Source organism: Centruroides vittatus, unplaced genomic scaffold (genome assembly GCF_030686945.1).
Source record: "Centruroides vittatus isolate TY-2023 unplaced genomic scaffold, ASM3068694v2 contig_1208, whole genome shotgun sequence".
In the NCBI taxonomy this organism is placed as follows: Eukaryota; Metazoa; Arthropoda; class Arachnida; order Scorpiones; family Buthidae; genus Centruroides; species Centruroides vittatus.
Genome location: NW_027120772.1, coordinates 454092 through 567096, shown reverse-complemented (window position 1 = coordinate 567096; position 113005 = coordinate 454092). Strand labels below are relative to the sequence as shown.

At 33.2% G+C, this 113005-nt stretch overlaps 3 protein-coding genes across 3 annotated transcripts; 1 reads left to right on the top strand and 2 right to left on the bottom strand.

Annotated features, from left to right (window-relative positions):
• Window positions 1-27380: 27380 nt before the first annotated feature.
• LOC136985343 (uncharacterized) lies at window positions 27381-28231 on the bottom strand. Its single transcript, XM_067282614.1, has 2 exons — window positions 27950-28231; window positions 27381-27872 (listed from the first exon to the last, which is right to left on the bottom strand). The coding sequence occupies exons 1-2, from the start codon at window positions 28229-28231 to the stop codon at window positions 27381-27383; spliced, it is 774 nt and encodes a 257-aa protein (XP_067138715.1).
• A 1865-nt stretch (window positions 28232-30096) lies between these two features.
• Window positions 30097-80026, bottom strand: LOC136985397 (serine/threonine-protein kinase haspin homolog). The gene is made up of 11 exons (XM_067282670.1): window positions 79880-80026; window positions 72230-72278; window positions 69239-70645; window positions 68998-69128; window positions 51232-51402; window positions 50686-50748; window positions 49152-49243; window positions 49000-49073; window positions 37658-37889; window positions 30730-30832; window positions 30097-30664 (listed from the first exon to the last, which is right to left on the bottom strand). Exons 3-11 carry the CDS (start codon window positions 70253-70255, stop codon window positions 30442-30444), a joined length of 2106 nt encoding a protein of 701 aa, XP_067138771.1. The 5' UTR covers window positions 70256-70645; window positions 72230-72278; window positions 79880-80026; the 3' UTR covers window positions 30097-30441.
• An 8555-nt stretch (window positions 80027-88581) lies between these two features.
• LOC136985385 (uncharacterized) lies at window positions 88582-112726 on the top strand. The gene is given in 42 exon segments (XM_067282658.1): window positions 88582-88695; window positions 88764-88922; window positions 90076-90260; window positions 90860-91040; window positions 92223-92386; window positions 96066-96482; window positions 96552-96786; window positions 96910-97083; window positions 97148-97371; window positions 97472-97607; window positions 97678-97775; window positions 97862-98178; window positions 98257-98422; window positions 98497-98722; window positions 98790-98977; window positions 99043-99196; window positions 99270-99432; window positions 100561-100760; window positions 100824-101087; window positions 101160-101308; window positions 101374-101542; window positions 101622-101770; window positions 101841-101966; window positions 102265-102387; window positions 103666-103771; window positions 103854-103930; window positions 104086-104213; window positions 104281-104407; window positions 104482-104857; window positions 104926-105170; window positions 105241-105465; window positions 106979-107080; window positions 108751-108866; window positions 108949-109114; window positions 109187-109465; window positions 109532-109658; window positions 109722-110011; window positions 110080-110203; window positions 110278-110525; window positions 110596-110767; window positions 110847-111686; window positions 111689-112726. Coding segments are annotated over 36 exon segments (7545 nt in total). The 5' UTR covers window positions 88582-88695; window positions 88764-88922; window positions 90076-90260; window positions 90860-91040; window positions 92223-92386; window positions 96066-96482; window positions 96552-96650; the 3' UTR covers window positions 112324-112726.
• Window positions 112727-113005: the final 279 nt, after the last annotated feature.

Here is a 113005-nt window from a genome sequence, read left to right as displayed (position 1 = left end):
ATCTGGATTAGTAAGTTTTCAAAATATTACGAGAAGTATCAGAAAAAGTCGAAAAACTCGAGTTTTAACTTTTCGATGTTTTATCGCGTCATACAATGAAAATTTACATATATAAAATAAATACCTCAGTAAGGTTTAACGCGGGTTGTTGTTCTAAACCAGGGAATACCAAAATTATAGATCTGGATTAGTAAGTTTTCAAAATATTACGAGAAGTATCAGAAAAAGTCGAAAAACTCGAGTTTAAACTTTTCGATGTTCTATCGCGTCTACAATGAAAATTTACATATATAAAATAAATACCTCAGTAAGGTTTAACGCGGGTTGTTGTTCTAAACCAGGGAATACAAAAATTATAGATCTGGATTAGTAAGTTTTCAAAATATTACGAGAAGTATCAGAAAAAGTCGAAGAACTCGAGTTTCAACTTTTCGATGTTTTATAGCGTATACAATGAAAATTTACATATATAAAATAAATACCTCAGTAAGGTTTAACGCGGGTTGTTGTTCTAAACCACGCAATACCAAAATTATAGATCTGGATTAGTAAGTTTTCAAAATATTACGAGAAGTATCAGAAAAAGTCGAAAAACTGGAGTTTTTACTTTTCGATGTTCTATCGCGTCTAACATGAAAATTTACATATATATAATACATACCTCAGTATGGTTTAACGCGGGTTGTGATTCTGAACCAGGAAATACAAAAATTATAGATCTGGATTAGTAAGTTTTCAAAATATTACGAGAAGTATCAGAAAAAGTCGAAAAACTCGAGTTTCAACTTTTCGATGTTATATCGCATCTACAATAAAAATTTACATATATAAAATAAATACCTCAATATGGTTTAACGCGGGATGTTGTTCTAAACCAGGGAATACAAAAATTATAGATCCTAATTAGTAAGTTTTCAAAATATTACGAGAAGTATCAGAAAAAGTCGAAAAACTCGAGTTTTAACTTTTCGATGTTCTATCGCGTCTAACATAAAAATTTACATATATAATGTACATTCCTCAGTATAATTTAACGCAAGTTGTTGTTCTGAACCAGGAAATATCAAAATTATAGATCTGGATTAGTAAGTTTTCAAAATATTACGAGAAGTATCAGAAAAAGTCGAAAAAACTCGAGTTTCAACTTTTCGATGTTTTATAGCGTACACAATGAAAATTTATATATATAATAAATACCTCGGTAAGGTTTAACGCTTAGTGTTGTTCTAAACCAGGGAATGCAAAAATTATAGATCTGGATTAGTAAGTTTTCAAAATATTACGAAAAGTATCAAAAAAGTCGAAGAACTCGAGTTTCAACTTTTCGATGTTCTATCGCGTCTACAATGAAAATTTACATATATAAAATAAATACCTCGGTAAGGTTTAACGCGGGATGTTGTTCTAAACCAGGGAATATTAAAATTATAGATCTGGATCAGTAAGTTTTCAAAATATTACGAGAAGTATCAGAAAAAGTCGAAAATCTAAAGTTTCAACTTTTCGATGTTCTATCGCGTCTAACATGAAAATTTACATATATAACATAAATACCTCAGTAAGGTTTAACGCGGGATGTTGTTCTAAACCAGGGAATACGAAAATTATAGATCTGGATTAGTAAGTTTTCAAAATATTTTGAGAAGTATCAGAAAAAGTCAAAAAACTCGAGTTTTAACTTTTCCATGTTTTATCGCGTCAACAATGAAAATTTACATATATAAAATAAATACCTCAATAAGGTTTAACGCGGGATGTTGTTCTAAACCAGGAAATACCAAAATTATAAATCTGGATTAGTAAGTTTTCAAAATATTACGAGAAGTATCAGAAAAAGTCGAAAAACTCGAGTTTCAACTTTTCGATGTTTTATAGCGTATACAATGAAAATTTACATATATAAAATAAATACCTCAGTAAGGTTTAACGCGGGTTGTTGTTCTAAACCACGCAATACCGAAATTATAGATCTGGATTAGTAAGTTTTCAAAATATTACGAGAAGTATCAAAAAAAGTCGAAAATCTCGAGTTTAAACTTTTCGATGTTCTATCGCGTCTAACATGAAAATTTACATATATAAAATAAATACCTCAGTAAGGTTTAACGCGGGTTGTTGTTCTAAACCAGGGAATACAAAAATTATAGATCTGGATTAGTAAGTTTTCAAAATATTACGAGAAGTATCAGAAAAAGTCAAAAAACTCGCGTTTTAACTTTTCGATGTTCTATCGCGTCTACAATGAAAATTTACATATATAAAATAAATACCTCAGTAAGGTTTAACGCGGGATGTTGTTCTAAACCAGGGGCAATAACATTATAGATCTGGATTAGAAAGTTTTCAAAATATTTTGAGAAGTATCAGAAAAAGTCAAAAAACTCGAGTTTTAACTTTTCCATGTTTTATCGCGTCAACAATGAAAATTTACATATATAAAATAAATACCTCAATAAGGTTTAACGCGGGATGTTGTTCTAAACCAGGGAATACAAAAATTATATGTCTGGATTAGTAAGTTTTCAAAATATTACGAGAAGTATCAGAATAAGTCGAAAAACTCGAGTTTAAACTCCGATGTTCTATCGCGTCTACAATAAAAATTTACATTTATAAAATAAATACCTCAGTAAGGTTTAACGCGGGTTGTTGTTCTAAACCAGGTCATACCAAAATTATAAATCTGGATTAGTAAGTTTTCAAAATATTACGAGAAGTATCAGAAAAAGTCGAAGAACTCGAGTTTCAACTTTTCGATGTTTTATAGCGTATACAATGAAAATTTACATATATAAAATAAATACCTCAGTAAGGTTTAACGCGGGTTGTTGTTCTAAACCACGCAATACCAAAATTATAGATCTGGATTAGTAAGTTTTCAAAATATTACGAGAAGTATCAGAAAAAGTCGAAAAACTGGAGTTTTTACTTTTCGATGTTCTATCGCGTCTAACATGAAAATTTACATATATATAATACATACCTCAGTATGGTTTAACGCGGGTTGTGATTCTGAACCAGGAAATACAAAAATTATAGATCTGGATTAGTAAGTTTTCAAAATATTACGAGAAGTATCAGAAAAAGTCGAAAAACTCGAGTTTCAACTTTTCGATGTTATATCGCATCTACAATAAAAATTTACATATATAAAATAAATACCTCAATATGGTTTAACGCGGGATGTTGTTCTAAACCAGGGAATACAAAAATTATAGATCCTAATTAGTAAGTTTTCAAAATATTACGAGAAGTATCAGAAAAAGTCGAAAAACTCGAGTTTTAACTTTTCGATGTTCTATCGCGTCTAACATAAAAATTTACATATATAATGTACATTCCTCAGTATAATTTAACGCAAGTTGTTGTTCTGAACCAGGAAATATCAAAATTATAGATCTGGATTAGTAAGTTTTCAAAATATTACGAGAAGTATCAGAAAAAGTCGAAAAAACTCGAGTTTCAACTTTTCGATGTTTTATAGCGTACACAATGAAAATTTATATATATAATAAATACCTCGGTAAGGTTTAACGCTTAGTGTTGTTCTAAACCAGGGAATGCAAAAATTATAGATCTGGATTAGTAAGTTTTCAAAATATTACGAAAAGTATCAAAAAAGTCGAAGAACTCGAGTTTCAACTTTTCGATGTTCTATCGCGTCTACAATGAAAATTTACATATATAAAATAAATACCTCGGTAAGGTTTAACGCGGGATGTTGTTCTAAACCAGGGAATATTAAAATTATAGATCTGGATCAGTAAGTTTTCAAAATATTACGAGAAGTATCAGAAAAAGTCGAAAATCTAAAGTTTCAACTTTTCGATGTTCTATCGCGTCTAACATGAAAATTTACATATATAACATAAATACCTCAGTAAGGTTTAACGCGGGATGTTGTTCTAAACCAGGGAATACGAAAATTATAGATCTGGATTAGTAAGTTTTCAAAATATTTTGAGAAGTATCAGAAAAAGTCAAAAAACTCGAGTTTTAACTTTTCCATGTTTTATCGCGTCAACAATGAAAATTTACATATATAAAATAAATACCTCAATAAGGTTTAACGCGGGATGTTGTTCTAAACCAGGAAATACCAAAATTATAAATCTGGATTAGTAAGTTTTCAAAATATTACGAGAAGTATCAGAAAAAGTCGAAAAACTCGAGTTTCAACTTTTCGATGTTTTATAGCGTATACAATGAAAATTTACATATATAAAATAAATACCTCAGTAAGGTTTAACGCGGGTTGTTGTTCTAAACCACGCAATACCAAAATTATAGATCTGGATTAGTAAGTTTTCAAAATATTACGAGAAGTATCAGAAAAAGTCGAAAAACTCGAGTTTTAACTTTTCGATGTTCTATCGCGTCTAACATGAAAATTTACATATATAAAATAAATACCTCAGTAAGGTTTAACGCGGGATGTTGTTCTAAACCAGGGGCAATACAACATTATAGATCTGGATTAGAAAGTTTTCAAAATATTTTGAGAAGTATCAGAAAAAGTCAAAAAACTCGAGTTTTAACTTTTCCATGTTTTATCGCGTCAACAATGAAAATTTACATATATAAAATAAATACCTCAATAAGGTTTAACGCGGGATGTTGTTCTAAACCAGGAAATACCAAAATTATAAATCTGGATTAGTAAGTTTTCAAAATATTACGAGAAGTATCAGAAAAAGTCGAAAAACTCGAGTTTTAACTTTTCGATGTTTTATAGCGTATACAATGAAAATTTACATATATAAAATAAATACCTCAGTAAGGTTTAACGCGGGTTGTTGTTCTAAACCACGCAATACCGAAATTATAGATCTGGATTAGTAAGTTTTCAAAATATTACGAGAAGTATCAAAAAAAGTCGAAAATCTCGAGTTTAAACTTTTCGATGTTCTATCGCGTCTAACATGAAAATTTACATATATAAAATAAATACCTCAGTAAGGTTTAACGCGGGATGTTGTTCTAAACCAGGGAATACAAAATTATAGATCTGGATTAGTAAGTTTTCAAAATATTACGAGAAGTATCAGAAAAAGTCGAAAAACTCGAGTTTCAACTTTTCGATGTTCTATCGCGTCTAACATAAAAATTTACATATATAATGTACATTCCTCAGTATAATTTAACGCAAGTTGTTGTTCTGAACCAGGAAATATCAAAATTATAGATCTGGATTAGTAAGTTTTCAAAATATTACGAGAAGTATCAGAAAAAGTCGAAAAAACTCGAGTTTCAACTTTTCGATGTTTTATAGCGTACACAATGAAAATTTATATATATAATAAATACCTCGGTAAGGTTTAACGCTTAGTGTTGTTCTAAACCAGGGAATGCAAAAATTATAGATCTGGATTAGTAAGTTTTCAAAATATTACGAAAAGTATCAAAAAAGTCGAAGAACTCGAGTTTCAACTTTTCGATGTTCTATCGCGTCTACAATGAAAATTTACATATATAAAATAAATACCTCGGTAAGGTTTAACGCGGGATGTTGTTCTAAACCAGGGAATATTAAAATTATAGATCTGGATCAGTAAGTTTTCAAAATATTACGAGAAGTATCAGAAAAAGTCGAAAATCTCAAGTTTCAACTTTTCGATGTTCTATCGCGTCTAACATGAAAATTTACATATATAACATAAATACCTCAGTAAGGTTTAACGCGGGATGTTGTTCTAAACCAGGGAATACGAAAATTATAGATCTGGATTAGTAAGTTTTCAAAATATTTTGAGAAGTATCAGAAAAAGTCAAAAAACTCGAGTTTTAACTTTTCCATGTTTTATCGCGTCAACAATGAAAATTTACATATATAAAATAAATACCTCAATAAGGTTTAACGCGGGATGTTGTTCTAAACCAGGAAATACCAAAATTATAAATCTGGATTAGTAAGTTTTCAAAATATTACGAGAAGTATCAGAAAAAGTCGAAAAACTCGAGTTTCAACTTTTCGATGTTTTATAGCGTATACAATGAAAATTTACATATATAAAATAAATACCTCAGTAAGGTTTAACGCGGGTTGTTGTTCTAAACCACGCAATACCGAAATTATAGATCTGGATTAGTAAGTTTTCAAAATATTACGAGAAGTATCAAAAAAAGTCGAAAATCTCGAGTTTAAACTTTTCGATGTTCTATCGCGTCTAACATGAAAATTTACATATATAAAATAAATACCTCAGTAAGGTTTAACGCGGGTTGTTGTTCTAAACCAGGGAATACAAAATTATAGATCTGGATTAGTAAGTTTTCAAAATATTACGAGAAGTATCAGAAAAAGTCAAAAAACTCGAGTTTTAACTTTTCGATGTTCTATCGCGTCTACAATGAAAATTTACATATATAAAATAAATACCTCAATAAGGTTTAACGCGGGATGTTGTTCTAAACCAGGGCAATACAAAATTATAGATCTGGATTAGTAAGTTTTCAAAATATTTCGAGAAGTATCAGAAAAAGTCAAAAAACTCGAGTTTTAACTTTTCCATGTTTTATCGCGTCAACAATGAAAATTTACATATATAAAATAAATACCTCAATAAGGTTTAACGCGGGATGTTGTTCTAAACCAGGAAATACCAAAATTATAAATCTGGATTAGTAAGTTTTCAAAATATTACGAGAAGTATCAGAAAAAGTCGAAAAACTCGAGTTTTAACTTTTCGATGTTTTATAGCGTATACAATGAAAATTTACATATATAAAATAAATACCTCAGTAAGGTTTAACGCGGGTTGTTGTTCTAAACCACGCAATACCGAAATTATAGATCTGGATTAGTAAGTTTTCAAAATATTACGAGAAGTATCAGAAAAAGTCGAAAATCTCGAGTTTAAACTTTTCGATGTTCTATCGCGTCTAACATGAAAATTTACATATATAAAATAAATACCTCAGTAAGGTTTAACGCGGGTTGTTGTTCTAAACCAGGGAATACAAAAATTATAGATCTGGATTAGTAAGTTTTCAAAATATTACGAGAAGTATCAGAAAAAGTCGAAAAACTCGAGTTTCAACTTTTCGATGTTCTATCGCGTCTACAATGAAAATTTACATATATAAAATAAATACCTCAGTAAGGTTTAACGCGGGTTGTTGTTCTAAACCAGGGAATACAAAAATTATAGATCTGGATTAGTAAGTTTTCAAAATATTACGAGAAGTATCAGAAAAAGTCGAAAAACTCGAGTTTTAACTTTTCGATGTTCTATCGCGTCTAACAATGAAAATTTACATATATAAAATAAATACCTCAATAAGGTTTAACGCGGGATGTTGTTCTAAACCAGGGAATACAAAAATTATAGATCTGGATTAGTAAGTTTTCAAAATATTACGAGAAGTATCAGAAAAAGTCGAAAAACTCGAGTTTTAACTTTTCGATGTTCTATCGCGTCTACAATGAAAATTTACATATATAAAATAAATACCTCAGTAAGGTTTAACGCGGGTTGTTGTTCTAAACCAGGTCATACCAAAATTATAAATCTGGATTAGTAAGTTTTCAAAATATTACGAGAAGTATCAGAAAAAGTCGAAAAACTCGAGTTTCAACTTTTCGATGTTTTATCGCGTCTACAATGAAAATTTACATATATAAAATAAATACCTCAGTAAGGTTTAACGCGGGTTGTTGTTCTAAACCAGGCAATACCAAAATTATAGATCTGGATTAGTAAGTTTTCAAAATATTACGAGAAGTATCAGAAAAAGTCGAAAAACTCGAGTTTTAACTTTTCGATGTTCTATCGCGTCTAACATGAAAATTTACATATATAAAATAAATACCTCAGTAAGGTTTAACGCGGGTTGTTGTTCTGAACCAGGAAATACAAAAATTATAGATCTGGATTAGTAAGTTTTCAAAATATTACGAGAAGTATCAGAAAAAGTCGAAAAACTCGAGTTTTAACTTTTCGATGTTCTATCGCGTCTACAATGAAAATTTACATATATAAAATAAATACCTCAATATGGTTTAACGCGGGATGTTGTTCTAAACCAGGGAATACAAAAATTATAGATCTGGATTAGTAAGTTTTCAAAATATTACGAGAAGTATCAGAAAAAGTCGAAAAACTCGAGTTTCAACTTTTCGATGTTATATCGCATCTACAATAAAAATTTACATATATAAAATAAATACCTCAATATGGTTTAACGCGGGATGTTGTTCTAAACCAGGGAATACAAAAATTATAGATCTAGATTAGTAAGTTTTCAAAATATTACGAGAAGTATCAGAAAAAGTCGAAAAACTCGAGTTTTAACTTTTCGATGTTCTATCGCGTCTAACATAAAAATTTACATATATAATGTACATTCCTCAGTATAATTTAACGCAAGTTGTTGTTCTGAACCAGGAAATATCAAAATTATAGATCTGGATTAGTAAGTTTTCAAAATATTACGAGAAGTATCAGAAAAAGTCGAAAAACTCGAGTTTCAACTTTTCGATGTTTTATAGCGTACACAATGAAAATTTATATATATAAATAAATACCTCGGTAAGGTTTAACGCTTAATGTTGTTCTAAACCAGGGAATGCAAAAATTATAGATCTGGATTAGTAAGTTTTCAAAATATTACGAAAAGTATCAGAAAAAGTCGAAAAACTCGAGTTTCAACTTTTCGATGTTCTATCGCGTCTACAATGAAAATTTACATATATAAAATAAATACCTCAGTAAGGTTTAACGCGGGATGTTGTTCTAAACCAGGGGCAATAACATTATAGATCTAGGATTAGAAAGTTTTCAAAATATTTTGAGAAGTATCAGAAAAAGTCAAAAAACTCGAGTTTCAACTTTTCGATGTTATATCGCGTCTACAATAAAAATTTACATATATAAAATAAATACCTCAATATGGTTTAACGCGGGATGTTGTTCTAAACCAGGGAATACAAAAATTATAGATCCTAATTAGTAAGTTTTCAAAATATTACGAGAAGTATCAGAAAAAGTCGAAAAACTCGAGTTTTAACTTTTCGATGTTCTATCGCGTCTAACATAAAAATTTACATATATAATGTACATTCCTCAGTATAATTTAACGCAAGTTGTTGTTCTGAACCAGGAAATATCAAAATTATAGATCTGGATTAGTAAGTTTTCAAAATATTACGAGAAGTATCAGAAAAAGTCGAAAAAACTCGAGTTTCAACTTTTCGATGTTTTATAGCGTACACAATGAAAATTTATATATATAATAAATACCTCGGTAAGGTTTAACGCTTAATGTTGTTCTAAACCAGGGAATGCAAAAATTATAGATCTGGATTAGTAAGTTTTCAAAATATTACGAAAAGTATCAAAAAAGTCGAAGAACTCGAGTTTCAACTTTTCGATGTTCTATCGCGTCTACAATGAAAATTTACATATATAAAATAAATACCTCGGTAAGGTTTAACGCGGGATGTTGTTCTAAACCAGGGAATATTAAAATTATAGATCTGGATCAGTAAGTTTTCAAAATATTACGAGAAGTATCAGAAAAAGTCGAAAATCTAAAGTTTCAACTTTTCGATGTTCTATCGCGTCTAACATGAAAATTTACATATATAACATAAATACCTCAGTAAGGTTTAACGCGGGATGTTGTTCTAAACCAGGGAATACGAAAATTATAGATCTGGATTAGTAAGTTTTCAAAATATTACGAGAAGTATCAGAAAAAGTCGAAAAACTCGAGTTTTAACTTTTCGATGTTCTATCGCGTCTAACAATGAAAATTTACATATATAAAATAAATACCTCAGTAAGGTTTAACGCGGGATGTTGTTCTAAACCAGGAAATACGAAAATTATAGATCTGGATTAGTAAGTTTTCAAAATATTACGAGAAGTATCAGAAAAAGTCAAAAAACTCGAGTTTCAACTTTTCGATGTTCTATCGCGTCTACAATGAAAATTTACATATATAAAATAAATACCTCAGTAAGGTTTAACGCGGGTTGTTGTTCTAAACCAGGGAATACCAAAATTATAGATCTGGATTAGTAAGTTTTCAAAATATTACGAGAAGTATCAGAAAAAGTCAAAAAACTCGCGTTTTAACTTTTCGATGTTCTATCGCGTCTACAATGAAAATTTACATATATAAAATAAATACCTCAATAAGGTTTAACGCGGGATGTTGTTCTAAACCAGGGGCAATAACATTATAGATCTGGATTAGAAAGTTTTCAAAATATTTTGAGAAGTATCAGAAAAAGTCGAAAAACTCGAGTTTTAACTTTTCGATGTTCTATCGCGTCTAACATGAAAATTTACATATATAAAATAAATACCTCAGTAAGGTTTAACGCGGGATGTTGTTCTAAACCAGGAAATACTAAAATTATAGATCTGGATTAGTAAGTTTTCAAAATATTACGAGAAGTATCAGAAAAAGTCGAAAAACTCGAGTTTCAACTTTTCGATGTTCTATCGCGTCTACAATGAAAATTTACATATATAAAATAAATACCTCAGTAAGGTTTAACGCGGGTTGTTGTTCTAAACCAGGTCATACCAAAATTATAAATCTGGATTAGTAAGTTTTCAAAATATTACGAGAAGTATCAGAAAAAGTCGAAAAACTCGAGTTTCAACTTTTCGATGTTTTATAGCGTATACAATGAAAATTTACATATATAAAATAAATACCTCAGTAAGGTTTAACGCGGGTTGTTGTTCTAAACCACGCAATACCAAAATTATAGATCTGGATTAGTAAGTTTTCAAAATATTACGAGAAGTATCAAAAAAGTCGAAAATCTCGAGTTTCAACTTTTCGATGTTCTATCGCGTCTAACATAAAAATTTACATATATAAAATAAATACCTCAGTAAGGTTTAACGCGGGTTGTTGTTCTAAACCAGGGAATACAAAAATTATAGATCTGGATTAGTAAGTTTTCAAAATATTACGAAAAGTATCAGAAAAAGTCAAAAAACTCGCGTTTTAACTTTTCGATGTTCTATCGCGTCTACAATAAAAATTTACATATATAAAATAAAAACCTCAAAAGGGTTTAACGCGGGATGTTGTTCTAAACCAGGGGCAATAACATTATAGATCTAAATTAGAAAGTTTTCAAAATATTTTGAAAAGTATCAGAAAGAATCAAAAAACTCGAGTTTCAACTTTTCGATGTTATATCGCGTCTACAATGAAAATTTACATATATAAAATAAATACCTCAATAAGGTTTAACGCGGGATGTTGTTCTAAACCAGGGAATAAAAATTATAGATCTGGATTAGTAAGTTTTCAAAATATTACGAGAAGTATCAGAAAAAGTCGAAAAACTCGCAGTTTCAACTTTTCGATGTTTTATAGCGTATACAATGAAAATTTACATATATATAATAAATACCTCGGTAAGGTTTAACGCGGGATGTTGTTCTAAACCAGGGAATACATAAATTATAGATCCTAATTAGTAAGTTTTCAAAATATTACGAGAAGTATCAGAAAAAGTCGAAAAATTCGAGTTTTAACTTTTCGATGTTCTATCGCGTCTAACATGAAAATTTACGTATATAAAATAAATACCTCGGTAAGGTTTAACGCTTAATGTTGTTCTTAACCAGAGAATGCAAAAATTATAGATCTGGATTAGTAAGTTTTCAAAATATTACGAAAAGTATCAAAAAAGTCGAAAAACTCGAGTTTCAACTTTTCGATGTTCTATCGCGTCTACAATAAAAATTTACATATATAAAATAAATACCTCAGTAAGGTTTAACGCGGGTTGTTGTTCTAAACCAGGTCATACCAAAATTGTAAATCTGGATTAGTAAGTTTTCAAAATATTACGAGAAGTATCAGAAAAAGTCAAAGAACTCGAGTTTCAACTTTTCGATGTTTTATAGCGTATACAATAAAAATTTACATATATAAAATAAATACCTCAAGTAAGGTTTAACGCGGGTTGTTGTTCTAAACCACGCAATACAAAAATTATAGATCTGGATTAGTAAGTTTTCAAAATATTACGAGAAGTATCAGAAAAAGTCGAAAAACTCGAGTTTTTACTTTTCGATGTTCTATCGCGTCTAACATGAAAATTTACATATATAAAATACATACCTCAGTATGGTTTAACGCGGGTTGTTATTCTGAACCAGGAAATACAAAATTATAGATCTGGATTAGTAAGTTTTCAAAATATTACGAGAAGTATCAGAAAAAGTCGAAAAACTCGAGTTTTAACTTTTCGATGTTCTATCGCGTCTAACATGAAAATTTACATATATAAAATACATACCTCAGTATAGGTTTAACGCGGGTTGTTGTTCTGAACCAGGAAATACAAAATTATAGATCTGGATTAGTAAGTTTTCAAAATATTACGAGAAGTATCAGAAAAAGTCGAAAAACTCGAGTTTCAACTTTTCGATGTTTTATCGCGTCTACAATGAAAATTTACATATATAAAATAAATACCTCAGTAAGGTTTAACGCGGGATGTTGTTCTAAACCAGGGAATACAAAAATTATAGATCTGGATTAGTAAGTTTTCAAAATATTACGAGAAGTATCAGAAAAAGTCGAAAAACTCGAGTTTTAACTTTTCGATGTTTTATAGCGTATACAATGAAAATTTACATATATAAAATAAATACCTCAGTAAGGTTTAACGCGGGTTGTTGTTCTAAACCACGCAATACCGAAATTATAGATCTGGATTAGTAAGTTTTCAAAATATTACGAGAAGTATCAAAAAAAGTCGAAAATCTCGAGTTTAAACTTTTCGATGTTCTATCGCGTCTAACATGAAAATTTACATATATAAAATAAATACCTCAGTAAGGTTTAACGCGGGTTGTTGTTCTAAACCAGGGAATACAAAAATTATAGATCTGGATTAGTAAGTTTTCAAAATATTACGAGAAGTATCAGAAAAAGTCGAAAAACTCGAGTTTTAACTTTTCGATGTTCTATCGCGTCTACAATGAAAATTTACATATATAAAATAAATACCTCAATAAGGTTTAACGCGGGATGTTGTTCTAAACCAGGGCAATACAAAATTATAGATCTGGATTAGAAAGTTTTCAAAATATTTTGAGAAGTATCAGAAAAAGTCAAAAAACTCGAGTTTTAACTTTTCCATGTTTTATCGCGTCAACAATGAAAATTTACATATATAAAATAAATACCTCAATAAGGTTTAACGCGGGATGTTGTTCTAAACCAGGAAATACCAAAATTATAAATCTGGATTAGTAAGTTTTCAAAATATTACGAGAAGTATCAGAAAAAGTCGAAAAACTCGAGTTTCAACTTTTCGATGTTTTATAGCGTATACAATGAAAATTTACATATATAAAATAAATACCTCAGTAAGGTTTAACGCGGGTTGTTGTTCTAAACCACGCAATACCGAAATTATAGATCTGGATTAGTAAGTTTTCAAAATATTACGAAAAGTATCAAAAAAAGTCGAAAATCTCGAGTTTAAACTTTTCGATGTTCTATCGCGTCTAACATGAAAATTTACATATATAAAATAAATACCTCAGTGAGGTTTAACGCGGGTTGTTGTTCTAAACCAGGGAATACAAAAATTATATGTCTGGATTAGTAAGTTTTCAAAATATTACGAGAAGTATCAGAATAAGTCGAAAAACTCGAGTTTAAACTCCGATGTTCTATCGCGTCTACAATAAAAATTTACATATATAAAATAAATACCTCAGTAAGGTTTAACGCGGGATGTTGTTCTAAACCAGGGAATACAAAAATTATAGATCTGGATTAGTAAGTTTTCAAAATATTACGAAAAGTATCAGAAAAAGTCGAAAAACTCGAGTTTCAACTTTTTGATGTTCTATCGCGTCTACAATGAAAATTTACATATATAAAATAAATACCTTGGTAATGTTTAACGCGGGATGTTGTTCTAAACCAGGGAATACGAAAATTATAGATCTGGATTAGTAAGTTTTCAAAATATTACGAAAAGTATCAGAAAAAGTCGAAAAACTCGAGTTTCAACTTTTTGATGTTCTATCGCGTCTAACATAAAAATTTACATATATAAAATACATTCCTCAGTATAATTTAACGCGGGTTGTTGTTCTGAACCAGGAAATATCAAAATTATAGGTCTGTATTAGTAAGTTTTCAAAATATTACGAGAAGTATCAGAAAAGGTCGAAAAACTCGAGTTTCAACTTTTCGATGTTCTATAGCGTATACAATAAAAATTTACATATATATAATAAATACCTCGGTAAGTTTTAACGCGGGATGTTGTTCTAAACCAGGGAATACAAAAATTATAAATCTGGATTAGTAAGTTTTCAAAATATTACGAGAAGTATCAGAAAAAGTCGAAAAACTCGAGTTTCAACTATTCGATGTTATATCGCGTCTACAATGAAAATTTACATATATAAAATAAATACCTCAATAAGGTTTAACGCGGGATGTTGTTTTAAACCAGGGAATACAAAAATTATAGATCTAAATTAGTAAGTTTTCAAAATATTACAAGAAGTATCAGAAAGAGTCGAAAAACTCGAGTTTCAACTTTTCGATGTTCTATCGCGTCTACAATAAAAATTTACATATATAAAATAAATACCTTGGTAAGGTTTAACGCGGGTTGTTGTTCTAAACCAGGGGCAATAAGATTATAGATCTGGATTAGTAAGTTTTCAAAATATTACGAGAAGTATCAGAAAAAGTCAAAAAACTCGAGTTTTAACTTTTCGATGTTCTATCGCGTCTACTATTAAAATTTACATATATAAAATAAATACCTTGGTAAGGTTTGACGCGGGTTGTTGTTCTAAACCAGGGGCAATAAGATTATAGATCTGGATTAGTAAGTTTTCAAAATATTTCGAGAAGTATCAGAAAAAGTCAAAAAACTCGAGTTTTAACTTTTCGATGTTCTATCGCGTCTACTATTAAAATTTACATATATAAAATAAATACCTCGGTAAGGTTTAACGCCAGTTGTTGTTCTAAACTAGGGAATACCAAAATTATAGATCTGAATTAGTAAGTTTTCAAAATATTACGAGAAGTATCAGAAAAAATCGAAAACACTCGAGTTTCAACTTTTCGATGTTCTATCGCGTCTACAATGAAAATTTACATATATAAAATAAATACCTCAATAAGGTTTAACGCGGGATGTTGTTCTAAACCAGGAAATACAAAAATTATAGATCTAAATTAGTAAGTTTTCAAAATATTACGAGAAGTATCAGAAAAAGTCGAAAAACTCAAGTTTTAACTTTTTGATGTTCTATCGCGTCTACAATGAAAATTTACATATATAAAATAAATACCTTGGTAAGGTTTAACGCAGGATGTTGTTCTAAACCAGGGGCAATAAGATTATACATCTGGATTAGTAAGTTTTCAAAATATTTCGAGAAGTATCAGAAAAAGTCAAAAAACTCGAGTTTCAACTTTTCCATGTTCTATCGCGTCTACAATGAAAATTTACATATATAAAATAAATACCTCGGTAAGGTTTAACGCGGGTTGTTGTTCTAAACCAGGGAATACCAAAATTATGAATCTAAATTAGTAAGTTTTCAAAATATTACGAGAAGTATCAGAAAAAGTGGAAAAACTCGAGTTTTAACTTTTCGATGTTCTATCGCGTCTAACATGAAAATTTACATATATAAAATACATACCTCAGTATAATTTAACGCGGGTTGTTGTTCTGAACCAGGGAATACCAAAATTATAGATCTACATTAGTAAGTTTTCAAAATATTACGAGAAGTATCAGAAAAAGTCGAAAAACTCGAGTTTCAACTTTTCGATGTTTTATAGCGTATACAATGAAAATTTACATATATATAATAAATACCTCAGTAAGGTTTAACGCGGGATGTTGTTCTAAACCAGGGAATACAAAAATTATAAATCTGGATTAGTAAGTTTTCAAAATATTACGAGAAGTATCAGAAAAAGTCGAAAAACTCGAGTTTCAACTTTTCGATGTTTTATAGCGTATACAATGAAAATTTACATATATAAAATAAATACCTCAGTAAGGTTTAACGCGGGTTGTTGTTCTAAACCACGCAATACCGAAATTATAGATCTGGATTAGTAAGTTTTCAAAATATTACGAGAAGTATCAAAAAAAGTCGAAAATCTCGAGTTTAAACTTTTCGATGTTCTATCGCGTCTAACATGAAAATTTACATATATAAAATAAATACCTCAGTAAGGTTTAACGCGGGTTGTTGTTCTAAACCAGGGAATACAAAAATTATAGATCTGGATTAGTAAGTTTTCAAAATATTACGAGAAGTATCAGAAAAAGTCAAAAAACTCGCGTTTTAACTTTTCGATGTTCTATCGCGTCTACAATGAAAATTTACATATATAAAATAAATACCTTGGTAAGGTTTAACGCGGGTTGTTGTTCTAAACCAGGGGCAATAAGATTATAGATCTGGATTAGTAAGTTTTCAAAATATTTCGAGAAGTATCAGAAAAAGTCAAAAAACTCGAGTTTTAACTTTTCCATGTTTTATCGCGTCAACAATGAAAATTTACATATATAAAATAAATACCTCAATAAGGTTTAACGCGGGATGTTGTTCTAAACCAGGAAATACCAAAATTATAAATCTGGATTAGTAAGTTTTCAAAATATTACGAGAAGTATCAGAAAAAGTCGAAAAACTCGAGTTTCAACTTTTCGATGTTTTATAGCGTATACAATGAAAATTTACATATATAAAATAAATACCTCAGTAAGGTTTAACGCGGGTTGTTGTTCTAAACCACGCAATACCGAAATTATAGATCTGGATTAGTAAGTTTTCAAAATATTACGAGAAGTATCAAAAAAAGTCGAAAATCTCGAGTTTAAACTTTTCGATGTTCTATCGCGTCTAACATGAAAATTTACATATATAAAATAAATACCTCAGTAAGGTTTAACGCGGGTTGTTGTTCTAAACCAGGGAATACAAAAATTATAGATCTGGATTAGTAAGTTTTCAAAATATTACGAGAAGTATCAGAAAAAGTCGAAAAACTCGAGTTTCAACTTTTCGATGTTTTATAGCGTATACAATGAAAATTTACATATATAAAACAAATACCTCAGTAAGGTTTAACGCGGGTTGTTGTTCTAAACCACGCAATACCAAAATTATAGATCTGAATTAGTAAGTTTTCAAAATATTACGAAAAGTATCAGAAAAAGTCAAAAAACTCGCGTTTTAACTTTTCGATGTTCTATCGCGTCTACAATGAAAATTTACATATATAAAATAAAAACCTCAATAGGGTTTAACGCGGGATGTTGTTCTAAACCAGGGGCAATAACATTATAGATCTAAATTAGAAAGTTTTCAAAATATTTTGAAAAGTATCAGAAAGAATCAAAAAACTCGAGTTTCAACTTTTCGATGTTCTATCGCGTCTACAATGAAAATTTACATATATAAAATAAAAACCTCAATAGGGTTTAACGCGGGATGTTGTTCTAAACCAGGGGCAATAACATTATAGATCTAAATTAGAAAGTTTTCAAAATATTTTGAAAAGTATCAGAAAGAATCAAAAAACTCGAGTTTCAACTTTTCGATGTTATATCGCGTCTACAATAAAAATTTACATATATAAAATAAATACCTCAATATGGTTTAACGCGGGTTGTTGTTCTAAACCAGGGAATAAAAAAATTATAGATCTGGATTAGTAAGTTTTCAAAATATTACGAGAAGTATCAGAAAAAGTCGAAAAAACTCGAGTTTCAACTTTTCGATGTTTTATAGCGTATACAATGAAAATTTACATATATATAATAAATACCTCGGTAAGTTTTAACGCGGGATGTTGTTCTAAACCAGGGAATACAAAAATTATAGATCTGGATTAGTAAGTTTTCAAAATATTACGAAAAGTATCAGAAAAAGTCGAAAAACTCCAGTTTCAACTTTTCGATGTTATATCGCGTCTACAATGAAAATTTACATATATAAAATGAATACCTCAATATGGTTTAACGCGGGATGTTGTTTTAAACCAGGGAATACAAAAATTATAGATCCTAATTAGTAAGTTTTCAAAATATTACGAGAAGTATCAGAAAAAGTCGAAAAACTCGAGTTTTAACTTTTCGATGTTCTATCGCGTCTAACATGAAAATTTACGTATATAAAATAAATACCTCGGTAAGGTTTAACGCTTAATGTTGTTCTTAACCAGAGAATGCAAAAATTATAGATCTGGATTAGTAAGTTTTCAAAATATTACGAAAAGTATCAAAAAAGTCGAAAAACTCGAGTTTCAACTTTTCGATGTTCTATCGCGTCTGACATGAAAATTTACATATATAAAATAAATACCTCAGTAAGGTTTAACGCGGGTTGTTGTTCTAAACCAGGGAATACAAAAATTATAGATCTGGATTAGTAAGTTTTCAAAATATTACGAGAAGTATCAGAAAAAGTCGAAAAACTCGAGTTTCAACTTTTCGATGTTTTATAGCGTATACAATGAAAATTTACATATATATAATAAAAACCTCAGTAAGGTTTAACGCGTGTTGTTGTTCTAAACCAGGGAATACAAAAATTATAGATCTGGATTAGTAAGTTTTCAAAATATTACCACAAACATCGGAAAAAATCGAAAAAGTGTTTTTTTATTTTCCAAGGGTCTATCGCGTCTACGTAAAAAATTTAAATATATAGGGAAACTTCCTTAGTACCGTTGGACGCGGAATATATTACAGAATCTTCCATCACATAAATTATGATCCTATCTTAGTAAGTTTTTAAGATATAACCACGAACATCGAAAAAATCGAAAAAGTGTTTTTTTATTTTCCAAGGGTCTATCGCGTCTACGTAAAAAATTTACATATATAGGGAAACTTCCTTAGTACCGTTGGACGCGGAATATATTACAGAATCTTCCATCACATAAATTATGATCCTATCTTAGTAAGTTTTTAAGATATAACCACGAACATCGAAAAAATCGAAAAAGTGTTTTTTTATTTTCCAAGGGTCTATCGCGTCTACGTAAAAAAGTTACATATATAGAAAAACTTCCTTAGTACCTTTGGACGCGGAATATATTACAGAATCTGGCTTCACATAAATTATGATCCTGTCTTAGTAAGTTTTCAAGATATTACCACTAACATCGGAAAAAATCGAAAAATTTTTATTTTTATGTTTTTACATATCGGTCACTATATTTCGGAAATTTACTAAGATAGAATAATAATTTCGGTGTTACCGGATTCGGTACAACGGTACAACGCCAGTTACAATTTCTAAACGCGCCGCAATAACTAATTTCATCAGTATAATAATATCTATTAATAGACTATAGTCAGAGCAAACTAGTATTAATTTTTAAAAAATCAATAACTGAATTTTATTCAATGAAATAATTGTTATCCGAAATATTTAGCTATTTTAATGTAACAGTTTAATTTTGTTTCTTGATAAATTTTGTTTTTTGATAAACTTTTGATTTTGTGTGTTTAAACTGTATTTTAATTCTTCCAGTTACGTTTTAATTTAAACGCCGAAATGGAACCAAGGAATACAACCAAGTAAAAAACGGGAAGTTAAAAAAGCCGTTGTAAGACGATTCTTCTTTTTCAGTAAATTCTCTTGCCCGTTTCTCTTCTTCGATCTTTGTTTTTTTGCTTTCCGGCTCGCAATTTACTACGTCGTCAGCACATCTCTTCATGGCAATCGTTTCAATCTCTTTTGTTATTACCATGTCTTTGTTTTCTTGGTAATCTAAACACCCGGGACTTTCTGGTGTAACCAACGTTTTCGATTCGGGAATATTTTTCATTCTCGCTCCTGCACGAGTTTCTTCGTTTGGATTGAAGGGGTAATTTCGATTTAAAACATTTTCAGATATTGGCAAGGAACTTAGAACAGACTTTTCTCTTTTTTATTTTTCCCATTCAGTTTTTGATTTTTCGATGTAAGGCTTTTTAGCTTCGAATTCCAGTTGTTTCCATCTTTTCCCTAATATCTTTGCCGCTTTTGTCACTCGCCTTACTCCCGCTGCTCTAAGTTTCGGAAGATTGTCGACGTAATAACAAAGGAAGGAGGACATCGGTCGCTTGAGATGGCTCCTTCCTCCTCTTTTTCTTTGCATTCTCGGTGACATCCTTATTGACACACAGGAGCGAGTTCCGAGTTCACCGTCTTCCATATTTGCCTTTTAATTTTTGCCGAAATTTCTATTATTGTAAACAAAGAAATCTCTAACAATTAGGTAAATATTGTTACGTTTTAAGTAAAATACGTCGTTTTTGCTTATATTGTTTTCTTAAAATGGCTTGGAAGGAAGATCAGAAGACTGTATCGTTAAGAGCCATGCCAAAAATATTTGAAGTTCATTTCTTTCCTGATAATTTTGAAAAGATGCGTGCGAGTTATGCCTTTCAGTTATTTAACACTGAAATATTAAAAGCAATAATGGGATGTACAGATGATTCCAGCACGTTTGTGATCACAGATTTGAATAAAATGCTTCTTTCCCACAGTAATGCAAGGCCACATATAAATGCACATCGAAGAGATCACAGAACTTTGGTGGACTCTCCTTTCTCACCCTCCTATAGCCTGGATCTCATATCTTCTGATTTTTATCTCTTTGGTCCTCTGAAAGATGCAATCTGCAGAAAGAGATATTGCAGCAACCAGGAATTTATTGATGAAATGAGAAGTTGGCTAAAATAAAGACCAGTAATGTGGCACTGTGAAGTCATACAGACTGTTACATCTAGATTGCATAAGGTCATTGACATGAATGGAGATTTTGAAGAAAAAGGTTTTTGTACTTAAGAATTGGGGAAACTGTTTTGAAATAGAATATAACTAACCTGCTTCGAGAGAAAAATGTGTTGCATTACTTCTTGAATGATTCATGTACAGTACTACACATCATTACATTGCAGAGATAGAGGTCTTGGAAATAGGATGTTTGTTTCATTTTCCTATTTTATTGAAATAGTTGATGTTTGTTTCTTTATTGCTTTTTTATTTAAGTACCACTCTACTCAATAAAATTGCATTAAGTTAAATTATACAACTTAGGGAAGATGATAAAAGTTTATTTTAAAATGAACTCTGGGTCATTGGTATGCCATATTTAGCATGTGTGTCAAGGAAAAGCTTAAACCAACACCTTAATGTTCGCTGAGAGATTTATTAATGTAACGAACGTTTTCGGTCTATTCAATAGACCATCATCAGGTTAGAACATACGAAAATGGAATACATTATAAATGGAACATCACGTATAAAATTCGAAAATACCAAAAAACCGTTAACAACTGAACTAATTAGAATAAAAATTAAAGCGTAAATGATACATAAGTGTAAAAATAACATAACATACTACAAAAATAACCAATAACATTAATAAAATAACTGATACATTATAAAAGATAGAACAAGTGTAAAATAAGAATTCATTACCCGTACCCAAGTATTAATATTACCTATCCTAATCAGAAAGAATTCAATTTAAAATATACTAAAGTTCACGCACCCCTATAAGTTTTTAACGGCATATTTCCAAGCCGAGGGAAGCCCCTCCGCGTCCCTAGCGTTAATGCATTTTTCTTTTAGCTTGCTTCTGTAAATTTTCATCTTTTCAGTTGTTCTTGCCAAAGTTGGGGAATGTACCTGTTTTATGATTTTCGCCTCATTCCACCGTACCAAGGATCCTTCAGCTTGCCTTATCTGGGCTAGTACCGTTGTATTGGACCCTTTTCTAATATCATACTTATGTTCTTTCATCCTTATTCCTAGGTTTCTAGTGGTAACCCCCACGTACCCTTTATTGATACCTAACAGCTGGTTCTCGTAGGGAATCTTATACACACCTGCCTTATCTTCTTTTTTAACTAACACTTTATCATTTCTAAGTATTTTATACAGATTCGAGACCCTTTTATACAAATTCGGGAATTCATAAAATTATAATTCAAAAATTATAATTCTATCTTAGTAAGTTTTCAAGATATGACCACAAACATTGGAAAAAATCGGAAAATTGTTTTTTCCATTTTTCAAAAGTCTATCGCGTTTACAAAAAAAAATTTACATATATAAGAAAAATTTTTAAGCACCGTTTATCGCGGGGTGTTGTTACAAATTCGACAACACCGAAATTATAATCCTGGATTAGTAAGTTTTCGAAATATTACGAGAAATATCAGAAAAAGTCGAAAAACTTGTGCTTCAACTTTTCGAAAGTCTATCGCGTCTACGAAAAAAAATTTACATATATACAGAAAATTACTAAGCACCTTTGCATGCGGATCGTTGTCCCGAATCGGGAAGCATCAAAATTATGATCCTGTTTTAGTAAGTTGTGAAAATATAACGAGATACATCGGAAAAAATCTAGATATTTGTTTCTTCGCTTTTCTGGGCTCGATCGCGTCTACGAAAAAAATTTACATATATACATTGAATCACTTTGTATTTTGGAAATATTATGGTCGCGAGAATAAAAAGGTTCAGAACCACTGGTTTAGGGCTGTGGTTCTTGACCTGTTTATAGTCGCGGTTTATAATATGGGTTAATGTTACCCTTGGTGGCAAGATGGCGACCATAGGAATTTTTTTCTACATTCTAGACGGCGACAGGGAAAACTTTTCCTAATTCGAGACTGTTGCGGGGATAATTTTTTCCCCTGCGTTCGACGTCGCTTACGCGTTTCCGGTCGCCATCTTCGTCTTCTATGGAGACTGCGCGTTGCGCACTGTTTCGTAATAACGCGACCTAGGAACTCCTATACTATAATGAGATACTGTAAACCAGTGGCGTGCCGTCATTGGAAGCGATGGAAGCGCCGATTCCACCTTCTAATGACCTTCCCTTGTATTTTATAAAATATAAATTTTCATATTTTAGCGTACTTTGAATTAATTAAAATTAATATTTTATTATAACTGCATTATGTATCTTTTACAAATTTCTATACTACATGTGAAAAAAAACGATAACATTGCTATTGTATATTCGAATAATTCGGTGGCGGAAGGAATGTCGAAACCGGGTCAGTCTCCAATCAGCCAGATTATATAGGCATTAGCACATGCGGTTTACAGTGCACCAACCTCACCCGGTTTAGCTGGTAGAAGCGACACACTCGTAAAGAGTACAGCTTTATATCCCGGAGCGGTTGTGGGCTATTAGCCACCTGCCTGCTAGATATTCGGCCGCTCTCGCCCGATTACGTGAATCACGAGTAGACTAGATCAACGGCGGGCAACCCCGGCCCGCGGGCCAGCTACGGCTCGCGAAAAGTTTCTCTCCGGCCCGCGAGATCTTTAATAGATTATTAAATTGGAAAAATAACTAATTAATAGTTAATTTTCCAATTCTTTGTAATTTTCGAAAACGATAAGAGAAATAAATGTAGTATAAACTTTTTATTTATTTATTTCATATTTGCAGACTAAAAAAATTACGAGTCACAAAAAGGCGTCAATTAACTACTACGGCCCGCGGAAAAACGTAAAATTTATTCTGGCCCGTGTTATAAAAAAGGTTGCCCACCCTAGACTAGATTTATAACAACCCGACCGATAGGAGTTTACTGGCACGTTTTTATGATAGTTCTGTATAGTTGACGGGAGTTTTAAAAAATCCATTAAAATATTTGATATATTTATTCCGCTCTCCCATCTTATATTACTTACGGGTTTCGATGTTAAACCGGTGATATTACGATTATACTATGTCCCATCTGTAAGGGAATGCAGAAAAAACGTGTACAATTCTTGTATAATGTTAAAAAATTAACTGTTACTTTGGCATCATCATTTACAACCAAATTTAATGAATGAGACGTACAATGGTACAAAAAAAGCTCTAGAATTTATTTTCCTTAAATGTACGATCTAAGTATCGGTTGTCATAAAAATTTGTCTTTCCAGTGTTTTCCCAAGATTACAGATATTCAAGTACAAAGTAACTGGTTTTGACTTATTTCTACTAAGTAGTAGTTAAATAATTAAGAGATTAGGGAATGGGGACATAAATAAAACCCTACTGAAAGAGCCAGAATTTTACTTAAACAAAAGCTTAACCGAACCAGTCACTTGCTCAGTACAGTGGGAAACTGATTTCCGTGTACACCTGGTACTAAAACGAATTGCAGTAGTTAGAAAACAAATGACTATTAAGTTTAACATATTTACATCTATGGTGAGGAACGTTTAAAATTTACAACGGCCCCGTCGCGTCCTTTGAGATATACTAGTGACGCGACAAAAGAGGCATTTGACATTGACCGATATCGGCACCCTCGGGATTTGGCACGGACACACCTACCTGGACCGTCTCTGATTCCATCATTAGCCACTCGTAGGGAGCTACAGTATTTCACTAAGTGGATTGTTTTAAGATTTAAAAAGTAAAGAACATTTTGTTATTTTTATGTACGTTTCTTCCCAAAGTTATATTTAATTATAAGTTTCTTTAAAAGTATATTCGTACAATTGAAGAATTTTTTGTACTAGGTATGTATTACGTATGGTTTTGTACTAGGTATGTACTTGGTATGTATTCGTCACACATTTTGTTTTACCAAGTAAGTTTTTCTGATAATTTTAATATTAGCCCTTATATCGTGGCTAGTGATTCAAAAATTTATTTTAAAAAAGTTTTGGCTCGAGACCATATAATGAAAAAGAAAACATTATTAAAAGAGAGACCAATGCCTAAATTAAATATAAATACGTCGACAAAAAATTTCGACATTTTGACGATAAAATTTATGACGAATGACGATTCTTTCGTAAAATTGAAGCAATTTGGAAATCAAAGAGGAACAGAATTTAACATTGCTAGACAATATAAAATAAATATTGAAAATTATAAGATAATTACAATTAATAGATATATCTAAATTAATAGATGTTATATGTTTTTTCTCAAAGCGAGAATTGGCATTTAGAGGGCGTAGGAAATTTATTGAATCTAATAACGGAGGTAATTATATTGAACTTTTTTATTTATTAAGTACGTCAGATAATCTATTAAATATACATTTAAAGAAGTATACGGTTTTTACTGGCTTATCGAACAAACGAATACGAACGGGCCCTGACGCGCAATTAATTGATTGCCCCTGAAAATCGGCTTCTTACAGAAACACAGCTTCCCTATCATCAAATGTCACGGCACGCCACTGCTGTAAACCCTATTTTAATAGAAAAAAAAAACATTTTTTTACTCACGTTGATTGTCTGTCATTTCCCTTTTTTACATTTCCTCCCGACTTTCGAATTTCGATCTTCGTTTATAATAGATCCTTTTTACTCCCTTGTTTTGCGTCGGCTGCAACTTTCGATGACTTGTTATTTCTTTTTTTACTCGCGGTGGTTGACGTTTCCTTATCCCGACCCTTTGATTTCTTTAAATTCTTCTTCTTATTATTATCGGTTTTGAACGGGTTCAGACGAAACTGTCTCGGGTTCTACACTAGCTTTTCGAGATATCCTGGATGCTAAAGCCGAAATCGTCGCTCCACATTCTAGACATAGGTAGTGCCATATGAATGACAAGATACTTCCCCAGGACAGACGACCACATTTGCTTTTAAAAGTTCCTTCGTACACTGAATATTTAACTGCACACTAACTGCATCTAAGTAGACATTCATTTCTTTCGCTTCTGTAATATAATTTGCATGTCTTATCGCACGTAGAACACTGCGACTCTATCTGCTGTATACCTAATTGGACCGCAAATTTGAATGCATCATCAATTGCCGGGTTCAATCCCAATTCCGAATAATCTGTTTCCATCATTTTATAAAACTTCCTGGTAGTACATTTGGCCCAGAATTCCTTCGAACTCAAATCAACGTCGCCCATGACGTGCACGAAATTTCAACAAACAAAATAGCAATTTCTTTTTGTTTTTACTCGTAAAAAATATAAATTGCCTTTTCAGCAATTCGGAAAGAACAGATATTGTAAAAAAAAATTTCGATGCCAACACTGAACATGCAACACACCACTGTCTTCTAAACTCCCTGCTAACGAAATTTGCATAATTCGACGATCTCGGCACCAACACATTTCGTCACAACATTTCCAAAGAGCTCCCTCTCACGTCACAAACGCGAAATCGCGCGTCTCCGTTTCGAGGTTACAGGAAACGCGGCCGCTACGTCGAACGCAGAGAAAAAAATTTTCCCCGTCGCCATCTAGAATGTAGGGAAAAATCCCTATGATCGCCATCTTGCCACCAAGGGTAACATTAACCATAATATGTTTTCTAATTTTTTTGTTACTTTTATTTTTATAATAATAATTTGTATTTGTTAAATTATCCATTTTAAATTGACTTTTATATTATTGTTTTATTTTTCATTTAATAAATGTAAATTATAACTGTATTATTTTATTATCTATTTCAGTAACATTGAAAATTTACGATTAAACACGAAAACTCATTCATTTTTAACAAAAAATAAGAAACATGTCTACAAATCGATGCAACGTCGATGCTAAAACTAAACTAAAACGTGCACAACTTGTGAAGATTTTGCATATCTTTTGCAAAAATATTTAAATTTTCAAAGCTTACTACTAAGCCTACTATTTTTTGTAATTAATTATAAAATTCCAAGCATTAATAGTTTTAGAATTGCTTTGGAATGAAAGAAGTAAATACTGCGGTGTAAGTTGTATATTTGCATTTATTTCTTCTGTACTAACAAAGTTGTATGCAGGAAGAAATAAAAAATAAGTTAAAAAAGTAAACAGGAAAACTTTATTTTTCTTATTTCACTTCTCAATACGATATTCGGTTATACATCAATTTTCTTTTTATTATATTCTGAATGAAATTTTCTATAATTTGTCGGCCCCCTGGCTAACTTCTTACGGACCCCCAGGGGTCCGCGACTCTCCTGTTAATAATGACTGTTCTAGATTATGAGGGAGAAAAGAAACAAAGAATCATTCGTTCTCATCAATATATTTGATTTCTATCGGATCATTTAAAGGTACAAATATAAGGTCAGAATAAGCCATTAATTAATTGCTATGCCAACGTCTCACGAAATTCTGTCTTATCACTATGGGCCTCGGACTTACAGATTGACTCGTAGCCATCTTCGTTGTAACTCTAAAAATACTGTCAACTATTTTTTTCACTCGACTCAATGTAACAGGTAAGACCGATAGCTGTTTCTTTTTTCCCTAAATGTATTTTGATTTTTGGAAGAGTCGATCCCTGTGATTTACGTATAGTCATCGAGTACGCTAAGGTAAGGGGAAACTGTCTACGAGAGGGCAATACACTGCCATCGTTCGAAGAGCGTGTTATGGGGATTATCATAGACATGAAACATATCATGAAACATTATCATAGACGAATTCCTCTAAAATAAACAGAGGAAGAGCCGGAGGGCGAGCGTATATAATGTAGCGTGTAGTTCCTAGCGAACCATTGAGGAGACCTCCTCGCACCCGTAAGTCGACTCTCGGCACGATTCTGGCATTAACTGACAGATTCACGTACTTGGAGAGACCGAGAGCCGAGTCATCTTTGGACGAAGGCGGGGCAATATCTGGAGTGTTTTCGGATGATATATAAGCGAGAGGGCATCCAGTCGACTGCGTGTAGTCTTCGTTGCTTCGTTTAACTCGCTCGTTTGTCGGATATAGCTCTACTGCCGTTTGGAACCGATCGAATTCGTCTCTGGATAAATAGGCTCGATTTCTTGTCGTCGGAATGTTCAGACCTGTATCAGAGAAATCACCCGAAGCTAGATGTTGTAAGACATCCGTGAAGTAACTATCTGCGCTATTTTCTCTATGAGAATTACTAAGTTCAATGAACTTCTCGAAAGAATCAAATGCGAATGTAATGTAATGTCCCAACAAGGTCCCTATCTTGTTGGGACACATTGTAAAAATACACTCGAGTACAGAGGAGTATCTTTAACGGGAGGAAGCTGACGAAAATTACCAAACAAATAGGTAAAGAATCCACCAAACGGCTCGTCTTTCTCGGGGTTTATCTCCCTCGATCTTCTCTCGATCACGTAAAGCGTTCTTGCACCAATCATTGACATTTCATCGATGACGACGAATTTGAGCGACTTCGTCTCAATCCGGAATCTCTGCGCAGCTTCTCCATTAAAATCGATATTTCGTACTAACGATAGGAAGACGAAGGAGAAAACGAATCGTAAAGCCATGGATATTGATCGCCGCTGCTCCACGTTTTAAAAAGACTTGTTTAAATTTATTATTCTATACAGATTCTTTACATTTGTTGTTGTGTATCTCGTTAGCGATAACATATACCTTTCAAAATGACCGTTTTGATGCTTGTCGTATTTTCCGACCACTAGATGACGCTTCTACGCGTGCCTGCAGCGAGCGACTAACACTCGACTTCGCGCATTCCTTGTCAACACTATAACTCTAGAACGAGTCGTCCGATCTCGATGAAATTTTCTAGGACGACTCGTCATCACTCAGGAATGAACCGGTTAAAATTTCAACTCTCAAAAATGAGCCATACTGAAGAAAAACGCCATCTTGGTTTTGAGCCCTATTTCCAGTTCTACAAAAATGGATCATTTTTGAGAGTTGAAATTTTAATCGGTTCGTCCTTGAGCGATGTTGAGTCTTCCTAGAAAATTTCATCGAGATCGGCCGACTCGTTCTAGAGTTATAGTGTTGACAAGGAATGCGTGAAGTCGTGTATTAGTCGTCACTTCGTTCCGACAATAAGCTCTGTAGTATATGGGACACATTGCATGCAAAAAATTTGATTGATGAGAATTCTTATACTTCCATATAAATTTGAATGTTTCTTACAATAATTTATTACTTTGCTTCTTTGGTACTAATTTCCAAAATTCATACTTGCTGACTTTTGTAGGTTTTGTTTTCTGTTTAGGCAAAATAACATATAAGACAACGTAAAGAGGATAATCCAAACTCTTTCCAAAACGAGTACCCACTGGACAGTAGGGTGTACTATAGATTACTCCCTATGGAATTTCAGGACTTTGATTATATATTTGAACTCAGGGGACCGAGACGAGTTCAACGGTACCCTATTTTTGGACCGGAGACGAAAAATAAAAAAGTTATCACACTTTTTAAGTTACCATACTTTTTTAATGCTCTCATGCAGACGGCACCGTAGTTGTTAGTACTGCCATCTTGCGGTAAAGTCTGCAAACCGTGACGTCGGACTACGGTCATCTCCCGGAGCGTTAAACACGCGATACGAGAGCGGAGAGAGCAACGCGACTTCCGATCATCGCGCGATCGCCATTTCGGTTAATGTTACTTATGGCAACGAACATGGCGGCCCGACTGACCTCTCGTATGGGCGCCACCACACGCCGCCATGTGCTAAACTAGTGATCGATTCACGGTAGTTCTTGAACAAAGTAAAAAAAGGGGGAAACGTCTACTAAAGGCAATTTTAACGGCAAGCACGCGACTCCCGATCGCGATAGCGAGGCCGACTTAGCGGAGAGCGACGCGACTCCCTATCATCGCGCGATCGCCGGAAAAAAGTATGATTACTTTTGGACCGGAGACGAAAAATAAAAAAGTTGAGTATCGTTGAACTCGTCTCGGTCCCGAGTTCAGATATATACCCAAACACACGAAATTCCATAGGGAGTAATCTATAGTATACCCGGACAGTAAAACTGGGTGGGTATGTTTAATCACGTACAATTTTCAATTTTAGTTATCAAAACTAATATTGTAAGGTAAAGTAGATGTGAAAAGAAGAGATCGATGGGGAAAAGAATGCTAAGGATGAACTAGCCGCTATGCTTACTCGACATCTTTAATAGTGGATGAAGTTTAAATAATACTAACATTTCTGGATCCAGTTAATGGGCCATCTTTGTGCATAGACAGTTGTAAGTGGATTCCACTTTCGACCGTCTGTGTCCGATGGTAGCCTGTTAACTGGGTTGAGCACTCCCACCAGTCACTTCCCTTTTCCTGTTCTCTGTCTGGTCTGAACCTCAAACATTAAACTTCTCACCAGAAGACTGTAAATTCCCCACTGCAAATTCTGGTCCTTTCATTACAACATGCTAATGAAATAATTATCTGATGGCCAGTCCATTTCAGTGATAAACAGTCAAGCTTCACACAGGAATATATTGTGTGTGTGATTGTTTAGTAGTTAATTGTTGCTATTAATGTAATATCCTTTTGTTGTAACACTAGACTTTTTCTGTGGTAACAATGGAAGGTCACTGCTGGGAACTCACAACAAAATGAATTCTATGAAATACTTTTCTATTGAAATGTATGAATGTTGTAAGAAAATAACTCTCAAAAATAAATAAATTTATTTTATCAAACATAGTTTACATTCAATTATAGATCAGATATTTTACACTTTTCTACAGACAGACAAATTTTAACGATTCTTTTTTTTTTCTATAAGCTTCAAAAAGTCTGAATTTGTGACAAAGTCTGTGGCCGACTTATAATTTAAAATGCACTTCTGCCATTTTTGCAATTGAATCCGTACACATTTATGGGATTTCACGTTGCGATACGTCTTCTCTTTGAGAAGTTTTTCCAAAAGATAATGCAACCACAGGACGTTACTGTATGGACTAAATGTGTCCCATTTGTTTCTATACAAAGCAATTGTATGTCAGTTATTGTTCACAGTTTAAATGTAAATATGTTAAAACCTTACCCATTGTTTTCTTTCATTAACCTGTATATATCAAACTGATAATCTCCTTTTCCCGTAAACAAAGAATCATCATCAGCTAAGTTAGTGAATATTGTACATCCATCTAGAAGAGAATAACAAAAATAATTCAATTGTCATCTATTAACTATTCTTACTTCAAATGTATTTAACTGTGTTTTCTGAAATTTTCACTGAATGAAATACATTTTTAATTTCTTGAAAAATCAATATTAAAATTATTTTTAATAATTTCTTTCTCAAAAATTAAATATACATTAGAGCATCGATTATCCGACCCCCAATTAACCGACTTATCGGTTAACCGACCGCGTTCTAGTCGGCAAATTCAAATGTCCGCTAGTGACGTGGCGCTACGCTATTTGGTTACGTCTTGGCTAAAACAACCTACACAGCTAAATCTGACAGTAAATATCTTACCAGTAAACTCAATAAACAATTAATAACTAAACACACCTGTTTTTTATTTGCTGAGCTTATTGTCTTATTCCTCCGAACGTTTTCAGCCTACTATAATAGGCCATCTTCGGGCTTTACATTTTTGTTCGAAATGGTAACATTCGAATTTATTTGAATTTGCATTTTAAGTTAACGGATTAAACACACTCTCAAAACGCGTTGCTAACGAAAAACTTAAAGTAAAAAATAAATAATAAAATACAAAATAACTGAATAACAACAAAAATAATAAAATCCAATAACTGAATAATGATGAAAGAATTTTACATCTAGATTAATTAATTGTGAATACTAATTCCTATACAATCCAGCCCAAATTTTTATGGATTATCAAATCCCATACTCTTTTCAATTTTGTACTTCCAAGCCGATGGTAATGTATTTGCATCTTTTGAGTTTAAGCATCTGTCCCTCGTTTTACTTTTGTAAATTTCTATTTTTTCCATTTCCGTTGCGATGGACAGTGAATGTCCTGTTTTAACTCTCTTTGCCTCGTTCCATTTGACTACCACTCCGTCCGCCTGCGCCATACTTGCCAAAATCGTGCTGTTTAGTTCCTTACACACACTATATTTATGTTCCTTTACCCTTACTTTGAGGCTTCTTCTTGTCACTCCTATATATTCTTTATCAATTCCTAATTGTTGGTTCTCGTACGGTATACTGTACACACCCGCTTGTTCTTCCATTCCCATCTTGTCCTTATCATTTCTTAATAGTCTATAAATATTGGGTGCTCGTTTGTAAACTATGTTTGTGTTTTTGTATTTTCCCAATTCCTTCACCACCTTCCTTGCTTGCTCATTGTATGTGAACTTGTTAAAAGTTGTGATGCTGTTATTCGCTGCCGTTGTACCTTTCTGTTTACTGTAACTCTTGATGTGTAACTTTTGTGACCCAGGATCCAAATGAACTAATAAGAACAATACAAAACTGAAATTTAATGAACGATGAAATAGGAACTGTAATGGACTTTGAAAGTTTGTACCCCTCCATAAATTTAACATCGTGCTTCAAAGAATTAATTGAATTTTTGATACAACAAAATCAAGAGGTGGAGAAATTCATGGAAAACCTACAAGATTTGGCAGATCTAATTTGTTTTCATTCCTTTTTTAAATTTAATGGAGTAATATATAAACAAAAGAAAGGAGTCCCCATGGGAAGTCCTATGTCTGGACTCCTATGTGAACTAGTAATAAAAAAGTTGGAAAAGAACATCATCGAAGACTTCGCAGATAGCATCGTTATATACAAACAACATGTTGATGATGTTTTAATAATTTGGAAAGATGACCAACGCATTAACGATTTCTTGACTGCAATCAACGACAATGAACATGGTTTGAAACTAAAATTAGAACAAAAAAGCTGAAGAAACATCCACTTCTTGGATATTAACATGGAATTTAAGCTAGGAAACATACAAACGACAATATATTTGAAACCAACACACGCTCCTTTATATATACCAGCATGTTCGAAAGACCCGTTTACGTATAAGCTATCTGCTCGTCAAAAGGGCCTTCTTATACTGCACCAATGTGCTAGACCGGGACAAAGAAATTAATAGAATCCAAAAGGTAGCGAAGAATTTGGGATACAAAATGTCCACAATCAAAGGCCTCATCAAGAGTTACAGTAAACAGAAAGGTACAACGGCAACGAATAACAGCATCACAACTTTCAACAAGTTCACATACAATGAGCAAGCAAGGAAGGTGGTGAAGGAATTGGGAAAATACAAAAACACAAACATAGTTTACAAACGAGCACCCAATATTTATAGACTATTAAGAAATGATAAGGACAAGATGGGAATGGAAGAACAAGCGGGTGTGTACAGTATACCGTACGAGAACCAACAATTAGGAATTGATAAAGAATATATAGGAGTGACAAGAAGAAGCCTCAAAGTAAGGGTAAAGAAACATAAATATAGTGTGTGTAAGGAACTAAACAGCACGATTTTGGCAAGTATGGCGCAGGCGGACGGAGTGGTAGTCAAATGGAACGAGGCAAAGAGAGTTAAAACAGGACATTCACTGTCCATCGCAACGGAAATGGAAAAAATAGAAATTTACAAAAGTAAAACGAGGGACAGATGCTTAAACTCAAAAGATGCAAATACATTACCATCGGCTTGGAAGTACAAAATTGAAAAGAGTATGGGATTTGATAATCCATAAAAATTTGGGCTGGATTGTATAGGAATTAGTATTCACAATTAATTGTCGGAACGTAGTGACGACTAATACTTGACTTCGTGCATTCCTTGTCCGCAGAATAACTCTGGAATGAGTTGTCCGATCTTGATGAAATTTTCTACGACAACTCATCATCACTCAAGGATGAACTGATTAAAATTTCAACTTTCAAAAATGATCCGTTTTTGTAGAACTGGATATAGGTGTTTTTCTTCAGTATGGATCATTTTTGAGAGTTGAAATTTTAATCAGTTCATCCTTGAGTGATTATGAGTCGTGGAAAATTTCATCAAGATCGGACAACTCATTCTAGAGTTATTTTGTTGACAAGGAATGCATGAAGTCAAGTGTTAGTCGCTTCCTGCACGCACGTGTAGAAGCGCCATCTGGTAGTCGGAAAATATGAAAAGCATTAAAACGGTAATTTTGAAAGGTAAATGTTGTCGCTAACTGGACACACAATGAATATAAAGAATCTTTATAGAATAATAAGTTTAAACAAGTTTAAGTCTTCTTTTTAAAACGTGGAGCAGCAGCGATCAATATTGATGGCTTTACGATCCATTCTCTCCTTCGTCTTCCTATCGTTAGTACGAAATTTCGATCTCTAAATGGAGAAGCTGCGCAGAGATTCCAAATTGAGATAAAGTCGCTCAAATTCATCATCATCGATGAAATGTCAATGACTGGTGCAAGAATGCTTTACATGATCGAGAGAAGATTGAGAAAGATAAACCCCGAGAAAGATGAGCCTTTTGGTGGATTCTTTATCTATTTGTTTGGTGATTTTTGTCAGCTTCCTCCTGTTAAAAATACTCCTCTCTACTCGAGTGTTTTTTATGATGTAATGTCCCAACAAGGTAGTTTCGCATTTGATTCTTTTGAGAAGTTCATTGAACTTAGTAATTCTCATAGACAAAATAGCGCAGATAGTTCCTTCACGGATGTCTTACAACATCTAGCTTCAGGTGATTTCTCTGATACAGATCTGAACATTCTGACGACAAGAAATCAAGCCTATTTATCCATAGATGAACTTGATCAGTTCCAAACGGCAGTAGAGCTATATCCAACAAACGAGTAAGTTAAACAAAGCAATGAAGACTACTTGCAGTCAACTGGATGCCCTTTTGCTTATATAGCAGGGGTGGGCAAGCAAGAGTTCAGTGGGAGCCAAAATGTAGGTTTTGCAAAATGCATGGGAGCTACAGTTTTGTACTATCATGGTGGATAGTATGGTAAGGCCGGAAAGAATATCACTTTCAGCAAGAGCCGCATGTAACTCAAAAAGAGCCGCACTTGCCCATGCCTGTTATATATCATCTGAAAACACTCCAGATATTGCCCCGCCTTCGTCCAAAGATGACTCAAGCTTTTGGTCTAATGGTCCCTCCAAGTTTTTGAACCTCTCAGTTAATGCCAGAATCATTCTGAGAGTCAACTTATGGGTGCAAGGAAGTCTCGTCAATGGTTCACTAGGAACTATACGCTACATTATATATGTTCCTAATGCTCGCCCTCTAGCTCTTCCTCTAGCTCTTCCTCTGTTTATTTTAGTGGAATTTGATAGCTATCAGGGACCTTTCATCTATGATAATCTGTTTCCAATAATCCCCATAACACGCACTTCAAACGATGGCAGTATATTGCCATCTCGTAGACAGTTTCCCCTTACCTTAGCATACTCGATGACTATACATAAATCACAGGGATTAACTCTTTCAAAAATCAAAATAGATATAGGGGAAAAAAAACAGCTATCGGTCTTATCTATGTTACATTGAGTACAGTGAAAAAAATAACTGACTCAGTATTTTAGAGTTACAATAAAGATCGCTACGAGTGATTCTGTAAGTCCAAGGCCCATAGTGATAGACAGAATTTCGTGAGACGTTGGCATAGCAATTAATTAATGGCTAATTCTGACCTTATATTTGTACCTTTAAATGATCCGATAGAAATCATATATATTGTCGAGAACGAATGATTCTTTGTTTCTTTTTTCCTCACAATCTAGAAAATAAAGTGCGAGCAGCTTCGTTCCGACTACACGCTGATGTAGCGTTACTTAACTAGTTAATCTAGATGTAAAATTCTTCGTCATTATTCAGTTATTGGATTTTATTATTTTTGTTGTTATTCAGTTATTTTGTATTTTATTATTTATTTTTTACTTTAAGTTTTTCGTTAGCAACGCGTTTTGAGAGTATGTTAATCCGTTAACTTAAAATGCAAATTCAAATAAATTCGAATGTTACCATTTCGAACAAAAATGTAAAGCCCGAAGATGGCCTATTATAGTAGGCTGAAAATGTTCGGAGGAATAAGACAATAAGCTCAGCAAATATAAAACAGGTGTGTTTAGTTATTAATTGACTTAAACAGTGCTGAGAAGGAGATAGTTAGATAGATAACTCAATAAACATAACATACACAAAAGCATACTTGAGCTCACAATAAATTATACATTTCTCATAAAAAAAACAATTCAAATTATCAAAGCTTGAAAGTAAGGAAAATTTCATAGCTCTTCAGTTATAACATCTTTTCAACATAAAGCTGTTACTCTAGTATGCTATTTGTTGTGATAAATGAAAAAAGATTCACTTTTGAAGACGAAATCTTTTCCTCATTTACTCCAACAGATGACAAAATACTTTGGAAAAACTTTATGCCGAACCAAGAAGAAAAGCTTAGACCACGAGATAACGAACAGATTTTGAACCTGCCTTCAGAAGCGAAAATGGAGATGCACAAAGCTAAATTGACCGTAAAAGCAACTAGCATAGAGATAGAAAGTGTCTTCTCGGACATGGCGTACTTCTCAAAAATAAAACAAATCAAGTTCGTCAGATAAATTTGCAGTTCCTAACCTTTTTTGAATTGTGTACTCCTTGGCAGCCCATTTTCCTAAGTTTTATTTCGTGTGTTAAAGAAACGGTGACAACTTGGTCAATTATACAGAGCTGTACAATTACAAATAAAAAAGTTATTTTTTTAAATCAAAAAGCATCGGAGGAGGAATACAGATAAAAAGTAATAAAAACGTAATTATAGTTTTACTTAAAACAAGGCATCGAATACCGCGACGTCGCCAAAGGCCTCGATGCAGAATCCGAACGTTCTTATAGTATCCTACATTTTCACGTACCCCCCCGTCGAGAATTGCGAGATAAAACATCAAATGTACTCCACGTTTTAAAAAGCCATTTTAAAAGTAAAGACTTACACTTTCCTTTATTAAAAGAATGAAATTTTAGACTTCAAATTTATACAAAAGAATTATTTTTGTTTTCTGTTATCAAACAGATTAAAACTGTACATATAATTTGTAGAAAATGACCCTAATAAAACTGGCCATAACTATACGTTTTCTGGTTATTTTCAAGCCCTGATTTCAAGAACACTGTTCAGCAGTAAGGTTAAAATATACACAGTCTCTGATTTATTTACATGTGAAAGTATGTGATTTTCAGCTCAATAGACAATCATCAAGAGTATTACCTTATCAAATTAATTCATTTAAAAATGATTAATTCAATAAATTGCATTGCCAATTTTTAAAAAACATCACATGCAAAAAGAGCAGTGCTGATGATTATTGTATAATGTGTATGAAAAAGTTAAAAACTTTACTGTTAGAGCTTTTAAATGAATATTTATAAAAAATTTTAATTTTCGTAAGAAATATTAAAATGAAAATACAAAATATTTTAATAGTAGCTGAAGGAAAACAAGGGATAGATCTAATACTATTCAAAATGCATATTCCATGTTAAATAAAGTTCCAGACTTCTGTTGACACATTTTGTGTGTTTTAACTTTAATCTAGTCAGTCAGTTAATATTAATCTACTTTGTTATTGAATTTAATGTTTTATAAACTTAATACTACTTTTCATAAGTCAGTTTTACTCAAAAATTGAGTTGACATTTACCAGGTGAAAGTCATTCAATAACAACAATTCACTCATAAGTGCAATATTTAATGATGACATAAGAATGTTACCTTGCATACTGTTGAAAATGTAAAACAAGCAACAGAATATTTTATTTTCTTTCTTTCTTTATGTACATTTAAATTGATTACATATTTCAAAAAATTATATTACTATTACCAATTCGTAATTTTGAAATAAACTGATGTAACTTTTTAAAAAAAGACCCTATTTCTTTATCTAAATAACATGTTTTGAGTTTTCTTGTGAGAAATTATAACTGTAATCATAATAAAACTATATTTACCTTTTCTCAGATAGGAAAGAGTAAAATCGATAATGGTAACTAATACACCAGAAGTCGTCATGGTAAATCTGTCGTCCCTCAGGACGTAATCTATCGTCGTCTGTATTGTGGGAGCTATCAAGATGTTACCCCAGTGCAGATCTCTATGTTCGAATTCTATGGCCTCCTCGGCCACAGCCAAGGCACAGGCAACTTGTTGGAAAATACTCTTGGCTTCCACAATATTTTTTAACTGGAAAAAATGTGATAATGAATACTATAATAAATTACTTCAGCAAAGATGAATATCTCATAACATGTATTTTGTGATTTTAAATCAATAAATAAATTTTAATCTAAATGAGAAAGGATTTTTATAATTTTGCTTACTTAGAACAGAAAAAAAAATAATTACACTGCAAGGTAAATATAAATGTAACAAATTAAGATCAGAATAATTACAGACAATAAATCTTAATATTTTATATGTTATCATCAAGATATGTAGTTTCTAAATCATAAAATTCACATATTAAACTATTTAAATGATATTCTATTGCAAGCTTATCCAACTTTATAGCAGATGTGATCTACTTTCATGAGTCAAATTTACCAATAATCTACCATCTCATTTTTATTCCTTTTACAAGTTTAACTCACTCATAAAATTATACTGCAAAATATGGTTAGATTTATTTGTCCGATCTCGCTTGTCTAAAGGACGACTTTAAGTCGAGCAGAAAGGGATCGTTGGGACCGTTAGATCTTATCTTGTGTCGGGATCCGACACCGATCTATCGATATCCGTGGATAGATACGCACCTAAAGGGGGGGTAGAATGGCTAAAAGGTGACCGATCTAAGCACGAGCGATCTCGTTGAGGCTTCGGAGGGAAGATGGGAATATGGTTCCGAGGGAAGGAACGCACGCCGGCAAGAAAATTAATAATATACCCGTTTATTATTGAACGTATTTACATAGATTTTACAGAGAACACCTTTTCTTGTCCTGGACTCAAGGAGTATGTTCCTTTATCAGTCTAGTAATTATTGATATGCATATTTCTCAGAATCTAAGGATTCGTAGGTATTTAGGGAAGTTTAACAATATAGAAGGGTCCCCAGACCTTGACCACATTTACGGAAAGAATTCCAGAGAGAGCTTACACATCGTGGCGAGTAGGGTAAGTACCTCGGAATAAAGGAAGGATATTCAATAGTCCTTCGACATTAGCAGAAAGTTCTTGGCAGTCTTGACGGAGAATGTAAGTTCGTTGAACTTAAATAAATCGAAGTGAAGAGAGTTTGGGGATATGTCGATCCGTACGAAGTGGGAGAAGTTGAGGTGGGATCATTTTGGGAAGATGAACGGCGACAGCAACAGGAGGTGATAATCCAAAGATGTGCACACACTAAACAGATGTTAATACTTCTCTCTGGTGATGCGTCATTGCTCTGCCTTTTGTTTGGAGACTCCTTTCTCGAGATTTCCCCACGTACGTCAGGGGTGATGGTCTCTCTGGTCCAATGGTGGGTTAAGGGACATAATTATGACACAACAGTTAACTCATCTTCTATAAGGAAGTATTCGTGGGAACGGAGTTTTTATGACCAATTTTTATGAGTAAATTTGTCAGTTGTTTTCCCCTTTTTGAACTAACCCTAAATTTTCTAAAATCTTTTTTTTTCCTCTTATAAAAACGATTGATGAAAATTAATAAAATGTTCAAATCGAATCTCATCATTCTGGCCCTCACATCTTTAACCTAAAGTATTTTATTCCATTCAGTGGGGAAATCATAAGTTTTTCTCCTTTTTGTTTCACAAAATGTTATTGTTTTAGTTTTGTGAAACCACCCTAACCAAAACCAATAACATAGCTACGACCATTCATGAAATGAACATATTTTTTGTTTAGTACCTGCATATATTCTTATCAATATTCTACAATCATAAACAAATAGACTGCTATCATACTTTATTTCATATGACACAAGTGCTACCAACTTGTAGTGAGTTTTACAAAATCTTTCATGAAAAATATAGAATTAATATTCCCATAATAATTACAAATGTATTCTTCATGCCTGATAAAAAATAATTCTATGTTTGAGCAGTCAATCAAAATAGATTGTTCCCATAAAATGCTTGGCCAACAATGTTAAATGTTAAATATAAGGTTTTAATGTTTATAAACAGAGATTTTTAAACAGAGAAAGAGATCTTTAACTTATATCAAGTTACATTACTAAATCATCAGAAATAAAAGAATAGATTTCTAAGTCATTCTAAGGATAACTAGGTGAAATTTCACAGTTCAAATCACACTGATCAACAGTTACTTTCTATAATAATCTGGTAATGATTTAATTCATTAGTTTTGCTAACATAGATGGTCCTATTTTCAGTCAACTCAAAAGTCAGTCTTCCATAAGTACATAATACATTTATACCCCTAAATCACTTTTCATAACTGGAATTGAAGCTGTCCATAAGTTATGTAATACAGACATGGGTGGATGGATATGCAGGTATTCATTAGAATGTGTTACAAGGGAGTGTGGTGTATTTACAAAACCAATACATACTGCTAGGGTCTTGACCCTTCAGTAACAGAATGATTTATTTTTGTTTCTAAAGTGTTGTCCACCATCATTCATATTTTGTATTTTGATTTTAGTTTTATTGGATCCATTAATAATGTGAGAATCCAAATTTTAACAAAAAAAAAAAAAAAATTTAATCGACGATGATACAGGCTCAACAATTGTCGTCCTCCACTACCTGAGAAAATCTCCACTTACACTTTCCTGACGACAAAAACAACGCACTCCCGCGATCTGCTGACCTCTTGGTTGGGCAATAACAGACGGATATCGAAATCGATGGCTGAAATACGCAGTTGTTGCCCGTTCTTTGAGGAGTGACATCATCCCAGAATTTTTTCCAAGAATTAATGATGTCAGTGCTCAATTGGAGATCTCGCCCTGGACATTGGATAACCTGTCTCGACAGGAAGAACGTGGACATTCGTGAACCGTCGTGGACATTCTTTCCTCCGGGTATTTAGCAACTCACGAACCACTGTAAACTCTCTCTCGGATACCGCAGAATTAGATTAATTTCACCCTATTTTTACTATTACACTCCCTATCGAGATATTATTGTATTGTAATATAATGTTTTACATCCTTCCAAATAAATGTTGTTTCGTTGACCCTAGTTTTTGCGTGAGTAACTTCCTGTGTGCTGTCTCTCACTCCATCCCAAATCCGTTCGCTCACACATGCAATCGTTCGCGTGACCTACTTTCAAATCAAACCGAAGTGGCTTCCGTGTCAACTGAGACACGGTGGTGTCAATCCTGACGAGGCACTAAAGAGCTGCCGACCCTCCGGTCACAATAATATTTTTTTGTTGTATCTTCAGTTCCTTGTGAACATGACATATATAATAAATAAATAAATAAAGCATATTGTTTACATCACTGCTTTTATATTATACATATGGTTGATAAAATAATGTAATGATTGGTATGGATGCTGCGTTTTATTCCTTAATACAATTAATAGGGTTGTTTGAGAATATGCATTCTGTAATTGGGTAGCAATTTGAAAAATTATAGACCTATAAAGTTGGCCACTCCTTCCTTAATCTCGAAAATGATGCTAGATAGATGAAAGTCAAGACAAGATATGGAAAGCTTATGGACAACTTACAGACTAACTATATATGAACTTCCAGTCTGGATGGAAAGTTACGATTTCAACTCAGAAATTTCCCCTGAATGGAGTTACATAAATGACCAGCATGACTCTTTTGTCATCAGGAAAAGTATAATGTAAAGGGGTAAGACACTACTAATTTCAGATCGAAAATACAGTAATACTTTGGTTTTCGTTGACTTCAGTTATGGTCAGTTTTGGTTTTTGTCGATTTTTTTCCACGAAAAATTTGTCTCAGTTGTCATCTGTTGCCTCGGATTTCATTAGCGTGCTCACATGACCTCACTGCTAATTTTGTGAAAACAAAGGGTGACCCACACATTTTCCTGCTCAGCATGGCATTGTTTCTTGTTGTGTGAGCATTACCCTCTACATCTAGCCAAACAATTCAATTGCTTCCCTTTCCTTTAGCTCCATCATGAGACCAAAGAGAGTTTCCAGAGCCCACAACCCTTCGAAGAAGAAGGCCAGAAACACAATCAAGTTGAAGGAAATGATTGAAAAATACGAGAGTGGAATTAAGATTGCTGAAATTGGCCACACATATGGGAAATAAGCTCCATTGTGGCAAAAAAGGAAGCAATAAAGGCGGTTAATGTAGAAAAAGACGTGAATGTGCTAACAAAACAGAGATCACACACAATTGAAGATGTTAAACAGTAATTATTAATTTGGATAAATCAAAAACAGTTAGATGGTGATTCTAGTTCAGAGGCTATCATATGTAAAAAGACCAGACTGTTGTATGCCAACCTCATTAAGAAAATGCCAGGGACAAATGCTAGTGTACTTAGTGATTTTAAAGCCAGCAGAGGCTGGTTCAAAAATTCAAGAGGAGCACTGGCATACACAGTGTTACTAGGTATGGTGAAGGTGTGAATTTGGACAAGTCTGGGGCCAAAAAATGTGTGTCAGAATTCAAATATTACATAGAGGATGAAGGAATTCATTCCCCAACAAGTCTTCAACTGTGATGAAACTGGCCTCTGTTGGAAGAAAATGTCAAAGAGAAAGTTCATTACACAGGAGGAAAAAGCACTGCCAGGACATAAGCCTATGAAAGATAGGCTAACTCTTTTGTTGTGTGGTAATGCTAGTGGTGATTGTAAAGTGAAGCCATTACTGATATACCATTCAGAAACTCCTAGAGTGTTTAGCAGAAACAATGTGATTAAAACAATGTGATTAAAAGTATGTGATGTGGAGTGCAAACAAGAAAGCATGGGTCATGATGAATGAAGTGTTTGGCCTGAGTGTGAAAAAATACCTCCAGCATAATTACTTGCTCCTTAAGTGCCTCCTGGTAATGGACAGTGCTCCTGCACATCCTACGGGTTTGAAAGACACATTGTTGGAAGAGTTCAGTTTTATCACAGTGAAGTTATTGTCCCCCTACCATACCACTCATCCAACCCATGGACCAGAATGTCATTTCAAATTTAAAGAAACTGTACACAAAAGCAATGTTTCAAAAGTGCTTTGAGATGACATCAGGTACAGAACTGTCCTTAAGACAGTTCTGGAAATAACATTTAGACATTCTCAATTGCATTTACCTCATAAATAAGGCTTGGCAGGAAGTGACATCCAGGACAATGATCTCTGTCTGGAAGAAATTATGGCCAGGATGTGTGCATGAGAGAAATTTTGAAGGATTTGAGACTTCCCCTGATGATCTTACATATGTGGAGCAGTCAATTGTTGATTTGAGAAAGTCCATGGGTTTGGAGATAAGTGGTGAGGATGTGGAAGAGTTGATGGATGACCACAGTGAAGAACTCACCACTGAAGAGCTGCAAGACCTTCACCTAGAAGTTCAACAGACAGCAGATAATATTTGAAATAATAATAATAATTTCTGGTACAAAAACTTTACATCACTGCACCAGAAACTAGCTAAATACCTATCATCATCAATTCATAAAACATGTCAAAATTTCTTACTCAGGGCATCACCTACATGAAATCTAAAAACAATAATACCACAGACTCCACACAATACAGTCAATATACAGACAATTACATGTCTTCCAACACACTACAAATTATTGACATCCTATATTAAAAATAAAATATACAGACATGTTGAAGAATACAATTGTTATGGAACAACAAAAAAATTGCTGTAGAAATCACAAGGGATGCAAAGAACAGTTACTCATAGATTCAGTCAGTCTATGACAAAAACACAGAAACAACACAGAAACACACACATGGCATATATATATATATATATATATATATATAGACTACAGAAAAGCATTTGACAGTGTTTCACACAGTTGGCTGCTACATATTCTACACATGTACAAAATACATCCATCACTCATTGCATTCTTCCAAAACACTATTCAGCACTGGAGAACAACACTACATCTCAGGGTTCATAACACTTCCACACAAACAAACCAAATTTTTATTAGGCGAGGAATTTTTCAAGGAGATTCCTTGAGTCCACTCTGGTTCTGCCTAGCCTTGAACCCATTATCCAACGAGTTAAACAACACACAATATGGCTACAATATCAGACACGAAAAAACAACACAGTATACACTGTCACATCTCATGTACATGGATGACATAAAACTTTATGCATCCACACAAAAACATCATCATCAACTCCTACAAATCACACATTCATACACCAAGGACATACAAATGGAATTTGGCCTAGATAAATGCAAAACACTTCACATAGAAAAAGAAATCCTGAAGAAAGAAGATTTTGCACTTGGAAATGGAGACGTTATTGAATCCATGGAAGAGGGCAAGTTCTATAAGTATTTAGCATTCCAACAGGCCAAACTAACAGAACATGCACAAATAAAGCAAAAATTAAAGAATACTAAAGTAGGTTAAATGCTATTCTCAGAACACAGTTAAATGCAAAACATACAGTTAAAGCAATAAACACACATGTCATTCCAGTACTTACATATTCCTTTGAAGTTATACATTGTATTCACACAGATCTCGAGCAACTCCAAAAGAAAACAAGAACAACACTTACTAAGCATAAACAACATGACCCTAAATCCGCCACAGAAAGATTAACCCTTCCACGTAAAGATGGCGGACGTGGCCTGATTGACATAGTTAACCTTCACTACAAACAAATACAGTCACTGCGAGAGTTTTTCTACAAAAAACAAGAAACATCACAATTACATAAAGCAGTAATTCTAGCAGACTCAAATAACACACCACTAAACTTACACTCACATCATATGGACACAACACAACATATAAAAAGCAAAGACACCATTAAGCAATCGTGGGCTCGAAAGGCACTCCATGGCAGGCATCCTTACGATCTGGCCCAGGATTTTGTTGACAAAACTGCGTCAAACAGCTGGTTAGCTCGGGGATGCCTCTTTGGGGAGACGGAAGGATTCACAATTGCCATACAGGATCAGGTCATAAATACTAAAAACTACAGAAAGCACATACTCAAAGATGCAACACTCACAAATGACACATGCAGAAAATGTCACATCATGCAAGAAACTATACAACACATCACCTCTGGTTGCAAGCTCTTGGCACAGACAGATTATTTACACAGACATAATCAAGTAGCAAATATAATACACCAAGAGCTTGCAAAGAAACACAAATTACCATACCATACTACCATACCATACCACGAACCATACTACAAATACATTCCACAGACAGTGTTGGAAAACAACACGCACAAAATGTACTACGACAGAGCCATAATCACAGATAAAACAATTTACCACAACAAACCAGATATCACACTCATTGACAAACACAATAAAATCACATACATTATAGACGTATCCATTCCAAACATTCACAATATACAAAACGCATGCACTGAAAAAATTAGCAAGTACACAGAACTCGCCCAGGAAATAAGGCATCTGTGGAGGATGGATAGGGTGCTTATTGTACCTGTCGTTCTCTCCTCTACAGGTGTCATACCACACACACTACACAAAAGCCTGGGCACATTACAATTGAATAGAAACACATACGTCACACTACAGAAGGCCACTATATTGAATACGTGTCATATTGTGAGAAAATTCCTGAATACAGACACACACACTGATACACTTCTTTAATTTCTGTTTTGGTTACTATCCCTTGACTTTGGTCCAGCATAGTACACAGCCACCGGTGTTAACTGAGGTATATCTCACTTAACCCAACATAATTATAATAATAATAAAAGCGAAAGATATAAAATTAAAGAAATTATTAATTATTCTACCTTAAAAGAAAAAGAGAACTGGAAGGAGCAACTGCTGATTAGTATGTTGTCAAAAGTCATACAAAGGGATTTTCACAGACTGTTGACATATAGAGCCAATATGAATTTGCCAATTTATAGTGCAGTAGAAGAGCTAATTACAGATATGGAATATGCCATTTTACAGTTAAAGATTAATCCAGAAGAAAAACAGAAGGTAAGGAATAATATGTGTGAAGATTTACAAAAGCATATAAAGATAAATTAAGGCGAGGTTAGAATTATACATCATCTATCAATACAGTTAACATGTAAATATACAAGATTAAAAACCTATTTTAATAAGCATAAATTATCAATTATTAAAGCAGATAAGTCACACCAACTAGTTAGACAGTAATGAAGTAGAAAGTAAAAAATTGGAAATAATATCATCTGAAGAATTTATCTTCAAATTCTTCAGATGAAAATTACAGAATGAAATTAACAAAGATAATTAATTAAATATATAAAGATAAGAAAATTACAGCACAGCAAAAACAGAAAATTTTGGATTTTACCAACATAAGAATGCCAAAACTTAACAGAAGGTTAAAGACCCAAAGTGGGTAGAAAATATCAACCTATAGTAGACTTTCGATAATCTCTGTTATATAATCTAAACTCACTTTTTAAGAACTTTTTTAGAGGATATACCACTAACAGATTATAGCATCAAAGACACAGACATATTTATCAGCAGATTATTAAAAGAAAAAATACATCCATTATATCAAATAAGAAGTTTGGACATTAAATCAATGTATCCTTCCATTAAACTTAATATGATTAAACAAGCATTAAATAAGTATAGAGTACCTGAATATATAAAACCTTTAAAAAAGTTATTTGCAAAAATAAATTTGATTAGTGTTTAAATACATTTTATAGGCTAGAAGATGGAATATTGATGGGGTCAGTTTTAGGACCTAAATTAGCAGAAATGTGCATGTCCCAGATTGATAATAAAATTGCAAGTTTTATAGATGTGCAATTTTATGTCTGATATGTTGATGATAGTTGTGCATTCTGAAACCGTGTCTTCTTTTATCTGTTTTTATCTTCATGACTAGGTGCATAGATAGACACAGGGCATTTCTGCATCATCTTTATTCGGAATCTCCTATAAATGTGTATCGGCTTATAGGAGATTCTGAATAAAGATGATGTAGAAATGCCCCGTGTCCATCTAGGCACCTAGTCGTGAGGATAAAAACAATGTTGATGACATTTTCTTGGTTTACAATACAGATATAATTTCAGCAGAGAAGATAAATGAATATGCTAATAAATTACACAAAAATATTCAATTTGAAATAGTATCTGAAAAAATAAAAAAATTATAATTATCTGGACAAAACAATTACAAGAGCAGATGAAAATTATCAATTTTGTAAGTATGAAAAGTTATGTAATGTTAAAAAATATATTAATTATAAGTCATACTGTCTGTTAACAATTAACACGTTAACTGCCATCCGACGCGCCAGCCGACATACTAATTAGGGCTGCGCAGAGCCATACGACGGCCTGTCGTCATATAACCAATGCAGTTTCACTCAAGGTTAAATTATCCCGGCTTCGTAAGACATCCTAGCGGTGGCCTCTCGCGGACATCTGCGAAGCCGGTTTCCGACTGCCGACCGTCGAACCACCCCACGAGGTTTGCGAAGGGGTTCGACGGTCGGCGGTCGAACCACTTCATCCGATAGTGTTTTTTTTTTTTAATAGTGAATAGTTAAAACAAGGAAAAAATATCGAAAACTAGTTTAATTCTTCTCTTTTATTACATATAAAGTAATTAATATTAAATATTTTGTGGTCTTATAGTCTCCGGTTTGAGGCCATACGACGGCCAGTCATCGTCGATATATTTTTTTTTTTTATCTTCATTCTACCGACCGTTATATAATAACCCTTCTATTTATATCATAATACAATATTAAATATCAAATTTTCTCATTGTGGCCTGAAAAAACTGAAAATATCATATTACAGTTAGCCTGATAAAATGAAAAATATCATATTACAGGTGGCAGTTAACATGTTAAAGAAAATGTCTTTAAAATAAAGATAAAGAAATTATCATCAAGAATTACACTGAAAAAAAATACAGAAAATGAAACAGAACAAACATACAATAAATATTTATTAAATGGATATCCTAAGAACCTCTTTAAAAATTGGTATCAGTTTGTTTCAGATAGATTTAAAGTTAAAATGAAACCACAATTCTTTCAATATTTTCAGTTTCTATATATAAAAAGTTTATTTGAAAATTATAAGAGTGAATTTAACAAATTTTCCAGTGATGGCTCCTTCTCAAAAGAACAGAGTATCAAGATTACTGCACGAAAAAAGAAAAGTAGATATTGTCAAAACAGCTGGCATAGTTTACAAAATATTCTGTACTTGTAAAAGTGAAACTATATATTATATAGGAAAAACAATGAGATTACTCGGAAAATGAGTAAAAGAACATCAAGCAGCTATCCAATTAGGTATTGTGATGTCACTATGGTATTTGCATTGTTGTGAGGAAAATGATATTAATAATATGGATGATATAAAAATATTGTTTAGTGAAAAGATTATTGTTAAGAGAAAATTTAAAGAACATTTTTCAATAATAAATAAGAAAAATATAAATAATATTAATTTAAATAATAGCATTTTAATGTTGATGCATGTTGGGATAGATTTGTAAACTATAAATGCACTACAAGTGGATTGAATTGCATCACTGTAAAGGCCAAAGCATCATCACTTTGATGAATTGCATACTATAGATAACTTACAGTTGTATAATGACAGTGAAAATATATAATTCCTTACTTGTTATAAGTATTGTTTGAATGTGTTAATCACCTCTAAAGTCGGAACAGATCAAGTGTTTTTTCTTCGGGTTTTTCAAAAATTTTTTGAATTTAAATTTCCGGCTCCATTGGATATTTAAATTTTATTAATATTTAAGATAAATATTGTAATACAGGGTCTTCCGAAAAGAATGCTACCATTTTAAATTACTGTAATTATGTTAATTATTATCTGAGAAGTATTCATTGACACCAATCAATAGAGTAGCTGTCTGAGTTTCATCTACCATTTACATTCAAATGTCTTGTGTCTATTATGTATAGGATGAGCCATAGACTAAAATTGATGATTCCACAACAAAATTTGTATTCTGCAGTTCATGTAGTTGGAATCAGTCATCACTGTGCAACAACTTTCAATGATTTTTTTTTGAGTTTCACAGACAATTTCAAACCAATCCACGATATAAAGCAAACATCCTCATCATAAAATGGTAGCATTCTTTTTGGAAGACCCTTATATAACTCGAGATGTACAAATGTTAAAAGAAATAAAACACACCTTTATTGATTCCAAATCTATTCCACCATACGCAAATTCAAATATTATGAAAAGTTGATCTGATGGTAAGCAATCTACACACAAATATACATTTGTCAATATTATGAAATTTTAAAAACATTACATTATAATTTCTGAACTCTCAAACACACTAGGTCTGTCATTTTCTGTGCCTCTATTCTCTGCATATTTGTCCCAACACTGAAGCAACTTCTCAGGATACGTACCAAAAACACAGGAGATCCTAAACAAAAAGTAAAGTTGTTATAAAACTAATGCTATTCTCGAATTATTTCTTTAAATTATCTCTTTATTTAAACACTTTAGTATAATATTCACAAGTTTCTAAGAAATTAAAACAGAATTTTACAAACAGCCAAATGTCCAAATTAGAAACACTTTAAAGGCAAAATTCAGTTGGCTGCTCTAGAGGACTCGTAGAGTGCTCTTTGCTTCTTTCTATTAAACTAGTCAGAGAACAGTAATTGTTTGGGTCCCTTGCCTACTGCAATTAGTTGTTTGCTGTCTTTCAGTGATGACATCATTAATCTTCTCCTGCTGCTCAGCAAAGCACACAGCTGAATTCATCATAAGAAAAAAGTACAATTATTATTATAGATCATCTGTATTCATTCCTGTAACATTAATTCTTCAATATATTTCTCCCCATATTTGTGGCTGTTTTGCAGAACATAATCCCCAAAAATATGAAGTCTACTACATCTGCATGTGAAAATGTATGTTTCAAACTATACATGGAAATCATGCAAATTATGTAATTCATTTAAATGAAGAAAAAACTTGTTCTTACGATAAATATATTGAAAAGTAGCACTACAATCTTGTTACAAAGCTTGTTTGGATCAGAAATAAATTGGTTTGTTTTGTCATATTAAGTACCTGCAAAGAAAAGCAAGACCACAACCGAGCAGTTGAGCTCAAGCAAGAAAGACATACTGCAATATCTGGCATCATTTTTCTGTTTTAATAATAATCAAATCACATATAAGTTACAAACTGAATAGATATGTAGGAAGATATAAGAAAAGAATGTATTTTTCAGCATTTAATCAAAGATATATGTTAAAAGTACAGAATGATGATAATGAAAATTTACATATTGTTCTCTCTCATGATTACAACAACAATTTGAAATGAATTTCTCTTATCATAGAGTCCAAATTTACTTTCTTGCTTCAGTTCTTTAATATTTAATATAACAATCTTATTCTTATCTGCATGTTAAGTTGAAAAGTATTGTGTTAGATAACACAGTAAGTATTTTCAGATTTTTGAGAATGTGATTATAATGCTATATTTATAGTAATGAATTTGTATAACAGAATATATCACAGTCAAAATAATATTTGTACCAAAAATCAGTCAGTTCTTAAATCAAGGAAAGAGTCAATAAGTTTATTTGTATTTTTGTAATAACAATATTTTAAAATATTGTTTTATTATGCTGACAGCCTTCCAGAGACAAAGGTCTTTCAAAAGCATTAAAACTTGCTATCGAACTTTCGTGGCGACAACACAATCCTGTCAAAACTCAAACACATATGTACAAAACAGTGAAAAATAAACAAACAAACAGTAAATGTGATGTTTCAAATATACCTAGACAATTAAACATTGACAATATCCAAAACAAATCTATTATTAATTTAAATATTGATACAATACCTGTTAACTTGAATAAAATTTGGAGATACATTACTGGAAGACTGTAATAATACACTAAGTTCTCTGCAAATAAATGAAAACATTATAAATATAGATGAAGTATAAACAGAATAACAATTTTAATAAATAAGTCTGAAGTAAAAAAGAAAAGCCTCAAAGATACAGTATATAGAACAAGACAGGCAACTAACAGCATTTGACTAAGGTAAAGTTTGATATCATTAATAAATTTTAGAATAAAAAAAAATAACTGAAACTTGTTCTTTAGCAATTTTGCTCATCAAAGACAATGCTGCAAAGAGAAATCAAACAAAATTATTGCAATTCATAAAGCTGATTACTTTTAATGAAAGCCAGAAAATCTTGCCACATTATTGGGCTATAATAAGTCTAAGTTAATAATTATATACAGAATAATTTGTCTAGAAGTAGGCTGTTAGGCTGCTTGTGATAATTTTAATAATTATAATAAATTAATTTAGAAATCAATAAATCAGTATAAAGATCAATTAATTTCTTATTAAGTTTAATAAAAACAATACTTACAGAGTTATAAGCATTTCGGGCATTATTTCCTGAAATGATTTCTGGTGTTCACCATTGATTATATTGACACCTTCTATAGGAACAATTTTATAGACGTTTTTTTCTTCTGAATTACAACAGAAAACTTCCCCATACAATCCCTCTCCTATTTTCTCCATGTGCTGCAATTTCCTGTAATATTATTTTAATACATGTTTTTAATGTCTACTGTGCAGTACTAAATTTATTAAAATATCAAATATTGGCAAATAATTCCTAATTATTGATATTATGATCAAAGAAAACATTGCATAAGTAGGAAATAATTTCAAATTACAACATTATCCACAAATTATTCTCAAGTAATATTACATAATTTGTAGTCACCGGTATCTTGTCTACGTTAAGTGGTGCAAACTAGTCGATACCATCACTTTCGTACGATGTCGGATCAGATTTCTGTAGCCAGTCGACTACTTTCTCTGACAATCTTGCGGCTTTTGATATAATTTTGACATAGTTCTAAAGAACTTCTACTTCCCTACAAACTATTGCTAACAGTTTGTTTGCAAAATAATAAAAATCAGTAATTATAATGTGTTATTTATGTATCATGAAAGATATTTTATACTTATATATGTACATTTTATACTTTCAAAACATTTTATAAAATAACTATGATGTTCTTAATTGTATTATAATCAGTCAAAAAATGTTTTGATTTGAAATCACAGCTTGCAGCATGAAATAAGTGGCATAAGTATTTCACTGTGCATGAGTATCTCACAATCATCACATCAAAAGCCCAGCATGTTGTATTCGATAGTCATTGAAGAAACCACTTCCAATTGAAGGGTACGGCAAACAGTAACACTAAATCAATGACCCCACAGTTGATGGTTGAACTTAGAAAAATTGTACAAATTTAATTCAATATTGCATCTGACCAGTTTTCTGCGATACTGACTAGTTTTTGCTTAGCCTTAGATATATTTAGGTACGTAAGTACTTATCATTCTGTTACAATTGTATTGTATACAGCTTATATGAGTAATAGACTATACCAGGGATGTCCAACCCACTACGGCCCACTGCACCCTCAATTTTTTACATACATTTTCATTAATTTTGGTAAAGTATGTCGTAAAAATTATTCTCGTTTCACTGGATACACTTTGACGTCGTAATGACATAATTTGTAAATGACCAACCAAAAATGTTGCTGGCGTGGTCTGTCATTTTGATTGTTTCAGTTCCAAAGATTTTTGTAATGAAGTGATAATGTTAGTGGTAAAGAATGAGCACCTTTCATCAGGCAAATTAAAAAAACATAATCCCTCTTTTCCATTTGTAGTGACACAAAGCTAGACCTAAGGCCAATGCGGAAATAACTAATTTATTCTCTACAGAAATAAAGAATAAATTAGTCCCTTCCACTTCAGCATTTTTTCTAATTATAGGTATATAATACACACATAGGTCTATCTATGTATTTCTTTTGCTAACGTAAGAATTTAAATATTTTCAACCTCCAATTATATTCATAATTCTTTCATCGACTTTAAATTTATATTTTTAATAACCCAGCATTTGGTCATGGCATCTAATACTAAGAAAAGAAAAATAACAGAAGAAAAGAAAAAATTCAATATCTTTTGGCCAGAAAAATATTTTGTAATTGAAACATGTAATAATTTAACTAGTTAAGTAACGCTGTATCAGCATGTAGTCGGAACGAAGCCGCTCACACCTTTATTTTCTAGATTATGAGGGGAAAAAGAGAAAGAATCATTCGTTTTCAACAATATATTTGATTTCTATTGGATCATTTAAAGGTACATATATAAGGACAGAATAAGCCATTAATTAATTGCTATGCCAACGTCTCATGAAATTCTGTCTTATCACTATGGGCCTTGGACTTACAGATTGACTCGTAGCAATCTTTATTGTAACTCTTTAAAAATACCGAGTTAGTTATTTTTTTCACTCGACTCAATGTAACATAGGTAAGACCGCCAGCTGTCTCTTTTTTCTCTAAATCTATTTTGATTTTTGGAAAAGTTGTTTGGAAGACCCTGTGATTTATGTTTAGTCATCAAGTATGGTAAGGTAAGGAGAAACTGTCTACGAGATGGCAATATACTGCCATCGTTCGAAGAGCGTGTTATGGGGATTATTGGAAACAGATTATCATAGATGAAAGGTCCCAGATAGCTATCAAATTTCTCTAAAATAAATAGAGGAAGAGCTGGAGGGCAAGCATTAGGAGCATATATAATGTAGCGTATAGATCCTAGTGAACCATTGAGGAGACCTCCTTGCACCCATAAGTTGACTCTCGGCACGATTCTGGCATTAACTGACAGATTCACATACTTGGAGAGACCGAGAGCCGAGTCATCTTTGGACAAAGGCGGGGCAATATCTGGAGTGTTTTCGGATGATATATAAGCGAGAGGGCATCCAGTCGACTGCGTGTAGTCTTCGTTGCTTTGTTTAACTCGCTCGTTTGTTGGATATAGCTCTAGTGCCGTTTGGAACCGATCGAATTAGTCTCTGGATAAATAGGCTCCATTTCTTGTCGTCAGAATGTTCAGACCTGTATCAGAGAAATCACCCGAAGCTAGATGTTGTAAGACATCCGTGAAGCAACTATCTGCGCTACTTTGTCTATGAGAATTACTAAGTTCAATGAACTTCTCAAAAGAATCAAATGTGAATGTAATGTAATGTCCCAACAAGGTCTCTATCTTGTTGGGACATTACATTGTGAAAATACACTCGAGTACAAAGGAGTATCTTTAACGGAAGGAAGCTGACGAAAATCACCAAACAAATAGGTAAAGAATCCACCAAACGGCTCATCTTTCTCGAGGTTCATCTCCCTCGATCTTCTCTCGATCACGTAAAGCGTTCTTGCACCATTCATTGACATTTTATCGATGATGATGAATTTGAGTAAGTTCATCTCAATCTGGAATCTCTGCACAGCTTCTCCATTTAGAGATCAAAATTTCCTACTAACGATAGGAAGACGAAGGAGAGAATGGATTGTAAAGCCATCAATATTGATCGCCGCTGCACCACGTTTTAAAAAGAAAACTTTTTTAACTTATTATTCTATAAAGATTCTTTATATTTGTTGTTGTGTATCTAGTTAGCGATAACATTTACCTTTCAAAATTACCGTTTTGATGCTTGTCATATTTTCCGACCACTAGATGATGCTTCTACACGTGCATGCAGGAAGCGACTAACACTTGACTTCACGCATTCCTTGTCAACATTATAACTCTAGAATGAGTTGTCCGATCTCGATGAAATTTTCTAGGACAGCTCATCATCACTGAAGAATGAACTGATTAAAATTTCAACTCTCAAAAATGAGCCACACTGAAGAAAAACGCAATGTTTAAAATACCAAAGTATTCTAAAAATTGCATGTTAAAATTTTAATCAGTTCATCGTTGATTGATAATGAGTCGTCCTAGAAAATTTCATCAAGATCGGACAACTCATTCTAGAGTTATTTTGTTGACAAGAAATGCATGAAGTCAAGTATTAGTCGTCACTTTTTTCTGACAATTAATATTATTTGCCTTATTTGTCATGATAAAATTATTGTGTAAAACTGTGCATTTTCAGAGTTTATTAAAAAGAAATGATTCATTTCCTGTGAACTTTGAAAAATATACTAAGTTATGTGAAGTTTCGTTAAAAGATTTAACGACGAGATTTTCTGACTTCAGAAAATAAAAACTGAATTAAAATTGTTTAGTGATCCATTTTCATTTAATTATGTGAAAGCACTATCCAAATACCGGCTATAACTCATTGAATTTCAAAGCAGGAAATTTTTGAAAACTTATCACAGAGAACATTCCCTTCTTGAATTTTATAAAGTTCATTTTTCAATGAATTTGATAAAATTGTCAGTTTGTCCAGAAAACTTATGCACGTGGAATAGTACTTACTGTTGTAAACAATTTTTTCGTGTATGAAAAACATCAAAGCTGCTGAAAGAAATAGGTTGAGTGATTCCCATTTAAGTAACGTTCTTAGAATTAAGACTAGTACCACAAAAGCAGATATTAATAATAATACGGTGGAACCTCGCACAACAAGTATTTCGCATAACGAGCGAAACGAATTGTAAAAATTTGCCTCGCTTAACAAGCGATATTTCACATAACGCGTGACGAGGAGAGGGGAAGTCCCCGAATTGTGCGCATGCTCCATCAGTTTGTGTTTAGCACTCATTCCCCTAGCATCTTCGTGTGGCTTGCGATCACATATTTTTTCAAACTTGTGTTCACACATATTACTTATAAACACGAACAACCATAGCCTGTTATATAATAAATATGCCAAACAGTATGCCAAATTCTTGGATCATTAAATTTAATGACCGATTCTAAATTAAATTTGACATATCGGTTGGAGTGTTTATCAAACATAGTAGCTGTGATTTTTTTTGTTTCTGCAAATCGAATTCTCATTTCAGGATGGTTCATTCCGCGCTAGAAGAAAAGATGATGTTGATTCACGCTCCTTAACAGTGTACATTGTACAATTTTTTTTGAATAAACGTTACACAGAAAACATTTGAGCATTTTTTCGGCGTGGAACACATTATCACATTTTACATTAATTTCCATGGGAAAAATTGTTTTGCTTAACGAGTGTTTCGCATTACGAGTAAGACTCTGGAACGAATTATGCTCGTTAAGCAAGGTTCCACTGTATAAAAAAACAATGGAACAATTATAAATGAAGATATCCCACAAAACTTGTTGCCAAGTTGGATATCTGTCACCAATATATAAAAAAGGTAAAAAAGAGGAGTGTAAAAATTACAGAGGTATTACTGTTACACGTATAGTACATTCAGCAGGATATATGGAAAATTATTGAAACATTACCTAGAAGAGGAATACAAAGACATGGAAAATGAGGAACAAGCAGGTTTTAGGAGTGGAAGATCCACACTTGATCATATTTTCTGTGTTAGACAAATAATTGAGAAAAAAGTTGCTAAAGATCAAACTCCACATTTATTATTTTTTGACTTAGAAAAGGCATACGATAATATACCAATTAAAAAATTATGGCAAGTATTAGATAATACAACAATAAACAGGAAAATAATAAATATTAAAAAATTATATCATAGCTCTATTGTTCAAATTAAAATAGCAACAAGATTATCTGAAGGATTTCTAGTTACTAAAGGTTTATGCCAAGGTTGCTGTATTTCTGCAACATTAATTAAAATTCATATCCAAAAGTCTATGGAAATATGGAAGAGAAAATGTAGTGGTATGGGTCTATTGGTCAGAGACAATACTGTATATACATTATTATTTGTAGATGACCAATTAGTTATAGCTGACGATTATGAAGATTTAACATATATGACAAGAACGCCGAAAGAATACAATAACTGGGGATTAAATATAAATGTGGAGAAAACTAATTATATGGTAATTGGAACTGAAGACATATGTGATTTAGTTTTGGAGGAAAATTGAAAAATTGAATTGATTAAAGGATGTGATAAATTTTAAATATTTAAGAACAAAGGTACTAATGATGATCGGATGGAAATTGAAATTGGGGACAGAATTGTGAGAGAAAGATCTATGATAAGAATGTTAAATGGAATCTTACAGAATAAAACAAATCTTTAAATCAACAAAAATACATAAATCATTAGTTCTATGTGTAATAACGTATGTATGAAGCAGAAGTGTGGGTATTAAACTCAAAATCTAAATCTAAACTAGAATCCACGGAAATGGACTTTTTGAGATCTGCTTGATGTTCACTTCATGATGAGGCAATTCTTTTTTAAGCATCCCTGATGATGATTGTTTAAGCTTGAAAGCAGTTGGACATATTTTTAGTTGATATTTTTTTAGTTCAAAACTAGATAAAGTGAAAAATGAGGAAATTAGGAAACAATGCACTATCAAAACTCTATAGTCGACTATATCCGTAACAAACAATTAACCTGGTATGGCCACGTTCGGAGGATGGAAGGTAGACTTCCACAACAGATATTAAAATGGACAGGCAGAAGGAGGAGAGGAAGGCTGTGGGCTACATGGATAGAGGAGATAAAGAAAGCTGTGGAACACAAAGGATTGACAGAAGAAGATTGTCAAGATAGAATAGAATGCAGAAAAAAAGTTTGGGCACAGGAAGATGCTTTAGTATATTTAAAAAAACAACATATGAGTCAATACACATCTTTAACAAAATAATTTCACACAATATCATTTTTATAAGTAACAAAAGTAAGGTTATGACCTTAAATTCCAATCTAATATGTGAAAATTTAATATTATTACAATGAAAAAGTAAATGTCCACTAGTTTTACAAAACTGACAAATCTGAACTGATTAAAGGAATACCAATGTTTTTCCATACAAAAAAAGAACTTATTTAGCTGGAGTTAAAGCATTTTTTCAGATTAAAACTGATGTTCCAGTCTTAAATTGGTGGGTTAGCAATAGCCAGAAAAACAAAGTACCAGGGATGATAAGATGCTGCACTTAGCTGAATCTTTTCTGAGTAAATATTCTTGAAAGCCACGTAAGTATGTCTTAAATATCTGAGACGCCTTTCAGATAAGATTCCAGCAATCTTACAGAAACACCTGATAAATGCAAAATATTGTCAAGTATACCAGTTGTTATGTTTCTTTTCACTTAAGTTCTTTTAACTTTAAATATCCTTCCTATATAATTAAGCATCCTTTTTAATACAATAATCCTAATATCATGGAGATTCAGTTCTGCTTTCAAGGAATAATAAGATATAGAACAATCTAAGCTAAACAGCTTTTTAAAATACAGCATATGTAATTTTGGTAAATTGATATATTGGAAAATGTCCCAAATTTGAATTCCATAGAGTGTAAGAGTATCTACCAATGAATTACCCAAAGACTTGTGCAAATATTCTAAAATATTCATTAACATACTAATGCTAATGCTACCACTTTATACAGTATAAGGAGAGGACCTACTACCTACCATGTAGTTAACCGAGTTAGATTTTTATGTTGACAATAATCTCGGATTTACCAAAACTTTCTCTAGAACTTTCTTTTCCATCTCCTCATGGTGTTCTTTCACAAAATTCCCAATGCACGCTCATCAGGCATAATCCAGTCAGTCTTTCCTCTGTCATAGTGCTCCTAAGCCAGGTTTTCACTCTTCGAAGCATACCGAAAGATCATTCTACAGTCACCGTAGTGCACGGAATAGTGCTCGAAATTGTGAACGATTTTCTCACGGCAGGGAAAAAACTATTAGTTTCGTTAAACAGGTCAATGACTTCTATATCCTTTAATTCGTCTTCTGGTAAATTCATCCTCAAATTATACCAGAAGTCCAGTTCTCCAGTGACATCATCCAACCCAAAAATTTATAAACTGTTCTGCATTCTTGTGTAAATCTGTGATACTAATTTTGGTCATGTATAAAGGGTGTATAGTTTTGTTAATGCAAAGGCCAGGATATTTTTTGGGGAAAATCGAATATTTAACAACGACGTAAGCAAATCCGGGTATTATATCGTATAATTAGCGAACGTCGCCAGTATTTAATATACCAAGCTAAAGTGAAATTGGTCTAAAGCAGAGAGACCCGTCGGCAAAGATAGCCCCAGTTGGCAAAATAACAAACACGTAATGTTATATGGCTTTAAAATTATTTGAGAAACAAAGACGAAATACAGGTCTGGAAGCATAATTTCTGCCTTCTGCATACTACAAAGAAGACACAGGTTAAAATCTTATCCTGGATCAATCTTTTTCTTCAGATTATTCTAGATTACTAAAATTAACACAAGATAGCACTAACTGTGATTATTCAGTCAAAATACATAGTTAATTAAATTAGTAGACTAAGAACAGCCGAATAAATTTAGCAATGAGATATTTGGTTTTATTCATATTAATAAATCAAGTTGGTTGATAGCTTATACATATATAATATAAACCTTTAAATTTTTAATTTGTTAGAGTGGAATTTTAAATGATAACAGAACATACAGATTAATTTGATTTCACGTAAACAATGTTTGTAGTTAGGGTGTAATGCTCTGTAACTCTGCAGTAAATAAGCATAGAAAGATGATTTTGGTGTCACTGGAAAGAAAACTAAAAAATAAAGAACCATTTTATCTAGTTTCTGAAAAAGTGATAGTTTTGGAGACATTGCAATTTGAAGTCTGTGCACATACTATATAACAGTGGCTAGAAACAATTCATAATATTCTAGGCAGTACTCAATAGCATGCACAAATGAGTCATTTGCAAGTGTGTCACAATCAATAAAGTCAGTACAATAAAAAATACAAATTTTTATGCACTTAATTAGTTATGACAATAAAATGGTTGTAAATAAAATAAACCGAGTTAATCACAAATTTTGTTCACAACAACTACTTAGCACATTCATGGACCCACTGAAACTTTTTAATATGTTACATTTAAATTTTATTTGCTCTACTTGTTTTTTTTTTAGAAAGATCTGTTAAAAACTTTTTCAATTTTAAATTTGTTACAAGTTCTAGTAGCATTTCACAATATTTTGTACTCAATTCTAGTTATATTCCATCTTTTATCTATAGATAGTAAAATTATCTACCAAAAGTTCTTGCAATTTACTACATGTATTATCTTTAATGAAGTGATACTAAAAAAACAACTTTTCTACTCTATCTGGTATATAGCATTATTTACAAATTCTTTGATGGATTTGGCAGCAGTCAGAACCAATCTTTCTCTCAAAATTTACCAAATTATTTGTTAAAAATCTATTTTAATTTATTGTAATAACATGATAATTCAGCTTACTCTTGGACCAAATTTTATTAATGCATTCATTTAAGACATAATAAAAATTAGTCCATAATATATATATTTATATATACACTTTAGTTTATATAATATAGTTTAGAACTTTTATATTATACTAAATATATATATATATATATATATATATATACAGTATAATATAAAAGTTCTAAACAATAATTTGGTTCAATCTTTTTATTTGTGATTTTTGTTTTTTTTTAAATACCTGTTTATAAGTATAAATAATTCTAAAATATAAAATGATTGTAAACACAGTCTTTTCATATTAAAATTATTTTCGTATCAAAGAAAACTAACAAAATTACGAAAGAAATCTCTTATTTGCGAGTACTTAGTCTTCCTCGCTCGGCAAAACAGAAAAAAAGGATATAAAAACACTGGTTTATAACAATATTAAGTAACTGCTTCAGTTTTGAACCTAGATTATCCAAGGTTCCTCACTGAGGAAATCTGTAAGTAAATACACAACCTTTCTTATACTGTAATTTATAAAAGAAAGTTTAAAACCATTAAATCAACTCTTCCCACTTCTGAAGACACTACTCCATTGGTACATATCCAAATAACAGCCTCCAGTTCAACAATGGAATCAAATTAGTGCATTATGTCAAGAAACAGAAGTAAAACCAAAATATAAAAACATTTATAGTGAATTGTCTATAAAATAAAATTATTGGAAGTTGGACCCACAACTTTAGCATTATAAGTAAGAATGTACCGATAAGCAAAATGGCCGATTACCGATTAATGGGTCGCGCATTATCGGCCGATTAGTGTTAATAATTTAACGTATTAATAGGTAATTATATTACGATTATTATCGCACAAAATTATATATTCTTAATAAAAATAATTTATAACAATTTGTTATAAAAATAATTTTCAATATGAAGCTTTTTCAGATTTATGTATTAAATTAAAATGATAAATTATTACTTTGGAAAACTTTTTAATTTTATTTAATAGCCAAATCCAAACCCCTCACGGATTCCAGTATTGCTTGGAAATTGTTTAGGAAAGATAAAAACGAGAAGATTCCCAAGTTCAATTTGTGCCAGGCTTCTATATCGAGAGGTGGAAAAAATGCTAAAACTTTTACCACTGAAAACATGAAAATCATCTGAAAAAAATGTCATCGTGAAAACTTTAAAATCGACTTAAAACATGAAAGAGGAAGTTCCGAAACAGAAAAAGCTGGATGTTTATCGGTAACAACGGAAACTCGTATCCCAAGACGAGCTACTTTAACTCAATTAATGGAGAAGAAAAAATTGTGGGATATAAACGATCAACGATCCAAAGAGGTTCATTACTTGATTGGAGAAATGATAAGTGTAGAAATACAGTCATACTTTGTTGTGTCTGGTTTAGAATTTCAAAGATTACTAAAAAAATCATTCCTAAATACACAAAGTTTACATTCAACAAAAATGTGAGAAGCGTCATGAAGGAGATTGCAGACATTAAAAAATCAACATTGATCTTAAAACGAGCTCCGAATCTTTACAAAATTCTAAGAAATGATAAAGGGAATATTAAGAAAGAAGATAAAGCAGGAGTTTATAGGATCCCATAGGAAAACCAACAGTTAGGATTAAGAAAAGGAGTACATAGGAGTTACAACGAGAAACCTGGGAGTAAGGATCAGAGAACGTAAATATGATGTTAGGAAAAGTTCAAATGCAACGGTACCGGCCCAGACGGCTCGAGCCCAAGGATCCGTCGTCGGATGGAAAGAGGCGGAAATCGTCACTCTCGACACTCGCCGACTTTAGCAAAGACTGCCAAAAAAATGGAAATATACAAGAGTAAACTTGATGATAGATGCATTAATGCCAGACATGCAGAGGGCTTACCCTCATTTGGAAGTTTGCCATTAAAAGACTTATAAATAGCTCATGATTTGTGCCATGTTCCACAACCACATTATGAGAACCTTAATAGTTATTATCATCTGATGGTAGCTTGTACTAATAATTTTGGAATTGTTGTATGTCTTTTATTTTTACATTTATGTATTTTTTACACTTTAATTCTTATTTTAATTAGTTGCTCCTTTGTCAGTATTTTTTTAATTTGAATTTTGGTGTAATATTCTATGGAAATTATTCCATGTTCGTCGGTTTCAACCCGAAGATGATCTACGGAGTAGATCGAGAACGTTCGTTTTCTTAATAAACTCCCTCGGCAACAAATAAAGTGTTAGTTACTCAATTGGTTTTATATATTTAAAGTTTAAGCTTTAAATAAAAGAGATAGCTTTAAATAGATTATATTATACCTTATACTATGTATTGATAAAAGAAATAATTTAACTTACTATTTTTTAATATTCAGTTTGACATGTGATATACAATAAATATATAACAGAAATTTATTATTTTTTATTACTAGCCTTATACGTGACATTCTAACAAAAATATTAAAATGCAAAATTGGCCAATTATTCAAACCGATTAATTGGCAAAATGGGCCGATACGGCCAATTACCGATTACTTACCGATTAATTGGTGCATCCATAATTATAAGCACAATGCTCTGAGTAAGCTAATGAGCCATGAATACTTGTTATTACAAAACGAATTGTTTCTGTTAATTTTTATCATTTAACTTCACTGTGAGACAGATCATTCATAGTAAAATGTAACTATAGTAATGCACATATTTAAATTTATAACTATTGTATGTATTGTATTAGCTATGTAATAAAGAATGTAAAAAATAAATTGTTCTTATACATAATTAACTTCACTAAGATAGAGTAAAGTGTGTGAGAGCCCAAACTAGATGAAAAATTATATTCAACAACAAAAAAAATATATATTTTTCAAAAGAATAACACCTAAACTTTTTATACATAATATGAAAAAAAAATTATATTTTTTCCCAACACTTAATAAAGGTTGAAGGATGTGATCATCTTTCCCAGGATTCAGTTCCTTTCAAAGGTGACACATCTTCCAAATGTGTCACCAGGAACCTAACAACCACAATTTGTCTATTGGACATAGAACTTAACTTCTTCACACCAAGAAAACCTTTAAAATCCAGTGATATGTGTTTATACAACAGCTAACATTTTCAACCCCGTCGGGGTCTTCCTCCGGCACAGTTCGTACGAAATTTCAAATGCAAATGGAATGGAACAAACAACCAAAGCAAATGTTAATCAAATTTGAAATCGTAGAATTAAAATAGAAAATGGAACATTATGCTCGTGTTGAGATGTTGTTTACGCATGTGTAATATCACGCTTGCCAAATGGTGAATATAAATTGAAATAAATCGATGTGAAGTCATTTGTGGGTGTGCATTCCCTCATAACAAAATTTCCAGGCATGTGAGAAGTTTGTTGCATCCTTATAGTTGACGCACGTGTTATGCAATCCCGCCTTATATATTTCAAGAGTCTCCAATGTTCTGAGCTGGTGAGTATGGTGTGAGACTCTGATTAGACGGGCATTTTGTAGATCTGCTGTGATTCCCAGTTCTGTGGCAAAAGTCGCAAGAATGGTAGTTTGTTTTTTTATTGGCAATGTCGTACCTGTGCTCCCAAAGGCGTTGATGGAGAGAGTGTTTGGTTGAGCCCACATAGATCAAACTGCTATTAAATCTATCATCCCAAAGTGGGACTGCATATACCTCCCGGTGCGTGTTTCGTGTCCAAACTGTCTTTTCTGTTACGCAGTAAGCTGTATACTGATCTTGGCATCTTATAAGCTATCTCATTTTTGGTGATGTATGAAATTTCTCTGTATATCGCATTGAGATGGTGGTAGTACCCTACGATTTTTCTCGCACTATTATCCACAGACCCCACCCCGCGGTTAGATTGTTACGTGTATTTCCCTGTGTGTAGGTGCGAGCTATGTTGTACACTATGTTCCTATCATATTTGTGCTGTGATGCCACTTCCTGAATATGACTGAGCTTGGCCAAAGTGTCTTCATAGTTTGAGTTATGCATGAACGCACACTTAATTAAGGCCCTAAAAGCCGCGATCTTATATCCCACCTAACGTTTTCAACCCCGATGGGGTTGAAAATGTTAGCTGTTGTATAAACACGTATCACTGGATTTTGAAAGTTTTCTTGGTGTGAAGAAGTATATTTCATCCAGTATATATTAAGAAGTTCATTTGTTATAGAACTTAACATTACCAAAGATGGGCATGAGAAGAAAAGGGGAGGACTCCCAAATACAAGAGAAAAATTGATGATAACAAGGCAGTTTGCCATCTCCAGAGTTTGTCACTCATATTTTCTCTCCCAGAACTCGGATACATCACCCATCCTGCCGATCATCACCTAGATCAACTGCCTTGGACCAAACATCCAACTACCTGAACTTTCATCCTACCAACCTATCATCAAGTGATCCATGATCCACATCAATCTTCTTGACATCCAAGATACCTGACGCCCTACAGACCAGACGTCCTCTGAACTACCTATTCACCAGGTATCTTTGACGACGACCCCTCCAACAAGCAAGGAACTGACCTCCTTAGCTACTTAAATACTCAAGGTATTTATCAGCATCAAATGTAAACGCTCTCTCTTGTGGTGAGGAATCAACTATGATAGTCCTATAACTCTATACAGTGGATGATTGATTAACGAACATAATCCATTCCAAGACTTTGTTCTCTATCCGAATTGTTTGTTAACTGATTATCGATTTACCCTAGGTTTTTATGGGAATTTGATTAATTTGTTCTGGAGTCTCCAAAAAATAAAAAATATAAATAAACATAGAAAGAAAGTATATATGTAATAATAAAAATACATATATGCACAGTCCTTGCATTTTTATTAGATTTTTTTCTGTTTGTAGGGGTTAAAGAATCTGTCCAATGTCAATTGCTTTTCTCTCTTCTTCAGGATTTTTCGGAATTAATAGCATTGTAATTGTAGAGATCTTTAAGTTTATTAACCTCATTCAAGTTTGGATGCCATTTGGATCCCAGTTGTTCTGACATCCTCTCACTTCCTAAAAAGATCTTTAATTGCTCAAGTCTTCTTGATAATATCTTTCTTAGCTAAGATTGTGTTTACTGTAGACCTGTTCAAACCATACTGCCTAGCAACATCAGACATCTTCTGCCCACTCTCTACCTTGGCTATTATATCTTGCTTGGTTTCTATGGTGAGCACAGTTCTTAACACGCCACTCTTTTTATCTCCATAATATTATCAGTTTCTTTTTTAAATAATAAGTTCAGAAAAGCACTTACAAAAATTCAGAGAACAGAAATCAACTAACGCACAAAAAATTATTTAAATGCAAGGCCCGGACAAAATTTGAAATTTGGTATTAAAAAGTTAATGAATATCCGACGGGACAGTTAAACTCTCGCCTTTCGTAAATAAAAACCGATACAAAACTTAATAAGTACCCACCCGACAGTCTCGCGAAGACTATAAAAAATTATTTGTCAGAAAGGTAAACAAAACGCTGGAATTACAAGGGAGAGTTTCTAAATTTGGAAGAATACTATCCTATCAGTATTGGGTTGAACATCAATGTCAATGTCTCTAGAGCTCCAAAAAGTTTTGAATTGTCACCTGGAGACAAGGGAAGACCAATCAGTACTGCCAAACGGTGAATATAAATCAATGCAAATGAAATAAATCAATGCGAAGTCATTTGTGGGTGTAATGCCCTCATAACAAAATTTCCAGGCATGTGAGATGTTTGTTGCATCCTTATAGTTGATGCACGTGTTATGCAATCCCGCCTTATATATTTCAAGAGTCTGTATTTCAAGAGCTGGTCAGTATGGTGTGAGACTCTGATTAGATGGGCATTTTGTAGATCTATTTTATGTCACTTCTTTTTCTGTATGTTCTGTGAAGTGTTCGTTATCCGATCACAAAAATCTTTTGTGAAAGTGTTTGTTATCTGAACTGTTTGTTAATCGATCACCCACTGTATTGAAATTCCTGACTAACCACCTATAGCTGTAAATATATGTATAATCCTATGTAAATAAATGGATATTTGTTTATGTTAGATCTGTAGTTGAGTGCACTTCTTTCGAACGCACTGTCTCTCGAACCTCCTCCATCCCGAATCCGACCGCCTACAAGAGCAACTGCTCGCACGTGAAACCAACATCTAACAGCCATTGTGATTTCTGTGTTCCTTAAGACACAGAGATGTCGGTACTGATATGGCATCTTGACGTGGTGCCAACCCTGCAGTCAAGTGCTACCATATAAATCTTTCATACTTATAATTTTTAATCTGTTTAATCAGGGATACATAACCTTTCCTGAAGAAGGGCCAGGTTAGGATTAAGTATACTGACCAGGGGCCAGACCATTTTACAATTCTCTTTGTTGACACAAGGAGTCTAATTAGTTTAGCCGCGGGCAGTGTCGATAATGACGGAAAGTTTATGACTTGATGCGGTTTGAAATAATTATTAAATCCAAAACTTTTTAGTGCAATCAGCTTCCTTTTAGTCGTATGACTCTATTCCAGCTATTAATTTTCTTGGTTCAATGTAATAATTAAACATTTTTTCTATTGTTAGTCTATGGAGAGACTTTGTTGTAAATAATTGGTTGTTATAGCTTTTGTACATTCCTTTTTGAACTCTGATTGGTATTTTCTAGTTTGAATGACATTAGGTTGATGAATAAGCATCTTTTCAGAAAAGATTGAGTCAAATTCAACTATACCAATCAGAATCTAGAATGTAAACAAATGCTAAAAAATCGCTATTTTTATGGTTTTTCAGCACTATTTTCACTTTTTTTTATGTTATTTGATGCTATTTAGATGAATAAGCAAGTTTTCCAAAGCATAAAATTGAAAACTTTCCACCAAAATAGAACATTGGACTTCCTGATAACATTGGAAATGATGTTCTAACATTATTTTATTCTATTTGATTCTTCTAAAAATCGTTATAATACTATGTATTAAACTTAAAATATTCTATATCAAACCAGAAAGTGTGTTAGCAAGAAATAGAAGAACTTCAACCCCCATTTCTCACCTCAGGGAAAGTCACAAAACAGTTGGGTGGGTGCTAATGACTTTGTGAAAGGGAAAAAGTTCTATACTTAAAAACATCGAAAAAAGGGATTTGGCCCGTACCGTCTGCGGGCTGCATAAACATTGAAAGGGGCCCGTATGTGGCCCCCGGGCCGCAGGTTGCGCATCCCTGGTTTAATCTAAGTTCTCGGTTATCCAAGATAATACTGATCGACATAACCTCAGATAAATACGGTTCTATTGTACATAAATATTTTAGATATTTGAAAACAATATACATAATATTATTGAAAATAAAAACATATAAATGTATAATATAATTCTGTGCATTCCTAGCTAAATAATTTTATTTTTATTTCAGATTATAAACAGACATCCAATATTGGGAGAGAGATAAAGTGGGCTAATTGCATAGATTTGTATCCAAAATATATGAGTTTTCAAACAAAATGTAAATCACAGTCTAAACACATCTGAAATAATTGAAACAGCGCAAAAGAAATCAAGAAAAGATTTTAACATGCATTTCACTAATTCTGATGTCTGCCTAGCATGCTAGATGTCATGTTCAGATAGGTGCAAGAAGCCAGGGGTTAGAGAGTAAAGCTTTAAACCGTTTTGCGACATCAGAACGGTGAGTCCTGCTCAAGTGTCACTGCATGGCAGTTAAATAGGAGGACTACTTGTCAAATGGGGAGTGCAGTGGGTAAGTCGATAGGAATCCATGTTCCGAGTAATAACTGAATCAACACCAATTTTAATGAAACAACAAATTTAATATAAAAATAAAGTGAATTACAAAAAACAGCTAATAAACGTATACTTGGCCACACGGTTCTAGAGATACCGTTCTCATGTAACTATCTACTACTGAGAGAGAGAGTTTACAAATCTAAGTACAATACCTCATGAATATAACCAATGTTTCCAGATCCAGTTTAATCGAATGTCGGCAAAATGTTCCCGGATCGGCGGTCGGTAGGGAAGTATCCGAAAAGAACGAGGAGTCGTTCCGGACGTTACGTCAGTGTCACTAGTCACAATGTAAAAGACACTTCTTGTGAACAATTGCTTCTAGGAGAGGGTCTTCACTTTGTTGTAGGTCTGCCAGGAGTATGGCACGACAAGCACAGTCTATGGCTCTTTCTGGGGATGTCCGCCCAAAGATCGGACGTGCGGCCGTTATATCCCCATCCAGGTGTGGGAATTCGGTCTCACGACTCCACGTTGTTCTCTTTTCATTGTGGAATTGTTTTAACTGTACATGTTCCCACACATCAACAACTGAATAATGTTGATGATTTTGAATGATTGTTGATGGTTTAACTTAATGTTTACACGTTCTTTATTTATTGGACCCGTGAGAAGACAGAAATACCGTAAATTGGGAAAAACTTTTACCCAACATTATAATTAATTGTGCAATAATTTCCGGATCTCACATAGGTATACGACAGCTTTCTGGACATTACATCAATGTAATATGTTAAACTATTGGAGGAAAAGTTTCAAAGGAGAATTTTGTAAACCCCAGATTTCTTCAACAAACACCCAGAATTTCTATCATTGCAGATATATCTACAAAAATGATAGTTGTGGGCTGATGATTAGTGTTTGTAGTCTGTTCAACTATCTGACGAAACTAATGTTTTACTTAAAGTACTCACCAATAAGAAAAAAGTTTGATATTATTGCTTTCTTTGACATTAAAATAACTATCATAAAAAAATAATCTTTACAACAGTTTTTACTAAAATTATATTAAGTGTTTCTTTAATTTGCTAAATAATCCTAAGATTTGAACATTTCGCACTTTTAAACATTAAAATTAGTTTTATATTAGATATAAAAGTAATATCATAAACATATAATGATAAAACTTACTCTGGAGTTATAACTTCCAGAAACCTCAGAGGTGCCACTTGATTGCACAATGTTAAAACAATAACGCTCGGGTTATTTTCCAAAACATCTTCCCCGACCGATAGATTCGTATCGTCTTTGCTCGAAGCTTTCTTAAATTTATAGGAAAAAGAAATTTATTAATATAAACACGAAAAGCAAAACTTTTAATAGCATACGACTGCAAACTATGGAGAACACAGAGTAAACAAATAAAACTTACTGAAGACTTAGAAACAGTTTTGGTTTCGTGATCTACAAAATTAGATAAGTTATGCACGAGTGATACAAATTCACAATAAGATTTAAAGTAGCATGTGGAGGATTCTTTGACTTCTTCGAAACTGCCATCAATATTATACGATTTCTGTAATAAAGACAAATTGTCCAGATAATATTTCTGGTGTGGCAATCGTGAATACTGAACAAATTTTGAAAAATTTCCATTTGTGGATACTTTAGGTACAGGGACTCTTGTACATTTCAAAAAGCTTTTTCTGCAAGTATAAAAGTTATCTTCATCTGAAGGGATTTTATTGCTATGTTTTTCTTCTGATTTATTTACATTTGATTCATGCAGTGAAAGAGAATTAAACAGTACTTTTGAATAATCAGAAGCCAAAGACACAGATCCAATTGCTTTATCTTTTGATATTTCATGTGAATATCTCATAAATACATCTTTTCTAATAGATAAATCTGGTTCTGTTTCAAATATGTTTAAATTTTCTAAAACAACAGGAAAATTTTTATCACGAGCACCTTTAACAGCTTGAGTTTTGTAAATCGAATTGCTCGATTTCTCCCCTTTATACATTAGAATATCGTCACGAATTTGGGTTTTGCCGATTAGATATTCCAGCTTTGCCTTGGTGCTTTCTAATGCCGAACATTCGAAATTCTGAAATGGTGATTTCACCACAGAGTTATCTATTAAATTGTCATAATTATTAAATGTTTTGTGGCCAAATTTCACAGGTGTCACGTTTGGTGTGCTGGTTGTCAAACCATATTTAGGTTTCACTTTACCCAAACCGAGAGTGGGACTCAAAATTTCTTTTAAAGATGAAAAATTTAATTCAGAGAGTGACCTGAAACTTAATTCATCTTTAGTATTATCTTGTGTACTTATACTTTGAATGCAAAGATCATTTTCAGTCACTTCGATATTAGTTATATTCCTGTTCTCCCAAGATTGGAATAAATTTTTATCCATTTTTGAGCTTATACTTTCATTCATTTTCTTCTTATTTACCTTTTCCAATTTACTTTCTCTGTCACTTAAATCTAATTTGATTTTCTCTACCTCTTTAATGTTCTTTTCAACAATAAGATCAAAATTTTCAATTTCACTCCAGTCGACGGTGCACTTTTCCACATAATTGTTGACAATGCTATTATTATTCCTATTCAATTTTGTATTCTTTTTTGAATTTTTCTTACTTCCAGCCTCCTGAATATTTTGAATGGTAATATTCTTATTTTTCTTACCATTTTTGTTTTTAAATTTAACATTTTTTGAAATAGGTTTAGAGTTTTCTTTGTTTCCATAAATAAAACAACTATCAGGACAAAAGGGTGATTGGAAAAGATGAGCACTGTCTTCTGATGTTTTTCTTCCTTTTGAAAACTGAAAAAAGTAAACAAACATTCTTAAAATTGGATAAAGAACTGTATTTAATGTGTGACAAATGAAAAAACAGAACAAACATAAACAGATATATGGAACAAGTTCTAGGTAAATTTGTTATAAAGTAAATTGAAATCATTTTTGTCACTTGTATATCCAAGCAGTATATGCATTTTACGCTAAGGGAGCATTAATAATAAATTATTAACAGCCAAATATCTGCAGGGTGTCCCAAAAAGATGTACTCACTCTTTGATTGTCAAATATATAAATATTTTTTTGTAAATAGACGTGTCTTGACAAACACACAGTCCTAAGAAGTTAAATCAATAAACAAATAAATAAATACATTAATTTAAAACCTATTACTAAATTAAAAAAACATATTATTAATCGTCTATCAAAGAGCGAGTGCATCTTTTTGGGACACCCTGTATTTATAGACATTTGACTGTGAATAAAAACAGAAAATAAAAAAAATTGTGCACTCTATTCCTCAATATTCTCTTTCTGCAAGTTTTTATACTTTAAAAAAAATCTAAAACAAGTACAGTCAAACCTGTTTTTATGCGCTCTTTTTATGTGCGATTTTTATTTGTGCGATTTTTTTAATGCGAATTTTTAATTTGTGCGGTATAGTTGGCGACTAGTCTCGTGCGATTCGTCATGTCTCACGTTGACTCATTATAGCTAAATAAACTTATTATAGCATAAATGCACTTATTATAGTAATATTATTGCATGAATATGCGAAAAATGAAATAATTTACTTTTTAAGTCAACAAAACACCACCTGGACAAAAATATGTAAAACAGACGATAGACCAGACGATGCAGTCAAGTGCTGACATCTCTTGTCAATAAATTCTATTTCGTACGGTTTTGAGTTATTTTCTACGTGAGACTTTTTTTTATGCGGTCCCTGTTGACCGCATAAAAAAATTATTTTTTTAATTGTGTTGCGAAAACTATTATTTACAGCCATTCGTGAAGTTTCGTGAGATTTTTTTTAATGCAGTCCCTATCCCCCGCATAAAAACAGGTTTGACTGTATTTATAACCAACCCTTCAAACTGCCAAACTGTAGTAAGCACTGATGTCAATCAAGTAAGTTTTCAATAAAAAATTCGTACAAATGCTTCATTAATGATTTATTATATAGGGGTTGTAGACAATCAAAAATAAATTTTTTTACTATACAAAGCAGTGTTTCATTTTCTACCTTTTTTTTGTTTCTTTCCATTATTGTAATCATCAGTTTGACTCTGTGATCACAATAAGCAGCATCCACTGTATATATAATATAAAATATCGTTCCAATAAAGAATTCGGCTTTTGCATACTTCCGATAAGGTATATGCGACTACGCTCGTAACAAGGAAGAAAAGCAATTTTGATAGAACCGAGAATTACACTTTGATGTTTCCATCAAAAGTTTTGAATTTCCATAACACAACTTCCTCCATTTTAAATAATTTATTATGAAAACTGTGTAAGTGAAAATCATGTGTTCCAAAACTATTTTATTTATCAAAGTATATTTTATCTTATACATAATATAAAATAAAATACATTAATACTTACAGATACTTCTAGACTGTTGCTGTTTGAAAAAGATAAAATTTTGCATCTCCTGAAAATATGATTAAATATTTTCATAACTGTTTAATAAAATATATATTTATTTTTAAAAATTTCTTGTATTAAATAGCATATTTTTCAATTATTATGCCTTTGTGTCCTTTCTATCTTAATTAAAAATTTATTTTGTATACTAGTACTTTCTATATATTAACAGGACAGGTAAAAATCAGGAAAAAGGAAAAAAACAATTATAAAAGACAACTGTATGAGCATTTAAATATAATTAAGCAAACTAATAAAATGAATAACAACAATGGTAGAGAGATCCACCAACCATGGATAAGCATTATAAAAGGGGGAGGAAGGGGTATAAAAGAAGTGATAAGAACCAATTAGAATAGAAATTAAGTAGAAAAAAATAAACAAAAAGAAGTAAGTCAATTGAAATAATAATTTAGATAATAATTCAATTTATCTTTTTAAACTGATTTTAATGTTTAAAAATTAGGAATGTATCAAATTGTATGGTTGCTGTGGATCGTAAGTTTAATTGGAAATGTAAAGAAGTTCGGAAATATAGAATCTGTAAGAATTTTTAATTCATTGTCGGGAAATGATTGTGTTTTAGTTAATTTTAGTTATAATTGTACTCAGAAATGTTTTTTTATTCTTAATTGTAGAAAGTGTCGTTTAAAGGCCTGCCGAGGAGGAACGAACGAGTCCGAAACACGAGTTTAAAGTGTATGTGTTCGGGTGAACTAAATAAAGAACATTATTTTTGATCTGTAAGACTAAATTTCTGCATCCATATTTTCCAGTATAATAAGTCCTGTTAATATATAAAAAATACTAGTATACAAAACAAATTTTAAATTAGCATATTTTTCATTTCCTTTAAATAAACACATCATTATAATCTTTCCAAAAAAAAAAAAAAAAGTAACAGCTTAGTGCAGTGGTCCCCAACCCTATGCCCGCGGGCACCATGGCGCCCGCCAATCGTTTTACGTGTGCCCGCCACTGTGCGACCACGATAAAAATAAAAATATTTCGGTTTTCAATAAAATGCTATGTAAAAGTTTTTTCACTTTGAATGATTAACCATTCAAAAGTAGAAATGGCGTCCAACACAGATGAAAGCACAAAGCGAAATGCGACCGATCTCTTTTTCCCCTCCGCCAAATCTGCACCAATTCAATTTCCCATACTTGAAATGAAGTAAAACGGTCCGTTCTGAATACTGTAAAATGAAAGTAGGGAAACGTGTAGGGCCTGTAACTTGGAGTGACCTAGAAATTTCGGTAGTTGTTAACTTAAAAAAAAAAAAAAAAAGTCAACAGCCATCGTGTGTCAGAAGTAATCTACGCCACCATATCTCTCGCACCATCTAGAAATATTCCTGGGTGACACCACGATATCCACACCGGGTGTCACCAATGCTAATGTCACATTATATAAGATTTGTTTAGAAGCAACTTATTTAAATGGGGCCCCAATTTAAATTTTGTCTAGGGCCCGCTAGAGGCTTAATCCAGCACTGTTAACTATGTCCAAATATAAATTCACCTTGAAAAAATAAATGGTGCCTGTCGTCCAGCCGGTATTCTAGAATGTGCTCTTAGGTACAAAAAGGTTGGGGCTTAGTGTTTCTTTAGATCAGTGATTCCCAAACTTTTTCGATTCACCCCTTTGTTCCACAAAGTTATACCCAATGCCCATAACCCATTTTCTCTTATGCCAGAAAAAAATTGGAAATATTCTTAGGAAAACTTTTCTATGAATCTCACACTTTGTGCCCTTACCGTACATTGTTCTCGACATCTGTAAACCATTAAATGCAATTTCCTCTTATCCATTTAACGGAGGAAAGGGAACGGCCGTCGGTGACCCCAACTTTTGCCTTTGGTCACCGTTCGGTACACTGCCTCCGGCACCCACTTTAAGAACCACTGCTTTAGATAGTCAAGTTCTCAAAAGTTATAAATCACACAAAATTCTAGAAAATTCATTATACAGAATTATGTGTTTTGCTATTATTCATTTCAAACTTCTGCATCCATAAATGCAGCATAAGACAAGAAAAGGTTAGTTCTCAGAGCAGTTTCTCAGTTTTTTGAGTCATTGTAAGCTACAATGTCAATCTCATTACTGTAGCACATTGTGGCTCATGTTAGGAAGGCAGGATTGGTGTTGTATTTGGTGCCTAATGAGGTCAATACTTAATTTTTCTACTTGCCATTATGGTAAAGATTGAGCTTGACTCAATTTGTAAACACACCCCTTTTCTGTTGCAGTCTGGCATTGTGACATCAAAATTATGCAATCTAATTTCAATTTACACTAATTTTGCTGTTTTTTACTAATATTGTGGTCTTATATTCAGTTTGATTTATCAACTTTTTTAAAATTTATTTTATTTAAATAAATTTACTTCATTCTTAAAAACTAATTTTGTACTTTACTGTTTTTTTTTTTTTGAGTCATTGTTTTCTTGAGAGTAGTAATCTCATGCATTACAGCATTACTTAATGAGCGTAAATAAATAAATAAATAGTTTGAATTCTATAGCTTCAGTATACAAAGTTTTTAAAGTTAAAATATATCTATTTTGACATTTATCTGCAAAAAAAAATTTACCATTAGATATTAAGAAAATAGGAAAACAAAAACAATATTGTCAAGTCTACAAAAATCACAGTACAAAAGATGAACTTGCAACTGTAGTTAATCCAATGAATTAATCAATGCAGCTTTAATAGTAGGTAAAGTCAAACTTTAAAGGGATGCTAACTTTGACATTTTCAATGGATCATTCTCAGATGTGGACAGATGAGAATATAATGCCAGTGTTGATTAGGAAAGAATATGATATAGAGTACACAGGCAGGAAGTGGACTGTGACAACAGCAGTTGATCTGAAAGACTAAGAGAATACCAAGCAGGCAAAAGGGAATCCTTCTCACTGCTATTTAAACACCTGTTGATAATAATGTCGTAAGAAATTTCAGACTTCTGTAAAAGGTGAGTGTAGAAGGTGAGTGTAATCTAAAGTTAAAACAATTCTAATAAGAATGAGGAAAAACTTGTCAACTTAAATCTTGAAATTACCTGCTATTAAGAATTATTAATAAGAAGCTATAAATTCTATCTATACCAGTAGTCCAAACTTTTGATTCTCGGTGCCCTTGCTAAATTCACATTTTCCCAAGGTGCCTCATCTCAAATTCTAACAAGTACAATTTGCGAAATAGCCAATATCTTTTTAATTAAAGAGTTAGGACAGTAAAACACATATTTATGGTAACAAAAAAATGTAATTGAACAAATTCAATTAATTATAATTAGTGAGATGGAAGAACCTGTTGATCACTGCATATTTTCTCAAACCTTGGAATCAAACTGGACACAGCCACCCACATTTCCTTCTCCACATTGATTTTCGTGCGATATATAGATTTTATCACAGTGACAGCCGAAAACCCAGCTTCGCACGAATAAGAAGTCGCAAATAGAATTAAAATTCTCTGAGTTTTACCACTCAGAAGAGGATATTCCTCTTTTTACTGATATTTGGATATCAAAATTCAGTTAATTCCATGCTGCTAAATTTTGTTTTCAACGTATTGTCGTAAGACAACTCGATAAGATTCTCTTCTTCTGCAGCAGTAAATTCAGATGGGGCACCGGCATTGAATGGAGCTTGAATTCGTGCAAATTTATCGATATTACTCATTTTGAAAATATTTCTGAAACCAAGTGATAAGCTGTGAGAAATGTTCTTCAAAACTGGATTTCATACCTTGAGAGAAATCAACTCCACTGAAGGTCAAAAACTGTTGCAACAAAAGAAAACATTCTTTTCCTCCATCTTAATTTATTTTTCTTTTCCATGGTTTTAATTTTTTTTATAAAAGCTGAAATTTTCTCAATCAACTTTAAAAGGTGTATGTTGCTTCCCTGCAGGGAGAGATTCAGAGCATTCAGCTTTTCAAAAATATCACATAAATATGCTAGTTTTACCAAAAAATCTTTAATCACAAAATTTTTGGCATACTTGTGGTCTTCCTCTCTAAGAAAATATTAATTTCCTGTCGCAGTTCAAATGTACAAGACAAAACATTACCTCAAGAGAGCCATTGCTCTCTTGTGGTGTTTTGTACTTTCTCGAAGTACTGTAGTACGACAAAGACGTGTGCTCGGATTCCACATCCTCACATAGTTTTTTGAAAAATCTTGCCTTCAACAGCCATTTTCATAACATACATGTACTACGTATTCTGGTTCAATGTAGGACTCAAGATATTTTGATGCGAGTGCATTTCTGTGAATAACACAATGGGTTCACAGTGCATCAGGGTCTTTGCTTTAAAATAGTGCTTGCAATACTCCTTAACATCCGAACATAGAACGAGCACCATCAGTAAAGATACCAATGCATTTGGTCCACTCCAAATTATTTCTGGAAATAAAAATATCACGGATCTCGAACAAGTCGTGAGCCTTAGCACCAGCAGTGATACTTTTACAAAAGAGAGAGTCTTCTACAATGTTATAATTATCTATAAACTGTACAGTACATAGCAAATCAAGTGAGCATCATTATTATTATCTGTGTCCTCATCCAGCTGCAACCCAAATTCCTTCCCTTCCATTTTTTCAATAAGTAAACATTGGAAATCCTTTGCTATGTGTTGTATTCTGTGACCGATACTGTTATTGGACAGAGGCACTTTTGAAAGCTGCTACGCAGCATATCCACCGATCATAATATTCACCATATCCACAGCAACCAGTAGAATGAGTTTTTCTGCAATGGTATGAGGCTTTTTACATTTTGCAATTCTATGTGCCACCTTTATTACTAAGTTAATGCCTGCACTAGCGTGGCAGGCCCTTACGAATGATAGTTTACATTAGCCGAGTCGGTCAACTAATGCACATGCGTCAGTATTACGTAAACGGGAAACGTGAATTCGAACATAATTTCGACTAATTTGAAGCGATTCGAACGGCAGTTCCAACGAAATTTGTATTGCCCGAGGAAGAACCGACGTTTGTGGTTCAAAAACGTTTCTATACACCTATTTGTGTTAAGAGTTTGGACAAAGAGGGATTACACACCAGTAAAAGGTTAAGAGGTAGTTACTAAGTTAGTGATTTGCATCAGGTCTGATAGATGTTGCATCTTATCACATTGAATTGAAAGTGGAAGTAAAATTATGAAAATTTTATAATATTTTGCAGCTTCCTCACAGGCACTGTGGCACACACTTGGGAACCACTGATCTATACAATAGAAAATCAAGATGCTGGGACAATAATGTCTGAAAAAAGTGCTTAATTTCACTTTGCAATCTGTGATATGTATATTGATTTAAATTTAAATTTGCTTCCTACCACAAAAAATTACTTTTAACATAATAGTTGCTATAGCAACAAATTCATAAACTGTATATTTTCATACTATAAATATAACAACAGCATTCATTGTAATTATTCTAATAGATAATTAATAAAAGAAAGCTATCAATTCCAAGTGGTGAGTTTATGGTAAGATTATGAAATGATAAGAATGCTAGAATCTTACCATTTTTACATATTGAAATACAGTATTTAGAAACTGCCAATTTAATATTTACATCACTAAAATATTTTCATTAATATAAGTTTAATTAATCGATGCTAATAAATAATTGCTGTGTTAATATATTAATAAGATTTAATTAACAAAATTACATTTTACATTTAATTTAATTACATTTAATTAAAAAAATACACAAATCAAACAGCAATTATTGCAGAAAAATACATTAAGTTATCTAATTATCCAACTATTACTGATACTAACTTGTTTTCTGATTATAATCATATTACTTTCAATTAACTGTTTTGATCATCTGTTATGTTAATCAGCTGTCCATCATCAGTACCATATTTAGCTTACTGTTGTAAAATGCAAGACTATGTCATTAATCTACAAATACTATCTTATGAAAGTGGCAGAGACTCTTGGTTGTCAGATATAAATTACAAATGTCTGTACTCAAAGTCCTAAAAATCAAATATAGTACTGTACAAACCTCGGGTTTCAAACACCTCACCTTTCGAACAATTCAGTTTACGAACTAAATTTCGAACTTATTTTTGCCCCAGTTGCCGAACAAGCTGCTCGGTAGAGCCGGCCACCGACGTCAACTTCCTACGCTTCCCGCGTTAAAGAAAATCGACGGCCCGACCAATTAACGACAAGACTACCGATTCGGAAGTTAGCGGCATCCAGATCGCCTCACGTCACAATACAAATCGACGACGACATTGCTATTTAAATTACAATTCAACGTGCACGTAGAAAAGATACTATTTCTGTTTTTTGGCACACACCACAGTCGAATTTAAATCAAATTAATAAAAACTGCGTTAACTGACATACACATAATATAAATGGCATTCAAGAATTTGTGTTTAATTAAGCTTAAGTAAAATTAAATAACAAAAATTTATTAATATAATATTTATATTTATTAATACTAGGTAGCCAGTTAATTAAATAAAAACAAATAATTAAATTTAAAAATAATAAAATAATAATTAAAACCGGCCTTTACACCAAAACCAAAATCGAAATCAAATCAATCGAAACATAATATTTCGGAAAGTGCGTCTATAGTTCTTGTACGTCTCGATCGATTTGGTTATATTTCGTGCAATAAGAGTTCGGACTCTGTTTTTGTTTCTTATATAAATAACTCCTTAAAAGTCCTTTATAATTATTTATAAGCCGCTAGCTACTTAAATTTCATAGACGTGTAGCTTCTAATAAAAAGCTACACGTCTACGTAACTCTTATTAACTCCGTTCACATAAACTAAACCTTTTTCCCGATTTCTTACATAAATGACTCGTGCTTGTTTTTAAAGGAATTACTTATTTACAATACGTAACTCCTTACGAACTCATTTAATAACATAATTTTCTAACTTCTTAGATAAAATTCCGAATTTTGTTAATTCCTCGAACTTGTTATTACAGTTTTATATATAATAATTATACCGTACGTTTTCATCGAGTATTTCTTTTACCGTTTACACGGTGTGCCGTAACTAGGCAGATGCAACGGGTGCACCCGCACGGGGTCCACTCGGAAGGGGGGCCCAAAACGCACGCTTTGTTTTATTTTCCCAAACCTAATTGATTAAGGGGTTTAAATGCAAATTCTTGCACAGGGCATAGGAATGGCTAGTTACGGCACTGGTGTAGGGAATTTTAACCGATGTCACGATGACGTTTTTCTACATATCTTCCCCATCACATACAAGTCAGGAAAAGTCTACCTATATCAATTGTTCCTGACATTTGTTGTAATTTAATCTCTATGCATTAATTAACACCATTTGTAAATGTTGGAATGTATTATTGTTAATGTCGATGAATGCGGACATGTTTTTAATTAATCCGATTTTAAACACTCACGGAACAAATATACGCAAGCACAAAATCGTTGGCAACTTCTAAACAATCGATCATACGTTATTTGGTAAGTCTAACTCATGTTTTAGTCACATACAACTCATGGTATAAACCCAAAACAATTACACAGGTGCACATACCGAGTCAAATTAAAATCCCATACATAAAATAACCTTTACAAACCTATCAATGACATTTTCTTCCCTAAAAGAGATCAAATTAAACAAAAAACTGGATTTCTCTCCATCTTGCTTTTCTTCCAAGCTCGTTTCTACCTTTAATTGTCTTTTTCGATTCCTTTTTAAGTAATTCTTTCCATTTCGCTTGTCCATTTTTCAATTTCAAGCTCGCATTCTATTTACAAATAGACCAACTCGCGCTAAATATTCAAAAACCCTGCCGACTTGTCCGTATCGCAGCTTAACTTAATAGCCAAATTATAGCCAAAAACTTGGAATATTTTTAAACAGACCGCCATTTGGGCCTCGTTCATACCGTTTAATTCATCTTAATTTTTCTAATTATTTAAAATATTTAGTTTAAAATATTAAAAACTATTTACCATAATGGAATGGAATTATATTTTTATTTACGAAATTATGGATCGTTTTATTTAATAATTTACACGGAGACTTCTTACCGAAATATTAACGTACTTTTAGTAAAATAATTAAACATTTACAAGCGACTAGTGTAAATTGTAATATTATAAACTAAAATTTCAGCGCATTTTACATTTTTTGGAGAAAGAAAATTTCTTCTTGGCGCCGCCTAAACTAGTTATATTCTTGAAATTGCTTACTCATTATATTTATCTGCAGCTTTTCATTTTTAAGTTATTACAGAATCTAAACTTCTGGCTTTCTTTTACGACTCTAATTATTATCTAATTCAAAGCATAAATTAGAATGCAACGCTTTCTCGCTGTATCTTTGCGGAAAAATCATTTTTGCTATAGATATTGAATTTCTTTCATGTTGTGCTTAAGTAGAGTACGTTTCAATTTAACCGCTTAGAGAAGACAAGTACGGTGCGATACTTTAACGAAAAACGATTGAAAGTGTTTTTTCAATTTTTATACACGACAATTTCTAAATTACTTAAACAACTGTGTTAATGTCTGAAACTATCGAAAATTTATAGGAAAAATAGTTTATCAAATTTCGAAAATTCTCCTTATAAAACCTTTAGAAGAGTCCTTAGTCAAGTATATGAGCTCGAATTGATTTTTCCTGTTATGTAGTAGCCTAAATAAATACTCAAATTTTCATAATATTAACACAGAATTTTAATAAATTTTTATTTTTTTTATTTCATTTATATTTATGTTACTTCTGTCTTGCAGCACTTTCAGTCAGTGTCTTCTTCATCCGAACATCAATCTGTTCTTTCTCGAAATCTTAGGCTCTTTGTGGGTCCCATTCTCCTAGATTTCTTTCAGACGAAATTCAAATATCAAATTAAATTCAGTTCGGCTAAACAAAGAGCCACATTTACGTTCCTTTCCTTCGATTTAATATTTTTCAAATAAATTTTTTTAAAGCGAGACCTGTGATCATTCTATATGACAGTTGGACTGCATGACAAATGCTGTTTTCCGCTTTCAAGTGTATTGGAATGCTCCGTTTATTTATCATCAATTACCACAAAATACTGTAATAAAACTGCGTGTAAATACATCACAATTTTTTTCTTTTTTAATCTTCTGTTAATTAATTGCTTAATTTTAGAAAAGAATTTTTCTGTTTAGTTAATTTGGCTTCTAGTCGATTCGTTGTCGTCACCTTTAGCGATTGTTCGTGTTGGCTTAATGCGCAAAAACGATTTTAACTCAATGACGTGACATTTTGGAGTTAAAATGAGAAAATTCTGATGCGTGTGTCTTTCGTGCACAATACCATTTTCTTCCGTTGGCACTTAATAATATATATATTCCACATCTCTTACTCTACGTCGACTTTGTAAGAAAATGGCCCACACAACGAATGTATCGAGTAGACAGATGAAATTATTTGAAAGTTTAAAGATTGAAAGAAATGTGTATAATCATTCGGCTTCACCGCCTTTCGGCGGTGGGCCTTCTAAGCTTCAAATTAGACTGACATTGTGGCCCGAAGACTTAAATAATGGACTTCTATACTACAAGATTTGATAATTTGCGATATATCTATACAACAGAAGACCTAAATTATAATTTTTAAGATTTAAAACGTTATTCGTTGTCAGTCTATTTTTATGAATTTGTAGAATCAGTACTACGAAATTTAGATTATTTGTAGTAGCAGTAGGTAATTATTGTGAAGGTTTATTGTGGTGTAGGAGACCATTTGCTGTAGGCCCATATCCTGGCAATGCACACTCGAAAAAATCAAACTGTTGCTTTTAAAATATAGATTTAGGTTATTCGTGATAGCTTTGCAGACTTGGAAAGTCTTGAACGTCCTCTGTAAGTTTCAAGATTTAAAAAATTACTCGTGATACGCGATACTCGTGGAAACTAAATGAAAGTCAAGTTTTGATTGGTTAAAATTTCAACGAAGATATTCGTTTTCATCAACAGCGCCCAGTAGCAACTTTTCCTCTTTTTTTGGATTCGGTTCGACGAATTAAACGAGTGGAAAGTGCCAATCACGCTCGACAGTCACGCGAAAGTGAGTCGGTGCCACGCGAAGGAAGTCGAGACGAATTGTAAGGTCACGCGAGCCTCACAAACCCTCACGAAGTGTCAGACGACAACGTATTTAAATGCCAAACTGCTATAAAAATTGGACTACGCGGCTCCGCCATAAATCTAAATTTGAATTTAATCTTAAAAACTGTCTGATTTATCTGTAAATCTCTTGTTTTCCTTAATAGAAAACTCTCGAGAAACTTCTTTGTAGATAAAGGAAAATGGAAGCTTTCAATTTTTTTGTTTTTTGGAAATAATTTCTTGAGTAAATTCTGTTTAAAAAATCGGCGTTTAGATTCAGAAAGTTCTTTATAATTTTGTGAAAAATTGTTCTGAGATTTAACTAATTTCTCCCGATAACGCCTAATAAACTACTTTAGGGTTCTCTCGGGGTATCTTGGAACTTTTTAGATGTTATCGGGGATTTTTACGTTACGTGTTGTCATGGATTTTCGGGGGTATTAATTTTGATAATTTTTACGTTTTAGGCCGATTTCCATAAAGTGTTAATACAGTATTTTAAGAATTTTGGTGTATTTTTATAGATACGAGACTTTTTGCTAGAACACTATATTTTACGACGAAACAGTCAGCGGCCCGTGACGAAATACAACAAGGCTCAATCGATATGGACAATAAACAGTTTGTTTTCATTGTATTTTATCCAATCAAACAGCTATGAGAAAGTTTATTAAATTTCAAACGTTCACCCAATTACTTTTGTAGTTTTTATCGGTTTGAATAGAGAATTTACATGAAAATTTCTATATGTTATAGATCGGCAACATTGAAAAAACTGTTATATGTGACGAAATATCAATTATTTGTGACGATATAATTGTGTAGTTTGTCATACACAATGTTTTGTTAGGTTGTGGTGTGTAATGTACAGCACTATTTCATTCAAAGTTGCGGATAAATGCACTTGTTAAGCCCTTTTAAACTAATTATACGAACCGTTAAAATATAATTTAACAAAGCAAATTATGCCGCCATGTTTTAAATCCTTTACTTATACGTTATCTTCTAAAAAATCTGAATTTTTGATGTAAAAAAATTACCATTTAAATCCGAAAAGTACAATTATCAGATTTTAAATGTATAAATTTGAAAACTTCGATTAACGGGTCATGAATTATTCAAATAAAAAAACACTTTTTTTCTAAACACCAAATTTTTTAGAAAAATTCGGCTCAAATCGAATTTATCGTCCATCACTCTCGCGAATATTCTGTCCCGTGTTTTGATAATGCCTGTATTCTAGGTGTTCAATTCACGTGACTTTCCAAAAATAGCAAATTTTCGTTTGAATTTATATTTGATTGTTAAAGCTTGATAGGGAATCGATCGGGGATGTTGTTATAACGTACGCGTGTATCACATTCCACTACATCACACGCCCTACTTTGGTTTCTTGGTAACGTTTGTTATTGCTGGTATCTATGTACCCTTTCAAAACGGATCGATAATGATAATTAATACAAATATCAATCGTTTTTCGTATATAAAAATCTGTTTGATACTGTCTAAAATCTATCCACGTTCGAAGTTGTTCAAGTTCAGCATCACTGTCGACTTACGAAATGTCATTGATTCGTTATTGTCTTATATAGTTTTTACCGATGAACAGAGTTTCTGATAATAAAGATGATAATAGAATAAGATGTAGGCCTAACTCAGGATGAGTTATTGATAAACTTATGTTGCCAGCAAGGGTTATTGATACTTTATTTATGTTACGAACAAAGTTTCTCAAACTTTATATTGCGAACAAAGTTTTTGATACTTCATTCGTGGGATGGTCTATAAATTACGTACTAAGAAATAATATACAGCACAGGGGTCCGAACATTATATTTTATTTCATTGAATACGTGTATAATGTACAAAAACAGTGACTTAACATTAAGGTTCTCTATGCAACTATTCAGTAACAAAAGTGAATTATTCTGTTACCCAAGAGTTAAGACCAGGCCCGTCTTTGGTACGTGCGAGGCCCTAGGCCAAGAAAAGCTTGGAGGCTCCTTTAAGAAATTCGTAATAGAGGGTTAATATTCATAAATTTTTTCAATTAGCTTTCTCTGCTAAACATGTTGTTATATTTATGTTTAATAAAATTTATCAGACGTATCTTTTGATTGTTTACTGTTTATAATAATCTTATTACTTGTTGCTCTATTCAATCTTGCATATTTTCGAGGACTCGAACGTTAGGAGGCCCTTGGGCCCAGTTCCAGTAGAGGGCTCCTAAAGAGGTTGGTCCGGGTAGGTCCTGGTTGAAACCCTAGCATTACGTAACGACACATCGAAACGATTACTCGGCATATCTACTCACCCATAGCTGCGTTACCTAATTCATGAACAGCTCCACGTTACGAATAATGCACCGATATCGAGAACAAGTAGTTATAGAATATTGACGATACGTTGAAGTTACGAACAAGATTTTTCTCCTTTTATTCATGTACAGGGCTATTGATATTATATTTTTGTTAAGAATGGAGCTATTGACACTTGGCTAAAGTTACGAACAAATTGATAATACAGAAAATATTGATAACTTACCGCATTCATTGAATGTATTATTGATCACCTACAAGAGCTATTGAAAGCGTTATTGATAGCTCGAGTCATTAAGTGTGTTATTGAACGTTACTGAAAGAATTTCGAATAGTTTATTAAAGTTATTGTTATTAAATATTTTTAAGCTTCAAACAGACTTGTAAACTTATGACTTCTAGTATCAATAATACGGAACTCTAAAGGGGATATTAATAGCAATCGACGTTAAATCTGGATGACATTGATATTGATACTAATCTGAAAACAAACTTTTTAATAATCTGTAACGTCTTAACAGCTATCGAATACAGAAAACTGTCTGCTGATACTCACAACAGCACACTTAAATTAAGCAACTGAAACAGAACACCCTGCACTATAAACAGGAGTTTTAAATGCATAATAAAGAATTAAAATACACGAAATTATGATAATATTTATATAAATTCAGTCGAAACTCGAAAGTAGATTATACATTTATCACCAGAAGTAGGCTGCTTAATTATAATTAAGGGTGTTTCCGAGGCACGCGATTCAAATCGCGTTTATCATGGCGACGGATGGCGATATCGCTCTTTTAATGGAGTCACGCCACTTGGCATTAAATATGCTGCTTTTACTTTTTATAAATCGAAGTTGATAAGGGTAAAAACGAAACAATTTTATCTGTAATTCTGTGGGGGAGTGTGTATATTTAGATAATGTTTGTCAACGACACAAATACAGTTTAGTTATTAATATCCTAATCATAAATTTTAAGACAGAAGATTGAATAATTACCGCATTGTCGAGATTTTAAGATTAATTTGAGCGTAATATTATATTCGAATGAGCCATAAATAGATCCTACAGATTAAATATTGAGAGTTTCAATACTGTTCCATTATATCCTACCCTTTGTACTGTATACTTAAGCTGAATCACTCCTTCGCTTCCCTTCGAGCCATCTCTTTCTAACCATTAAATACTGAGATTTTACCTCTAGAATTTGAACCCACATTAGTCTAAACTTAAAATATGAAGGATTAAATTTACCATTCTTTGTATTTTAAGCTAATTTAGAAGAGAACTCTTTTTCCATACACTGAATAAATCAACACTATTATATTAATTAATGAAATTGAGATAAAACTTTCCCTGCTTAACATATATAATTAAAACTGAGCTTTTGTTTCTAATTTCATGTTTAATCACAACACTCTGAAAGTCGGCGTGAGCCGAGGAACTCTTTGTAATATTAATGAATAAGCTACTTTCGCGTTAAGTTGTTGATAGTGAATCCAGTTACAGTAAATATTAATGTAAATTTTCTCATAGCATGTACTAATATTAATTTAAGCCAGGCCTGATTTAAGCTATGCTACAGTGAGCACGGAGTTGTTCAATCACTCCACTACACAAAGTCAGCTTCACAATTCACTCATCGTTAAGTCGTAATTCTTAATTCGAACTAGAAATCATTACATAATTAACACATTAAATATAAAATTAATATATGAGTAGGGAAACCATCTGTGTTGTACCCCTCCTACATAAAGATGTTTATCATTTTTCGTAGTAAGCATACGCTTCTTTGAAATTCAGATAAGCAACTAGATCTATAAGGCGATTGATATGCATAGCACGCTAGTTGTTGGCAAAATTAGCCACGCATTGCATGCTGACGATCCACCCCTCCTCGAGTCTGGCTCTGTTTTGGATATAACTCAGTTTGTTTACTCCGTGAACACCCGACAAAGCTCTTAGCAACCATGCCCCAATAACTATTTATTGGAATATCTTCTTTTTAGATGTCTTGTCCACTTCTTTTAATTGAAACATGCTTCGACATCATCTCGTCATCACCTTAATCAACATCATCTTGGTAAGTTCTCTTATAATGTTAATGAAAATAAATAAAAATATGAATAATCGGTTTTACAGTAATTTCTTTGTAAATTAATTATATACTTTCAAAAGGCTGTAATGATTTAAAAATAACAAAGGAGAAATTCGTCTCGAAATATTCAAAAAAAAAATGTATAAAAAAACATAATTCCCTAAAGTGTGCATAATTCAATAGAAAAGTTGGCTTTTACTAAATCGAAATTCCCTAAAGAACAGTTTGAAACTATTTACGAAGCTTGTACTCTTGAAATCAATTGTATCTTGGCTCTAAAATAGGGATTTTTGAGCCAATTCTCGAGGGATTTCGTTACGTGTCACTTATTTACTCCCTCGAGGCGTTGTAAGTATTAATATATTCATTTTAATCACTTAACGAGCAGGCACCTACGCTACTTTTTTCACATTTTAAACGTTATTAACCGGTGCTTTTAGAATATTTAGATTATAGAATAGACGTATTAACTAAGAGCATTAACTTTTGTTGAATATTATTTTTCTTGTTTCCTACAAAATTCTCTTTTTCGTGGCTGTAATTACGGGAAATGTTAGCTTATATGCTGACTCATTGTATCAACTGCATGCAATGCGGGTGTTGCAGAAAAGGGCGAGGCACCGCATTCGATCATCATAAATCATAGGAACAGTCATTGAACGAAATCTGACACCGGTTTAAAATTAACTTCCCGTTGTATAGGACCCTTTCTCGATCAAGGACCTGTTTTGTTATGGTTCCAACCTTAAAAAGTCGTTTTAAGATAGAGTCATTTGAACCTTTCGGAAACATTTTGGCATCGTTAGGTATTTTAATTGGAAAGAAAGACACCAAAACACCAACATCGATATAAACTCGAGTGTAAGAAACTAAAAGGTTTTAAAAAAATTAAGATTTGGAAGGTTTAGTGTTATTTAACAGCCAGAGGAAGAGAATTTAACAGAAGAAAGGGATTTACAGGCTAATAAAGGTGGTGAACACCACACCAAAATTTATAGCCTATTAATTAAATGCAGTAATAATAAATGTTTGTTTCGTGACTTTAAATGTGTATCGATGTTACAGAATCGATTGTGTAAGCTATTATCACTCGATAACACTTGTGAAATATAAGGATAAAGATACAAAAAACGATTAGATTAGTATAATGAGTAAAACGAACGTAATTAGTTCATTGTAGGAAGGTTGTGCTTGTAAATATAACCTCTAAAGTAAAGTGTAGAGCAGGTTGGAAGCTTATATCGATTGGCACCTGCACCCAGCATTTTTAGTAAGTGGATGTAATTTTATAAACGACGATTATACTTACTACCGGATAATAACTACAGAGGGAGACTTAAACGTTTTTAGATAATCGATGACGGATTGTGATGTGTAAATGTGTATGTTGCACTGTGTGAATTTGCATATGAAACGAGCAAGTGTGCAGCATACGTCGTATTATAATCAAAGTTGGGAAGGTGTAGACAATTTCTGATACGTTAGATCTGGTATCTGGAATTGTTTTAACGTTAAACGGACTTCAAAGGTCCAAAAATTTCAAATTTTAACACTTTCTTAAAAAAAGAGTAAAAATAATTTTAATTTTTCAAATTTATTTCTTTTTACAGATCAAAGCTCAAGAAGAGGAAGGTTTGTCTATACTTTTTGTTGTTCTTACATGTTGCATACAACCAAACAGCGTAACTTAAACAATACTTTGACTAACAGGAGCGCCGAAATGTCTGAAAGTGGAGCCAGAATCGATAGCGTTCCAATGGTCACCGGGGTGTTACGACCCTCAAACACTAACAGTAAGCAAATGCAGGGACTTGTGTATTGATTCAAAGTTTAAATACGCAGCCCTGCAAAACGGTAATCGCTGCTTGTGTGGTAATTCGATAGAGGGTAAGTGGATCCTTAACTTCTTAATCAATGCATTAACATGCCGATCTAACCGATCGATACTTTTATAGAGACAGTAGAAGTTGACTCTTGCTCCTTTCCCTGTTCCGGAGACGGGGATAAGATCTGTGGTTCCGAAGACCCCAACGTGTATACGGTCTACGACATCACAATTAAGAGAACGTTGGAAAGAATTGCATTAAAAATATCATCGAATAAAAGCTATACAAGTAATCACGCTATAGTTCTCCTGTAATGTTTTGTGTCTGTTGCCGAGGTAACGGGTTTAGGTGTAGTTTTAGACCGCGCCCCTCGCCACCGTCGGAATTGTTACCCCGACCTCCACCTCGTACGGTGTCTTTGTCGAAATGTCGCGCTTGGCACCCTCTCGTTCTTAAGTAAACATCCCTAGGAACAATACTGACAGGTATAGTTTACTCTTCCTATAAAACACCGCGATACTTTTTATATAAAAAACTTAATTTAGGCACCCCTTGTCTGTTTTTCCTATCGAAATGCCCATAAGTTGATATTGTATTGAGAAATCTTCTTTTAACTTTCCTTAAGCAAACACTTACAAGATTCATACTCATTTCTAAAGTATCTTTATTTGTAGGAAAACTTTCTCGTCATTAATTTTGTATTTGAAAACTTTTTGCCAATTCGCATTGCATAAATTCTCCCTCTAAATATTTGCGTGTGGTTGTCAATCTTGTTAACAAGTACTAAGATTTTCATATATTTTTCTACGTGGAGCTTGATTTCTCTCCCATTTTATGGCTGTTTCCAAGGAGAAAATAGCGTAAACTTTATTGACAAAAACAGTTTTTCACTTTCTTTCGCAAATATTCATAGTACTTTATTCCTTCCTAGTATCTTCCTTTACGTGCAAAAATTCCGTTTTCTTATTCTAGAAGTATTATGATTTTCTTTCATTTTAAAAAATTCTGGCATCGACAGATATTGTTGAGCTTATTTCCAAACGATATTAACTTATTTTTCCTATCTACACAATAAATGTGCTGTCGTAAGTTCCACCCTTTTGTTTTTTGTTTTTTTTCTTTTTTATTTAACGCATAGGATGTTATTCATCAAAAGAAACTTTAAAATTCAAAAATCCTTGCGTTAAAATTAGATTTAAAAAGTTTTAACCACATTTTCTACAGTTTTCAATTTTATTTCTCAAATTATATCACTCTTACATCGAGGAAAATGCAAGAATCGACCCCCTATTGTTCTTGAAACTGGTACTTTTTCACGGTAAGATGAAAAAATGCAACAAGGATACTTGTTGTTGAATTAAAATGAATAAAAGCTAAACATTTCTTAGTTAAACTGATAATTTATGTTTAATTATTTAATTCGGTTTGTTTTCTTTTATAGATGAACCAGTTAAAGTGAAAATAGAAATAGAATCGTCCCAAGAAGTTCCATTATTCATTGACTTTGGTGACGGGACGACCACTAAAACTTCGGCCTTTAACGAGTTCTCAGTCGACAAAACTTATCTCACACCCGGAATTTACAACATTGTAGCTGCTGTTACAGATAATGTCATACATAAGTCAGTAAGTTGAGATTTATTTGATGAAAATTTCGTGAAAATCGAATGTAAACTGTGCGATGTAACGTTAAAACTCTCAAACGGCGCGGGCGATATAAATGGCGACTGCAACCATAACTATTTAGTGGCACAAATATAATTCATTTTAATTACCGTAAACGTGACTAAAACCATTTGATTTCGCGACGAATGCGATTTTTTTCGGTAACTTTCGCGATTTCTCGTTGGGTCGTGACGTTATATCGATTTTGCGTATCGATTCACCCAATGAAAGCGGTGACGGATACAATTATAGATGATTGCGAAAGATAATTATTTTGATTTTTGTCATATCGATCGTTTTTGGCACTCCGTAATTTATATAAGAAAGATCACCCTTGCCAAATCCCTGCCAATTATATTAATATGCGACTCGCGATCAATTCTAAGATTGCATCGGTTAGAAAACCAAAATAAATGTAATTTTTTGACGTTTTAGAACGAATGAACAAAGACTTTTTTACTCGCTTTACTTTAAATCTTTTCTTTCCCGCGATATCCTAAATTCCAGCTGCTCTTTAGGGTATTGCAGCAGCACTAAACTAAATCTTAGTTTCTAAACAGCTAGTTTCTGAGATTGTTCGTGTAAAAGTTGAAGAAAAAGAGAGCAATATACAATTAGAGTGTCCCGAGAAAACAGTACCCGAGTTAGAAAGTTCGTGCCAGGTTACAACTTGGAAAGGGAGCTTCAATATTCTTCGAGTGGAAATTGGTAAAGCAGAAGCTGAAGAATATAACATACCGGGTGAGAAATATTATCTTAAATTTCTATTTTTTAGATAGGATACAATTTGAATGCCACGGCATTCAACATTCTGACGTAATCCTCGTGCCACACCCGCGATTAAATTATTGATTTTCTTCTTAACTTCTGTAAAAACTACTACGTCGAGTTTAGATTATAATAACTCGTATGAAACGATTACACAATCCGTCATGTTTTCAAAATTTCAAATGAAACTTCGAGATATACAGGCTCGAAGACCGCCTTTGCCGAATCGCCGACCTTCGAGGTCGAGAATTCAAAGTCGAGTCTGAACTTGAATGATCTTTAATCAATTCTCGAGCTTTTCAGAACTTATCTTTGGTGAATCTTTAGAATAAATGCAAGATTTTGGAAATTAGATAATTTATCAAGAGTCGGTTCAAGAAGAATTTGAAATTAAGAATCGGCACAGTTATGAAATTGCATTTTATTTTACTAAAGATTTATTTTTCCCTATATTCTTATGCCATTCCATTTTTTTTTTTAACTCTTTCCGCCCTGTGGGCACTAAGAGGGCCTCTTTTAGTAGGCCCATTATAGGATCGGCCAGGCCCACAATGGGACGACCGGGTGATGAGGGACGGGGCCCGACATATCCGAACGGACCACCCCCCGAAAAATTCCTGGGGATTATTCGACCCGTTCGGATTCGATCCCGGGTCTCCCAGAGCGGTAGGCTGCCACCTCGACCGCTCGGCCATCCGGCCGTCTATGCCATTCCATTATAATTGATTGAATGAAACCCGATCGATTGGAGAGAAGTTTTAATCTGCATAAATTTAAAATGACAGATGCCCGCCATTCCTAAAAACAATGATTCTAAGTAACCATGTATCAATTTCCTGAAGGATTTGTGTACTTTGCATTGTAGCCAATGAACAGAGTTTATTATTTTTATCGCTTCAACATATTCATATTAATGGGTGTGGTCGGAAAAGTAGCATTTAACTTCGGAAATTGCCTTCCAAGAAAAGTTATCGAAAGTTCTTAGTAATAAATTAAGATGTTTCTCGTTATCCAGTAGTATAGGCCTATACAGAAAATCATATTGTCACGCATAGACGAAATAAAATAACATAAAATAAATTTTGAAATTCGAATAAAGTTAAGAAAGTGTTTAGAACGAGCAGCACCACGTGTTGCAATTTCTGATTTTTTCAGGTCCAGATATAGTTTGTTCGGGGATTGCAGTTCCTGTTATACAGGATGCGGATATTCTTGGAGAAGGACCCGACAAAGAGATACTTACGTCCTTGCAGTTGCCTTACGGAAAAATATATTCGTTCGAATATTATGGTGTCGAAGAAGGTTCATTCGATGTTATCGTGAGTATAATTTATAAATTTATATAGAAAGGATTTTTTGGAATTTTGTCCTTAAATTATATTAATGCCTGGCAAATTACCGGTATTCCCGAGTTCAACATTTTTCCAAACTTTCTTCTGATTTTAATTTATATTCTGAGAAACTTTTATGTTATAAGTTCGTAATTGAAAGTGGAGTTAAAGTTTTCGAGAATAATCAGGTGGCACATTTAACAAAACTCCAGAAAAGAATTCGTGTTGAACTTATTCCAGGCTTTTTCTACGGTTCGCTATTGAGATGTTAATTATATGAAAAAACTCGGAAAACTGCGCGTGGCCAGTCCGCTGCTCAAGCACAAATGTTAGGTGAAGTTATCAAACATCTCGTTAATTAGTTCTTTGTTTGAGTCGAGACTACGGAAGCTAATCAATAAATAAATAAACCTATAATCGAAGTGTAAAGTCGCGTACAAATTACGGAATGTGTTTGTGTCCGTGGCCAATCGATAATTTATAATATTAAAATATGGGAATATTCGAAGCAAAATATATCTTAACCCTTGTGAATTACGCTCGACCATTTCCTCGATAGGGTCGCAAACTTTCCCGGACTCACCAGAAGACTGTTAAAATTAGGCAAAATTACGCAAAAATACAGGGTCTTTTTTTGTAACTCTTTCCGCCCAGTGGGCACTAAGAGGGCCTCTTATAGCAAGCCCATTATGGGTTCGGCCAGGCCCACAATAGGGCGCCGGGTGGTGAGGGACGGGAGCGAAAAATACAGGGTCATTATAGTTAAAGTTTCACTTTGAAATGGCCACAAAAGGAAAACTACTGGACGGAATGTATCGAACTTGGTAACAGTTTACAGGAAGTCGTGGGATTTTATTTTCCGCCCCAAAAATAGTTCAAAAACTCACCACCAGCGGGAAATAGCGCTGTATGCAATTTTGTTAAACGAAATAAGACACGAAGACATTGGTTGAAAATGTTTTTAATCGTTTCTAAAACGTGTTACAAAGCATATTCAATGTGGCTACCACCATTTTCTTAAAGCGAGTTAAATTCCTCCTGATAAGCTAAGAGCTACTGTTGAGAACACAGTAATGCCCATGACTTCCTGTAAACTATTTTCAAGTTTGATAACATTCTGTCCAGTGGCTTTCCTTTTATGGCCATTTCGAAGCGGAACTTTAATTATAATGAGCTTGTATTTTAATTCTAGGACTCTTAAATTGGGGCTTATTCTTCGTGTATTTACTCGACAACGGTAATCAACTTTTGGGTTATATATTAAATAAGGGCTAGCTAGTTAAACTAAAACAGGGGTGGGATGGTACAACCATCCCACCCTGTTTTAGTTTATCTAGCTAGCCCTTATTTAATATAGTTTATATTTAATATAGTTTATCTACCATGGTCTGGAGGTACGACGTACCTCGGGAAAAGAGGGTCCATAGAGCCATCTCTAGAAATGATTTGAAACCAAAATTTCGTTATTTGGGATTGGCATTTGAAACAATGGATGGGAGTGGCCGAGCCACCCTGGCCTTCCTGGGTTTGTTATTAAAACAGACTAAGGAATGGGCGATAACGCTTTGATCATGCTGGGAGAACGAGTGTTAAATCTTCTGAATATTTTACTTCTGCACTGTATTATCTATGGCAGGCTTTATGAAGATCCGACTAGCTTTCACACAGAAAATTTTAGGAACTATATTAACTTGATAGAAATTACTTTTCTGGAAGCAAACGTGTTCTTATAAGATCTCTGTATGCATTATTTTTTACAAAGAGATCACAATATATAGTTAATGAGAAAGGTCATAAATAATTTATTATTTAATAAGAACACCGTACACATAATGAATCGTTGCATTGTTTTCTTGATATTCTTATTAAAAACTATTATCTTTAGGTACAAAATGTCCCAATAAACAAATTTGATGACAGAGAAAATCAAACGAGGCATATAGTTTCAAAAACGGATAGATCCAATTTTAAAAAACTTGATCTTATACATTTTTCTGCCTTTTTCAATCATGATTGAAATTTCTACACTAGCCAAGAACCGAAAAGGGGAATGAAAATTAGAGGTTAGTTTCAAAATCAGACACATTCACAACCATTATGTTTCAGATCCAGAAAAAAGTAGAGTTGCCGTTTTCAAACTACTCTTTAAATAATCAATTCTATTATTACAGAGAAAGGCACTAAAGGAAGTATAAAGACTTCAAATAAATATAATAAATTATTTTAAGCTGTAAAAAAACAATAAAAACTGAACATCTATGACAAATCTAACTTCGTGTAAAATGGTTGGATCTTTCCGAAGGCTTGAAAATATACTAATAAATTATAAAAGATTTGAAATAATCATTATATATCGCTTAGTTTGTATCGTTCCCATCAGACGATGCCTAAGTTCAAAGTGTGAACACTTGATGCCATCTGAAGGAAAGGTTTTGATTCGAGATGATAGCTGCAAGAATATTAGTAATGTTGGAATGGGAGGATTTATACGGTAATTCATGCTTTCCAAGATGGGCTTTGAGTCCGTGCAGATGATGGTCTGTTTGTTAACTTTTACCGCTTAGGAAATTGCTTGAAGGCTGGCGTATCCCTCAGCCGTGAAGATACTCGTTTTGGGGTGGAGGCTGAAATGAGCTGAGGTGTTATTCGTTATGTCGATGTAGGCCGCGTGACAGACTCATTATTTTTGGCACCGTCTGTAGCAATTAGTACCTCATATTACTGATGATAAATCCATTCGTTGAAATTAACTTGAATAATCTCTGGGGCTAAGTTGTGTCGTTGGAAAGCTAGACCATTCACGAGGATGAGAGGATTTTTCATCTTCAGATGGACTCCTGGTCACGTAGACATCACCATCAGCGAAAAAGCAGACAAAGCTTGCTAAGAGCAAACCTTGCATCACCAACAAAACAAATATAATTTTTCCGGAAGATTTCCTCACCATCGGTAAACAGGACATAAAAGAAAAAAATGAACCAAATATGGATCTCATACCATAAAGGGGAAGCCTATCCATGGCTGGGAAAAATCTCCGACCCATTTACAGATATACCATCATCCTTATCAACAGAACTCGCACCACATCTCTTCTTCCCAACCACTTTCTGCATAAACAGAACCTAGCCAGACAAAGACAAATGTCACTATTTTCCTTCCAAAACTGATAACACTCTCCATAAATTGGATGAATGCGTCATCTTCCAAACGACCAGGAATCTCCTTTTGGCAAATTTGGACATCAAAGGCAACAGCATCAACAAAATTAGTGATTGCCTCATGCATATTCAAAACACAAAAAAATAAGTGCATTACAAGTCTTTCTCATCGTATATACAAAATACTATCAATACAAGGGAGCGCCACTGCTTCATCGGATAGACTGTAGGGGCGACATAGCCGTGTAGCTATTGCCCAACCGAAACTCAATCAGAAGCTCAGAAGCCACAGAGAAAAACGTGTTGTTATTATTATAAAGTACTTATAATGCTTGGCATACAGAATAATAAATGAATTTGAAAGTTTTTAAATTTAATTCTCGTGTTGAAAAGCACGGTTCTTCAAAAATCACCGTAAACCTCAAATTGATAAAATGTCTGTTTATTTCATTAAATCTTTACTTAAATATTTGTGCCTTTAATTAAATGTTAATTATTTCTAATTTTAGATTACCCAACCCTCGTGCCAAGATGGAGAAAGCTGCCCAACACCAACTTGTGGCGATTCGTGCCTCCAATGTTCTACTCCATTTTGTAGTTGTTCTGCCAGATGCTCAACAGATCAAGGCTCTTGCGCTTCTGTACGTAATGCGGAAGACGAAGAAGTGCATAGATACACGTTTGAAACGAAGAAAGGTTACAATCTTCGTACCTTGACAGAAGAAGAAGAGATTATAATAGCACATGGTACTGGAGTGAAAGTCATTTGTGGTACAGCTTCTATAGGGAAGAGAGATGCAACAGACATAGAGAAGGAATTGTTTCTCGAAGATACCGATGGAGGTAGTAATAAAGTTGGACGACTTTTCTTAAAAGTCTGTGTAGCACGCCCGTTTGTCTTCGATATAGCTCTTCATTGCGAACAGGTTAGCTTCCTTTTGATTTCGATTATGTATATGCTTATCCACCTATCGCTATGCTTACAATGTTTATAGACAGGGAAATTTTCTGTCAACGTCGTCTCCATATCTCAAGAATCTAAGACAGAAAGCTCTGACAATCGAAATGTAGAATGCCAACAACCCATCGAAAACATGACCATAGAAGTGGAAAAGCGCACCATTAGTGTGTTGGAATCGTGGACTTTGACAATTCGCTTCCATAAAGGGAGTGGCATCATCATCGTTTATGATTATGGAAACGGAACCACTGAAGAATCTGAACCTGGAGGTATGTAAACTTTTGTAGAAATGTTTATTTATCATTGAAATACCTTACAAAATATTTTGCAAGTAACAAAAATATTGAACATTTTCCCTTGATTTACATCGTAAAGCATAATTAATTCTGTAGATGATACAAAGTATATCAAAGAAATAGTATGCCACGGTTCAGGAGTTTATAACATAACAGTTAATGCCTCTAACGTACACGGGAGCGAAGTGGATGACGTGGAGCTTCGATGCTTTAATCCGATCACTGACTTTTGGGAACTAGAAAACAATTCTCCTCAGCCGTTTCCTCCAGGTAAATTATAAGTTGTGGTAGCTCCGAGCTATTAAAACTGTATATTAATAGCTTTCGTATTCAGGAAATGTCGAATTTTGCTTCAAGTTCACTCACGAAGGTCCATTACCCAGTAATGCGAAAGCCATAATAGATTTTGGTGATGGTCGTCAAGAGAAAGTCGTGTTGTCCGAGGAAATCACGGATTGCATCTCAACAATTAGTCATATTTATGAAACCTTTGTCAGAGAACGCATTGCAACTATTAACATAACTAATCCTATAGAAGAAAAGTCTTTCAATACACGGGTTAGTTAGTGTCCTTAGTATCAATATTTTCAAGAATTATTATTTATGAATTATCGTTCCATAAATAATTCATAAACGGTAATTCCATATCAAAATTTAGGTAGTTTTGTATCCGGGTGACCAAACATTCATCGTTACTGTCAACACTACGGAACAGCAATTTACCGATCCAGATTACGTGGATGCACTTTTAGGCGAAGAGCTTCTCTTCAATATAACGTTTGGAAACATGTCAGGTGAATTATATTTTCGATATAACGTAAATTGATACGTATGTGATTTTATTTCTCAAACTGATCCTTTCAGATTTGGGAGAAGTTTATCAGATAACATTTGTTTCTCCTGATGATAATATAACCGTAGAAAACATAACCGAGCCTTCAATCCGTCGTAATTTTGAAATGGTTAAAAGCAATTTTCAATTTGCTTATTCGTATTTTCTTTGCAATTAGTGTCATGGACATATACAATTATTTTCGTTTCTTTGTAGTTAGGGGAATACGTTGCATACTTCACTGTATTTTTGTACGAAATGTCTACAGATTACTCCCATCCAATATCCATTTTCACTTACGAAAACTTGACGAGGGTACTAATTACCCATGATGGCTCCATACCTGGGCATGGGTCATCAAAAGAATTCAACATCACTTTAGACAAGTTTGATGAAAAAACCTGCTTAATCTTTTATTCTAACGATGGGATCAACCTACCTCAATGTTTCGGCAACCGTAACAACTGTCTAGAAGAATATGACGACGGTGCTATCTCGTCGACATGTCCACCCATTAAACAAATGCCCATAGAGTATGAACTTTGTATGAAATAATCTAGACTTTCTAATAATTCTAGTGTTTTGTAGTAACTCATTTTAATTTTTAATAGGGTTAATTTTACTTACCAAGACGTACGAGTTGTGACAGTGAAGGCTGTTGCATTCAATCCGAGATCGACAGTTTTTCACGAAACGTTAGTCATTATAAAAAAGCAGGGTGACGGTCCCATTGTGTGGATAGAGAATAATCATACAACTATTGCCAATCCGTATATAGTAAATGAAATTTAAAATTTGCCCAAAGTTTTAGTTAATATTCGTCGAAATTTACGAAAATTTTTATATTTTAGCATAAGAGATGCGAGGCCTTTCGTCTAGAAACAACCATAATTTTAACGTCTAACATGTCATACTTAACCAAGAAGAAATGGTATATTAATAGCACAGATCCGAACGGAATTGAAACTAATCCCATAGATATGTCAAAATTTGAATCAAATAAATCTTCTCTTTTCCTTCCTCCATTATCATTACAATATGGATACTATAAATTCATTTTTCAGTGTATTGTACTCGGTAAGTTTTGTAATAGTTATCTTTAAATTTCTCAAGAGTATGCCAGAATAAATGTGATTTTTCTCAGACGAGAACGATACCAACAAAGAATTGGCCTCCGAGCAGGACTTCACGTTCGTTAAAATCACAAAGTGCAACTTAAGAGCTAAAATTTTAGATACCGAAGAATCATTTGTAAGGAAAGGTTTTGGTCAGACAATTCAATTACGCGGTGCATCTTTATCTTTCAATCCCGATGATCCACAAAACAAAGAAGTAAGTTGTATCACCATCATCGGCTAGTCTTTCGTAAACGTCTCATAACGTCGTCTCATTTGCAGGGATTGACAGTCAGCTGGTTTTGCAAAAGGAAAGGTGAAACTCTCCAAAGAGGTCCGAAAGGTAATTTAATAAAGGCTAATCCCTCTAGTCCCATCAAAGACGAAAGTCAAAGAGGAGGAGAAGATAAAGGAGGTTGCTTTTGTCAAGGTCCAGGTAAAAATTGTTTCCAGGAAATTTGATTTGACGAAAATTTTATTTCATTTTTCCTATATTTTCTTAAACTTAGGTTTTGTTAACATGGATGGTGATGTAGTTTTCGTTACGAGTTGGTTTTGTAAATCGAATGAAACGTATATATTTGTACTACAGGCTCAGCTAGGAAATAGAAGAAGTACAACCTTTCTTATTGTCGAAGTTGTTGATGGCACACCACCAACTATGGTCATTTTGTAAGTAAGATTTAAAAAATCATCGAAATACATCAATTATGAAAGCCCTACTTTATTACATGAACACTCTATCTCAGTGTTTCCCAAACTTTTGACATCTGTGTACCCTTTGTATAATTTTCTTAATGCTGAGTACCCCTCGTCAAAAAAATTGCATATACTTTAAATCAAAAACCAAAGATAACGAGGATATTCCATTTCTATATGCTGCTGCAATTGAAAAATCGAAAAAGCCAAAATAGAAGACTATGTGGAATATATTGTTCCTAGATATAGCGATATGGACTTTAGGTCTCATTTTCGTCTTTCTAGAAGCACTGTCAAAGTAAGTCTCTGCTAAGAATTGTTAGTTGTAGTAACTAGCTACAGAAAAATTGGTTTATTCGGCAATTTTAGCTTTTTATTAATACTAAAGCACATAACAAACCTTTCCTGTTAGAAAAATCGCACAAAAGCTAAAAATACACACGCGCACATTGTAACAATTCAACGTGTAGATACTGGAGGTTTTTGTGTGACACTGTTGTCTTGGCCATAGGGTGGAGGAATACACAGAATCACAGCACCCGGCGAAACCGCTAAGAAGTAACGAAGTTTTTTATTATTTTTCTATGTTCGTAATCGAAAAAAAGTAAACTGCTTGTTGCACCAGGAACAGCCGAAGCACGGTGCAGCATGTACCCCCACTAAACTCTTCCCGTACCCCTGGGGGTACGCGTACCACACTTTGGGAAACACTGCTCTATCTTATTGAAATACGACTCGCAATCATGTGTTTGTTCAGGCGGTACGAATACATGCCACTCGGGGAACCACGTGATTGTGAGTTATACTTCCATCAAGAGATCCTAGGTGTGTGATTTGCTCGGCCTCGGGATGAAATTTGTCTTCCTTATTTGTATTATCCATTTCAAGTTTAAAGGGAAATGAAAAGGAATTAAATCGGAAAGACAAAAACTATAAAGATCATCCTTCAAAGTCGTCCACGTGTAAGTGTGAAATCTAGTGGTAGTCCCATCAAGAAAGTTTCTGAATACGCTCGCATCTTGAGAGTCCTTGAAAAAATCTTAATAAAATTTCTTACATGTTAGTACAGTAAGAAAGCTAATTTTAATTTTGGCATTACAGTTGTGAAAAGGATCATATGTGCATTCGATACTTGGACAAAGTCTATATAAACAGGGATAAATGGCTAACATTGAGGTATAAATGCATAGAGGGATGCGTGGACGACATGTCTATTGAATGGGAGGCGAGTTGCTTAAAATCAATAGATATAGAAGATGAAAACGAAACTCATATTTCCGATTTGAAAAAGTATTGCTTAGGTGCGTAAGTCTGAAATTCATCTTCGTTATTGTTGCTACAATTATTTAATTGCGAATTTTCAGGTGATAGAGGCCGATTAGGAATAAATCATACTTTATTTGAAGATCACCAACAATGCAAACAATTCCGATTCCGTATTATAGCAAAATCGACAGAAGGAGTAGGAAAAACAGAGATGTATCTGATTGTCAACCAACCTCCCGAAGGAGGAACGTGCAGCCTCACTCCGACTGAAGGAACGTCGTTGCTACAATACTTCTTCATGAAATGCTCCGGATGGACTGATCCCGAAGGGAAAACCAAAGTTTTTACATACACGACTACGGGTAATTAGTAAATCTATATTGATCTAATTCGTAATTTATATTTCTCTATGTTACAATTTATTTTTTTTACAGTAAATATAATAGGAATGTATACGACAACTCTGCGTAACGGGATAAAGACATCTTTCGATTTAGTTCTACCTGCTGGAGAATTAGAGGTTTTTGTTATGGTTACGGATAATTGGGATGCAGAGGTTACAGTTCTGGTTGCTATCGTTAAGGTAGGTAGATCAAAATGGCGCCTGCTGAGGGATATAAAGCAGATACATACTTCTATAACATGTAGGTCGAACTTCCCGCTTGTGAAGAATATGAAGAATGGAAGCTACTTAGATGTTTTGATAAGGCGATGGGAGAAGGTGATGCAGGTTTGGGATCACAGATAGCAGTTGCAGAAATAATGGTAATCAACCAATGTTCAAACTCTTCGTTAGACAATGTTGACAATTTGGAAGGTAAGTATTCGGCGTTATGAGTATCTTTATAAGTGGACTGATAACATTAGAATTTATTAAAACTTTGCTTCGTTTTTAGTCGTGAGTGAAGATGTCCTTAATTCGAAATGGAACGAATTTCTGGTCATGGAAGGGAAGGATAGTAGTTATCTTACACCTCAGGCTAAAGAAGAAGTTAGAGAAATGATAATTGAAGAAGTAGAAACTGATATGGATAATACAGCAAAGGTGAATATTACCTCTGAAACGATATCTTGTGAGAGAACTCGTTATAAATTGAAGTTTCTTCTTTGACTAGAACAACAATCAAATGATGGCCAGATTGGTGACTTCGAGACCAATGAAAACAGTAGAAGACCTAGAAATTATTTCCGGAGCTATCAGCCGTATCACAATGAATGGCATGATGGACAAAGAAGGAATGGTTAGTGTTCATTACATATAAAATTGATAGATTTTTTTTCTTAAAACGCTATATAAACTTCACGAAAATGGCCCGCAGCACCTTTCTCATGTTGTCTACTGTGTCTATCGAAATCAGTGGACAACAAGATAAAGGCGTTGTAGTTCATTAATTTTCAGTCGTTGTAAGGTTTACGTACGGTAAGTTAAAGCAATAATTTCTGAACATGTATTCATAAATAACTGATTTAAAAATCTAATTATAAAATAGTTGTAAATTCTGTATCGAAAGTTGCAAAGGAAATTGGTTTCATTTCTAGGAAACTGGTCTTGCAGTGTTATGGAATTCCGCAGAAAGATTGAAAGAAATGTCCATTAACAGTCCCGATGATATCCGAAACCTGTTAGAGAAAATATGCAACATTATGGACAGAATAGTTACAGTAAGAATAATTAATTCGAATTAAAGTATAAGCTGTTTACATAATGCAATAACTGTAAAATAAGATGTGCTTAGAGACACGACTAATTTAAATGGGTTATGTGTTATCGAGAGTTTGATTAGGTATACTTAATTTATTTATCGATAGTGACAGATTTCTCTAGGAATAGAGTTGACATCTCTAAAATGATTTCAAATTAATTCGCTCTCAACTTAAATCTTATATAAGTGATCAATTTGAAAAACATTATACGGGAATTAATTATTAAACTCACAGTTTGTTGGTACCTGAAAAATTTACCATGCTGTTTAATACAATTCTAAAAATTTTGAGATTTTCGTGGCTCCTACGAACGAGGATAGGATTAGGCACTTGCTCCGCTTCCCGTAAAATGTATACATACATCCATCTCCATTGTGCTAAAGGTAGAGTTCATTCGAGTTTTAGCCGGTAAGAGGAAGAAGCTTATGTAGCAGGTGAATTTCAAAGTGCACTAAAACTTGACAGTAAACTTACTGAAATGGAGTAATTTAACTAAGAAGTTTTTAAAACAACTTTAACACTATTTAAAACGCATAAAATGATATTTCATAAAAACGTACAGGTGCAGTACTTACTACAGTTGTATCGAAACGATAACACTGCTTACAGGATCAATCCCGCGCTGTATTTCGCGTGGTTTGAGACAGAGAGGGGTGAGGCGTGAGTCCGTGAATTGTTTTTTTGTTTTTATTTTTATTTTGGTGACGTTCGTGCTTATGTGGGATTGTTCACCGGCAAAAATGTCTCACGACACAAATAGGTGAGTTTCAGACTTTATGTATAGGCTTAGGCTAGATATTGCGTATATGCCACCATCTTTCTTTTATTTCTTTCCTTTGTTATTATCGAAACCAAACCTTTTTACCGTATGCGTACTTCCCAATCTCAATGCACACTATAACGTTAAACATTTATTATTTAATGAGTTAATCAAATCTAGATTAAGGCTTGAAATTTACCATAATAATATGGATCAGACGGGTGTTCTAAACATCATTATCATTATAAATTTTGGGATATCTTTATGTTTATATACTTCACATTCGCAAATTTAAAGGAGTAAATCTGAAATATAAATCATGCACGCAAAAAAAGAAAATGAAAATTCGAAGTGAACCCGAGTTTATACACAACGGTTTGTCTTTCAGATATTGTTTGTGGTAAGCGCTCATTAATATAGCAATATCCAAGTTTTGAACTGTAATATAAGTTAAATGGTTGCTTTGTGCATTACAGTCAGTAGCTACACAACAGATGGGATTTTGTTTCAAAGGAGATCGAGAAAAGGCGGAAGAGGAATTTGAAAACGATCCAGACACGGAAAACCCATTTCTTTCTTTTGGTAAGTTTAGGAAAGTTTTAATTATAGAAGTTATGAACGCTTATATAACGCTTATAACTGCGGGTCAACTGTTTTTTCTTAGTCAAACCACAAACCAAGAAGGAAGCAATGAAGAATAAGAAACAGCGAGCCGCCGACAATTGCGCCGATCCAGTTTATGTAATTATTCTGTTCTCAAACGACTCCACGCGTGCCATAATAGCGCGGAAGCACTACCAATGGCACACGTAGATTCGTTTACGAACAGAATCCACTTCATCTCTAACGTGGTGTCCAGCCAAGCGACGCGCAGACTTTAAAACTTCTGCTTACAGGCAAAAGAAATCATCGTTAAAATTCAACACATCATAGTCGAAATTAAAAGGATCGTTGTAGAACTTATATTCGAGAATAAACCGTTCAGTCTCTGCACGGAAAGTGGTTTTAAACTCGCAATCGCTAAGTACGTCACTTTCTATTGCCGCTTTCATAATGTTTTAAAAATGCTTTAGATAATCCCACCTTTGCAGAATTTCCAAAAATACCAACGACATGGTCATCAAAAAGCGCCAGGCTATGTTTAACTCAACCGATGTCTGCGAGCTGAGTGGAAAGCCCGACGACGATTGCTCTTCGGATACCACAATAGCAGTACAGGTAAGTCTGTTTCAATTTTTGTACTTATTTGAAAGGGTATTTGTTACATTAACAGTTCCCGTTTTTCATCGCAGATGGTGAAATGGAACCGACCATTCAATTGTTACAGTAACAACACCGATAAACTGTATAAAGGATCAGCTACAATTCAGCTGGACATTGTTGATGCTGAAAATAAAACCGTAATACCTCAAGAAAATTACGAAAAAAAATTTAAATTTTCTATTCCACGAGACGATCCAACACCGTGTTGGAATGATGTCAAAGTTGACTTCAAAAGTCACAATTTCTTGGCCTACCATTTTATAAACGTTACAGATGTTGGAGTTTCTATCATTTTTCAATTTAAGCCCAGATGTGACGCTCCTTTTGTCGTGTTCACTAGATACGACCGCAAGCCGACAGTTAAAGATTTCGAAAGTATATTTCGTCCAGAAGTTGACGAAACTGGTACGTTTTTGATCACTATTATCGCGCTATTTACACATTTTTCTTTATTTCATAAACCGTGCTTTTAGGGATATTCTCGATGACTCTAACCGTTGATCAAGACATCAAAGATAACTCCACACTATACATCGCAGTAGGCCATCTCGCTAATAACACTGACGCAGATTTCTTCTTCGATAATATAGATTCATATAACTTAACAGCAGAAAACATGACCAACAAATTCTCTTGCAATTATTCGTATTGTCTATTTTCCACCGCTTGCTACTACTTTGACGAAAATTCAGAATTATGGAGAACCGATGGCTGCGAGGTAACTTTGAAGTTTTTCCAACGTTTTCTAATTCATTTTTCATCATTTACGTTGGTTTATGCATTTTTAGGTCGAGGCTGTCAGCGAAATGGAAACTAACTGCAGTTGCGATCACCTGACCTCGTTCGCTGGAGGTTTTTTAGTTGCTCCCAATATGGTGGACTTCGATTACGTCTTCGCTCATGCAGATTTCAGCAATAATTATATTATATACATGACATTAATTATCACTTTTATGATTTATGTGTGCCTCGTGATTTGGGCTAGATGGAAAGATAAAAAAGATGTGAGAAAGGTATGATTGTTTTGAAAGGTTTACGATAATGACGTCATGTTACATTGTCAGTGAGTTTCTTAATTAGAAGACCGAACTTAAAAACTTGTCTATTTTTATCATTGAACATTTAGGGCGGTACAAAGTTTTTCAATAATGAGTTTCTTTTCTTGCCGACCGGGACCTAGTAGGTCCTGAAATGGGGTGTTAGAATTCACCAGTATTAGCATTATAAATAGTAACCATTTAATTAGTCAAATTCTGACCCCATTATTCAGGCGATCGTTGTATCTTTTTATAATCATCGGCGTTAAGGTGTTTATTATATACAGGATGAGTTTTTTATCTTGAGACAATGAAATGACTTAATTGAATCTCATTCTTTTGGGGATAAGGTATAGACAAAAGTTGTAGGGTTTCGAAGAGTCAATCAATTGGTGACCTCGACCTTGACTTTCGAGGTCATTTGAGGGTTAAGTCTGTTTTTTTTTTCTTTCAATGGGAACACATATTTTTGACCCCGGTAATAAAGGGCGAGAAATTTCACAACCGGATATACCTTTTTTTCTTATGGTCTAGGTCAAAGGTCAAGATTATTTTAAGGTTTAAATTATAAGCTTTTTATAATGGGAAACCTTACTTTTTATTATTGGAATAGGCATGGAGTTACATTTACATGGAAAGATCGGAAAATTTCACAATCAGCCATGACATCGAGTACCCCAAATTTGACCTCTGAAGGTCATCTCAAGCGTGATAGTTTTAAGCGCAGCTCAACAAATGCATCGAAATCGAAGGGTATCATTTTGAACATTTGTTATAAAATTCCCCCCTCCGAAACCAACATCTCAAGCGATGGTGAGAAATAAAGTGACTCATCGAAAACAAGCACCACCATAGTGAGAGGCAAGGTGACTCTGAAAAAAAGCACCTCAAAGGGAGCAGAAAACTACTACGTCCACATCGTTACTCCTGGGTAGGGCTAAAAGTAGTGAATGCTTTTAAAGATCAAAGTAATAAGGTCATAAAAAATGTAACTTTTACCTCCTTGCCTATTCTAGAAATAAAAAGTATGGTTTCCCATTAGAAAAAGCTTATAATTTAAAGCTTAAAATAATCTCGACCGTTGACCTAGACCATAAGAAAAAAAGGTATATCCGGCTAATTAATTAAATATCCAACCCAGCTTTCTTTCGAAACACTTAATAAAACACCTAATATCGCTGAGAAAACTTATTTAATCACAAACGTTTTCAGCCTAATGGAGTAGGCCATCTTCAGGTGACTGGCACTCTACACCAGAAAAGCCTCAATGGTCGAAAATGGCTGTTCTTTTACATTCACTCTTCTCAGTTTATGAAACATCATACGGTGTAGCAGCTTACTGCTGAGTCACACGATGATCTTACGGTGCATTTTACGTCATAAAGTCGCGATTCTAACTAAAAAGTTGAGAAAATTTGTACCTCCCTTATAGTTCAATTTTTGAGTATTGTAGCCTATGATTCTTATAATCGAATTTGTGTACTTCCAGTTAGGTGCCACACCACTTCCCGATAACGATCCCAAAGACAAATATATCTATGAAATTCTAGTGTTTACCGGACATCACATGAACGCTGGAACAAAATCTAAAGTAATTATCAAACTTTTTTTCTAGAATAAGCTTCTTTCGGATGTAAATATTGACCCTTTACCACGTTCCCTAATCAGTTTCCCATTAACAATTATCGAATTTCTTTTAAAGTTCATCCATACGTAGAGAAATTGTTTGGGACATTGCAGTTCCGTTTCGTCTCGTTTGCCAATTTTCAATCTATAATAGATTACTGTATATCCAAATAGATGTCTATTTGTTAAACTTAACTAAGTAGAATAACAATTAAAATATCAAAAAAAACTCTCGTATTTTTAACAAATTAAGCAAATTAACATGTACTGTACAGTACACATCCAACAAAGTAATTACTAGTGATGTAACGAATAGTATATTCGGCCTCAGCCGAATACCGAATATTCGGCCAGGAGCGTGACCGAATACCGAATATTCGGCCAGAAGCGTGGCCGAATGGCCGAATATTCGGCCAAACTATTCGGCTCGATTAACGCGCACATAAAAATTAGCGCGGAAACCTCATTATGCAAGGATCGCGCACCCCGCTCTCTATTGGCCCGATGTCACCTATTTTTTCTTCCAGTAGGTCTAAATTATTTAAATGTATTAATTAAATTATAATTATTAAAGTTAATATGAGATTGAGCCTAACGTCTACCTCTAGTGCCAAATTGGTTTATAATTTATGTAATAGCCGTAAATAGCCCGATACGATTCGGCAGTTGTTGGCAAATGTAAGTTATAACTTATAAGTTATTTTATTTGCAATCGATCTTTTTAACTCTTTAATTAAGCAGTAAAACTTTATTTTTACTACGTATTTGTAGACTGAATAGTACCCTAAGGATATATACTTTAGTGGGGACATATGGTCTAGTTTCTCCCCAGATGCGAAACAGTTCAAGTATATTATTGGGGGGTTTCTATTTGTGAAGTTTTGTGATATTTTGTTGCTATTGTTTTTGTCAATATTTTTAAAATTAACACGATTTCAAATGTTATCTTTTGCATATAATGAGAAATGCCCACTCTTTGCTTTATATATAAAATAAATTATATAGTAGTTACTCATCTTCTAGAAATAAATAATTATTTCATTAAATACGACAAATTTCAATAAAACGTTTGGTAAATCATTTTAAAATATCGTAAAAAAGATTAAAATATACAAGAATACGAATATAACGTAATTAACTAAACAATAACACTAATGCCCGATACGTTCTAACCTACACGCCATCAATGCCATAAGATATCGGGCTAGATAAAGGCTATAATATTATTTTAACTACGAAATAATTTAACTAGAGTTAGACGCTATTTCTTATTAACGTTAATAATTATAATTTAATGTTCAGCATTAATAAAAGTTACCAAAATGATTAATTTACTGTGTTTTTGTTATTTCTTACTCCTGTTTTTAGGTATTCGGTATTCGGCCGAATAGCGAAAATTAGGCCGAATAGGCCGAATACTGAGTAGTAACCGAATATTCGTTACATCACTAGTAATTACATAAACTCGGTTTACCCAGTATTCATAAAAAGATCAAATATTTCGACTAGTTTCTTTATTATAGCCTAGATATTATATGGCTTAAGTATTGCCAATGTAGTCTTGTAACAAAAACTAAAGCTTTGAATTATTCTTACAGAACAGATAATAATTATAACGCTATGTGTTTAATCCAGGTCTATTTTATGGTGTCCGGCGAAGATGACGAAACGGAAGTTCGAACTTTAGCTGATGGTAAGAGACCGATTTTACGATCAGGAAGTGTGGACGTTTTCGTCATGGCTACGTCAAGGTATGCGCTATAAGTAGCGTACATAAATAAATAAGCAGGATAATACTAACAATTGCAATATATACGTTTGATTTCATTCTAGATCTCTAGGTGATCTATTTTATCTCAGAATTTGGCACGATAACTCCGGAAAAGGAAAATGGGCCTCGTGGTTCTTGCAATATATTGTGTTCAGAGATGTTCAGACAGGTCAGAAGTACGAGTTCATCGCCAATAAATGGTTTGCAGTGGAAGAGGGTGATGGCCTGGTACGTTTCGGGTCTGTATTTGTGGATTCAAACGAAAAACTTTGCGAACATCTTGTGTTATTATTTTCTCAGATCGATCGTCTGCTGCCTGTAGCTGGAAAGGAACAGAAAGCAGAATTTTCCCATCTTTTTGCTACAACATCACGCCAGAAACTGTCTGATAATCATCTATGGTTTTCGATTTTTCTTCGTCCACCTCGTAGTCGCTTTACGCGAGTTCAGAGAGTTTCTTGCTGCATGGCAGTCTTATATTTATCTATGTTAGCAAATGCCATGTGGTATCAGAGAACGTCCAATCAGCCCAGCCCTGGTGCCTTGAAACTAGGACCATTCTCACTCACAATGGAACAAGTAAGCAATTCCATGGCATCATTTATGGATTTCTATTCGACATTATTAATTAAGCATTTTTTATAGGTGATGGTCGGAGTTATATCCAACTTCGTTGTCTTTCCTCCAAGCTTTTTAATGATTTTCTTTTTCCGTAAGTCACGTCCAAGAAGGTTAAGACCTTCCAGAATCGAAGAGGCCCTCAAGAAGCAAAGTAAGTGAAAAATGATTTCTATACTTGCTCATTACAATATTTCACGTAAAATTTAAATTTCAGGAGAGACGTGGGGGACAGAGTGTGGAGAAATGTCAGCTAATGCAGGAAGAGGAAACGGTAAACCGCTTGATGACGCTGCTATTAAAGAGAGGATTAAAAGAAGGCGAAAATTTACCTTGCCCTGGTGGTGTGTGGTTTTTGGTTGGTTTTTCGTATTTGCTTCTATCGGAGTGTCGATTTTCTTTCTTTGGGCTTACGGTATTCAATTTGGAAACGTGAAAACTTCTAAATGGTTAACTGCCTTAGTCATTTCCTTCTTTTCTTCTGTTCTCCTTACTCAACCTATAAAAGTAAAAATTAACTTTTATTTGCGTTAGAATTTAATTTATCATAATTCTCATCAACAATATTCTTTCAGATATTTTTAATTGCAATGTTTCTCTCAATGGTGTGCCGAAATTTGGACTACGATGAGGATGATGCGGACGAAGACGAAGAAGATCCTCAACTTGAAAAGGATGAAGAATGGTTACACAAGCCAGGTATTATAAACTTGTTATAAACAGGATTAAATTAATGGCTTATAGCTCTATACTTAAGTAAACATGCATCACAGTACCAATTCGTCCGGAGCGTCATATGTACAGGCCGCTGGACCCTAAGGCCATAGAGGCTGCAAGACAAGAAAGAGAAAAAGAATTAAGGCTACACGGTTTAATGAAGGAAATATGTGGATATGGTGCCTTTCTGTGGTTAGTCATAGTCATGTGTATGGCAGAAAGAGATCCTAACGGATATTACATGCGGTTGAATCTTATAAATGATTTCATTAAACCGGGAGATTTATGGAACGATTTCAATAACGTAAATACCTTTTCAGAATCTTTTAAGTTACTAGAAGTATGCCTCTTTAACTTTAAAAATAAATTCTTAGGTGAATACAGAAGTAAGATTTTGGAACTGGACCAATGAAGCATTGATACCAGAACTTATTGCAGGAGATTGGTATAATGGTAGACCTCCATTGGGCCTAAGAGGATTTCTAGATGATAGAAACAATTTGAAGATAAGTTATGCAATAATGAGACAAATAAGAATTAAACCAAGTAATTTCTTATTTTATATTCTATAAATTACACACGCAGGACTGAAGAATAAATAACTTTATATTATTTTCTAAAACAGATAGCTGCGCTGTAGCGAAACAAATGAAAGAATTTACTCCAGAATGTGCTGGTTACGGTTCTATAGTTTTTGAAGATAGTGGCCTGTACGGTTCAGGTTGGAATTCTAATTTTACTGCCGAAACCGGAACTCCACCCGAATACAAGTACTTAACTGCTTCTCAATTGAAAGGGTATCCCTTCTGGGGCATGATGGATTATTACAGTGGAGGAGGATATGTGGTTCCTCTATTCGAAAAGCAAGAGGACGTTCGTAACATCGTTAAACGGTTACAAAAAGAGAATTGGGTAGGGAGACACACCCGTGCCATTTTTGTCGAGATATCGGTATATAATGCGCAAGTAAATCTGTTTGCAGCAGTAACTATTGTAGCAGAGTTTCTTCCTGGGGGTGGAATCACTCCTTATTATCATATTGACCCTATTAGGTTACTCTTCTACCATAATAATAGTGGAATGTTCTTTTTAGTCGTTCAGATACTATTCCTAGTTTTCATTTTATATATTACAATTAGAGAACTGAAGACTTTTTACAGGCAACGGATGAAATACTTTGACGAATATTGGAACATGTGTCATTTTGCCATATTGGTATTTTCATACGCAGGGATCGCAATATTCGTTTATCGTTTCATTCTAACTCAACAAATACTCAAAATCTTTAGAGAAACCGAAGGAACTGGATACGTAAAATTACAAGAAGCAGTACTTTATAATTGTTTATTGAGCTACATGCTTGCATTCCTTATGTTTTTAGCAACTTTACAATTTTTGAAACTGTTGAGATTTAACAAAAGAATGGGAATCTTAGCATTAACCTTGAGAAAGGTGGCAGAAGAGCTTGTAGTTTTGGCATTTGTCTTATGGTAGTTTTCGGGGCATTCGTCTTCTTGTTCTGGCTTCTCTTGGGAAGATTCATGTGGGAGTTTTCTACTTTCGTATTGTCATTTGAGTCCTGTATAAGCATGTTACTAAAAAAGTTTAAGTATCCAGAAATGGCAGCCGCATCTCCTATCTTTGTTCCTATTGTCTTTTTCATTTTCTCCATCTCTGCGGCCATGGTTCTTATCAATATTCTTTTAACTATAATCATACAAAGTTTCGAAGACGTCAAACAGGACATTGCTAAAGAAAACAAAGATTCCGAGCTTCTCCGTTTTGCCATCGAACGTGTCAAAATGATGGTGGGTGTCGGCAGATCTAAAGTACAACCGCTTCCTCCTATCGTACCAACAAAGAAGACGGTTTCAACTCAAGATACGCTGAAAGCTTTTCCGAGCAAAGTGGATCAATTATTACAGTTCGTTAATAACGTTTATTTTGATAGCGAGATCGATTTCAACAGCAAAGATTTATTGAGAAAGATGAAAGGAAATCAACACGAACAGAGCGGAAAAGGTAAGAGTGGGAAAAGAAAACCGGATACTCTGGGAAAATATGGTTCCAATAAATTTAGGCGAGAATTTGGGCATCTTTAAAGTAATTCACTTCATTTCGACTGAGAAAAACAGCATTAGCGTGTACCGCAAATACGGTAGGCCTATATCTTTAGTGTGCTTCCAGGATACTGTATTAATATTTAGCTTTATATCCAGTTTGTTGGAGATTATAGAACAGAATTTGTTCAATTTTCACTATTTACTTTCTTTAAATTAAAATACAAGTACTTATAAAACTTGCACGTTTGGTTTATGCCAAAGGTTTTTTCTTCTTTCTACTCTATCTTTTCCTTAGAAGAATCGTGAACTTATCTTGTAGAGAAATAGAACATAATCATAGAAAAACTTTAAAAATTAAATTTTTGGCAATATATAAACGTGCTATGAAATTATAGAAAACTGTATATTACACGAGAAAATAAAAAGTGTGCAAAAAGCAAAATATACGTCATATTCATTTAATAACAAAGAGTTATAATTCATTTTTATATAATTATTTTTAATATAAGTTAGTTACTTTTAGCTAAGATTAAAATAAAATAAAATACATTCTAATTTCAGCTGTCAAATTACTAAATATTGAAAATTTGGATGTCTCGCAATGCTAACTTTATGTTTGTTGAAATACAGTATATTGCTTTGTCAGCCGAACGACAGGCGGTTTCCCTACCGCTTTGGAAAACCCGATATAAATCCACGCGTTCTGAAGATTTTTTCGCTT

Excerpts from the sequence above, each read along its gene's own strand:
- LOC136985343 (XM_067282614.1), bottom strand. The coding sequence starts at position 28,231 with ATGGCTTTACGATTCGTTTTCTCCTTCGTCTTCCTATCGTTAGTACGA. Across the intron at positions 27,873-27,949 it reads ATACTCCTCTGTACTCGAGT|AAGTTCATTGAACTTAGTAA; the intron begins GTATTTTTACAA and ends GATTCTTTCGAG.
- LOC136985397 (XM_067282670.1), bottom strand. The coding sequence starts at position 70,255 with ATGAATGAAAGTATAAGCTCAAAAATGGATAAAAATTTATTCCAATCT. Across the intron at positions 69,129-69,238 it reads AAACTGTTTCTAAGTCTTCA|AAAGCTTCGAGCAAAGACGA; the intron begins GTAAGTTTTATT and ends TATAAATTTAAG. Across the intron at positions 51,403-68,997 it reads CTGGAAGTTATAACTCCAGA|GAAATTGCAGCACATGGAGA; the intron begins GTAAGTTTTATC and ends ATAATATTACAG.